The following is a 144,179-nucleotide window of genomic DNA, read 5'->3' on the forward strand; positions in this document are numbered from 1 at the left end:
CTTGACATGTTCTTAGAGGATTTCATCCATCCATCCATCCATCCATCCATCCATCCATCCATCTATTCTGGTAGACGTGATGGCCGTGCACAGGATAAGCAGGACTGGTATTGAAGTGAATTACTTGATAAATAAACTGAGTGTGAGAGTCCATTCATATGTATGTTTTGGGGGCGTTGAGCTGTCACTGCTGAGTGGTGGCTGTGCGCTGACCCAGCTGAGGACGTAGGTGGATTAACCGTGTGGAGAGAGACGGCAGCTGGTTAAACCAGTGGGTGACTGGAGGATAAGTAACCCTTGGAGAGGCATGAATCACTTAAAATGATATAGTGGCCACACATCAGAATACATTCACACAATGTAGTTGTTATCCCTGAGCTGCAGAGGGCCCATCCTCATGCTGCAGCATTTTTCATTAATCATTAGAGCAGGTGAATGAAATGCAACAGGTAACAGGTTGGTTTTAAAAAGACACCAGTGGATTGTTTCTGTTAAACCACCTGAAAGCTACACAAACCATGATCAAAGCATCTCTGGATCAGATTATTGATTTTCTGTGATTTTATTATGATCATCTAGACTATAAAACGCCCCATGAGGAAACACAACGGGCAGAACTAAGGGTTTATTAGGATCAAACACTTAGTTTGTCACAAGTAGTTCCTCCAACGTGCACATTGTGCACGACATGCACCAGATCAAAGCTGTAAATCCAATTATTGATTTATTGACTGGCCGACTGTGTTGATGCAGAATGAGACCAGAATCCAGACATATCAATAGGGAAACGTGACGTTTCTACAACAAGTGATGATGATTCAGAGACTGTAAAGGTAAAGGCAGGTCCTCTTCTGTCCTATTGTCTGAATATCAACAAGAAAATGATGCTCAAACATGAATCAAATTCTTTGATATTCTTTTTTTTTATGTTGTGCATTTTAAAATTTAAATTCTAAAGTTGTGAGTTACAAATGTACTTATATCTGGGTGGAACAACAAACCTTTGCGTGGCACATCCTGCCTTCGCCATGTCTGTCTACCCACTAAGTAGTGAGGGTGGAGCCCATCTCCCTGAGGGAGGGGCAGAGGGAGGAGTTATTCTTTTTATGACATCACAAACTCACCTGTCTCCAAAGTGTGGAGCAAACATAGGAGCCAAGAATCATACATTTTCACTTTTGGAGATTCATAATGAGGCGATGGGGATAAATATTACTGTTAGAAAACCACGATAGAGTGAATTGTGTTTAATATGGGACATTTAATAAATAAATAAATAAATAAAAAGTCCAAACAAAATGTAAAAATCTGTAAACAAGTGACTTAAATGTCCTGTTTATATAAAATGAACAATGCACTGCACAAATGAAGGGATTATTGAAACCAGTAATGAATCAACAAAATTGGATATTTCACCTTCTTTTTAAAATAGCGATCGCTAGTGATGCTTTCTTTTACTGACAAACTACACCACCACCTCCTAAACATGTATAACCTGCTACAGCTTTACTCGCCTTGACTTTCTTTATTAGCTTATTATTTTCATAGCTTATCATCAATAATATATCCTCAACCACTGCAAATTTATTACAATAACAAATGTTGTACTCAAAAATACACTATAAAAATATTGAGTATACTCGACATTTACTCGAATACACCTCATAACTTATGATACCATGATTCTATTCTCAACTTCCATCATGTTCATTAATATACAGTAGTAGAGATGTTTTATTTCATATTTTAATCTCTTTATCAATGTGCTTTTCATGTTCACGTTAACACCATGGCCCATTGGGTTTGACGCCATGTCCATCTGGGACACCTGGATGGACTGATCATTGGTTCACGGCTCAACTAGTCTGGAACACTCTGGTGGTTTATCCTTCTATTCTATCCTGTTTCCACTTTTGTTTACTAACCCCAACCAGTCGACGCAGATGGCTGCCACCTCTCAACTTGCTTCCGCTGGAGATTTCTTCCTATAAAAAAGAGGGAGTTGTTTCTTCCCACTATCGCTAAATGCTTGTTCATGTGGATCTTGTTGGGTTCTTTCTTTTTTACGATGGACATTATATTTTGTTAAGCTCCTTGAGATGACTTTGTTGTATTTTGCGCTATATAAATAAAGTTGAATTGAATTGAATGACACTTTAAATTTGGCTCACTAGAACAGTGCCCGTCGGAAGTAAGTAGAGTTGTCAATTATGGGCATAATAATAAGATTCTCTGTAGCATTGTAAAAGGGTATATTTGCAGGTGCAAAATAAAATAGTGTGTGCAATTTCTCTGGTTTAATTCTATGAGACATGCGCATAATGAATGTGTTGGTTTTTTGTACTCATTTTTATTTTTTATTTTTTTTTGGTGTATTTTTCTGTAATGTATGTTTTTTTGGAGTCATTATGTGTATTTTTGTATCTTTTTGTTGTCTTTTTGTGCATTTTTTGCATAATTATTGTTTTTTGTTGCTATTGTAATGTGAATCTGGAGTCATTTTGTGTATTTTTTTTTTTTTTGGTGTAGTTTTCTGTAAATCTGTTGTCGTTTTGTGTACTTCCTGTATATATGTTGTTTAGTTTTTTGTTTTATGCCATTTGTGCATTTTTTGTATAATTATTGTTTTTTGTTGCATTTGTAATGTAATTCTGGAGTCATTTTGTATCTTTTTTTGGTGTAGTTTTTTGCATTTCTGTTGTCTTTTGTGTGTGTGTGTGTGTGTGTGTGTGTGTGTGTGTGTGTTTTGGGGGGGGGGGGGGGGTGAATCCATTCTAAATTCATGCGCACCAGTCCATCCACGTGTACCTGCCTAACTTTCACTAAACTTAATTAATTTCAGTAGTTGTCACATAGACGGTGATCGATAGTTAAGCGCACCTGATCAATGTGTGTGTGTGTGTGAGTCTTTCTACCTGGGACCTCCATTGGTTCTCTCTCACAAGTTTTTTTTAAATGGTAAAATGCGGGAAAGCTTGATATGAAACATATTTTAATAATTGTTAACTAAGTATGTGTAGAACTGTACATAGAACTGTAACATGGTTCCCCAGTTTTGCGTTAAATTATAATTGACAATTTTTATACAGTTTTCATGGCAATTACAATTACAAAGTCAATTATCTAAACTCAATTACAATTTAAATACGATCACAACAGCAACATATTTTAAAAATTATAATTACGATTCTATATATGCCATAATTATAATCAATTTTCAGTCACGCAATTACAATTATAATTGACCCCAACCCTGGTGTGTGGCACCAGACAAACTTCAAAGACTTAAAGGTTTATTTTAAGCCCTTGTTTCCCTTTTATTTTGGTTTAAATCCTTTCTTTAGTTCCTTTTGTGATTCTTGTGTTTTCCTGTTCGTGTCTCCTCCCAGTGATGTCACTGATTTGGGTTGTGCTCATATTTCCACTCAGGTGTGACTCGTTCTTCATCAAGCCTCTACTATTTATTTATCTGAGTGTTCAGAGTTTGACTGATTGCTGCTTCATTGTCGTACTGTGTCTTGTTCCAGCTCTTATCCCCTGGCATTCCTCACTGAACCCCAGCTTTTCCCCTGCATCTGCATTTGTTTTGGTTCCTTGGATTTTTGGAACTTTAATGAAAGAGTTCTTTTTGGCAGTTCTGGCTCCTTCCTCTGCATCTGGATCGTCCAACACTCCAAACTTCTGACAGGCTCGCCAACAAGTGAGTGAATTTACTGCAAAAACATGAATTCACTATAAAGTCCAACATCTTTGCTTCCTGAGAATAATTCTGAACTTATCAGTGCTTTTTGATCCAAACAAGAGTTAATTTTTCCCTAAAATTTAGTGAAACCAATTAAGAGTTGTTTTTTACGGGTTCTGCTTTAATAGAGATGCTGACTCCTTTTTTTTTTTGTCAAATGTGTTTGACAGACAAACTAAAGCAGGGCCGGCTTTAGGTCTTTTGGTGCCCCCCCCCCCAATTAATAATTAGAGATTTTGTATTTTTTAAGGTCTACATTACACCTTATTCTTTATTCTAAATGTCAGACAAAACAATGCAATTCGAACTATTTTAAAAATGAGAATAATACATTATAATACAAAACAACAACTCAACTACAGGTTTAGTGCAAATGTCATGAGGGAACAACAACAACAACAATGCTGCAAAATCTAAAAACAATGCAAAACAGTGCAATCAAAAGTTAAAATATAAAAGTTTCAGTACAAGGGCATTTCTACTTTCCGATTTGGTTTTACTACTCAGTAAATGTGCAAACGACACAATAGAATTGAACAACAATTACTACATATCAATAAAATAGTATAAATATTGGCAGAAGATTGCTTGTAAGCGGAAAATAAAAAACAGAACGATCACTAACATCTCCAATGTTGTTTAAAACTTCACGTCTGGGCTTTATATTCATATTTAATTAAGAGGAAAACATGCACAGTGATGGTAAAGGGTGTGTTTCACAATTATTATACCTTTTTAAATGATTGCTTCTCCAGCAGATGCTGCCCTAGGTGGCCGCCTGGATTGCCTATTGGCAAGGCCGGCCCTGAACTAAAGGGAGAGAATGTTCTTCAACTGTGCAAATGTTAAATAAAAATATTTTTCCCCAAAAGTCTTTGAAGAAGGTGATGTCTCAGCTGTTGAGAGAACATCACATAGTTAATGAAGTGTAAAGATCAATGTCTCTCTTATGATACAGATACATAAAAACAAATGAATAGTTTTTTTTCTTTTCTCACTTGTCTGTTTTAATTTATGTATTTATTTTTATTTAACATTTGCATATGTAAATATAGAATGTATGCCGCAATGTGGAACTATTTATCTTTCCTTCATCTACCTTTGTGCTCCTTTACACCAGAGTGTCCACCTGAACCAACTAATCTATGTGTACATTAGGACCACAGGATTATCATATGGGCCTAATTATTGATGTTATAGTTGCAAGTGTAGTCCCTTTAGTGGAATTATAATGAATGACAGACTATAAATAGAATAAATGAATAGGGTTTTAATAAAAAATAGATTTATGTTTCTGCAATCAACTCAGATTAGGGAAAATTAGTCGTAGACCAGACGTCAGTTTAGCTGGGACAGTAAAAGAAACAAAATAAAAAACTAGCTCCATACATTAGTCCCTGCATAAAATCAAATGAAATCTGAGAGATACCTTTTTAATTTTTGAACCAGGAAACAGTCACGCACTTTATACTGTGATGACCCGCACTACTGTACCTCCGATTGGCTCTGACCGTTTTGCAAGTGACCAATCAGGGAGGAGGTGCCGTCTATGCAAGGCCCACCCCCAATGTGCCAAAACTTGACATCACCGCATGCAGAGAGATCCCAGCGAGCGTACAGACTGAGACGGCGACTGCGCAGAAAGTGATCTATCTGTGTGCGATTAGTTTTTATGCGCTTGGGTTTTTGACAATAAATTGACGCCATAGTCACTGTTGCTTCTTTGATGCTAAACATGTCAAAAAACTCTGATCTAGCTAGTGACACATTGCTTTGGTCATCTAAAATTTTCCGCTTTAGCTTGCGATGACCATTGGGAAATATGATCTTTGAGCAGGATTTGCCTGTGAAGGTTTCACCACATACCTCAGCACACCTTGTTTGCTGTCTTCTCTTTCCCCACCGTTCTCTGCTGAAGGGGAAAAGCTTGGCTTCCACTGTGGAACACGACCAGGATGAAGCGCAGCAAGGTGTTTATCACTGTTACACTGCATTTGATTGGAGTTTCTCACGATTTTGCCTGGCGTGTGGTTGAAGAACAGCAACAAAAACATATGTGTCATAGGTTTGATTTGACTAAACTTTTCTTTCTTGTAAGAAGTTGCACAGAGAGTGGGCAGGTTAAAGCTGGGGTCATTTCTTTCTTCAGCTTCTCTGCAGATGAACTCTTTAAAGAAGCAAAAGGAGGGAAAGACAACAAAATGTTCTCTCTTAAATTTGCATCCTTGAGACAACCACTTATCTTGCAGATATGAAAGAAGCTTTTTCAACAATGGGCTGCACTCCCCTCGCTGTGTCAAGGTAAGATAGGCCTGGCAAATACCCATCTTTCTTAGCGATATATAGTTTAGCCTGTAAATCTGCCAACTCATGTCATTTTTTATTGTCTCTGTTTTGGATTTTGGGGAAGTTCTCTATTTTGCTAAACAGCACTTTCTATTGTTTCTGGAAATTCCTACATTTTATTCAGTCTTTCCCAAATCATTTTAGGACCAAGGGAGGGTTGTCTGACATGTACAGATCTACAGTACTTCTGAATCCTTACTGAGCTTTTTGATTAGCAGGTCTACTTCTTCACTTGCTGACAGCTCAAGGTGTTGTGTGGTGTTAATGAAGGTCTCCCGCCAGGCTACATAATGTTCAGGCAAGTCATTGAACTTTTTAAGTCCTGAAGAAACCAGCTGATTCTTAGCGAGGAACCTGGCGATAGCCATTGATGTTGTATTGGCTGTAGTACTTGTGTTGACTTTATGTGCTGGGTTGATGGAAAGAGCAGTGTTGTGATGGCCATTTTCACTCTACTGTGACGCATCTGCATCCAGCTGCTGTAAGTCTCTGTGTTGGTACTTTGATGTTCAGTCAATATCCTGTGACTGAGCTCCACACTGAATTAGTCTTGTTGGGGTGTGAGTGTTGGAGGTAGGGAGTAGAAAACGTTCTTCTCTTCTTTAGGTGACTTTTGGAAGTGATGCAGGGTGTGGTGTGTGACGTAGTCATCAGTTCTTTTTTGTGCCCTTTCCTGCAGGAGAATAAACTCAATTTCTTTGTGATTCGGACTCATCTATATCTACTGCTGCTGCTGTTTCAAGGACCACAGCTTCTGCATGGGCAGCTTCAGCTTCCCGCTGTAGATCGATGCGGTCCATTTTTGCTTCCAGCTTTGCTTTCTTTATTTTGAGTTCTGACTCTATTTTTTGTGAAGGCCAGCCTGGCTTTGGCTGCCTCTGCTCTGGCACAAGCCTTTGCTGCTTCTAAGCTGACTCTGGAGCTTGTTGATGAGCATAGAGCGTGATTTTCTAGAGTAACTGTGAGAGGAGGCTGAACCTGTTCCAAGAACGTTTTCTGAGCCCAGTTTATCCTCGACTCAAACTCCATCTGGCTTGTTTGTAATGTAAAAATACATGCACTGTATATTTATACTTATATATTATATAAATACACCTTTATTTATACACTCTACAGAGTACAGATGTTTAATTATTTACAAATGACCTTAACTAACTTATAGCTTGTACTACTGAACAAATTTAATGTAAATCAACATACAGAAGCTAACATATAAATTAAAATGTAAAAGAAAATGAAAAAAGTTCTGCATCCAGGTAAAAGTTTTCTCCTTCAGTAAAGTTCAGCATTGACAAAAACCAAGTGCCTCGGCTTTGAGGGGTTGATCCTGCTGGGTAAACAAATTTTGCTACACGAGCAAGCAGGAAGTGATGTCGAGCATTACCAAGAGAGCGCAGAAAGTGATGGCGCATATAAACGCGCGAGATTTCACCTCATAGACGGACTGCGGGCGCATGCCCGCTCACTAACTACGGGTTTTATGTGCGTGGTTGTTGCTTTGGCGTGTGGAGTTTGAAACTAATGTAAAACCGTAGCCCCTCCCCTTTTGCTCAGCGTAGACAGAAACGACACACACACACACAGAGATTGACCAATCAAATGTGGCTTGAAGAGAAAAAAGAGAGCGAGACAAACAAAGCGGCTCCTGTCGTTCATGTCAAAGAGCCGACTCTTAGAGCCGGTTTGTTCGCGACCGACACATCACTAGTATGTAGTTTCCATGGCAATGTGGTATAGTGTAGTGTTATCTTTATCAAATTCTACAGCAAGTGTGAATCCTTTTTCTATGCTGTCTTCACTAGGCAAGCGACGTGTTTTAAGCTATTCAGCTAGCTTGACACAGTATTCTTATTCTCCAATGTTGCATCCTCCAAGGATCAGACAGGTGACGTAGTGGCAGGATTTCATGCATAAGAATATTCATACGTTCAATTTGTAAAACTGAAAAAATGACACAAACAATACAAATATAAATGTTCTTTTTGTACTCCAACAAAAGAGGGGATGATTAATATAAAACGTCTCAAATGCTTAAATGACCATATATACATGCAAAGAAATGTAAATGCATAAAACACACGTTATTAAAGCTGATATCAGGAGTTTCTGAGAAACATCTCGATGTCCCGCCCTTAACCGCTCCACTTCCTCCCCTGCCTCTGCCAATCTACCAGAAGCCACACTTCTACGTTTCTGCACACGCATCGCGGAACATAACAAGGTCGCATTGATATAGGTCTATGGGTCATCGCTATTCTTTTGGCAATGGGCATTTCTGAGGTAAGAGCCAAAATCATATTTACCTGTTTGCTGTTGACACGCACCCTTGTTTCCGTGCACAGTTATACAGTCACTTTGATTGACAGTCTCCGCTACAGGAAGTTGAAGCCTATTGGCTGGGCGATCACGGTGCTTTTTTAAATTTGTATAGGGGTCTATAGAACGAAGGCGGGACTTATATACATCAACGTATATGAAAACCACCAGCAGTAGACCATAGTTAAAGACTGGTTAGGTATGTTTTCACATTTCAAAAGGATGATACAAAAACATAGATTTCTCAGAAACTCCAGATATCAGCTTTAACTATAGGTCTGGCACATTTTTCTGATGCTAACAACTAGCCATCATCCAAAATACCACTCCAAAGAATATGCAAAGTACATAAATATTAACCAAACATGTTAACACAATGATTTATAATGCATACTTTATGGATGAAGCTCTTAATGTGGATTTAGATATAAGAACTAGCTGTACTGGATGGACACTAAGTTTCTGTTTGTGTTTTGAGAGGTCAAAAGGAAGTAACATTGGCCACGTTTACGTGGGAGCTTTAATTGCTCTTTAAAGCAGAATTAAAGTGAAATTGCGATGAAGCGCTGGTGACGACATAATCCAAGATGGTGGCGGCCTGGAATCTAGCCGAGACTGTTTAATAAGACCCTTAAAAGACATGGATATAATGAAAAGAGTGGATGGATGGAGGCATGAACGTGCAGACTTTCACACGGACCTCGGTCCTTGACGGAACAGGCTTCACTGGACGGCTGGCACTGGGACCAGGAGGCGGAGTAAATGTGTCGCTGTACGGCATTCACAGGCTGTGGTATCACCGTTTATCATTTTACCAGTTGTTAGAGCTACTATCTTTACCTATCTTTACCAGGGAGCAACACTTTATTCCTGGTAAGTGTTTTACAGGGCTTTATTTACCGGTGATTAGTTTCTATCTCTCTTGCGCTCCGTGGTCCAAACTGAAACCGTGTGTTATTGTCGAGCTGCTGCTTCAAAACTACAATCAAAATAAAAGTGAAAACAGTTCTCATGTGTGGTGTTCTGTGTTATAGCCGACAATTAAAGGTTTGTTGTGTTTTTCCTGATAGGCGTGATACGTTCACCCTCAGTCCAATCAGAGCCTTCCCAACCCCCAGACCCAAAGCGGAATTACCTAAAGCCGAATAAACCAGTTTTCCATGTAAACCTCAGTTCGGGAATTACTATGTCCGTGTAAACACGAAGCAGAACACTTTAATTCTGAATGAAAACATCATGTAACGTGGCCATTGCTTCCTGGTTATCTGAAGCCCTTTCTAATACAGTGCAGTTACACTTTTCTGCTGCTAGATGGCAGCAACAACACACAGATTCTTTATTGATTCAGTCAATGAAATAAAACAATGATTTGGCCCACCACAAACAGCTTATCATCCATTTGATCCTGAAATAACAGTATTTAGACTTGAGCAAGGTGGCCAATTTTATCAAGACCATTAAATATTCAAGATTGGAACAGTAACCGCCCAATCCACCGCCTTGTATCCAGACTGAGCGCGTACTGAGCGCAGGGTTTGGTTGTTTGCTGTTAAAGCCTAGTTTCTCAGTGTATGGATCACCCGCGTTGTCCGCCATGTTGTAAACAAAGCTCTGAGCTGCTACAGGAAGCAGGAAGATCAAATATCATCATCATCATCATCGCTCTGCTGAACTCTTTGAAAACTTTTTTACTTGGTTTTATTTCGTGAACCTTTGCATTTCATATCCCTGTTTTTTTATTTTTTTATTTCCTAGTTCACGCATTTTTTGGCACTTAAAAATATGTGTATATTTAAATTATACTAAGAATTGGGAAAACTGTAATGAAAACCCTTGCTCTCGTTGTTTGTTAGTAGCTAGTAAAATAGGAAGATTATCATTTTTTATTAAATGTAATGAAAATGAAACAATTGCATAAATTAGGAGAAATAAAGTGTTGCGTATTAAAACAAACTAATTATCTTAGCCTCTAATTAAATACTGGTAACTGGTAGCCCTTCAAACTATTCAGTACCTATGAAGTAGCTACAGTTTCAGAAAGGTTTGTTTTAGATGTTTTTATTAATTTGCTTAAATTCCTAAACGGACAGAAAAAGGAGAGAACAATAAAATATGAACAAACACTCTGCATGATTCATGTGACGGAACAAACACAAGACGTCTGCATTAAATCTTCCTTATCATGAGAAGTAATGGATTAAAGGCTGCTGTGGCTCTGCAGTTGACCAGTCAATGTTCTTCTCCTCCTGCACCCCCCCATCCCTACGACCCCCCCCCCCCCCCCCCCCCCCCTTCCTTCTGCTCTCTTCCTACTGGAAGAAGTTGATTTTCCATCAATTGCCATCTTGGCTGGTGCCATTAATGCACGTCCACAAAAGGATGACACATCACATTATCACCTCACTCCCTTTCAAATTAGATGTGAGCGACGCTCCGGCGCAGCTTGTGACTGGTTAACACTATCAGCTATTTGTGGGGATTGTTCCCTAATACGCACAGTCTAAAGATTTCATCAGGCATTTGATGACGGAAATAAACCACTGCCCACAGGGAAATTGGACTGATTAATGGAATTATGTGTTGGAGGGGAGTCGATAGAGCCAGCAGACGCTCACAGGGGGATGAGAAATACTGGAATGATGGGCCTAGAAAACCTGGGCAGCAACAGGCTGAGCTCATGCTTTGTTCTGGGTAAAAAAAACTAAGGATTAAAACCAGCAATCTGCTCTTCTTTAAAGTCCCCTGACCCCAAACGTCCTGCTGAAAAGGCATGAATGCCACTCATCTGACAAAAAAAAAACATTGCAAATGTTTCCGTGAGAGCTCGGAGCAGAAATGAAACGTCTTTCTTCTGCTTTTGTGCTTTTATTCCAAGACATTTTGTGCCTTGGTTTTGAACGTCGTACTTTAGCGGCGTTAAGAGCCTCTCTGTGCGCTAATGCTGCTCTCAGTGATACAGAAACATGGACGAGAATCTATTAGCTCACTGTCCAGCCTCTGTTTGCATGGGCTGCTCTCAGGGTCATTCACATGTTATGTTGTGTTGTGTTGTGTTATTCTATGTTACGTTACGTGATCATCTGACGAGCAGACGCACATTGAGTCGCACTGAGCAAAATTAATTTCTGGAACACAGAAAAACCAACTCCGACTTTAAATTGACTCTTGTCATTTCCTGGTGCTTCACAAATTACTATCTGGTTGTGAATATTATTTTAATGTTGGTTCACAGTCCCGTACCTCTTCAGACATTTAACCTGAAGCCATGTACCTTCTACACTTGCACACTTAAAAAACACAATAATATGTCATATATAATATAGCCCTACAGTAAAAGTTGTCTCTGAATTTTACATGTCCTGTTGATGAATGATATATAATTAAAAAAAAAACAAAAAAACAATAATAATCTGTAAGCAGTGAAGAAAACATCTTATTCAGAATGATCAGATTTATTTAATTAGCCTATTGGTATTTTCAGTGAGAAATATTTTTTTTTATTTTTGGAAAAATAAATCTACCAAACATTTGTTGAAAAAAAAAAAAAAATGTACCAGTAATACATATTAGAGCTGGGCAATATAGACTCATATCTCATATCCTCAAAGGGACAGCACATGTGAGTGAGTTCTGTAGTGTGTTAGCGCACACTCAGCAATTCATCTAACTGAGCTTTTCATGTTGTTCTTAAAGATAGAGAAAGCAGCAACTCCTAAAACGAGTATTTTAATACAAAATAAGCTATAAAAACAGTATATCTCAGAAATATGTTAAAATTGTAAAGAAGAAAACTGTTTGACTGTACTTTATGAATAATAATAAATTCTTGTATGATGTGATTTGTGCTGTATAGATATATCTCAATAGAGGCGATATTGTCTTTTTCTATAACGCCAAAATAGAAAACTCAACATATCTTGAATCCTGATATATTGCCCAGCCCTACTACATATATTCATCACCCTGAAACTGTGAAACACAACTCACTACATATTTAATGAGAAGGCTGAGGGCGAGAGGATGAACAGAACTTTGTAATGTTTGGGTGAATTTCAGAGTCTTAAATCTTTCTCTACGCAGTCTTTTTCTATATTGTTTTCATGTTTGTCAAACTAAAAATCCACTTTCACGTGAGAACGTGCAGGCAAAGGGCATCAAACATGTTTATCTACAGCAAAGCTAGCTCTCACCTGTACCCCACTTTGGGTACATAGGGTTTACATCAGGGGTCACCAACATGGTGCCCACAGAAGTTTTAGTCACCAATGAGCTTCATCTAAAATCGGATTTATTTTCTAGGTTTAAACTCAGAGACAAATACATATGACAGATGTAGTTATTACTTAATAGAGTTTAATACTGCTGCACGTGATAAAGTTTTAGCATTAAATTACCATCTTTAATGGAAATGTTTATTTTCACTGAAACTTTGTTGCAGATTTGGTGAATGTGTAAATATAATATACATATAATATGATATATATTGTATAAAACGCAAAGTGGATTTTCATTTTATTTCATTGTTGGATTATTTAACAGGGGCAGTGTACATTAATATCAATACCAGAACTATACCAGAATTAGCCAAAATATTATTTTTCATCTGATTTTAATAAAATATATTTTAATTTTTTTTTATAAATGTTACATGTTTTACGATTAGTTAAAAGTTGCTTGTTAGTAGCTTGTGAAATAGGAAGATGATAATTCTGTATGAAAATGAAATCATTGCATAAATTAGGAGAAATAAAAAGTTTCATGTTTAAACTACTAGCCTTCCTTATTATTTTACCCTCTCATTAAAGCAGAACTAAGTAACTTGTGCTTAGAGCTCCCCCTAAAGGTCCCTTTTGGTTATATCACTGTCGTAAACACACTGTACCCCCCGCCCCCTGCCCCACCCCACAGCTACATACGCACCTTTGCTCTCCCAGGACAGTAGCAACCGATCACTGAAAAATCCTACTACAACAGTGACACTGAGGGTGCTTTCACACATATAGTCCCATGTGACCATGTGACCAGTATGAGGAAGAGAGACAAGTAAAATAAATGGTTGATGTGGGGGTAATACGGAAGACAGTGTGGAAATGTGTGTGCGCGCGCACGCTGACAAAGCGGCTCTGAAAATGCATGAATGGATAGATGGATATTTGTGTGTGTGCTGCCTGACGGAGCGCTGGGTGTGTTCCTGTTGCCGTGACAACAGTGTGTTTGTATTGGGCTGCCGTAAAGCAGTACATCTGCCACCTGGTCGAAGGAAGAAAGATTTCAAGTGCATCCCATAAACACTTGTATTACCCTCACAGGGACTATGAGAAAGATTTATTAAGGTGAAAAAGTCACTTAGTTCTGCTTTAAAGTGTAACAGTGAACATTGAGTATTTAAACAGTTATTTTCTAACTGATAACCCTTCAGACTATTCAGTCCTACAGTTTCAGAAAGGTTGGTGACCCCTGGTTTAGATTTACTCTTTAATTACAAATGTATCTTTTCACCTTGTTGTACTTTCTACTCTGACCCACAGTAACTAAAGTATAAAGTATTTTTTTATCGTTATTGGATGGATCCTGATGTGGTCAGTTCTCATCAAACAGTGTTTTCTGTTCATAGGCCAAAGTAATAAAACTCCTCTTCCAACGCTGCAACAAAACATGTTGGAAAAATGTTCTTTTATTTATTCATTATTCATTCATCTTATATAGGATGGATTGTGTTAGTCTCTGTGCGTGTGTTGGTCTGTGATACTGGGATACTGGTTTCCTCACTGGGACAGGCACAAGCAGACATGTGCAACCCATAAAGCATAGAAACAGAAGATAAATACATGAGGGAGTGGAGAAGGTCTAGAGGGGAGTTTGTCCTGTACCCTTCTCGTCCTCCACATTTATTTATTGATTATTTAAAAGTGGACAATGCACATTAATAAACAGACATGCTGTAAGTTAGTTAGAGTTAGCCAAACGAAGCTAGTTTTCATCTGGTGTCCCTGGCCAGATTTTCTCCTGGGACTCCAGGGCTGTACAGTATATAGTATTTTATTTATTTATAATCATTTCATTTTAATAGACTGGTGTGTACACCTTTCATTTATTCCTTTTTATCTGTTTGATCATCTTTTTAATAATCAATTATCTTGTTTTTTTTAATTTAGGTATTTATTTATAAATTGTTTACACACACACACACACACACACACGCACACGCGCACACAGGATTTGTAAATATTGTTTCGGGGGTGTGTCTTTGGCATCTTACACAGTTGTCTTTGTCATTGTCTGGTATGTTGCAAAGTAAAAAAAAAAAAAAAAAAAAGACACATGAATAATGCATTAAATAAAATAGTTTGTACCAAAAACAAATGATGCATAAACACCATTAACCAACAATTCATTCATTCTTTAGCTTTATACTATATATATATATATATATATATATATATATATATATATATATGGTATATATTGTATATATTGTGTCTAAAGACACGAAGCTCCCGGAATTTAAACATGTTTTTTTTCCCATCAATGATAAACAGAGAAAACCTGAGACATCAATAATAACCACAGCTGCCTTCACATGAAACTAATAATTGGCTTTTCATCCATTTTTAACGTAATATGTTCTTTTTTACTGCTCATGTATTTATTATTGTTTTATTATTTTAAAATTGACCCCTCTGACATATTCTGACATATTCTGACATATTCTGACATAATCTGACATATTCTGACATAATCTGACATATTCTGACATATTCCCATGGGAGTCTGACTCTGAGCCTCATCTTGAATCCACTCGTAGAAACTGAGCCATGATTGTTTGAATGAAGTGAAAAATCGTTGCATGGTATTGATTATAATAGAAATTGAATTAAACAATCAATATGACTAGTCACAGTAACAGAGTTCTTCAATCAGAATAAATGTGAGGAAATGGCTGTAAAAAGACAAAGAAAGAACCAAAACCTCACATATGTAACACTAACAGACTGGTCTATACATATATATATAATTATTATCATTATAGTTATATATTAGAATGCCTGGGTGGAATAAAGAAGAACGTTGGTTCCATCTCTGTTAAAGGTTGAACTACAGCTCCCTCTGGTGGATATTAAACGACATTAACTGACACTGGAAAATCTGACTCACTAAGAACTTTTTAAGAACTTTAATGACACATTAACGTAAACCGATAAACCCTTTTTTCAAAATAAAATATAAATATAGGAAATTATATATATCTAATAAAATGACACATGTCAGAAATACCTTTATGTAGATCTTGTTGGGGTAATCAGGGTTTGGACCAGTACAAGGAGGACATTGGTTCATGGCCCTTTGAGGCTGCAGTACCAGAGAGCAGTTAGGGCCTTGTTCAAGGGCAATTGCAATTACCCACTCAAAGTCCCCTTCCTTAAAGAGCAAATAAAACCCCCCCAAAAATTAAATCATACGCTGCATTAAAGCTGCAGTATGTAGAATAGTGAGAAACAACCACGCTCCCCCTTCCCTCCCTAAACAAAACTTAACCATCATCCTGATGAACGCTCCAACTGGAGAGCTTTTTTAATCAATAAACCAGTGACAAATATAGAGACTTTATCTGGTGTTATTGGAGAGTTACAAAAATATGTATTTTTATAAAAAAAACATCATTATATACAACCTATACACAAAATCTGCAACACTTGAAAACATTTGTCACAATGTTTCAATGAAAATAAACATGTAAAGATGGTTCATTTAATATGAAAACTTTATCACGTGCAGCAGTATTTAACTTTACTAAATACTAACTACATCTGTTATCTGTGAGTTTGAATCCTGTAAAATAAATCAGATTTTAGACGGAGCTCATTGATGACTAGAGCTCCTGAGGAACCCTCACATGGTCCATGAAGGCTACCTGGGGCCCACGGACAACATGTTGGTGACCCCTGCTTTAGTTACTACTATCTAACGAAACCCACCGACCTTTGGTCAAGAGGTTCCTGAAGTTATTATGTCAACTAATCAGAGAAAGGTTTCTCTACACAGACGTAGGAACATAGAAGCTAATTGGACGATCCGTCTCAGAGCTGCTCCTTTAAATCCTCTTAGTCACGGCTTCTCTTCAGTGATCTGCTTTAATGCTGATCTGGTAGAGAATGGAATCTAAACTAGGAACCAATGAACACACTGTCATCACTAGTGTACGTGTGAAAGCTAAAGTTGTTTGCAGGTTAGCCAAAGATGTAAAGTGGGAGTTCATCACGCTACGTTTCCTCCAGCGTTCAGTTTATTTATTAGTGTTTTATGATAAAACTGATGTCAGTCAACTTTAGCTCTTTGTGACGCTCACATATGTAAAAAAAAAAAGAGACAGTGCTTTCAAATTTTACCAGGTTTGCTCCTCAAATAGTTGTGATAAATGTCTTTTCCACTGGTAAGTGACTAATGAGATTACAGTGAAAGAAGCAGAAACTGGGCCATGGAGAAGATGGAGAAATGCCGTCTTAAATCTGTCTAATGAGAGGAAAAGCTGAGATGATTTGTGTTTTCTTAGATATAATATATTTTCACCACACCACTAGTTCATAAACACTTCACATGATTAGTCTCATTTAGTTTTTCACAGACGTCACAGATTTAAGACGACAGAGAAACAAAAGCCTCGTGGATTAGGAGAGATTTGGGTTTGAAACCTGAGCCACAGTCAGAGCAATGAAGGTCTTTTAGAGCTCGATATGTAACAACAACCAAATAGTTATATAAAATGTAATAACTGGTCAATAACGTAACAAGATGCTGAGCCCAAAACATAAAAACTTTCATTATTACATTATGGGGCAGGCTAAGCATGTTTACATAAATAGTGTAATAACTTTATTACATCTTAGAATGAGTCAAACTTTTTTTTAGCCCTTTATCTTATTTCTGAACTATAGTCTTTTTTTTTTTTTTTTTTTTATAATTTCCCATTATCTCCGTCCTGATGTGGGACCAAGACTGACTTTGTATTTTCAGTTCATGTTCTAATCAAATCAATCAATCACCAATATTATCATTATCATTTTTAACTAAAATAAACATAATAAAACCCTATTTTAATGCTTGCTTTTTGTTAATTGTTCACACTCAAGTACCCCCTGTAGTGCCATGGTGTACCCCAGGGCTACATGTACCCCCATTTGAGAAACACTGGATAAAAGGACTTATTGCTTCAAGTAGTGTGTGTGTGTGTGTGTGTGTGTGTGTGTGTGTGTGTGTGTGTGTGTGTGTGTGTGTGTGTGTGTGTGTGTGTGTGTGTGTGTGTGTGTGTGTGTGTGTGTGTGTGTGTGTGTGTGCGTGCGTGCGTGCGTGCGTGCGTGCGTGCGTGTGTTTCATATATACTGTATATATAAGAAGGTTTTACGTTTTGGGCTCAGCATTGTTACACTATTGACCAGTATGTAATTAGTTTTTTTTACATAGTTGTTACATATCAGGCTCTAACGAGGCTTCCCTCTCAATTTTTTAAAATCTCTTCCTAAAAGTTTATTTTTTAATTTTTAAATGCACTGATAAAAAACATTTTTGTTTGTTGAATTGCAATAATCAAGCATGCATTGTGGTCGTGAAACAGAATGCACTACATGTAGTGTTGACCTTTTTATGGTACTTGTACTTTTTTTTCGAGTATATTTCTAAATTTGCCATTTTACTTGTACATAAGTATGTTTTTTAAAAAAATAAAGTAATTGGTTACATTTCTACACCCAACCGTTACTGAGTAATTTATTATTTTTGGTTTTGAAATGATGAACAGACATTGTGAAACTACAAAGAAAATGAAATGATAGACAACAATCAAATATGTTCTTTGTAATTTCTGATCAAGCACGTTCTATGGTTCACGTTGTGGTTTTATGTTGTTACCCATACAGTTCATAAATGTAGCTATACTTAGAGCTGACATTTTTGTTTAATTAATTTAATTATTTTGTTATTTTATTTAATAAAGAATAATTGTACATTTTGACAAACCTTTTTTTTTTTAAATATATGTACAGATGCCTTTGTGGAAAATAAATTAAGTTCTAATTGTGGTAGATTTGGTCTCTTATTTTTAAGTTTCTACATCAGATGTTTACTGTATGTAAGGGACGCGTACCAAGATTTATTACCAACAATATACGTGGGGGGGTTAAAGTATCTAGTAACTTTTACTTTGAGTAATATTTAATTGAGCTACTTTTTACTTATACTTCAGTATTTTATGACTTACTTGTACTTGAGTACAAATTCATTCAAGTAACAGTACTTCTACTTCATATATATATATATATATATATATATATATATATATATACACACATCTGTTTTTAGCATCACTACCTGCACAGTGAGGAGTCTACAGCTGTGTTGGTGTTCATTTACTGCTCGTCTCCTGTAGCTGTTGGAGGTCATTTGCAGGTTCTCTCTCAGCCTTAGCAGTGGCTAGTGGTGGTGAATAGGTAGACACAGCAGGGCATTCTGGGAAAAGCCTAAAGCGCCTTGTAAATCACTGCCTGTGGCTCAGTGTGAATGTAGTGAAGCCTTCACTGTGTGACTGCTGTGTAGTAGCAACAACAATGACCTTTAGAAGATATTTCTATACATAATCTTTACCAGGTACATTTCAAACAGGTGGAGTGTGTGTGTGTGTGTGTGTGTGTCATGCTATCATTAGCGTCCATTAAAGCTGGTTATCTTCAGTAAACAGGCTGTGTTTTCTCTATCCAGCTGTTTCTGGTTAAAATGAACACTATAGGTTAAAATGTTGAGTAGATGAAGTAGTTTGAATCCCTTTAGATGTTCCATCAGCTCCTTCAGCTTCAAGCTTTGTCACGGTTCAACAGATTAGAGATTGACTTTCTACCAGTAGATATTTAGGAGCTTTGAGCCCAACACAGTTTACATTTAACTACAACATTCTCATAAATAAACTTCAAACCCAATCTTGTGGTTCAGATCATGTTTCTAAAATCTACATTAAATGTAATTAATTAGCCATTATGAATAGTTTGAAATCTCAGAGTTTATCCAGCTCTCGCTCAGTTTTAAGTCACATTTTTGTTAAATTGATGAGAATCACTTCAATGTTATAAGATATTAAGGGAATGACATCTGTGGTAGTTTATAGTTTATTTATTAACTTCACTCACTGAACATAGTTTTTGGACTATGAGTAAATCCATGTATGCAGTTATGACCTTTTCACACTCAAAGAAAACGTGCACAGATAGACCAGAACTATCAGGGTTTAAACTTTCTTCTAAATCTTTAGGCTGGCAGAGACGTTACTGTAATATAATCCACCACATCTGAAGTCTTCTGTAAATGAACAGATTTAATGCACAGTTGTGTCATTGCAATGAATTGAGTTTGTTAATGAAGTTCATCACATTCTTCAGTGGAGCTCTGGATGAATGTGATGGTCTGACAGAATAATTCCTCTCAGACTGTTGTTCCACAGCTCTTTTCAATCAGCTTTGTGGTATTTCTTAGTGTAACGTGTATTCATAAGAGACGGGCGGCGCTCATGCATAAAACAGTTAACTCATGTCTTTTTATTTGTAATATTACGCCATGACGTCAAGTCGGCAACACAGCACTGAACATGTGCATCAATAGGCTCACGTCACATCTCCCCTTAAATCAGTGGAAACATTAAACAACATGCTTTAGATTCACTATCTTGATGATGTTAGTTAAATGTGCTTAGAGAACTAAGCATTCTGCCTTATCACTCTCTTTTCTATTATATAACTTCAAGAGTAACAGGTTATAACTACACTAAATCTAACAACAGGTAGTGGCTGGACTACCACGCCCTGATAGAACAGGTGAGGATTATTCTGCCCCGCGTTGTACCACGTTCTCTCCTAACTGAAAAGTTGACTGCAGGCTTCACAATGCACCCTGATCAGGTTGTCACAACAATGGGTGATGATGTCACACCGGCAGTCTTTGTCGACAGGTACAGGACTCCTGGGACCTGGGGTGATGTCGCTGCTGTCGTGCAGAGGCGAACACTTCTCCAACCGAGCTGATGTCTGTTCTTTGTTGACAATCTGCAAGTGTCTGCGGTTTCTCGTCACCTTTCCATGTGGCGTTCTCACTACAAACGATCGTGGAGTATGGCTTGAAGCCTGGATGACTCCAGTCTGTGTCCATGTTTTTTCTATGTTTGTTTTGAGTCAAACTTTGTCACCAACATGAAGAGTAGGAAGCGGCATTGCAGAGTGCCTACTGTTGACAACACTTTCGTCGGCTTGCTTGGCTCTGACGTCGTTCCTCCTGACAGTCAACAAATCAGGCATCAGCTGGTGGTTGAGCTTAGGGATGGTCGTTCTCAGCCTCCTTCCCATAAGTAATCTGGCTGGACTCTCCTTTGTCGGTTCAGTGACAGTGTTTCTGTAGCACTTCTGTTTTACTGCTTCTCACATCTCGCTCTGCCATGCCATTAGCCTGAGGATAGTACAAACTTGATGTTGTATGGCTGTCATATTTGGACATGAAGTCTAGAAACAGTTGAGAACTAAACTGAGGGCCCTTATCGGTTATCAGTTCTTCAGGCATCCTTGCTTGTGGTTTTGTTGAGATTCAGTATTTTTAGTCATCTTGTAAAATAGTCTGTGTCCACAAGGAAGTTCTGATCTTTAAACTTGCTCAGATCAGCTGCTAGCTTACCAAGGGAGCTCAGGCAGTGATGTGGTTCATGATGCTGGATGGGCTTGTTGTGTTCGTTGCAGTGAGAACAAGATGATACCTTCTCCTTTACGGCCTTAGCTATTTTTGGCCACCAGTTGGCATCCTTGTATCTCTGTCCGCACTTATTTAGTCCCAAATGACCACGATGGATCCTTTCCAGCCTCTCTGCTCTCAGGGTTTGTGGGATCACTATCCTCTTTTTGTCCATTTTGCCCACTTATACAGCCTGTTTCTCTGTAGTAATGTTCAGTGGGTCTAGCAACGCTCGCTCATGCCGTGGCCAACCCGACCTGACGTACTGCCTGACGAGCTGCAGGGAATGATCTCTTTCTGTTTCAGTTTTAATGCGCTGCAGTCATTGCTGCAGAACAGCTTTAAATTATTAACCACTTCATGTTCCCTGAAAAAGGCCAATTTGTATAATTCTGAAATGTACATTATTTTTCAGTTTTGGTAAACCAAACCTTTTTTTTAACCTCTGGCTGTTCAGTTCTTACCTTTGTATCATTTCAAACTATTCATTGGCCTTGCACGATTTTGCAATAAACAACTAGAAAAATTAGGGTGTTCTAAAACTTTTGACCGGTAGTGCATATGTCCTGTATATATTTAAAATCATCAGAGTGCTCTGACTGTGCTGATAATGGTACGCGTTATCGCCCCAACGTTGCTTTTGACAGTAACTAGTACTGTAATGCAATATTTTTTAAAGAAATAACACAGTTACTGTTACAATATGGTTCGTTTGTCCATTACTTTGCTCTCTGCAGTATACTTCATGTTTACAGTGGCGCTACATTTTTTTGCAGGATGCCGTGCCAAACACGGTAAAACAGAAGAAGAAGAAGCATTGTCGGCGTGTCTGTTTACATCACATGTGTCAATCATGGCGAGTCAATGCGAGAGCAAGACAAGCTTCTCAGAGTGGAAATACGTCCATTATGTAACCAATCTGCCTCCAAAAGTTACATGCATCAGTGAAGCTTTAAGCTAACGCTGTGTTGGTGGACGTGAGGGAAGCCTCTGCACCAAAACAACAGACTGTTATCCAGGGACAGGTCAACAAAGCTATTGCATGGTATGTTGTTGTAAATAAGCAGCCTGTCGCTGCTTTGGGGTAACCGCTAACCCATTGAGCAGACCGACGATGAAACAACGTTTTGTGTATTTTTTGTATAAATACTTAGTTTTGTGTATTAAGTCATTTTTATGTTGTTTGGTGATTTCTTCTGTAATGTATGTTTTTTGGAGTCATTTTGTGTGTTTTTTTTATCTTTCAGTTGTCTTTTTGTACATTTTTTGTGTAAGTGTTTTTGGTTGCCATTATAGAGTGATTCTGGAGTCAATTTGTGTACTTTTTGTATAAATATTGTTTAGTTTTTTGTTTTATTTTACTCATTTAGTATATTTTTATTTTAAATAAATAAATACCTTGTGTGTGTGTTCCCAGGAAATGATTGAGACGCTGATAACAAAACTCCATAGACATTGTAGCGCCAATAAGAAAAGTAACAAAACTGCGCAAAACAAAACGTAAAGCTCCAAACTACATGAGTGAGTAAGTAAATTAAAGTATTATGTACAATTTGGCTGTCTTTTTTTAAAAACAAAAATCATTTTTTATCTTTGAACCGAGTGGTCAGAGCTTAGCTTCCATGCACGGCATGACACAGAATCCACAGGTTTCCAGACGGAGAATTGAACGGGTTGGGAAACGTGTCTGCAAAAGACTCACCAGTGGCTGATGGTTTCAAATGATCTATTCATAGAGCTCCCGTGTTTCGGTCTAAACTATCTTTTTCTCTATCGCTCGTGTGTTTACAGTCCGTGTCTGCTTGGCTGTGTGCGCAGTGATTGGCTCTGGCCACACACGTGACTCTTGCTCGTGTGAGGAGCTGTGCAGTGAAATAGATATAGATGGTGCGCTAGCGCCCCCTCACACCCTGAGGTCAAAAGCAGAATAGGTTTCATTTCGGGGCCGTCCAGAAGTGAAATATAATTAAAATAAATATTTTGAAATGACCAAATTACTCCAAAATAACAGATTCACACACTTGGGGTATTTGGAACCTGTTGACTAAGTTTCAGGTCGAACTCGCACCGCGTCGGGGAGATATTTGCTCCGCACACACACTCACACCCCATCCTTGCTTTTATAGGTAGATAAGTATTTTCAACAGAAGAATGTGCACCTGGAATACGCACAGCTTACTTTACATTACTGTGCTAAGGCTGAAAAATTACTGTTTTAATTTTGGAGCTGCTGTTTTCTGCTTTATATGCACATCATTTATGGTTGTTTTATAGTTTTATTTTTTTACACACGAGGAAGTCCAGAGTCCACACCATTTTATTGTGGTGTTTGCTTCTGTAGGGAGCCAGGTGTGCTGCTGTAAAGAAGACGCTTACAAAAGTACATTTTCTGTCCGTCACAGGTATGTTTTATTTTATTTTATACATGTCACATTCATTTGTGAATTTTACTCCATCCATTGACACCAGATGTGATGTAATTTTTATTGCTATGTGTTTAAAGAAAAGTTAATATACATTTTTGGGAGTCAAAGTTATATCCTCTGTATATATGTCCTGTATATATTTAAAATCAGAGAGTGGTGACTGTGCTGATGTGTGGAGGTTGTACTTCCGTGAAGGAAAGTTTATTTTATTATTTTTGCTGACCGTGTCTGTCCTATACCTCAGTGCCAGCCGCAGCCTAGGTAACATTTTCTTTTGGCGCCCACTTATATGGTGTTTTTTTTTTTTTTATTATACAAACTACTTGATACTATACATTTACTATACGATACAGTTACATTATTACTATAATATTATTATCAGAATAATTTCTAACACTTGCATAGTGGTCTTTACCATACTCACAAATATGACTTACATGAGAAAATATGAGCAGAATGACTTTTTTGATATTTTATTTAGTTTTAATAAAAGGGTTTCACATACACATATAAAAGAACACAAACAAGTATATACAAGTCCATTTAAATATACATTTTAGTAACAGGTTCAGAATACAAATTATTAATATTATTAGAGTAAGGCATTGCACAAAAAAACCCAAGTTAAGTATAAAAGGCTTCGTCTAAATAAAAAAATAAAAAAAACCTAACAAACCAAACAATAATTTAATTTAAATACCTGCAGCTTGAAGAATTAGGTGCACACTAACTTTGCTACAAAAAAAGTGATAAATTTAAACTGCCTTCTAGTGGAGGCAGGGGCGTAGCACCACATTTTGAGCCCTGGGTCAAATCATCTTGTTGGGCCCCTCCTGTAAGTTTTGATATGTACACTTTTTTTTCGCCCGGAAGCTATATTAGTATTCTTATATAAGCTTTGTTTTTTTTCTTCACATTAACGAAGAGGTTTCCAACCTTTTTTGAGTATTGACCCTATTTTGATATCACAAATGTTCGGCTACCCTAGAGACATTTTTCTTTCTTTAGAATTAGTTTTTGATCATGTTTCTGAAAGTGTTACAAAAAAGAGAGTAGCCAGGACTAGTGATAAAGTGACAAATGCGCCATCTCAGATATTTTTATACTGCATTTTATTTAAACTATATTTATATTTAAGAAAGTTAAAGTATATGATTCAGTTATTTGATTTATTGTGTGTGTGATGTGTATTTGAAAATAATAATTAAAAGAATTTTACAAATAGAATTTTAATCCGTTTTTACCTACATATTTTTTAATTTCATTTTTTTTTTACCATTTACTAGACATTTAAACCCCATTTTAATTCCAGGCTGACCCCACATGGGGTTCTGACCCCATGGCTGAAAAAACTGCAATAACCTAATGATTCCATATCTATTGCTTGTATTTTATAAATCTGTTCTACTATATTTTAGTGGTTTATTGAATATTGTGTTTGTGACATAATTTTGCTACAATATAGGGGCGGCTGGTAATTTTTATATTTTTTTTTTATTTTTTTTTTGAGGGGGGGGAGGGGGTATAACCAACACAGACAAAGCAAACGTGTACAAAGGTTAATAAAAGGTAAATATAGAATGATTAGAATCATGGGGACACTCTGGCTATCTATTTAAGAGTTGGTGGCAGCAAAATTTATTTATTTATTTTTAAATAACTTTATTTCTAATTTAGCTTTGATGTGCAAAAGGAATGTTCCAGCATTTAAATGGTAAATAACGTAGTTAATTCAAACAAAACAATATATTGCCTAAAAATGATGTTTTAAATCTCACCTCTGAAGAACTGAGTAAACGGTTGATTTCCCTCATTTCACCTTTTCTCCTTTCTTTGACTTTTTGGTTGGTTTTCCTTTCTTGAGGAAATACATGCTGCTGTCAATCTGGTCCACGTCACAACCACTGTTCAGACTATCTGCAGCAGCAGCAGCACATGTGGGTCATATCATTAGCACTGTTTTAAAGGGGGTGGTAGGGCCCTGATGCAGCATGAATAACTATTTAGTGCAAAACTGTGCTTAATAACCATCTCATTTTCACACAGGGCCCTTTTCATTTCAATATAAATAATCTAAAAATGTTTAAAATGCATTTTCGTATATATATATATATATATATATATATAGACTTCTGAGCCCCCTTTAACCCCCAGTCCGACGCCCCTAAGTGGAGGTTTGCCTCATCAAGTATTGTTTCTAATTCAAATATTTTATGGCTAAAATGTTTCACTATTGACATTCACATTTTGTAAACAGATCCAAAACTTCCAGATTTAACATTACAATACTAAAATTGCAGTAATGAACATGCATCAACTTAAACCATTGTAGTTCGCAGAGGTATAGCACAAATAACGTGTTTTGCAAAAATAGTGTCATTTTCTGGTGGTACTTAATAAAGCAGCTTTAACCAACACAAGCTAAAAAGCCCCATCCATTCTTCAGTCCAGCCTAATAAGTTTATTCTCCTGGTTTTCCTGCCAGTGAAGTCATCGCTGACATAATCACATTTCCTCAGTGAATCTGAAGGAGAAAAAATAATAATTTGAACTCACTGGCTAGTCTATCAATCAAACCAAGTCATAGGATAGAAATGGATAAATATTTATAAATAGAATAAAAGCTGTACAAATTTAAAATGTAACACACATAGCAAATACAAGTAGTTGAAAGTTATTTATTAGATAGATTGACACAGAATACTAATAAAACACAAGTTTACATATAGAATGCAGTTTTATTAAAAGTAAAATGAGAGATATGAAATATCCAACATGAATAAATGACCTGCTGTACATGAGGTTTCCTCTGGACTCGTGTATATTTTAACATACTAAAATATATCTAACAGCAGGATTAAATCAATTAGGTCATCTTTATTTTATTATCAGTGTTTTTTATTAATACACTGTGCAATAAGTTCTATTAAAATAATCCTAATTCTATGAAACACAAAATGTGACGTTGCTCTTTAAATTTGCATAAAAATAGTTATCTTAAAATTAGGTTAAACAACAATGAAATAAATTAAGACCGCTGTTACCATGCAATCAATGTTTTTTGTTAATCTGATCTGGTTAGATCTCGGAAGCTACAGTAAGTAGGTCTGGGCCTGGTGGGATGGCAGTCACAACAGTGGTATCTGTCATTGTGTCCTTGGACAAGGCACTTCAGCCACATTGCCTACTATGAATGTTGTGTGTGAGTGAGTGCTGGTGGTGGTGGGAGGGGCCGATGGTGCACTATGGCAGCCTCGCTTCCGTCTGTGGCTACAATGGTAGCTTACCACTACTAAGTACTAAGATGGCGCCGCGGATGGTCGCCTCGGTACTGCGCTCTCTCGTAGTTGTTGTGTTTTTCTTTAGTTTTGTAGTTTATTGCTCCCCTTCTCTGGTCTCTTTCACCAGAGAAGAACTATTACAAGTTGGACAGTCCTCTGCTGATCTTTTTTCACCGGTTCTCATTGAACCAGAAAGTTATGCGGAGATTCTCACCGGAGGAGCAGCAGCTCTCTATGGAATTTGCAGGAGACGCCGCAGACGCAGACGGGGTAAACGAGCAGGCGCGCTTGTTAAACTGAGGCAGCGGGGATTACGCACTGCGCTTCCATCCATTCACCTGGCGAATGTCCGCTCTCTGGCAAATAAAATGGATGAACTGCTGCTCCTAAACACCAGAAACTCGGACTTTTGCAGATCCGCCGCCCTGTGTTTTACTGAAACCTGGCTCAGTGAACTCATCCCGGACAGCTCTCTACATCTACCGGACTTTCAGCTACTCAGAGCGGACCGCGTAAAAGAGCTCTGTGGGAAGACGAGGGGCGGTGGAATATGCTTTTACATTAACCAAGGTTGGTGTACAGATGTCACAGTGTTGAAACAGACGTGTAGCCCTAATCTGGAGAGTTTTTTCATAAACTGTAAACCGTTTTATTCTCCACGGGAGTTCTCCTCGTTTGTCATGGTCGGTGTTTACATCCCACCTCAGGCTTGCGTAACAGAGGCGTTACAGCACCTGGCTGACCAGATAGCAGACGTGGAGAAAAAACATCCCGACTCTTTGCTAATCATTCTCGGGGATTTTAACAGAGCAAATCTAACCCACGAACTCCCTAAATACAGACAACATATAAAGTGTCCCACCAGGGGTGCTAACACACTGGACCACTGCTACACTGTAATAAAGGATTCATATCACTCTGTTCCCCGTGCAGCTTTGGGGCTCTCTGATCACTGTCTGATTCATCTCATCCCCACCTACAGGCATAAGTTTAAATCTGCTAAACCTGTAGTAAGGACTGTAAAGAAATGGACAGAGGAGTCAAAGCAGGAGTTACAGGACTGCTTTGACTGCACTGATTGGAGTGTTTTTGAAGCTGCATCAGACAACCTAGATGAACTGACTGATACTGTGACATCTTACATCAGATTCTGTGAGGACATGTGTGTGCAGACCAAGACTTTCTGCACATACAACAACAACAAACCCTGGTTCACACCTCAACTTAGGATGCTACGTCAGGCTAAGGAGGAAGCCTACAGGAGTGGGGACAGGGACCTGTTCAGGCAAGCCAAGTACACACTATCCAGGGAGATCAAAGTAGCCAAGAGGTGCTACACTGAGAAGCTAAAACAAAGCTTCTCAAACAAAGATCCTTCTGCTGTGTGGAAAAGCCTACATGAAGTTACCAACTATAGGAAACCCTCCCCCCACCCCACTGGTAACAAAAGACTAGCTAGAGACCTGAACAGCTTCTACTGCAGGTTTTCACACCCACCCCCCAGCTCATTAGCATCAGCCCATCACCTGGACTCTGCCCTTCCTGCTCCCCCTACTCCCCCCCCCTACCTCACCCTCTGTCCCCCCACCTACCCTGAAGATCAATGAAAGAGATGTGTGCCAGCTTTTCAAAAAACAAAAGATCAAAAAGGCTCCAGGACCAGACGGAGTATCTCCCTCCTGATCTTCAACACATCACTGGAGCTGTGTGAAGTACCTTCCTGCTTCAAAAGTTCCAGCATCATCCCAGTCCCCAAGAAACCTGCCATCACAGGACTTAATGACTATCGACCCATTGCTCTGACGTCTGTAGTCATGAAGTCCTTTGAGAGGCTGGTTCTGAGCCACCTGAAAAAGATCACAGGACCCCTGCTGGACCCCCTGCAGTTTGCCTATCGGGCAAACAGGTCTGTCGAGGATGCAGTCAACATTGGACTGAACTACATCCTGCACCACCTCGACTCCCCAGGGACCTACGCTAGGATCCTGTTTGTGGATTTCAGCTCTGCATTCAACACCATCATCCCGGATATCCTTCACCAGAAACTCACCCAGCTCACAGTGCCGGCCTCCACCTGTCAGTGGATCACCAACTTCCTGACTGACAGGAAGCAGCAAGTAAGGCTGGGAAGCATCACATCTGGCACCCGGTCACTCAGCACTGGCGCCCCCCAGGGGTGTGTTCTCTCCCCACTGCTATTCTCCCTCTACACCAATGACTGCACCTCAGGGGACCCCTCTGTGAAACTCCTGAAGTTTGCAGATGACACCACCGTCATCGGTCTCATCCGGGATGGGGACGAGTCTGCCTTCAGACGGGAGGTGGAACAGCTGGATCTCTGGTGCAGGCAGAACCACCTGGAACTGAACCCGTTCAAGACCGTGGAGATGACAGTGGACTTCAGAAGAAATCCCCCCCCACTCCCCCCCCTTACCATTTTAAATAGGGATTTGGCTACCGTGGACTCCTTCAGGTTCTTGGGATCCACAATCTCACAGGACCTGAAGTGGACCTCCCACATAGACTCAACCAGGAAAAAGGCACAGCAGAGGATGTACTTCCTGCATCAGCTGAGGAAGTTCAACCTGCCCCAGGAGCTGCTGATCATGTTCTACACCTCCATCATTCAGTCTGTTCTGTGCACCTCCATCACTGTCTGGTTTGGATCTTCAACCAAACTAGACAGACACAGACTACAAAGGATAGTCAGGACTGCAGAAAAGATCATTGGTGTTGATCTGCCCTCCATCCAAGACTTATACCTGTCCAGGGTCAGGAAACGGGCAGGTAGCATCACTGCAGACCCCTCCCACCCTGCACACAATCTGTTTAAACTCCTCCCCTCTGGCAGACGCTACAGATCACTGTACGCCAAAACAACCCGCCATAAAAACAGTTTCTTCCCCCAGGCTGTCACTCTGATCAACACTGAACAGTCAAAGAGTGTCAGTCCTGTTTCTGTGAAAAAACCCTGGAACCAAACATAACAACCTTGGATCAATCTGACATTGAGAATGTTCATGTACATACCTTTAATTTAAATGTTCTACTGCACTACTTATCAATGCTCTACTGCACTATTTTCCTTTTATTATTATTATATTTTATTATTATCTTTCTTTTCTATTATTTTCCTTCTTTTATCTTATTTTTTTATTTTTATTTTGTATCTATTTAATTATTTTTTTATACTATTATTATTATTATTATTATTATTATTATTATTATTATTATCATCTTGTTATTTGCACATTCTAGTCTAACTACTGTTTATATTTATACTTATGTTTATACTTATTTTCATCTTTTCTAGCTGATTGTTTATTGTTGAAAAATTTTTGTTTTCACTATTGGAGAGAGCACAGTTGACCGAGTCAAATTCCTCGTGTGTACAACATACACTTGGCGAATAAAGATGATTCTGATTCTGATTCTGATTCTGATTCTAAGTGCGGAGTGAAAGAATAATGGCTTAATTCTGTAAAGCGACTTTGAGTGTCTATGATAAAGTGCTATAAAAAATCCAATACATTATCATTATTAGCATGGTCACTCTGATAGCTTGTTTGATAATGCACGGCTTGGGTATAATTGACCATGATCATCTTAAAACACTGGCTGATTTCTGGCTTTTCCATAATCTTTTTTTTTCTGTTTTTTTCTTCCCTGGGCTCCAGATAATTAGTTTGGTCGCGTAGACATGATGACGCCACTTACTGCACACACGCACCACACTGGGCCACGCCTCGACCAACCTTCCACAGGTGTTAATTAATTTGGGGGGCAGGAGAACATTTTTTTAGTTTTCATTTAAACTAGTTATTAATAATACTATCAAGTTTTGTATTCTAATAATATCAGTGCGTTGGTTGTTTAATTAATTTTTTATATAAAAAAAAAATTCACTTAACCAATTGGTGCCCCCTGGCTGTATGATGCAGGTATTTGCCTATATAATGGACTGGCCCTGTTATACCTCATGTTGTTAAGATGATGTTTTCTAATGTTACAGACCTGTTTTCAATCTAATTTGTGAGCCAATTTTGTGTTTTAATGGTTTTGTGAAGTCTGCTAATAACTGCAATTATTTTTTTTCTTTTGTTTTTACACATGAGGAAGTCCAGAGTCCACACCATTTTATTGTGTTGTTTGCTTCTGTAGGGAACAAGGTGTGCTGCTGTAAAAGTGCATTTTTGTATTTGTCACAGGTATGTTTTATTTGATACATGTATTATTTATTTGTGCATTTTACTCCATCCACTGACACCAAATGTGATATAATTTTATTGTAATGTGTTCAAAGAAGAGTTGTAATGTAATTTTGGGGAGCCACAAAGTTAGATCCTCTGGACATACACTACCGGTCAAACATTTTAGAACACCAAACATTTTCTATTTTTTTTTACTGAAAAATGTTCAGTTTATTGTGTCATTGCACTCTGAAATGAAAGCATAGAACAAATAAGCAATTATAATGTAAAATGAAAAGATGGAATCCATGAACAATACTGTTCAGCTGATGCTCATGAGGGTCTGGTACCACAATGCTTTTATGCAGACAGAGGGGCTTGGAAGGAACCAACCTGTAGGAATTAGTAGCACCAGCTTTCAAGGCTGATTCAACCTCCATTGCTGCAGAACAGCTTCACATTGTTAAAGGCACACTGTGTAACTTTAGGCCACTATGTGCGTTAGATCGGTAACTTTTACGTAAGTGCCCCTAGTAGCCACAAGCGCAGCAGCACTGTCGCAAAAATCAAGAGTCAGTCAGTGGGGCCAGCCTCCCTTGTCTATTGATTGTGTATGCAGACAGTAGTTGACCTGTAACTTCGGGATCAGGATTTGCTCTCAGGGCTGGGCTCGTGCCGCGGCTACGGCCTATGGGCTGGAGGTGCAGCTGCCACCGCCGCCCTCCTCTCCCCGCCGTTGGAGTCCCGGCCTTCCTCATCGCGTCGGTGGTGCTCCCCCCTACTCCTTGGCTTCGGCCCCCTTCACCAAGGGTCAGCGCGATGGCTGGGGTTGGTTGGACGGGCGACCCTGCGCACACCCCCAACCCTGAGAGCCAATCCTTATACTGAAGTTACAGATCTGACTAGTTCACTTCCCTTACTGAAGAATCCACGTTTAACTGAACTATTGCGATGATTAGTGCACCATTAACCCAACACAAAACTACCATGTTGTCAGTGATGTACCGTCAAGGTAGGCAGTGCCTACTCAAGGGTGAACTGCTATTTTGATTATTTGTTTTAATTATAATTATAAATTATTTATTTTTCCATTTCCAATAGCCTACAGTACTTATAAGTTTGAAAGTGTCCGCATTTTGTGCGTTTCAGAGCCCAAATTACTAAACAGCAATATTTCCTGGAACAGCTGCACAGTCTCACTCCAATCTAAGGCAGAGGGAGGCCACACCCCCTCCCAAAGGCACATTGCTCCTCTGCCTCCGTTCCCATTGCGTGTTTTTCCATGTTTGCGCATGCGCAGTCAGTTCCCCAAGATGACAACCATTTACGTCCAAAGGCAGCGTAGAGAGCTGCCTTTGGACGTAACCGCACTATGCTAAATGCTATACTTAAGTTCACAGTACATTAGTGTATTGATGCCATGTGACCGCTGCTGCTATGTTCTCTAGCTAGTGGGCGGGATAACGCTACAGTCAGGATGACAGCGCTAGAGACAATAGAGAAACTTTTTTTGGGGGGAAAAATGACAGCTTTTAAAAGATGGGAGACCAACACCTGAGTTACCAGACCTTCAGCAAAGGTAAGGTCAGAACATGTTTCTTACTTTTCACAGTGAATGGAACAAAGGGAAGGATTGACTTTGTGGATGCTCCTCACTGAGGCTGTTCTGAGTTGTTGTTGTTGTCTTTTTCTCTGTGTTTCTGTGTTTCCAACACAAACAACAGATGTGCTGCCGTGTCATGAGATATATCTTGTTGGGAGAGTATGGAGGCTATATTAAATAATTGTTTGTTTCTTTAATGGTGTTTACGATGTTGATTTTGTTAGATGGCTAAATGCTTGTTCATGTGGATCTTGTTGGGTTTTTTCTTATTATGAAGTTTATAGTTTGATAAGCGCATTGAGATGACTGTTGTAATATGCGCTATACAAATAAAAGAATTGAATTTAAAATCAGAGAGTGACTGTGCTGATAAGGGGAGGTTGTACCTCCATGAAGGGGAATTTATTTTATTATTTATACTGACTGTGTTTGTCCTCAGTGACTTTGGCACCCTGGCCGAGATTTTCCTTTGGGGCCCACTTATATGGGTTTTTTTTTTAATACAAACTACTTGATATTTACATTATTGTTATAATATTATTATCAGAATGATTTCTAACACTTTGTTATTAGAATTATGTTCTGCATCTTATAATCATACATGTTCACATTGATTAGAACTGTGTTTTATGATCTTCCAGGATCTACTCCAGTATCCAAGGCTAAGGTAGAAAAACACCTTATGTAAGATCTTTTATTACCCGGATTCATTAACTGGTTGCCTAGACACTTATCAAGATAACATTTGCCTCTACTGTCTTTTGTGGTACTCAAAGTTCCTCTGGAAAGTTCCACGTCTAAGGATCTAGTGAGTATATAATCCTGTATTACTAATCATTTGTCAGGGCACAAAGATTGAGACTACCATCTGTAACCAGTAGGGATGTAACGATTAATCGTAAGGCAGTTAAAAATCGATTCATAGGTATAACGATTCACATCGATGCTGTGAAAATTGAATCGCAGTACTTTTTTTAACCAGCGGAGGGCTGTCCAGAAGTGTTGGCGGCGAGCGAAATCTGCTAATACTTTCTTTCTGGCTGCCTTCTACTCTTAAACATATTCATAAATGATTCATTACCCCTTTAGCACCGAAAGAATATCTGTAATATTACGTGAATATCTGTGAAAGTCACGTTTTTCTATTAGCTCTGTCTGCTAGCATAGCATCTCTTCTTCACTGCAAAATATCTGCATGCCAACCGACCACTGGGTTACCAGCGCCCTCTGCTGGTCTAAACAAATATCTGACCTAAATACAGTAAAATGACTGTTTTTTTTGTTTTTTTTTAGTCCAATTGTTAAGGCACAAAATATATTTTCAGTTGCACTTTTAAAAAGAAAAGTGCAGTTTTGTATTGTTTACTATATAACCAGAATTTAAATAATAAGCTTCTTCTTCATTTGTATTATTCCTTTATTTATTTCATTCAAGATTTATTTTTAGTTAAATTGCATTGTTTTGAATAGTTTATCAAGGGATTCTTTTGACAATGAAAAATAGTATAGTATTTTCCACAAAAAAAATAAAGGAATATTTTTCAGTCATTTGTCTACAGTCCCATTTTGTAAAATAAATCGTGAGAGAATCGCATCGTGAACCCAGTATCGTGAATCGAATCATATCGGGAGTTGAATGAATCGTTACATCCCTAGTAACCAGTGTCTAAGGATGAAAATATACATTTATCATGTGCATGTCCCATAGAATTAAACCAGGGAAATCACACACACTATTTTACTCTGCACCCACAAATAAACCCCTTTATAACACTACAGAGTATGTACACCTCTTTGTACAACCAACCTTCAAACACATACTCATTTGGCCATAATTGACAACTCTACTTAAGCTCCCACTATATGAATACATACTTCAGACGGGCACTGTATTAGTCTATCTATAAAAGCAAAGAAGGTCTGTGTGTGGAGCGAATACCTCCCCGACACGGTATGAGTTCGACCTGAAACTTAGTCAACGACTTCCAAATACCCCAAGTGTGTGCATCCGTTAATTTGATGCACACACTCGGGCTTTCTTTTCCAGATGTTTACGTTCCTCCAGCTCTGCAAACGAAAAATTCTTCTTCTTTCGAAGTACCTTGATATCCTCGGAAAGCCGCCTCAGCATACGATACATCAGAAAGGCACATACCCCCATCATTAGCAGGCCAAAGATCATGACCCCCAGCATATAGATGTCCTCCACATCTTCCACTGACAGCAGAGAGAGACAGAGCATCTGGCTTCTTCCCTGTGCATCCATGACATATCCACTTGGGTATGTGTCTTTCGGACATGCTGGTTCGTGCTGTTGTGTTCATCTCTTCGTGAAGATTGAGTCGATGGCGCTCAATGACCAGTTGATGAGTTCCATGTCGTCGCTGTGTTGATCTTGTATGCGTGTAGGAATATCCTTAGTGTCTTCTCTTTAAATCTTGTCAGATTTTCGGATTGTTTTATCTCTGCATCAAGGTTATTCCAGTGGTTGATAGCTCTATACACAGTACTGTGTTTCCCAATGTTGGATTTAACCCTGTCTAGTCTAAACACATTATTATGTCTGAAGTCATAGGCATTTTGTTTGTATGTGAAACGTTTTTGTATCTGATGTGGTAGTTTTTTAGATGAAGCCCTAAATGCGTATATTTGTGTGTTGTAGTGGATTATTTCTTGCAGTTTTAGGTATTTTGCCTTTTCAAATAATTTGTGTGTGTGTGTGTTGTGTGTTGCTTTATGTAAAATTCTTAGCTTTTTTTTGTAGTTTAAATAATGGTTCAAGATACGTTTTGTAGTTATTTCCCCATATTTCGGAGCAGTAATTTAAATGCGTTGCTATGAGTGAAGAATAGATTGTTTTAAGTGATTTGGTATGTAGGATTTGTTGAAGCTTCCATAGGATGTAACTGCTTTTGGCAACTTTGTTTTTAACTATTTGTATATGTTTTTTCCAAGTCAGCTTCTCGTCCATCCACACTCCTAGTACCCTATATTCTTTTACTTGTTTCCATGTTTAGTTTCAGTCTTATTTCTCCTATTATTTTTTTCTTTCCGAAATTGATGAATTTTGTTTTGCTGACGTTTAGGGCTAATTTATTTACATCTAGCCATGTCTGGATTTTTGATAGTTCTTCATTTGTTGACTCTATTAGAGTTTTAATGTCTCCTCCTTCGTCTCCATGACTGTGGGCGGTGGCTGTGCTGACGGACATTAGCCGACCTTATCACAAACTATCTAGTTGTTTTGTGAGCGGATGGGTCCACATCACGGCTCCACTATGAGTGTTCCTTATTATATTGTTCTATGTGCTAAGATGCTAGCAGCTACAATGTAAACACACACGGCTGATGTGCGTGCGCGTGACAGTGCTGGTGTAGTGTAGAATAAATCTACATGTTGAACGCACACAGAGACATTTAGAGAGAGAGTTACAACTTTGGTGTTGCAAAACTTTTGTTTTCCGTGCTACTTCCGGATCTCTTTTTTTTTTTTTTTTTTTTTTTTTTATAAAATCTCTCAACAACCTGTGACGGATTATGTGCAGTCGCGCGCGTGTGTGTGAGAGATAACCCATGTAGGGAGGAGATGGAGGTAGACACACACACACACACACACACACACAATATTTATAATAAAAATATACTAAATGAGTAAAATAAAACAAAAAACTAAACAATATTTATACTAAAAGTACACAAAACATCAACAGAAATGCACAAAAATATACAAAAAGGCTCCAAAAACTCTCATTTTGTTTGTTTTTGACGTTTAGAGAGAGAGTTACTACTTTGGTGTTGCAAAACTTTTGTTTTTCGTGCTACTTCCGGGTCTCTTTTTTTTTTTTTTTATCTCTCAACAACCTGTGACAGATAATGTGCATGCGCACGGTTGACGCGCGTGTGAGAGATTACCCACGGAGATGGAGGTAGCCACACGCACGCATGCACGCACGCATGCGCGCACACACACAGTATTTATAATAAAAATACACTAAATGAAACAAACAATAAAACAAAACACTAAACACTATTTATACAAAAAGTACACAAAATGACAACAGAAATGCACAAAAATATACAAAAAGCCTCCAAAAACACACAAAATGACTCCAAAAACACACATTACACCAAACAACAACCAAAATATGAAATTGACTCAAAATACACATAAATTAATATTTATACAAAAAATGACAACAGAAATGCAAAAAAACTACACTAGAAAAGATACAAAAATACAAAAATGACTCCAGAATCACACTACAATGGCAACAAAAAACTATAATTTTACAAAAAATGCACAAAAACACAACAGAAAGATACAAAAATACACATGATGACTCCAAAAAACATACATTACAGAAAAATACTCCAGACGAATAAAATCTAAAAATGAGTAAAAAAAAACAAACATTTATCATGTTCATGTCCCACAGAATTAAACCAGATAAATCACACACACTATTTTACTTTGCACCCACAAATTAACCCCTTTGTAACACTACAGAGTACAGAGTATGTACACCTTTTTGTACATTCAACTCTACTTAAGCTCCCACTATATGAATACATACTTCCGACGGGTACTGTATTAGTGTATATATATATATATATATATTACCAAAACCAACTACAAGCAAACCACACAAAAATGATGTGAATCATGCAGATATGTTCCAGTACCAGACAGTATTCTACAGACTACTACTAAGAGACCATACTACTGCTATACTACAAGTTGGTACATTTTACACTGGAAAGAGGTAAACTGATAATGATGCTCAATTCTTTGCCATCATTACCATGGATACCAGATTTCAACTTGTAAATGTATCATGCAAACAAAGACTAGGTGAGAAAATACATCATGCTAAGAAAATAGAGCATCATTTTTGCAAAATGCCCCCCGACCCCCCAGTTGTCGCGCGCAGTGCCGGCATTACCACAGTGATTTCTCGCTGCGAGTTTTAGCTGTCTACTTTTTCTTTTAGCCAAGTACTTTTTTTTTGGGACATCACTGGACTTGTTATTTCTTAAAGAGGGTATTGATGAATAATGACAACCTCAAATAAAATGATAACGCAATTTATTAACCTAAAAATAAATCACATTGTGCAATAACTCTGCCACCTCCTACAGACTATCAACTAAAGGTTGTAGGACCCTGGGTAACCTCGTCAGTCCGCCTTGAACACGGAGTATTTTATTTTGAAAATAATCCCCCCTTTTCCATTGTGTTGTGACTTTTGCTGTTGTGTTGTGTTGTTGGCCCTTCTGTGCCACCGTCATAACTTAATGCTGGTGAGTGACGTCCCACCTTCAAACACAACCTCATTTGACCATCCATGAAAAAGTTACTTAACCTCCCACTTTTCTTTTTTTCTTTTATTTTTTCTTAATTTTGCTTTGCAACATACAAGACAATACACAGGAACAAACAACCCGACAGCATAGACCCAAGGAACAGTATTTACAATTTCTTACAGTACAGGTGTGTGTGTGTGTGTGTGTGCGAGAGAGAGAGAGAGAAACAGGAGGGGCGGGATGAAGAGAGGATTTTTTTAAATTATATATATATTAATAACAAAATATATAAATAAATAAATATAGAGTAAAAAAGGGGGAGAAATAAATACATAAATAAGAAGTACAATTTACATAATCCAATATATAATAGATAAAATCCATGATACTGTCACGATTGGGTGTTGGTGTGGACCCAAATGCAGGGAAAGAAGGAGGCAGGATGCAGGAATAGCGTTCTCGGAACCAGTCCATGTTTAATTAAAAAAATCCAAAATCCAAAATCAAAACTCAAATCCAAATCAGGGGAGTCGGAACAGGGAGCAAGACCAGACACGAGGAAGCAGATAACGACCCTGACATCACACAAACAATGATCCAGCAGCCATACTGTGTCCAAACACTCAGCTAAATAGCGGAGGAGGCCTGATTAGGAATGGGCCACACCTGGGTGAAAACACGAGGGAGCTAATCATTCACCAGCCAAGCACACGGACATCACTGAGGGGTGGAGCCACAAACAGGAATCCCTGAAACACAGACGAGAGTTAACACAAACCAAATAAACAAAGACACAACAAAAAGAGGACCCAAGGGTTAAAATAAACAGAACCTAACAGATACAATAGCGAAATACATATAATAGTTGATTTAATGACACAAAGATGAGTTTTATATACACACTGAAAAATGGTTTGACAGCTGTTTATATATATATATATATATATATATGTATAACAAGCTGTATAAATAAATATTACATATAATACAGGACAATGGTAGAATGAATATACATCATATATAATAAAGACAGTGCAGTAAAACATGATGTGGCAGCCATGGAGATGAGAATTAAATAGACAAAAAATAATAATTGAGTTAATGTATTATGTAAATTGGTTTCTGGTTTGGATGAGTCAGGAATAAGGGAATTGGTTCTCAAGAAACTACAGGGCTGTTATTTCATGTTTGTAAAAAGTTAAAGGGGGGGGACCAAACAGAGAGGGGCTCTACTCCTGAGTTTTGAGCGGTGGTAGGTGAGTGTTCTAGTGAGATGTGTTCTATGAGTAAGTTTTTCCAGTGTGTGATGTTTGTATTTTTCTTTGATTTCCAGTAAACGAGTATGGCTTTCTTGGTGATAGTCAGGGCTGTGAGGAGTAGTTTATTGTTGTGTTTATTCAAGTTTGTTGTTGATGTGTCGCCAAGTAGACAGAGTGATGGGCACATGGGGATGTGGCAGCCCATTAGAGAGGACAGTGATTTGGTGACCTCATTCCAGAACTGTTGAACCGGTGGGCGGGGCCAGAAGGTGTGAGTATAGGTGTCTGGTATGTTTAGGGTGCAATTATTACACATTTCTGAAGTGAATCCTATTTTAAACATTTTCTGCCCAGTGAGGTGTGTTCGGTGAAGAATCTTCTACTGTATTAGTTGTAGGTTTGCATTTTTTGACATGGAGTAGATGTTTTGGTGGATGTGGTTCCAGAAGTCAGCATCAGGATCAATCAATAAATCTGTTTCCCATTTTGTTGTTGGTAATGTACTGTCTAGTTTAGATCTTATTTTGTACATTTTTGATAGGAGTCTTTTTTTGTAGAGGTTATATTAACAAATTCTGAAGTTGGACGTGAGAGATGTAGGTCAAAGTCTGCAGTGTTATATTTAGCATTAATGGATGATTTGATTTGGAGGTATTCCAGGTATTGATAGCTCCTGATGCCACACTCCTGGACCGGGTGGGAGAAGGAAACTAGTTCATTGTTTAAAAAGATGTGTTTCAGGTGTGTGATGCCTTTGTCTGACCATGTGCGGAAGTGAAGTGGTTTTTTATTGCTTAGAAAGTCAGGGTTGTTCCAGATGGGTGTGAGTTTGCATGGTGCTGCAGTGGAGTCAGTGATTTTGTGAAATTCCCTCCAGGCTGCCAGAGCCGTTGATATTGTTATTGTTTTAAAACATGGGTGGTGTTTAATTGATTGGCTGATAAATGGTAAATCTGAAATTCTAATATTTCCACATGCTATTTGTTCAATGTCTAACCATATTATATCTGACTGTTGAGGGTGGATCCATTTAAATATGTACTGTAATTGATTTTCAATGAAGTATTGATAGAAGTTTGGTGTTGAAAGACCTCCCTGTGTCTTGGGTTTTTGCAGGGTTGTTAGCTTGATTCTGTGTTTTATTTTTCCAATAATATTTATTGATAATGGAACTTAGAGATTTGAACCAGGAAAGAGTGGGTTTGGCTGGAATCATATTAAAGAATTTATTTTTGGTAAGATTGTCATTTTTATTGTTGCAATCCTGCCAATTAAAGAGAGTGTTGAATTCATCCAACGGAGAAGAGTGTCTGTTATTGTTTTGAGTAATGGGGTGTAGTTGAGGGTGAACAACTCTAACAACCTGGGGGAAACATGAATACCTAAATATATGATATAACCAGTGCATAAAGGAACAGGTGGAGCGTGGGTTGCCACATCCCAGATTTTTGCCAGTTTATGGAGTAGTTAGAATTTTTTTTTATGTTCCTATTGTTTTAATTGTTTCTTGTAGTGATAAATGTGGTTTCTGTAAAAAAAAAAGAAGTATGTCGTCGGCATATGAACTGATTTTATGATGGCGGTTTGGTGTTTTTATTCCATGGATATTTGTGTTTTGTCAGATGGCAGCAGCTAAAGGTTCTATGAAGATGGTGAATAATGAGGGAAAGAGTGGGCATCCTTGCCTAGTCCCCCTGTGCAGTGTGAATGATTGTGATGTTAGTCAATTTGTGGTAACAGTGGCTGAAGGTGCAGTGTGAAGAATATTAACCCAATTAATAAATGATTCCTCAAAGCCAAACTTCTGCATTGTGGAAATGAGAAAAGACCAGTTAACTTTATCCAATGCTTTTTCGGCATCCAGGGTGACGATGATAGATGGATTTTGTTGCTGTGATGAATGTTCCATTAGGTTAAAGAGTCTGCGAGTGTTGGTGGATAAGTGTCTGCCTTTTATGAAGCCGGTCTGATCAGGATGGATTATGTGTTGAATTATTTTTTTTATTCTATGTGCTAATGTTTTTGTTATTATTTTTAGGTCTACATTGAGTAGGGAGATTGGGCGGTAGCTGGATGGGAGTGATGGGTCTTTGTTGGGTTTGTGGAGGAGTGAGATTGTGGCTGTGTTCATATGTGGAGGTAGATTTGAGTGTTGTTTTATTTCAATTATTACTCTGTGAAAAAGTGGGGATAAGACTGATCAAAAATGTTTAGAAAACTCAGCAGGGAAGCCATCGGCTTTTGGTGATTTATGGTTGGGCATGAGATGCAGAGCAGTGGAGAGTTCTTCATGCATAATTGGGTTTTCTAGTGTGGATATATGGTCTTCATTGAGTTTGGGTAGATTAATGTTATTCAAAAATGAAACGGTGTCTTCTTGGTTTGGGTTATTTTCTGATGAGAATAAATTTGCATATAATTCTTTAAAAATGTTATTTATTTCTTCAGGTGAGTTTGTTGGTTTCCCTGCTGAGTTTTGGATACGGGAAATAGTAATTTTTTTCTTTGTTTTGTTTTATTTGGTTTGCCAAGTATTTTCCAGATTTGTTGTTATGATGGAAGTTTTCTTGTTTGAGTCTGTGTATCTGGAATTGTGTTTGTTTTTTTTTTTTTTCTTTATTTAGGATTTAATTTAGTTTAAATCTGTATTTTCTAAGTTCACTATGGGATTCTTCTGTTGGGTTGTTTCTAATAATGTCCTCTAAATCTTTGATTTTTTTGTTCCAATTTTATTTCTTCTTTTTTGTGTACAGAAAATGAAATGATTATGCCCCGAAGTACTGCTTTACCGGATTCCCATAGAATGGATGGAGATGACTCTGGGGAATCATTTATTTCTAGGAAGGATGCCCACTATTTTGTAATGAGATCATTAAATTCTGTTTCAGTTAAGAGGGATGTATTGAAGCTCCATCTGGTGTTAGATCTGTGCGGTGTGGTTCTATTTAAAGTGAATTTTACAGGGGCGTGATCACTGATGATGATGGGGTGGATTTTTGTTTCTGAAATATTTGAAATAATTGAATTGCTGGTGAGAAATAAATCAATACGTGAGAATGACTGGTGAATGGGTGAAAAAAATGAATATTGTTTTGTAGATGGATGTTGAAGCCGCAACTATTGCCAAGTCCCAGATCACTCATGAATTGTTTAATTGATTCAGATGACTGCCAGTGCCGTTTATTTGTGTTTTTACTTCTGTCCATGGATGGGTCGATGACTGTATTAAAATCTCCTCCTATGATGATTGGACAGTTAGAATTATTAGAGATTGATGAGAAGAAGTTATGGAAAAAAGATGGGTCGTCAGTGTTTGGGCCATATATGTTACCGATAGTGATGGGTTTATTGTTGATTGATATATTAATTATTATTAAACATCCTTCTGGGTCTGTAACTGTAAGATTATGGGTAAATGAAAGATTACTATTGATCAGAATAGAGACACCTCTCTGTCTTCTATTGTAGTGAGATGAGAAAACGTGTGAATTGTGATGTTTTTAGTTTATTTTGCTCTGAGCTAGTGAGATGAGTTTCTTGTAATAAGCATATATCTGCTTGTAATTTGGATAGGTGATTAATCATTTTTATTCGTTTTGCCTGAGAGCCAATTCCCCTTAAGTTCCATGTTAGGAATTTTAACATTGTTTTAAAGAATATGAAATGTGTTATTCTGTGTTGTGTGTGAGTGTCTGTATGCATGTATGAATATTGACTGTGTGTGTGTGTGTGTGTGTGTGTGTGTGTGTGTGTGTGTGTGTGTGTGTGTGTGTGTGTGTGTGTGTGTGTGTGTGTGTGTGTGTGTGTGTGTGTGTGTGTGTGTGTGTGCGCGCGCGCGGCATTTTGTACATATATGAAACATTTTCTGCTGCAGGTATAATGTTTAAAAAAAACACAAATGCAAAAACCTAACATATTGTAGCAAAGAACACAAGTAACAGATACAAAAGAGGTGTGGGTACAAAAAAAAAAAAACATTTGACAAATTTTGTGGGGAGTCCGGGTGATTAGGGAGGCAATAGTGCAATACTGTATATTAGAGATTATGGATGATAAAGTAACAGTCAGTGTTAATTTGATAGTGTGAGGAAGCATGGGGTTTAGAAGAGCCAGGGGGTTTTGTTCCTATTTTGGTAAAATTGTCCATTTATGTAGAGTTTATCATCGGAGATGACAGCCTTTTTTCCTTGTTGAATCATGAGTTTGTGGATGGGGTGAAGTTGTTTCTGTCAGCATGATTTCTTTGGGAAATTGATCATTTAGTCCATAGTCCGTTCCTTTAAACTGTCTTCCTTGTTGTTGCGCCTGTTGTTTCTGTTTAAAATGTTCGAATTTTGCAACGATCGGGCGTGGGTGGTGGTTGGTGGAGTTTTTCTGACCCATACGGTGAACGCGGTGGAATGTGATGTTTTTGACGGTGTCTGGAGGGAGTTTGAGTTGGAGAGTCATGAAGTCCTTCACAGTTTTTTCCGGGTCGTCTGCGGGATGTTCTGGAATGCCGGTAAAAAAAAGATTGTCCCGCATGTTGCGTGTGCCTGTAGGTCGAGGATGGTTTCCTTTATGTGTTTATTTTCAGAGGTGGTGGAGTCGAGCTGGTTAGTGAGGATGTTTACTGACTGTTTGAGTGTCTTGTTTTCAGTGGTGAGAGTGTCTATTTGTTCCTGGCTGTATTCAAGGCTCTGGCAGAGTGATTGGAATTTGCTGTGTAATATTTCAATAAGTGCTATTCTGTTGTCGAGTTCGGTGAGTTTCTGTTCTATAGAAAGTAGTATGTCGCTTACCTCAGGGTAGCAGGGGGTGTTTGCAGATGAATCTGAGCTGGATTGTGGAGAAAGTTGGCATCTTTTTTTCATTACCTGAGGTTGTTTTGGAAGTGGATGTAGGGGTGAGGTCGGGAGAGTTTTTGTCCATTTTGCAAATCCTGTAAAAGCACTTGTCGATGTATTCCTCTAGTTGATTCAGGTCGTTTGATGTGAAAAAACAATAGCAGTAGTATCCTTGGAAAAAGTTTGTCTGTCTTGTCCAGCGGCCGGTTGCTGACATCTTGGATCTCGCACTGTCTCTTGGGAGTCACAGCATCACAGCGAGCTCAAAGGCCACTGAGTGGACTTTGACTTTTGTTATGATGCTCCGTTCCACTCAGTTTAATTTCAGTGTGTATCTGAGGTTCCTTTTCCGTTGCTTTAGTTTTGATTCTGTTGCTCAGTATTTTATTTTTTATTCTTCAAGGTCATATTAGTTTATAAAATGCACATTGCTTAGAAACCACGACATATTCGTGGCCTCAACCCTCCCACCTGCTCTCCCAAAACAACTACATAGGTGTGTATGAAATCACAACCACATATTTAGATTTGGATTGTTCATATATTTCAAACATGTAAACAGAATATTATAAGTGTAGCAGCACCACTGTGTGTGTGCAGTTACTTAGAGCTGATTGGTTGCGTTGTTGGGCGGGCAATATAAAAGGGGAACTTTGGATGACATTTCCTCATTGAGCTGTCAGCTGAGGGACCCGCCTACTTCCCGGTTTCCCGTCGCCTATCGTTTGCCGATCACCGCAGCAGGTATGATCTGAGCTGCATAAGCAACACCTCACGATCAGGAGCACTTATATGCTGTTGTGTTCTGTAGCTCCTAGGGTTTTTGCTGTGTTTGAGACTGTCCTTGTTCTCCGCGCTGCAATGCGCATTCGCCTGCAGGGTTTGAAGCGAGGTGAAATTGGTTTTATATTCGACCAATTTCACCTCGCTAGGGTTTGACAGCTCGGAGCTGTCACTGAGTTTTTCCGCTCCTCATTCTGCTGCGCTAGTGCACACTCCCCGTTAGTGCTTGTGAAATCACCTGAAAGGTATGTTTTCCACGTAATGTGTTCATTTTGACCCCAATGTTGACGTTGCTCCCTTACGTGTTGTTTTATAGTGTAGCTCTGAGCTACCACTGTCTATGCTTCCTCTGTTGCGCTGCTGCGCATGTGTCTTCTGCATATGACAGGTACACACACTCCATGTCTGCTCTGGCTGTCTTCGTTCTTTTAAATTTAATAATGAAATGTGTAACAAGGCTCGTTTATTGGAGCGAGTTGGAGACCACTGCTGCTTTGCTTCACGTCGTTGTTTTGATTGTCTGTTCTGGTTCTGTGGAACCCTGTATCCATCTACCCTCTTGTATGTCTGTGATGTGGGACGGACCTGCCCTGTGAATCGTTCTGACGGGCACAGAACGCCTTCCGGCTTCACACCACACCTGTGGTTACCGGACATCCTGCTGGTTTAGTTTAAGTTATTTAATATTATTCTTTACATTGTATGTGAATAACTTTATTGTCTGCTTACTGTATATTTGGTTTATTTTATTATACATTCATTTGTTTAATCCTTGTTGGTTCACATAACCACAACTTCTGTTTGAAATTCCCATTGATTCTTTTATTTGCAGTTACTGAGCGCCAACGGTGGTGGTCCTGGTATCTGGTGGAGGGTTTTTCGTTGTGTGCTGTGCAGTCCCTGAGTTGACGTCCCCACGTGTGTGTGTGCGTGAGTGTTTGTTGCCACATTTTAGGTGTTTTATTTTCCTGAGATCCGCCAACCAGCCTCAGCACTGGTCACTTTTGTTAATTGATTTCATTTCAAGTAAACATTGTTTCAAGAAAAGTATATTTTTGTAATAAACAGATTTTTTTAAACTGGAAAACACGTCTAGAGCTCAATTAATTGACAGGCCTGGTGCCTTACACCATATTTTCTTTACTAATTAATGGTTTATTATAAAGTAATTAAAAGAGAAAAACCCATAAGGAACAAAGAAAACAAAAAGATTCTCAACACAACTTTACAATTCAGGAGTGAGAAGAAGTACATACTTCTGTTAGCTTTTTGCCGATATTGGCAAACACTAAATTTACAAAATGAACCGATACCAATATATACATAGACCCCCTCCCCGTTGACCTAAGTTTAGGTGACGTTACATACAGTATCTCTCCATGGGAAATAAAACTGCTTAATTCTACTTGTGATGCCCACTGAATGTATTCTACAAATAAACAATCTGTGCAAAAATGACAACATAAGATATTTACCCTTAGTAAAGATATTGGTATTTAACATGTCATCTCAAACAGAAGCTGACTCGGCTAATTATCTCATTAATCCAAGCAGTTAAACAGTTGGAAGAACTCCACAACAAACAAGGTTTGCTGTGAAATTGGAACAATACTGGAGAAAATAACATTTGAACATTGTGGTGTTTTTCTACAGGCTTCATCAGCTGACTGTAGATCAGTCCATCAGATATAAATCTATATCTTTCCTAAAAGATGTCATCACTAAATGAAAGGATTAATTTATTCATTAATAATATTTCTTTCCTAAACTCAGGGGTCTGATCTGAACCAACCAGGATCTTCTAACAATGGGCAGCTCATTTTATAAGAGAACTGATTGGTCAGGAGGCGGGGCTTTATGACTCTCTCAGATCTGATCCACTTCATAACCTGGTCCAGACTAGATTAGGTGTTCAGCCTAAGTTACCATGGTGATTTAGCCTAAGTTACCATGGTGATTTAGCCCACTAAGACGTCAGCCAGCATCATAGTACAGCACATACTGAATACATTCTGGAAGTTAGCGCGATAAGACCATAGTGTTATGGGATTGTTATTATTTCTTGCTTGCTCTACTTTGGTGTAATGTGATGATAAATATCGTGACCCAAATGTGGAGAAAACAAATCAGTATTTTATTGACATTAGGATGAACAGACCAGGGGTGTATTTGATCAAAGTGTTCTCAGTAAAGCCAGGCTTATGGTTTAAACCTGGTTCAGCTAAGCCGTCCGTGACCATGCTGGCTTTTACCATTTCATCAAAGTCTTCTCAGCTTGACGCTCTCCAGCTGAACCAATCAGCTGACAGTGTTTAGCTTAAGTGCACATCCTCATCAGACCCATGAGATTGATCACATATTTAATGATTAGAGAGTGACGGCGCATGCGCTGCAGCTTTTACGATGAATAAGAAGCCAATAGGAACTAATGCTGAGACCAACAGGACATGACGTCATCTGTTACTGAGCAGTGAAAATAAATGACGGACATGTTAAAAAAAAAAAAAAGGACTGACTGTGGTTTGAACATTTTTCCGAAAAGTGACCTTTGTCATTGGGGAGCCTTACTGCTTTGCCCTGGGACTGTCCCTGAAGCCCCTCCCTCTCTGTATATCCACAGCTTTCTCATTATTAATCTCTGATCAATAAATGGACACATTTACACCTTGTGGTAAATGGAGGTGATGGATACAAACGTATCCTTATATATTATTACTGATGGTTTAAACACATGGAGACTGATATCTCATTAAAAAATACTCTACACATTAAACATGTCCTAAGACAATGATTCTATAGTCATGTGTATGGATTACAAATCATATTAAAACATTTACCATGATATTCTGTTTAATTTTCTTTTGTTCTTCTGTTATTTTTTATAGTTAGTCAGTAAAGGATATAGACTCTGAGTGGGTTTATAAAACCTGTTCAACTATCGCAGGTGTGAGCGCTCACTTTGGTAAAAGCAGTGCTTAGTAAAGATTAACAGGGAATGAAGTCAGGAATGAAGTTTGATGCATTGTTGGCAGAGTCACCTCACTCTGACAACAAATACACCACTGCTATTATTCCTTCATCAGGCTTTAAATGATGTCTGAAATAAGTCAGACCAGGGGCTTTGAACATGAGGATTCTTACTCCAGTTCAACAAATATTCAACTCCCCTTAAATGAACATATCTATATTGTGGATATCTGTAATAATCTGAGACCCGGGAGAGCTCATGTTCATGTGTTTGTTTCTCTCTGCAAAATACTAAGCATTGATGCTGACTCAACAGCGTGTTGTCTTTGTGTTCAAGGACCAAGAGTTGGCTCAGAATGGCTGAATCTTCACCCAGCTGTCTGTCCCTTAGAAGTAAGGATTCAATGGTTGAACCCCCTAACTTCAAAGGAGATTCATCAACTGACCAACTGTGAGTCCATAAGAAGTATGGAAGGTTGTAGGTAATCCTCCTGATGGTCCAGGTTCTTAAAAATCATATTTCTGTTTGTGTCTCATCCAGAAACAATCCCAGACTGGCTGGGCCTGGACCCAGCTGTGTGTCTCTTAGAAGTGAGGATTCGATGCTTCTACCTGTTAACTTCAAAGGAGGTGGAGTTGTACCAGTCAGGTCAGTCATTGTGTTATTACGGTTAAAGCTTATCACAGTCTATAATTTAAAGCACACTATGGAGTGTAATACAGTGGGACTAGTTTCTGTTTCACCAGAGCTGCTGTCATAGCATCACTTAAAGATTAAAAGTATGTGTCAATATTTCACACCGAGAAGCTGAGAGTGAAGGAATCACGTTTGTTTTAAAAGCAGCTTTTTTGTCTTGTCTTTGTCTTTCCTGATGTTTGATCATTTTAAAGAAGCTCTGCATGCAGCATTGAGGAGAAGTGGTTAACTTTCTGCACCACGGCAAGAAGGTCCTGAGTTCAAACCCTTTGGATGGTACACTGGGTTCCTTTGTATGGAGATTGCATGTTCTCCCTCTGTATACTCTGCACCTCATCTGCCTCCTTTCATTGTGGAGGTGGAGCTCCTCCCCCTCTCACTAAGGCTGAGCTCAGCCCTGCAGAGGAAACTCATTTCAGGAGCCTCTACTTGCCATCTAGTTCTTAAGGACTGAAAAAAGACTGGGAATGGAATGTAGATTGACCAGTAAACAGAGAGCTTTGCCTTTTGGGTCAGCTCGATCTTTGCCACAATGGACCAGTTAGGCATCCACATTCTTCCCCGATCCACCGGTCAATCTCCCGCCCCATCATACCCTCATTCCTGAACAAGATCCAGAGATACTTGATCTCCTGCATTTGAGGCAGCACCTCTACCGTGACTTGGAGTTGATGATCCACCTTTTTTCTACTGAAAACTACGGCTTGCCGGTCCGTGGCTGGCGGGGTGGCCCTGCTTGGCGGTGGATGGTGTCCTCTTTCGTCGGGGGGGCCGGGGCCGCCTTCCGGTGGAGGGTGTTGTGTCGTGGCGCCGGGTGGGCCTGTGCTGGCCCTGGTGCGGGCACGGGCCTCCCCCCTGCTCGGCCGCTCTCCTTGGCGGCGGGGGGGCGTCGCTCTGGGCCGGTGTGCGGCGGGGGTCGCTCCCTGGGGCACCGGGGGACGGGGTTGGTGCCTGGCTGCGCCCGGGGGTGGGGGGTGCCGCCGTGCTCCGCGGGGCCGTCGCAGTCTGGGGGGTGCCGTGGGGGGGGTCTCCGGCTTTGCTGCTCCGGGGCCCACATTGCCGCTTGCCCGTCTGCACCATCTACCATCTCGCGTGGCCCGGCTCGCACCGGACAGTCCTCCTACATGTACACTTCACCTCACTCCCAGCTGGTCTGGCCCATTCACAATATGCACCACACACCCATACCCAACCCTTGGGGGGCTGGATGGTGGGACTGGGGGTGGAGGGGGCCGCCACCTGTGTCACTATGTAGTGGCGTGGGGGCGGCACTCCCACCTCTAGTTACCCTACTAATCCCTCCAATTTTAATCACACCTCAACATGCCACCCCCCGGAGGGTGTACCCTCACTTACACCCTCCGGCCTATTACACCACATACACATATATCCACAGAGGTAGGATGGGGAGCACCGCTCCCCTCCATCCCCCTTCTTTTAATTACACCCCATACATTCACTGAACACACACACTCACACAGGGGATAGGGAAGTGCCTCTCCATTGGGGAATGGAGAGGCACCATAACAGGGTGGTGGGTTGGCTCACATATTTGGGCCTCTCCGGTGGGGGCCTGGCCACTCTGTTGGTGACTGGGCCACTACATAGAGTGAAAATACATCAGGATGGTGTGGTCGGGCGTGGCGGTGGGTCTCGGGGGGGCTTTGCTGGGGTCTCTCCTTGCGGGGTCTTTCCGGGCGGTGTCGGCCTGGTGGAGCGCGGGGACGCTTCCTCCCCTTGGGTGAGGCTTGGTGCTTGTTTCGTCGGCTGGTGGCCTTGGGGGCGGGCCCCGCGGTGTGCGGGCCTGGGGCGGCCTGCCTCGCCGGTTTGGGGGGTGGGTGTGCTGGGGGTGTGCTTGTGTCCTCACCGGGGTTGGGGCGGGGTTTCTAGGTGCCTCGGAGCGATGCTGTTTACTGGGGGGCGGCGCTAGCTGTTCCGGTGGTGGAGGTTGCTGTCGGCCGCCTGGTGGGTCTGTCCTGCCATCTGCGGACTGGTGGGTGGGTCCGGGGCATCTTTGGCTCGGGGCTGCGGTTCCGCACTTGATGTGTGCCTTTGGGGTGCCTCCGTCCCCGCGGTGGGGATCGCCGGTTGCTCGCGGGCCGGTGGGGGGCGCTGCTCCGTGGCTGGCGCTGCCCGGGGGGCGGCGGGCCCTGGGCTGCTGGCCTTGGGCTGTCCGGGGCTGTGCGGTCCTGCTGGGCTGTGGCCGGGTCCTGGGCGGGGGTGGGGGGTGCGTCCCGGGGGGCTTGGCCCGGGGGCTTGCCCTTGGGGGGTCCTGGTCCCGGGGGGTGCTCCTGGGGCCCGGGATGATTGGCTGGCTGGCCGGGCCGGTCCTGGCGGGGGTCTTTCGGGGCGGGTGCCGCGTGCCGCGCCCTTGCATACCTAATGGTACGGCCCCTGCTTGGGCAGTGCCCCGTGAGGCAGGGTGCTGGGGATGCACAGGGAGCCACATCCCGGCAAGGCGGTCTGGCTTGGCCCTTGGAGGGGGCCCTGGCTTTTAAAAAAAAAAAAAAAATAAATAAATAAAAAGAACTAAAGCCCGTGGCGCGGGCGACATCAACAATAGGTGATTTGGGGCGCCATGGGGGGCTAGGTTGGGGTGCCTGGGGGCCGACGGGGAGACTCCCGGCGGCCCCCTGGTGCCTTATGCGGCTTGGGGTGTGGTCGTCCTCCCTGGGCGGGCTGCTCCTGGTGCTGCGTCCATTCCGGGTCCCTCTGGCCTGGGGTCGGGTCCCTGCTGGCTCTGGGCCCGGTGGCGGGTGCCCGCCGGCTGCCCGTTCGGCGTGGCTCTGGTCGTCTGCTGGGCGTGGGCTTCGGCTCCTCCGCTGGGGTCTCTGGCGGGGATCTCTCTGGGCCCTCCCCTCGGGGGGTTGGGCGCGGGGGTGTGGGGGGGGTGGGGGGGGATGGGGTGGGGGATCTGGGGGTTGGGGGTTGGATTGGTGGCGTGGTGCGCTGGGTCCTTGGCTCCTTGGGGCTTTCTCGGGTGGGTATGGGGGGGGCGATGGTTGCCTCTCGGTTTGGGATCTTGGGGGCGTTCGGGGGGCTGCTTGGCTGTGTGGTGGTCGCCGGGGGCCCCCGGATTGCCCGCTCTTGCTGCTGGCCTGGCTGCTTCCGGGGCCCGGGGGCGGCTCGTGGGTTTTGCAGTGGCGGTTCTTGGAAATACATTTGTCATGGATGCACTGGCCTTGGGCTGTGGGATAACACTCATACTGGGCTCAACCACAGACACGTTGTTCCCAAATACCTGTTTTATGGAATTTCCACTCACTTCTTCCTCTGCTCACAGCCACCACCATTATTCCTAAGCCGCACACTGGTCACCAAACTGGCTTGATAACTCAACAATAAGCACAATATACACAACCACAATTTCACATCGCATCACTTGAAATCTATCGACTACTCCCCACCCATTCCATTTCCTATCTTGTATTCCTCTTCCCTGTTAACTTCCCCACCCCTCTCCAACCCCTCACCTTGGTGTAACACTGCCCTCTCTTTTTTTACATCCTCCCTTTAATAAAGTATTTCTTACCCTTCCCTAGGGAGGGCTGGTGATGGTCACAATTATGCAATGAAATAAATAAATTTATTTAATTGCAATAACAAAATATGCATTGCTGTTAAAAGATTGCACTTCTTGTAGTGTTAACCTTCGACAGAATGTGCAGACAAGAGAAAAAAAAAAAAAAAAAAAAAACTACAGCTTCAGAGTGGGGGGAGTTGATCCTCATCCCAGCCATGAACTGTCCCTCAAAGGGTTGCTCCTATTGAGCAGGACAACCTGGTCTGCAATCAACAGAGAGCAACTGCACCCCTCCACCACCAGACTGCTGTCATATATTATATATAAAAGTTATAAACAAACCTGTGATTAAGGGAAGCCCCTGGGAATGTACAACCATCACTGGAAACAGGTCTGACAACAGGTCTAGACCAGAATCCTGCTCCTTGCTACAAGGATTGAACGGCCCTTAATAAGGTGCCATCCAGCCCATAATCCTGTAGTGCCACCCACCTGATATGGATTTGATGAGACTTAAATAAGGTTGGTGATCTCTCCTCTAGCACCCCATGAGGATAAAGAGCTGATCCACAGCTCCACAACCAGGTTGGACTATGGACCACACTCATCCCCAGCACCCTGGAGTACCTCACCAGGGAGGCTGAGTGGTGTAAAAGAAAAACATCCTTTGGTTGCCCTCTTTGAAAATAGGAACCACCATGTCGGTTTGCCATTCCACAGACACTGCCCACAAGGTGAACGTGTCAGCCATGACAGCTCTACAACATTCAGAGCTTTAGAATACCCAGGGTGTAGTTAATGCACCCCCAGAACTTCACCACCACCGAGTTGTTTAACTACCGTAGGATTTTCTGCCCTAGCGGTTGGACGACCCTACCACAGGCGTCCTTACTCTGGTTGCTCTACAGAATACGTGTTGGTAGAATGGAGGCACGATCCAGGTCACATGATGTTAGCAGATCTCCTGAGCATTCCTACAGCTGCTCCTCGGCATGTTTTAATGTTTAAGTGTGTCTTCTCTACAGAAGCTTGGAGGGTGTAGATGGTTCCTCTGGAGATGAGCCTGACTCCATCTTTACGGTGTGTATGTCTACAAAGACACACTAAATCTGTGCACTGAGCACTTCTTCACACACAACTTCAGACCTTCATTCATTACCTTTAATGTGTTTCTGTTCCAGCTGCTGGAGGACAACATCATCAGCTTTGTTAAGGCTGAACTCAAACACATGCAGAAGATTGTGGATGGAGATGATCCAGAGTGGTCAGAGAGTCAAATGGAGGGTGAAGATGAGGAGCAGAGGAGGAGCAGGGAGGCCTTTCTGAAGATCACACTGTATTTCCTGAAGAGGATGAAGCGGGAGGAGCTGGCTGAGCGTCTGCAGAGCAGTAAGAGTTTTTGAACATCTTCACTGTGAGGAACATCACATGAAGGACACAAAGCTGTGTTTTCTTTTTAAAAGCACGATTCAATCAATCAGATTTAATCTGAGGAACCATCCAGACTGATAACATCACACACTTTGATTTCCAGTGTTCAAACCTGCTCTGATTTCTCCACTCTAATGTTTGGTTTGTCTTCATTCAGGAAGAAAGGCTCCTAGATACCAAAGTGAACTGAAGTCCAAGCTGAAGAAGAAGTTCCAGTGTGTGTCTGAGGGCGTGCCTAAAGCAGGAAGTCCAACCCTCCTAAAGGAGATCTTCACAGAGCTCTACATTACAGAGGGAGGGAGTGGAGAAGTCAACCAGGAACACGAGATCATACAGATAGAACCAGCATTCAGGAGATCAGACACAGCAGAAAGAGCCATCAGACTAGAAGAACTCTTTAAAGCCCATCCTGAAAGACCTCGACCAATCAGGACAGTGATGACAAAGGGCTTGGCTGGCATTGGGAAAACACTCTTAACACACAAGTTCACTATGGACTGGGCTGAAGACAAAGCCCAGCAGGAGGTCCACTTCATATTCCCACTGACCTTCAGAGAGCTGAACGTGTTGAGGGGGAGGAGCTTCAGCTTGGTGGGACTTGTTGATCACTTCTTCTCTGGAAGCAAAGAAGCAGAAATCTGCAGCTTCCAGAACTTCCTGGTTCTGTTCATCTTGGATGGTCTGGATGAGTGTCGGCTCCCTCTGGACTTCCTCAGCACTCAGTCCCTGACTGATGTCTCAGAGTCTACCTCAGTGGAGGTTCTGCTGATAAACCTCATCAGAGGAGAACTTCTTCCATCAGCCCGCCTCTGGATAACCACACGGCCTGCAGCAGCCAATCAGATCCCTCCTGAGTGTGTGGACATAGTGACAGAGGTCAGAGGGTTCCTTGATCCTCAGAAGGAGGAGTACTTAAGGAGGAGGGCCACAGATGAGGAGCAGGTCAGCAGGATCATGTCCCACATCAGGACGTGTGGTAGCCTCCACATCATGTGCCACATCCCGCTCTTCTGCTGGATCACTGCTACAGTTCTGGAGGACGCGTTGAAGAGCAGAGAGGAGAGAGAGCTGCCCACGACTCTGACTGAGATCTACAGCCACTATGTGGTCCTTCAGAACAAAGTCAAGATGGTGAAGTTTGATGGAGGAGCTGCCACAGATCCACACTGGAGTCCACAGAGCAGGGAGATGATGCTGTCTCTGGGAAAACTGGCTTTTGAGCAGATGCAGAAAGGAAACCTGATCTTCTATGAGAGTGACCTGACAGAGTGTGGCATGGACCTCAGAGCAGCCTCAGTGTGCTCAGGAGTGTTCACACAGGTCTTCAGAGAGGAGAGCAGCCTGTACCAGGACAAGGTGTTCACCTTTATCCACCTGAGCCTTCAGGAGTTTCTGGCTGCTCTTCACGTCCATCAGACCTTCATTAACTCTAAAGTCAACCTGCTGGAACATCAACCACAGAAGAAGAACTCATGGATGTTTGCAGTTCAAAAACCAACTCTGAACTATCTCCATCAGAGAGCTGTGGACAAGGCCTTACGGAGTCCAAACGGACACTTGGACTTGTTCCTCCGTTTTCTGCTGGGTCTTTCCCTGCCAACCAATCAGAAGCTCCTACAAGGCCTGCTGACACAGATAGGAAGTGACTCACAGACCAATCAGAGAACAGTTAAATACATCACAGAGAAGCTCAATGAGAGTTTGTCTGCAGAGAGAAGCATCAACCTGTTCCACTGTCTGAATGAACTGAATGATTGCGCTCTGCCCGAGAAGATCCAACAGTTCATGAGATCAGCACGTCTCCCCACAAAGGAACGGTCTCCTGCTCAGTGGTCAGCTCTGGTCTTCATCTTACTGACATCACAAGAACATCTGGATGTCTTTGACCTGAAGGGATTCTCTACTTCAGAGAAAGGTTTTCTGAAGCTCCTCCCAGTGGTCAAAGCCTCCAAGAAAGCTGAGTATGTGACTTTAGAAGAACATGTCTTTAATTCTCTCATAGACAAACATCTGTAACGTTTCTCTGTTTCTTCATCAGTTTAAGTTCCTGTGGTCTCTCAGAAAGAAGCTGTGCAGCTCTGTCCTCAGTCCTCAGCTCTCAGTCCTCCAGTCTGAAACATCTGGACCTGAGTGAAAACAAGCTGCAGGATTCAGGAGTGGAGCTGCTGTGTGAAGGACTGAAGAGTCCTCACTGTAAACTGGACTTTCTCAGGTCAGTACAAACACAGTGACTGAAAGGACTTCAGGTGTTCATAACCTTCAGAATAAAGCTGAAGGTCTGTGAAAGTGGATAAATCAGAAATATGGATAATTGTGTTAATGCCAAAATAAATCTCTCATGAAATTACATTCATGTTTCTTAGACACAAGTTACCAACTTTACAAAATAAATAAATCATGTCATTTACGGTAAAGTTATTAAAATTATATGAAGTGTATGGGAACTTTTAATCACGTCAATAATAGAGTAGCTTTATTGGTCCCACAGTGGGAAAATTTACTGTCATTACAGCTCAGATAAAGTGCAAGAAAAAAAGACAACAGAAGGCAACTCACAGAATACTACTTGCACTGACCAGGTCGATGCATGTTAATGCTCTTGACTTTAAGAACAGTTGATTGGTGTGGTCTCTGTAACCCACTTTTTTTTGCTGTATACATCACTGTCTGTAGGGTGGTTTTGTAGGTGTTCCCCACACTAAATGCCGGCCCAGCCTATACGCAGATTAAGCGGCTGCTTAGGGCTCCCTGGCCACAAGAGGACCCCCAACCTGGCAACCCCACTTGCATGTTACTGGTACTGTTGTGCATTGCGCGCATGAAAACTGGAATCGCCTTCTACTCTTAAACATGTTCATAAATGATTCCTTAGCACTGAAAAAATATCTGTAATATTGCTTGAATATCTGTAAAAGGCACATTTTTCTATTACTCTGTCTGCTAACATAGCATCTCTTCCTCACTGCGAGAATAGCTGCATGTCAAACAACCACTGGGTTACCAGTGCTCTCTGCTGGTCCAAACAAATATCTGATATAAAGACTGACTAAAATGGAATATCTATTATGAAAATAACTAATAGTTTTCACGTTTTTTGTTGTTGTAGGCTGTCAGTCACTAAAACTTCTGAGGTTCCTGGTTTTACCCCTTGGCCATGTTTGCACTTTATTTATGTTAATTTATTTTACTTTTAAATGTGACCAGCAATATCTTGTTTTACGATTCACTAGGTTTCAACTTAAGTGAAAACAATTGATATTTATTTCAATTGTAATTTTTTTGTGTTTGTTAAAACCGTATTTCAAGATTGTGCCTTTTTGTAAGACTCTACCTTTAAATATAGTTAATAATGGCTTATAATATCACATAATAGTCATGATTTCAAAATTCCTGTCAACTTTTAAAAAAATGTTTTTTCACCAAAACACGGTGGGCCGCCGGTGGGCTTCTCTACCACCACTGGTGTTTGACTTTGTATGCACCAAACAGACATTGTGTTTGTTTGTTAATTGACTCGGGTGTGTTTGTTCTGCAATGAGACTGAAATATTTCAGTTAACTTTTTGTTCAATACTTACATTTGGAGTGTGTACCTGTGTTCTCTGTTTGCTTTACTTGAATTTTAAAACCACAGGACATTGTGCAACAAAATGGTATGATCTACAGTGTCAAATGCAGCACTTAGATCCAATAGAATGAAAACAGATACTTTTCCTGAATCAGTGTTCAACCTTATGTCATTGATCACTTTGATCAGATCAGTTTCTGTGCTGTGATGAGAACGAAAACCTGACTGAAATTTATCAAATATTTTGTTGAATGTTAAGAATTGACTCAGTTGGTTGAAGACCACCTTCTCAATGATCTTGGCCATGAATGGAAGGTTCTGATTGGTCTATAGTTAGCCAGTATAGAGACATCCAGTGTGTAAACAGTTTGTTGTTTGTCTTGCTGGGAGCACCTGATGAGCATGAGTCTAAAGGATGAGACGTGATGATGGTCTCACCGGAATACTTTTATTATGCACCTCCTTGCACACACACCGTAGCATCACATGCAGTCTGTCAACACACAGTGAACCGAATGCCCCCTCTATAGGCACAACATGTAACATGCACTTCCTCAGTATGGTGGCTCTGTTTGGACAAACATAATCATTTAGCAAATGATCTACATCCTTTCTCTTTAGCTTGTAGCCTTATACAAACAAAACATCGCTCCATTATCAAAGTGTAACATAAAATCACAACTTAGCCACTGGCTTTAAAATTAGTAATACCTTGAATAAATCTAAACTGTCAACACACTTCCAAAAACATAACATAACTTGTGTATTAAATGCATCAGAACAATCACACACTTCCACTTCACATGTTTTTTTTTTTTTTTTCATTCTTTTTTTTTTTTTTTTCAAACATGTCACAGCAGGTATTTTGGATTTGGTCTCGAAATACGACCTGAACGTGTTACATATGGCGAACTCACGCTGCCTTGAAAAACGGCCTGTGCGCGTGTAGGTCTTGCAGGAGATGTTTCATGTGGCCTCGACACATGAGACATGATCGGGGGAACACTGTCAGGTGAAGGGGGAGCATTGCTCAACTGAAAACGGGCAGTGTTCTGCGTCTCAAAGGTGTCATCCTGGGGTCGTGGAGGTGGAGGCTCTGCAACAGGAAGGATGTGGCGACGATTTCTCCTGTATTTTGCTCCGTTGGACTCAACGATGTAAGAACGGGAGTCAAATTCCTCGTGTGTACAACATACACTTGGCCAATAAAGATGATTCTGATTCTGATTCTGATTCTTTGCAGGTCTCCTTTACGATCCCTAGATTATCATAACCTTTTGGGGTCTGCATTCTGACAACCTGACCTGGAGACAAAGGCGTAAGGGGTCGGCTTGAAACGTCACAATAGCGCTTTAAAACGAGTCTCCTATTGTGTAGCTGGGCGGCGATCTGCATAGCTGGCTTTGAGCTGGGCTCCAACAGCTTGGTGCTCACCGGAATGGCTGCACGAATCTGTCGTGACATCAGGCGTTCAGCTGGCGAACCAAGTGTTTGGTCACGGGAGATGTTTCTGAGGTTAAGAAGATTCAGAAACACGTCTGATCCATCTCTGTGAGATCGCTCCATCAGTTGTTTAGCACTCCGCACCGCTCTCTCGGCGAGTCCATTTGATTGTGGAAACTCTGGGCTGCTTGTGGTGTGTTTGAAGTCCCACTGTTTTGCAAAGTCTTTGAATTGTTGACTGGTGTATTGTCTAGCATTATCAGAGAGCAGAATGTGGGGTGTACCGTGTACTGAGAAATGTCTCTTTAATTTTGTGATCACGGCCGCTGATGTTATGTCACGAAGAAGATCGATTTCAAACCAACCTGAGTAAGAATCAACCAGTACTTGGTAGTGTTTCCCATGCCAATCAAAAATGTCCGCTGCAACTGTCGACCAGGGGAGATCAGGAACGGGGTGGAGCTTGAGAGGTTCCTTTTGTTGATGGGGTTTGGTGCTGTTGCAAAGAGCAGGAAGACAGCTTTTCAGTGATTTGTTTTGACATACCTGGCCAAAATATGATGCTCCTGGCTCGGCGTTTGGTTGCATCCGCACCAGGGTGGCCTTTGTGTACAATGTCTATGTACGCGTTTTGCAGGGACTGAGGAATAACAGTTTTGGGTCCCTTCATGATGATGCCGTCATCCACAGTCAGTTCATCCCTGTAGGGGAAAAAAGTGCGAATGGCAGGCTGGAGCTGGTTTTCTCTGGAGGGCCATCCTCTCTGAATGACTGTAGTGAGCTTCTTTAGCATAGCATTCTCTCCTGTGTGTTTTCTGAGTTCCTCGAGGCGCGCTGTTGAGATGACACTAACAGACATAACTTCAAAGGAATCATTTTCAGCTGTACTCACTGGAATGTTGGTAGTTGGAGCTCTTGAAAGTGTGTCTGCCACATACATGAGTTTACCTTTCTTGTAGACTAAGGTAATGTCGTAGCTTTGTAGTCTCAACATCATTCTCTGGAGACGTGCTGGTGCAGTATGGATTGACTTCTTTAAAATCGTCACCAGGGGCTGGTGGTCGGTCTCTACCACGATGGGTTTGCCATACACATAGTCCTTAAATTTTGAACAGGCAAAAACAACAGCCAACAGCTCCTTTTCGATCTGTGCGTATTGAGTTTCTGTGTCTGTGAGGGTGCGTGAAGCAAAAGCCACAGGTTTACCGTTTTGCAGGCAGGCAGCTCCAAGTCCAAAACACGAGGCATCGCACGTGAGTGTGACGGGTTGTTTAACATCGTAATATGACAGTACTGGTGGGCTTGATAGGCAAGCTTTGAGATGGTCAAAAGCTTCCTGATGCTGCTGAAACCAGCACCAAGCGGTGTCTTTGTGAGTAAGCTTCCTCAACGGGGCTGCGATGTCACTAAAGTTTGGGATGAACTTTCCAAGGTAGTTAGCCATACCTAAAAAACGTTGTAATGAAGTAACATCACTCGGGACTGGCATGTCTCTGATCGCAGCGGTCTTTGCTGGGTCGGCTTTAAGGCCATCACTTGTGAAAATATGACCCACATAACCTACATGATCCAGGCGAAACTTGCACTTTTCTGGATTCAGTTTGAGGTTGATCTCCTTTGCACGATTAAGCACTTTCCTTAGGTTAGCATCATGCTCAGCAACATCCCGACCTCCGATGATGATGTCATCGACAATCACCGAGCATGCATAGCCAGAAAATAGCTGCTCCATAGAACGCTGAAACACTTCGCTGGCAGAGTTTATGCCAAAAGGCATGCGTAGAAATCTATAGCATCCAAAGGGTGTGCTGAATGTTGTTAGCATTGAAGATTTCTTATCGAGCTGTATTTGCCAGAAGGAATTTTTAGCGTCTAAGACTGAAAACACAGTCGCACCAGCCATCTGTGCTGCGACTTCCTCAACACTACGCATGGGATAGTGGGTTCTTTTTAGAGCTGTATTAAGGTCTTTTGGGTTGATGCACAATCTGATCTGTTCTTTGTCTTTCTTATGTGCTACCACCATCGATGAAACCCAATCAGTGGGCTCTGTGACAGGTGTTATTACACCTATGATTTGCATACGATCTAGTTCAGCTTTAACTCTCTCTTGCATCGCGACTGGAATGCGGTGAGCAGGGCGGACTACAGGCTGAATGCTGGGATCCTGGGTCATAGAGTACGTGATAGGCAGCTCTCCATGTTCATCATTGAATAAATCACTGTGCTGTGTTTTGATCTGCCTTGTAAAATCTGTGTTAGTGTCCATAGTGAGCTGGTGAACATCATGGCTCATTGTCACAATTCCCATGTCAACACAGGCACGAAATCCAAGTAGAGGCTGTACTTCTCTGTCTACAATGAAGAATAGTAAAGCATGGCACTGTCCCTTTAAACTGCAGGATAATGTAACAAGGCCCTTAGTTTCAATCTTACTGCCACCATAAGCAACAAGATTTGTGGCGTTTTCTTTAACTACAGGTTGCTTCAGCTTTAAAACTTTGCTATATGTCTTTTGAGACATCACATTGCATTTAGCACCTGTGTCAACTTTCATTTCAATGGGCTTGTTGTTGATGTGTACTGTTACAAATCCTTCATCTTTTTTTATCATTTTGAGGATTTATGACATCGATGTTCTTATCGATGTCAACACCATCCACATGAAAGGAATCTTCACTGAGTGTGGCAGGCTCCTCTATTGCTACATCATGCACTGAGTGTCTGAGAGTCCTTTTACTGAAACTGGGCCGGCTGCGTGGTGTGGACTTACAGCATTTTTTGAAATGGTTAAACTTTTTACAGTTGTGACACTGTTGTTCAAAAGCTGGACACTTTTCCCGCTTAGCTGCATGGCTGCCCCCACAGTTATTACAGTTCGATATAGTCCTGTGCAGTGACAGCTGTTGTAGCTTAGGCTGCTGCTTTCTGTGTGAAAATGGCTTTATGCTGTCAACACTGGTAGCTTTTATACAGAGTGTCTTGCTGCTTTCCTCTGTCATTTCGTGAATACGACAGATGGAAATAGCTTTATTTAAGCTCAAGTCACCGTCTCTCAAAAGTGTCTTCCTCAGAGAATCATTGGTGATGCCACAGACTATTCAGTCACAGATTAGCTCATCAGCTAAATCTCCAAAATGGCAGCTCTTGGCTTTAATTCTCAGATCACTGAAAAACGACTCGATGCTCTCACCTTGTCTTTGATTTCTAGAATGAAACTTGTGCCTCTCCATTGTTTTGTTGCTTTGAGGGTTGCAGATTTCACGAAATGTCCGTTTCAGGCACTCTGGGTCCTCTCTGGACTCAGCAGGGGTGATAATAGCTCCATCTCCGCCCACAGCACGCACCTCAGCCGCGTAGACGAACGAGCGCTCCCGCTCTATGGCCTCCGGTCCCGCAAGATTGAGGAGGATATAGGCCTTAGTACTTGCAGGCTTGTCGAAGTGTGCTGCAGCGACAAAAATGTCATACTCCCTCTCGAATATCCGCCAGTTCTCAGCGACATTCCCGTCAAAAACTACTGGGTCTGGTCTGCGAAATCCTTCCGCCATTTCAGAGACGCAACGTGGCTCTGGTTAGCTTCACAGTTAGCAAAGTCCAGTGGAATGCTAAGGAGGTACTCACAAGAGGAGAGTCCGTTCAGATTCTGACACCATGTAAACAGTTTGTTGTTTGTCTTGCTGGGAGCACCTGATGAGCATGAGTCTAAAGGATGAGACGTGATGATGGTCTCACCGGAATACTTTTATTATGCACCTCCGTGCACACACACCGTAGCATCACATGCAGTCTGTCAACACACAGTGAACCGAATGCCCCCTCTATAGGCACAACATGTAACATGCACTTCCTCAGTATGGTGGCTCTGTTTGGACAAACATAATCATTTAGCAAATGATCTACACAGTGTTCTCTTTTTTAACAGAGGTTTCACAGCAGCTACTTTCAGGGATTTTGGTACGGTGCCTGATTGGAATGAGCAGTTAATTATCTGACACTAATCAGTGACAATTGACTTTACAACAGTTTTAAAGAAGTTTGAGGGTTTTGTGTCAAGGCAACACGTTGATGGATTCAGCTGCTGAACAGTCTCCTCTATTGTTTTTGGGTTCACTGTAATAAACTCTAACATTGTAGTTGACTCATCCCTCAGTGGTTGAAGCTGTTCAAGCTTTTTGTTATTTTGCTGGTTTGTTCTGATGTTTGACCTTATTGATTGTATTTTTTCATTGAAATATACAGCAAATTCATTGCATTTTCCAGCTGACAGTAATTCAGGGGCTATCTGATCTGGGGGGGTTGTGAGCTTTTCAATTATAGAAAACAACATGCGAGAGTTGTTGACATTTTTGGCAATAATTTCAGAAAAGTATTGCTGCCTTGCTTTGAACAAGCCATCATTGAATTTTCGCAGACTTATTTTGTATAGTTCTAGATGAATTTGGAGTTTTGTTCATCTCCATTTACGCTCAGCTCTTCTACAGTCAGATTTCAAATGTTGGTGTCATTGCTATGGCTTCCATAAACTGTGCACTTGTGTTGTCATTTATGTAGCTTTTCTTTAAACACACATAACTAGGGGGAACAGATGTTACAGTCTCTAGGTCAAAAAAGACACAGAAATGATCAGATAGAGCTAAGTCTCTTACATCAACAGCAGAGATATCAACACCTTTAGAGATAACCAGATCCAAAGTGTGACCTTGAGTGTGTGTCGGACCAGTCACATGTTGTGTAAGACCAAAAGTATCCATTAAAGCATACAGTTCTTTGGCAGTATTGTCCATGTTATTGTTTACATGAATATTTAAGTCACCTGTTATTATTAAAAAGTTGTATTCAGTGCATACAACTGACTGCAGTTCAGCAAACTCATCCATGAATTCTCCAGAATATTTTGGGGGTCTATAAACGACTAAAAACAGAACTCTTGAATCACCCTTCAGTAAGAATGACATATATTCAAAGGGGATAAAATCCCCAAATATTATTTCTTTGCACTGAAATATTGATTTAAAAATGGCAGCAACTCCACCACCTTTCCTGCAAGTACGACACTTATTTAAATAAATAAAGTCTTGTGGTGCACTTTCATTGAGAATAGTATTACTGATACCATCATTCAACCACGTTTCATTAAGAAATAAAAAGTCCAAGTGATGTGTCAAAATAATATCATTATTTATTAGTGACTTGTTAACAAGAGATCTAACATTAAGAAGAGCTAATTTTAAAGACTTTACTTGAGCCACTGGTGGACTTTTTGGATGACATGTTATAGGAGTCAAATTTTTATCTCTATAAAGCTTTTTGCTTTTCTTTAATTTCACAATTTTACCTGTGTTACCTGTCACCACAGGAATTAAAGAAGCTGCATTAACTCCATAGGGCCCTGACTTTTTCTGGTTGTTCCTAAAAATAGAGCTATTGCAGTCTAGACCCAGCACACATCAGTCCTGTGTCGCTCTAAGATGAACACAGCTGGCCTCAGGAGAAGAGTGATCCTGGGCCTGGTATCGTCGAGGAGGGATGGGTGGTGCAGATTGGTTCTTTAGAGGAGAGAAGATGGGACCATGGTGGGGTAAAGGGTGGAGTGTCAGTCTTGTGCCAGCCAGAACCAGCTCGTTCATCTGGGCAGTTAAATCCAAGAACGCAGGGGTAGGAGAGAAGATGAGGTGGAAGTAGGTGAATTTTGGGGTGAAGCAGGTGGGTCCTGAGATGTGGGGGTTGGGTTGACCTCTTCATTTTGGTGATTTTTATTTCTTGCTGGAAGCTCATCGATTCCATGTTCTTTTCTTGTTGTTTTGTTCTCCGATGGTACATGTTGTCCTCTGTCTTTATCAGAACTGATAGCAGTGTGACTGGTGAAGTAAAACAAGTTGGATGTGAAGAGTTTTACTCCAGCCTTGTTTAGACACAGTCCATCTGCTCTAAAAAGATGACGACGTTCCCAAAAAATAGGAAAATTTTCTATAAAATTTAGTGAAAGGGCAGCACAAGCCGAAGACAGAAATTTATTCAAAGAGTAAATCCTTGAGAATTTCAGATCTCCTTTGCGGACTGGAGGTATCGGGCCACTGATGAACACTTTAGGCTGCAAACAGCTCACAGTTTTTAGCAGATGGGTGAAATCCTGCTTTAACACCTCAGACTCCTCCTTGGCTAAATCATTTAACCCAAAATGAATCACAACATTTTTCAAATGTGGGTAATCTGCAACGATATGCAAGATTTTGTCAGCCAGGTCTGATACTGTGTCATTAGGTAAACAGATCACTTTCAAGTTGCTGCTAAACATCTTCTGAGCATCTTTAACAGAAACGTCTCCCACTGTCAGTGTGTGAGGTTGTTGCTTTGGCCTGCCATGTCGCTTTTGTTTTCTTGAAGCACTTTCAGTCTTCGCAGTTCCAGAAGGTTGTGTGTTGACCTCATTAGAGCAGATCCTAGGTCATTCAGCAGTGGGACGAATCAATTACCCAGTTCTACATGAAACTGGGTTTGTGACTTGGTGATACTCCTGCCTTTAGCAGATGTCCACTTTTGTGCCTGGGCAGACAAGGGAGTTGATGTTGAGGCTGCAGTCTGCGAAGCCAGTGCAGGCCAGTCCGTCTCATTATTGATATCAGGGCGCTTTGCTCGGCCCGTTAGCCTTTGAAGTGGATATGACTTTTTCTTAGGCTTAGCTCCCAGAGTATTCCAGGGAGGACTCGCACCTGTTGGCTTATCAACGGGAACAGGATCCTCCCTAGGCCTGATAGCTTTGTTAGCACGGGCTGGTAGCGAGTTAGCTTTATCCACTCCGCTGTTTTGAAACAGCGGCACAGTCGTATCATTATCATATCCACAGTGTCCATTAACCTCAATGTTTACTTGTATTCCTCGCACTGTAGTCTCCAGTTCAGTAATCTTTTGGAGAAGACTGCTGTATTCTGTTGTGGAAAGAGCCATTCTTCTGCTAGTTAGCTTGCTACTTGTAGCTAGCTAGCTTGCTACTTAGCTTTCCAGTTGAGCCAGCAAATAAAAAAGCAGTAGATGATTACCTCAGAGCCAGAGTCGGATGGTAAATGATAGAGTTTGATGTTGAGGTATCGTATCATTTCTCAGAAGAAAAAGTTCATGTTTAGTAAATAAATTCCTCTGTGAGCTCCGCTCTGCTATTTTGCTGCTGTCAGCTCGGCTGCCAGAACTCCTCTGATAGCTGAATGCCTCCTGTTCTACTTCTAGATACTTTAGGAACTTCCAGGATACCAGCAAACTGAGAGCGGAGTGATCTGCCTGGATGATAGGGCACTAACAGGTCTCTAAGATATACATAAGCTTGATCATGTAGAGCTTTGTATGCTAACAGGAGGATTTTAAACTCTATTCTAGATTTTACAGGAAGCCAATACTGTAGAAATATGTTTTCTCCTGTTAGTACCTGTTAGTATTCTAGCTGCAGCATTATGAATTAACTGGAGACTTTTTAGTGAGTTACTAGGACATCCTGAAAGTAGGGAGTTACAATAATTTAATCTAGATGTAACAAATGCATGGATTAGATTTTGAGCATCACTTTGGGCCAAGATATTCCTGATTTCAGAAATATTATGAAGATAGAAGAAGGCTGTCTTTGTGGTTTGTTTAATATGAGAGTTAAAAGATAAGACAGTATCAAAGATAATGCCTAAGTTTTTTACTGTGTTGCTGTCTGACAGAGTAATGCCATCCAGAGACAATATTTGATCTGATATTTTCTCTCTAAGGTGTTTTGGACCAAATAAAATCACTTTGGTTTTATCCTGGTTAAGAATGAGAAAGTTACGCTCATCCAGGATGTGATGTCTTTAAGACAAGCCTGGAGTTTTAATAACTGATGAGTTTCATCTGATTTCATTGAGAGATAAAGCTGTGTATCATCTGCATAGCAATGGAAATGTATATCATGTTCTCTGATAATATTACTTAGTGGAAGCATATATAATGTAAAGAGTATTGGTCCCAAAACTGAACCTTGTGGAACTCCATGATTAACTCTGGCGTGCACTGAGGACAGATTATTAACATGAACAAAGTGGTTTCTGTCTGATCGGTAGGATTTGAACCAACCTAGTGCTGTTTCTTTAATCCCAAAAACACTTTCCAGTCTCTGCAGCAGGAGATGATGATCCACTGTATCGAAGGCTGCACTGAGATCTAAGAGAACCAGAACTGAGACCAACCCTCTGTCTGAGGCTAAGAGGAGATCATTGGTTACTTTTACTAAGGCAGTCTCTGTGCTGTGATTGGCTTTAAAGCCAGACTGAAAGCTCTCATATAAATTGTTCCTATATAGGTGATCACATAGTTGACCTGCAATGACTTTTTCAAGAATTTTGGAAACAAAAGGAAGATTGGATATTGGCCTATAATTGGACAAGTCACTTGGATCAAGGGTTGTTTTTTTAAGGAGAGGTTTGATTACAGCGGTTTTAAAGGCCTGTGGTACATAACCTGTTACTAGAGATGTGTTAATCCAGTTCATCATATTAGTGCTGATTAGTGGAGGAACATCTTTAAATGGAGTTGGGATTGGATCTAAAAGACAGGTTGTTGGTTTAGAAGCACTAACTATTGAGGTCAGTTCAGATAGACCAATTGGAGTAAAACTATGTAAATAAAAGCTACATGTTGGGGATATTTCAGGAGCTGTTTGTTGAAGAAATTATTGAGCACTCATTGCAGGGGGACATTAGCTTTGTTTCTAATTGTTAGAATTTTATCAGTTAAGAAGTTGATGAAGTCGTCACTGCTCAGGTTGACAGGATTAGAGGGTTTGACAGAGCTGTGGCTTTTGGTGAGCCTGGCTACAGTGTTGAATAGAAACCAAAAAATGTTTTTGTTTTCCTGTATTAAAGTTGAATAATAATAAAACAATTTAATTCAGCTGTTGTCTTCATCATCAATGTGAATGTTAAAGGGGACATATCATGCTAAATCCACTTTTTTAGCCCTTAAATGCATTTTGTTGTATATTTAGAGTGCTTAGAAGTACAGAAAAAATCATATTAGTCTCTTCAGGTGCTCCGCAGATATCTTTATATTCTGTTTTGCTCATATTTTTCAATCTGTTTCGATTTTTCTATTCTCTATTACGTTTTTTGAACTATTACATCACAGTATTTTCAGCGGAACTGCCAAATTAGGACATCAACTCCAGGTCTAACACTTCGAGCAATCCGCCATTTTTATTTCTCGCTTTTATTTTGTAGTCCAAGCTCAAGGATGCCGAAGTTACGAGAGGATAAGTCAAAATGTTTGGTTGTTGGATGTAGTAACCCACACGCTTCATTACAACGTCTCCCAGCATCAGAAACTTTTCGAAGTGCCTGGTTGAGTTTTATTTTTCACGGAAATGTACCCACATCTGTGGGTAAGGTCATTTTTGTGTGCGTGAAGCACTTCAAGGATGACTGCTTCTGCAACCTCCGCCGGTATAAAGAAGGATTTGCCGAAAGACTTTGTCTGATTGAGGGTTCAATTCCTTCTATCTTTGGAGACGACGAACAGAGCACTTCGGTAAAATGTAAAAAACGCTAAAAAGTGTGATAAGACGTCCCTGTCATTGTTTTGTTAGCATTAGCAGTTGCACCGTCTTCAGACTTCATATGTTAGCGCTGTGTGCTCGTTTTAGATCCTTGATGATATGGCCTACGTGATTTAATTTAAGTCTAAAGTTTTCATTAGTCATTTCATTTTGCCGTTTTTGTCTTTGAAAAGACTGTATTAAAATGCATTTTGTGACGTTAGCTTGGCGCTAGCGTTAGCGAGTCCGACTCTGGCTCGAACATGTAAGGCTGGATGGACAAGTCTAACGTTGTTGACATTTTGTAAATAACCTCTGAATAAAAAGTTTATGTGCCGCTACACAGCCGTATCTCTTCTATCAAACTACAAAAATGGCCGAGCAGGGTGGAGTTGAACCGAGTGTCACCTGAAGAGAGGGCGGGGTATGGAGTGTCTCATTTGCATTTAAAGAGACCGCACCAAAACAAGTTGCTCTCAGAAGCACATCAGAAAAGGGGTAGAAAAGGGGCCTGTGGAGCTATAATAATGAGGAATTCAGACCCAAGCATTGCAGTTCTGCTTTATATAGACCACAACTGTATGATTTATATGTAAAAAGGAAGGATTTAAAACCATGATATGTCCCCTTTAGAGTTACCTAATATGACAGCTTTATCAGTGATTCGCACCAGATCAGTGAGATAGTCAGAGAATTCAGAGAGAAATTCTGAATATGGACCAGGAGGACGGTAAACTATAACCATTAAAGTGGGTTTTTCTATCTTGTTTTGGGGATTACAAATGTCAAGGGAGAGACTTTCAAATGAATTTTGGTTAAGTTTGGTTTTTGGGGTAACTGATAAGCTTGAGTAAAAAACTGCTGCCACTGCTCCTCCCCGACCACTCTCACGGGGAATATGGTGATTAGCATAATTGGGAGGGCTGGCTTCATTAAGAACAACAAAATCTTTATTTTTTAGCCAAGTCTCTGTGAGGCATAATAAACCCAGTTGATGGTCAGTTATAAGATCACTCACTAAAAGAGATGAAGACGAAAGTGATTTGATATTTAATAGTTTTTTCATTTTTTTGTGTTCTGTTTGTAGTTTTAATTTTAATGAGATTTTTGTGGTTCACTCCTCTATTGTGGGCTTTAGTTTATATTGCATGTTGCTCTGTACAGCTCAGCACAGTGTTTATGGGGTACTAGTACAGTGCCCGTCGGAAGTATGTATTCATATAGTTGGAGGAGCTTAAGTAGAGTTGTCAGTTATGGCCAAATGAGTATGTGTTTGAAGTTTGGATGTACAAAGAGGTGTACACACTCTGTACTCAGTGTTATAAAGGGGTTTTAGTGCGCATGCGCCATCGTGCATGCTGCCTGTGACAGCCGCTCCGGCTTTTTTTTTTAATAGTTTGTTAACCTTTAACTTGTTTTTCTTCAGTTACTTCCTTATTTTGACTTGCTTACATACACTTTCTAATAGTTTTTGTTTAACGATGGACACGCTACTTTCCTCCAGCGGACTTTGCCAAGCGCAACAACATTATGGACAAAAAACGTTTTAAACCGAGTATCCCCTCGGTTACCATGAGCAACGTGAGGTCGCTGGCTGACGGCCCTAGTCCGGAGTCAGAGGGAATATCGAGAGTGCAGTTTAATGTGCTTTACAGAGTCATGGCTGTACCAGGATTTTCCTGACGACAACGTTTCCATCGAAGGCTTTCAGACTGTTTGGACAGACAGGGAGTGCACCGGGAGAGCGGCAAATAGAAAGGCAGGGGTCTTGCTGTTTTTGTTAACAACCGGTGGTGTAACCCAGCGCACATTACCATCAAAAAGCGCATCTGTTGCCTGGACATTGAACTGCTTGCTGTTGGGCTCCGACCATATTTTCTCCCACGTGAGATTTCTCATGTTTTAATGGTGACTGTTTACTAACCCAACATCAGCCTGTGAAATCATTCACTCAGCCATAGCCCAGTTACAAACTCAGCACCCGAGTGCATTCATCGCTATCTCAGATGACTTTAATCTCGTTAATTTCAATAAGACTTTGCCTGGCTTCACTCAATATGTGACCTGTCCGACCAGAGAGGGGAAGACGTTAGACCTGCTGTATGCTAATGTTGCTGATGCATACGGCTCCTCTCCTCTCCACCCGCTGGGTTGGTCAGATCACAACCTCATTCACCTCAGCCCCTGTTATCTACCCCTCGTGAAATGCTAGCCTACGGCCACAAGGACAGTGAGGAGATAGTCGGAGGAGGTGTTTGAGACACTGAAAGGATGTTTTGAGGCTACAAATTGGGACACACTCTGTGTATCACATGGACAAGATATTGATAACCTCACAGAATGAAATTCACCAATTATATTATGTGTGGACACCACTGTCCCAGCTAAGACTGTGAAATGTTACCCTAACAATAAGCCCTGGGTTACAAAGGACATCAAAGCCACCATGAACAATAAGAAGAGGGCTTTCAGAGATGGTAATAGGGAGGAGGTGAGAAAAATTCCAGGGGGGCCTTAAAAAGACAATCAGAGAGGCCAAAGTGGAATATGGCAGAAAGCTGGAGAAGAAGCTTCAGCAAAACAACACCAGACAGGTCTGGAAAGGGATGAGGACCATCCCTGGCTTTAAGTCAGCCAGCAACAGAGGGTTGGACGGTAGTGTGGACCAGGCCAACGAACTAAATCTGTTTTTCAACAGATTTGATACTGCGGCTACTGGACCCCCTACTGTCACCCCTAGTCACACCACTGCTGGCTGCAATGAAAGACAATCATCCGCCCCTCCTCTTAGTGCTCCCCATCCAACCTATGTGTATATATGTGTATGTGGTGCAATAGCTTCGGAGGATGGAAGTGGTGGTCCCACCCTCTGGGGGGTGATGTGTTGAGGTGTAATTAAAATTGGAGGGATTAGTAGTGCAGCCAGAGGTGGGAGTGCCGCCCCCGCGCCACTACTTAGTAGCACAGGCGGCGGCCCCCTCCACTCCCAGCCCCACCATCCAGCCCCCCAAGGGTTGGGTATGTGAGTGTGGTGCAACAAGTGGTTGAGCCAGACCAGTTGGGAGTGAGTGACGTGAAGTGTCCATGTAGGAGGCCTGTCTGGCATGGTGGGCCACCGGAGAGGGTAGATGGCGCAGACGGGCATGCGGCACTGCGAGCCCCAGGGACGCACCGAGCAGCACAACCGGAGACCCCCCCCCCAGGCGGAGCCAGGCACCAGCCACATCCCCCAGCAGTCCAGAGTTAGGGTTAGGGTTAAGGTTAGGCCCAGAGCGGCGCGCCCTGCCAAGGCAAGCGGCGGCCAAGCAGGAGAGAGGCCATCGCCCACACCAGGGCCAGCACAGGCCCGCACGACACCACGACATAGCACCCTCCACAGGTGGGCGGCCCCGGCCCCCCCGACGAGAGAGGACGCCACCAACCACCCAAGCAGGGCCACCCCGCCAGCCACGGACCGATAGGCAGGCAAACCCAAGCACCCCCAGCCAGGCACCGCAACCCCACACCAACGTCGCCAGCAGAGCCCCCGCCCCACGGAGGCCACCCCCAATCACCCCAATCACGAGGCACCCCGCCCTAGGCGGTGCGGTGCCTCGCTGAACCACGGCCAGTCCCCGGGCAGACGGCGGGGGGGCGCGCCCCGAGACGCCAAACCCAATTTCTCATTTTTAGATTTTTGTCGTTTGGTGTATTTTTCTGTAATGTATGTTTTTTGGAGTCGTTATGTGTATTTTTGTATCTTTCTCTTGTCTTTTTGTGCATTTCTGTTGTAATTTTGTGTATTTTTTGTATAAATATTTATTTATGTGTATTTTGAGTCATTTTCATATTTTTGTTGTTTGGGGTATTTTTCTGTAATGTATGTTTTTTTGTATTTTTTTTATCTTTCAGTTGTCTTTTTGTGCATTTTTTGTGTAATTGTTTTTGGTTGCCATTGTAGTGTGATGCTGGAGTGCTGGAGTCATTTTGTGTACTTTTTGTTTAAATATTGTTTAGTTTTTTGTTTTATTTTACTAATTTATTTTCTTTATTTTATGTTTTTACTATAAATAAATAAATACCATGTGTGTGTGTTCCCGTAAAATGTTTCCGACGCTGATAACCAAACTCCATAGACATTGTAGCGCCAATCAAAAAAACAACAAAACTGTGCAAAACAAAACGTAAAGCTCCAAACTACATGAGTGAGTAAGTAAATTAAAGTATTATCTACAATTTGGCTGTCTTTTTTTTTTAAAAACAAAAATCAATGTTTACCTTCGAACCGAGTGGTCAGAGCTTAGCTTCCATGCGCGGCACCACAGAGAATCTGCAGTTTTCCAGATGGAGAATTGAACAGGTTGAGTTTAATACCGACTCTAGTGAAACAGCGCGTTAGTGAGCAATTACACGGACAGTTATATAGTTTAAACAATGGGAAACTTGGCTGCAAAAGACTCACCAGTGGCTGACGGTTTCAAATGATCTATTCAGAGAGCCCTGTGTTTGAGACACTAACGATAGCATGGCACAGGAGGAAGTGGAGTCTGCCCTGGCTCACACACAAGCACGCGCTTTAGCCACGCAAATCAGTGACTCACATCAGGCCCAATCAGTGAGACTTGAGAGCTTTGCTAGTATATCATTGTGAGCGGCTGCTCAGACGCCCCTCCCCCATCGCCGGTCTAAACTATCTTCCTCTCTCTCACTCATGTGTTTCCAGTCCATGTCTGCTTGGCTGTGTAACAGCGATTAGCTCTGGCCGCACACGTGACTCTTGCTTGGGTGAGGAGCTGTGCAGTGCCCCCTAGCGCCCCCTCACACACTGAGGTCAGAAGCTGAATAGGTTTCACTTCTGGGCAGCCCTGAAGTGAAATACAATTAAAATAAACATTTTGAAATGACCAAATTACTCCAAAATAACAGATGCACACACTCTGGGTATTTGGAAGCCATTGACTATTTATTCTCAGCTAGTCATGCGCATGTGGAGTTGTGAATCACAGGCTGTAGATTTAATTTTAGCATTTGTTCTCCATGTAAATTTGGGTGGACACAGCCTTTTTTGAATAGATCAGCACCTTTTTTAGAAGAGGTCGAAGTTTTCAATAAACGTGAAATTATGAAGAGGTATGACAGTACAAGTGAGCAATATAAAATAAATAATGCTTTTTCATTCAGAAGATACTTTATTTGGCTCAACCCAACACTCCAACAGTTCTTGCTAATTTAGAGCCAATGTGTCTTACGTGGGCTTTCCAGCAAAGTTTGTGGTTCAGTGTAACTCCAAGAAATTTGTATTCATATACCCTCTCAAGATCCACATTATTAATTATAATTTTCACATCTATGCTTGTATTACAGTTACCAAATTCCATGAATTTATTTGACATTTATTGATATCCCTACAGATGAATATGACTTTCTGACTAGACCCCACAAACATTTCTTCCATGATACTCTTAAATATGTCAACACTAGAGCCAGGTGCTCTGTATACACAACTGACCAAAATATTTTTACCGTTTTCCATGATAATTTCAATAGTAATACACTCCATCAGATCATCAACAGTTCTTGTCATATTTTCTAATACTTAAATATATTTAATTTTCTTGTCGATGTACAAAACAAATCCCCATCCTCATTTATTCCTCCTGTTGTTTTGGTTCATTTCAAACCCTTTTAACTCAAAATCCATTATTTTCTCATAGTCCAGCCAACTTTCTGACATGGCAATCACAATAAATGGTTTTTCAAAATGACTAGTATATTCTTTGATATTTTGGAGGTTTGTGTATAAACTCCTAGTATTTATGTGTATAGTTGATAATCACACACTTGTGGTAAATGTAGAGTTAAATTGTTCATCTGTAAAATATCTGCAATTAATATTTGTTTTGTTAAAAAGTTACTGTCAGCATCTATGTCTTGTTCAATGTTAAACATGTAATTTGTTGTTAATCACATGTTAGAGCAGTACAATGTGCCCACTGTGTCTGTTCATTAACTGTATTTTTCCAACTATTCCTCACTTCTAATGTTCAGCCTTCTGGCTTCTTCAGGTGTCCCATTCAACTTTATAAATACCTTACAGTTTGCAGTCCATGTGGATTGGATCTTCTTCTGTTTCCTCAGGAATCTCGCTTTTTTGGCAATATCTGCATTTTTTTGTTGTTGTCAAGTGTTCATTTAAATACACGTCTATTCCCTTCAGTTTCCTCCCCTGTCTCAATTGATCCATGTTATGCTTCTTATTAACAAATCATATTGTTAGGGCTGGTTTGTCCTCTTTTCTTCTCCTTAGAAGGGGATGACAGGCCTCAATGTTACCTGCACCCATCTTACTCCCTTTGGAGTGCTAGAACTCGGTGACCTGTTTCAACACTGATAATTCATCCAACTCCTTTGGTTCACTGTCTCGGGCACATGATCTTGGTTTAGTGTCAATCCAGAGACAATTACGTCATTCATTCTGGTGAATTTTTGTAGTTATGCCACCGTGTAATCCAGAAGAGCCTTTTTCCTCATTTTTTTTTTGGTTTTTTTAATCAAAACTACTTCACACATTTTGACTAAATTTTAACCAAAATTAGACCTTAAGCCATGGAATACTTCTGAATCAATTAATCATTAGTGAAATTCCAAAAATTCATATCTGGGTTCATAAAGACTGATCTTTTTGAAATGTGATTCCGTTATGTCAGGTTGGTTCCTCAAGTATCCCACTGAGTTTCTTATGGATCAGATCCAGATTGTGCATTTCATCAAAGTGTTTCTATAAAATGTGTTTCCACACATTGTGACCTGCTGTATAGTTATTAATGGAGATATAAATGTCTTCCAAACCTTTAAAGTGTGAATGATCCTGGTACCATGATCAGGTTCATTGATCCAGATAACTAACAATGCTCTTGTTTCAAATGTCTTTCTCCCACAGACTGAGTTCCTGTGATCTCTCAAAAAGAAGCTGTGAAGTTCTGTCCTCAGTCCTCAGCTCTCAGTCCTCCAGTCTGGAAGATCTGGACCTGAGTCTCAACAAGCTGCAGGATTTAGGAGTGGAGCTGCTGTGTGAAGGACTGAAGAGTCCTCACTGTAAACTGTACTTTCTCAGGTCAGTACAAACACAGTGACTGAAAGGACTTCAGGTGTTCATAACCTTCAGAATAAAGCTGAAGGTCTGTGAAAGTGATAAATCAGAAATATGGAGAATTGTGTTAATGCCAAAATAATTTTCTCATGAAATTACATTCATGTTGTTTCTTAGACACAAGTTACCAACTTTACAAAAATAAATAAGTCATGTCATCTACAGTAAAGTTATTAAAATGATATGAAGTGTATGGGAGCTTTTAATTATGTCAATAGTAGAGTATAGTAGCTTTATTGGTCCCACAGTGGGAAAATTTACTGTCATTACAGTTCAGATAAAATGCAAGAAAAAAAGACAACAGAAGGCAACACACAGAATACCCCAAAAAACACCCAAAAATAATGCAATGAAGGAGATAAAATACATTATTAGAGGCTATATAAGAATATAATGTAAAAGTACAAAGAATATAGATATATACATATAAACAATGTGATAAATATTAAAATGATTTCCTCCACCAAGGAGGGAATATTTCCACTGTTTATTTAGGTTTTTTTTTTTAATCAAGATTACATCAAAACTACTTCACACATTTTGACAAAATTTTAACCAAACTTAGAAATTAAGCCATGGAATATTTCTGAATCAATAAACTGATTCTGGATCAGTTTAAAACATCTAAAAATCTCTCTTTCTCTCTCTCATCATTGGTGAAAATCCAAAAATTCATATCTGGGTTCATAAAGACTGATCTTTTTGAAATGTGATTCCGTTATGTCAGGTTGGTTCCTCAAGTATCCCACTGAGTTTCTTATGGATCAGATCCAGATTGTGCATTTCATCAAAGTTTTTATATAAAATGTGTATCCACACATTGTGACCTACTGTATAGTTATTAATGGAGATATAAATGTCTTCCAAACCTTTAAAGTGTGAATGATCCTGGTACCATGATCAGGTTCATTGATCCAGATAACTAACAATGCTCTTGTTTCAAATGTCTTTCTCCCACAGCCTGATTAGCTGTGATCTCTCAAAAAGAAGCTGTGAAGTTCTGTCCTCAGTCCTCAGCTCTCAGTCCTCCAGTCTGGAAAATCTGTGCCTGAGTTTCAACAAGCTGCAGGATTCAGGAGTGGAGCTGCTGTGTGAAGGACTGAAGAGTCCTCACTGTAAACTGGACAATCTCAGGTCAGTACAAACACAGTGACTGAAAGGACTTCAGGTGTTCATAACCTTCAGAATAAAGCTGAAGGTCTGTGATAGTGGATAAATCAGAAATATGGAGAATTGTGTTAATGCCAAAATAAATCTCTCATGAAATTACATTCATGTTGTTTCTTAGACACAAGTTACCAACTTTACAAAAATAAATAAATCATGTCATCTACAGTAAAGTTATTAAAATGATATGAAGTGTATGGGAGCTTTTAAATATGTCAATAGTAGAGTATAGTAGCTTTATTGGTCCCACAGTGGGAAAATTTACTGTCATTACAGTTCAGATAAAATGCAAGAAAAAAGACAACAGAAGGCAACACACAGAATACCCCAAAAAACACCCAAAAATAATTCAATGAAGGAGATAAAATACATTATTAGAGGCTATATAAGAATATAATGTAAAAGTATAAAGAATATAGATATATACGTATAAACAATGTGATAAATATTAAAATGATTTCCTCCACCAAGGAGGGAATATTTCCACCGTTTTTTTAGGTTTGTTTTTTATCAAGATTACATCAAAACTACTTCACACATTTTGACAAAATTTTAACCAAAATTAGAAATTAAGCCATGGAATATTTCTGAATCAATAAACTGATTCTGGATCAGTTTAAAACATCTAAAACTCTCTCTCTCTCTCTCTCTCTCTCTCTCTCTCTCTCTCTCTCTCTCTCTCATCATTGGTGAAATTCCAAAAATTCATATCTGGGTTCATAAAGACTGATCTTTTTGAAATGTGATTCCGTTATGTCAGGTTGGTTCCTCAAGTATCCCACTGAGTTTCTTATGGATCAGATCCAGATTGTGCATTTCATCAAAGTTTTTCTATAAAATGTGTATCCACACATTGTGACCTACTGTATAGTTATTAATGGAGATATAAATGTCTTCCAAACCTTTAAAGTGTGAATGATCCTGGTACCATGATCAGGTTCATTGATCCAGATAACTGACAATGCTCTTGTTTCAAATGTCTTTCTCCCACAGCCTGATTAGCTGTGATCTCTCAAAAAGAAGCTGTGAAGTTCTGTCCTCAGCCCTCAGCTCTCAGTCCTCCAGTCTGGAAGATCTGGACCTGAGTGACAACAAGCTGCAGGATTCAGGAGTGGAGCTGCTGTGTGAAGGACTGAAGAGTCCTCACTGTAAACTGTACTTTCTCAGGTCAGTACAAACACAGTGACTGAAAGAACTTCAGGTGTTCATAACCTTCAGAATAAAGCTGAAGGTCTGTGATAGTGGATAAATCAGAAATATGGAGAATTGTGTTAATGCCAAAATAATTTTCTCATGAAATTACATTCATGTTGTTTCTTAGACACAAGTTACCAACTTTACAAAAATAAATAAGTCATGTCATCTACAGTAAAGTTATTAAAATGATATGAAGTGTATGGGAGCTTTTAATTATGTCAATAGTAGAGTATAGTAGCTTTATTGGTCCCACAGTGGGAAAATTTACTGTCATTACAGTTCAGATAAAATGCAAGAAAAAAAGACAACAGAAGGCAACACACAGAATACCCCAAAAAACACCCAAAAATAATGCAATGAAGGAGATAAAATAAACAATACAATAATAGAGGCTTTATATAAATATAATGTAAAAGTATAAATAATATAGATATACAGTATACATATAAACAATGTGATGAATTTGAAAATGATTTCCTCCACCAAGGAGGGAATATTTCCACTGTTTATTTAGGTTTTTTTTTTTAATCAAGATTACATCAAAACTACTTCACACATTTTGACAAAATTTTAACCAAACTTAGAAATTAAGCCATGGAATATTTCTGAATCAATAAACTGATTCTGGATCAGTTTAAAACATCTAAAAATCTCTCTTTCTCTCTCTCATCATTGGTGAAATTCCAAAAATTCATATCTGGGTTCATAAAGACTGATCTTTTTGAAATGTGATTCCGTTATGTCAGGTTGGTTCCTCAAGTATCCCACTGAGTTTCTTATGGATCAGATCCAGATTGTGCATTTCATCAAAGTGTTTCTATAAAATGTGTATCCACACATTGTGACCTACTGTATAGTTATTAATGGAGATATAAATGTCTTCCAAACCTTTAAAGTGTGAATGATCCTGGTACCATGATCAGGTTCATTGATCCAGATAACTGACAATGCTCTTGTTTCAAATGTCTTTCTCCCACAGCCTGAGTTCCTGTAATCTCTCAAAAAGAAGCTGTGAAGTTCTGTCCTCAGTCCTCAGCTCTCAGTCCTCCAGTCTGAAAGATCTGGACCTGAGTAAAAACAAGCTGCAGGATTCAGGAGTGGAGCTGCTGTGTGAAGGACTGAAGAGTCCTCACTGTAAACTGGACTCTCTCAGGTCAGTACAAACACAGTGACTGAAAGGACTTCAGGTGTTCATAACCTTCAGAATAAAGCTGAAGGTCTGTGAAAGTGGTTGTTAGGATTACGACTGAAGGAAGTGACGTCTACACGCATGCATTAACCTTTGTGTTACAAAGAAAGATGGCGCCAGCGTGTACCGGCTGCCGTCTGCCAGCTCTGCTGGAACTTCTGTTTGTCTGTGTCCTGATCGTTCTTTTGTGCCAAAACATCGATGCAACAGTATTGACATACGATCGTCAGGCACTAATGGACCTAAATCATGCACATGAGGTACGTCTGAGCTGCCCTGAGGATCAAACCTCCAGACTTCCTCCACACTTGGCCTCGGTGCCTGCCTACCTGCTGCGTGCACCTGTCCCGCGTAGGAAGGGTGCCAAGAGGCGGGGCAGACGCGCTGGACTCCTGGTGAAGGTGAAGGCGTACAGGAGGTCTTGTCCTGGGACTGCTCCGGGACACCCGCTGTCAACTGGATTACGGTGGATTCAGCCTGTGGCTCCCGTGCGTCCGATCACCGGCCTGCGTCATCTGCCGCTCGTAGCACTGCTTCACCGGCGCCTTCCCAGACACCGTGCCGTGGATTATGGTTGCCTTCGCCCGCTGCAGCGCGACTCTCCACGGGCCAACACGGAAGTGTCGCTGCGCCTTGGATTACAAAACGCCAGATCGCTGGCAAATAAAGCGCACATCCTGAAAGATGTTTTCATGTCCCGCGGGTTGGACCTGATATTAATCACAGAGACATGGCAATGGGAGAACGAGTACGTTCACTTAAATGAGCTGCGCCCTGCAGACTGTTCTGTGTTTGGAACCCCACGGATCACGCGTCGCGGAGGAGGATTGGCACTCGTTTACCGGGACACATTCAGCTGCAGACTGTTGGACACGAACGCGTTCAACTCCTTCGAGCTCCAGATGTGCAAGGTTGGAAACGAACACGCTTTTCAATGTGTTTTACTGTACCGACCGCCTGGTCCTACTCGTATATTTTTAGATGAGTTCTCTGCGTTCATGGCATCTATTATAACACTTGAGAGTGTTTTAATCCTTGGAGATTTTAACCTCCATGTTGATAACTCCACATGTCCTATGGCCACTGAGTTGATGACTCTTATGGACTCTTTTAACTTTGTACAACATGTGTCAGGTCCAACACACACCAAAGGTCATACTTTAGATTTAGTTTTTTCTTTTGGTTTAAAAATAGACAAATTAAGCATAAATGATTTACAGTTAAGTGACCACTGCTGTATTTTATTTAACCTGTCACTCACTCTGACTAAAATCCCTTCCAATGTGAAAAAACAGCGACGCATCCTAAATGAAGCAGCTTTCAGTGGGTTTTCTGCCTCCTTTGACCCAGCTTCCTTCGCTAGCTGTGATGATGTTGACTCTTTTATGGCTAACTTTAATAATCACTGTCTGACTCTGTTAGACACAGTAGCACCAGCTAAAAACGTTGTTAGCACTCATAAAAAACCTTGTCCATGGATGAATGAAACCATTTTTAACTTCAAAAGAAGCTGTCGGAAAGTGGAACGGTTGTGGAAAACAACTAAACTGGAAGTGCATCGACTCCATCTTAAGGAAAAGATAATGGAGCTAAATGAAATAATAAAGCGCGCCCGCTCTACTTATTTCACTAACCTTGTTCTACAAAATAAGAGAAACCCCAGAGTCTTGTTCAACACTATTGAACATCTTGTTACACCCCCACCGTCCCATGTCCCTGTACACACAAGGGATGATTGTAACATGTTTTTAAACTTCTTTGTAAATAAAGTAGAAGATATTAGGGCCAGTATCACGACTCCCTTGGTCAGCTCGTGCACTTCTGTAGCTCCCGTCAGCACATGGTCCTCCTTCTCTCCTGTCAGCCTACAGGATATTCAGGATCTAGTGAGAAAAATGAAACCCACATCGAGCCCTGTGGATATTATTCCAACCTCACTGCTTTTAAATGTTTTTGATGAAGTCGGTCCATGGTTGGTGAAACTGATCAACCTCTCACTTAAATCCGGCACAGTCCCCAGCTACTTTAAACACGCCCTAGTAAATCCCATTCTCAAAAAGCCTAATCTTGATCCAGGTCAGCCTATAAACTACCGGCCCATATCTAAGCTTCCCTTCATGTCAAAAATGATGGAAAAAGTGGTAGCCAAGCAGCTAACATCAATCATGGAAGATAATGATCTTTATGATAAATATCAATCTGGTTTTAGGTCGATCCACTCCACTGAAACTGCCCTTGTGAAGGTTTCCAGTGGCGTGATGATGGCTGCTGATTCTGGTCGCTACACAGTTTTAACTTTATTGGATTTAACATCTGCTTTCGACACCGTAGATCACAACACACTGATCCATCGTCTCAAATCAGAAATGGGGTTTTCCGGTGCTGTACTACAGTGGTTTGCCTCGTATATAAATGGTAGAACTTTTAATGTGGCTTTTAATGATGTATTGTCCAATGTGTCCACCCTGTCATGTGGAGTACCCCAGGGCTCTGTTCTGGGGCCTGTTTTGTTTTTATTGTACCTGATGCCTCTTGGTCGGTTGATCCGTGGTTTTAAAAATGTTTCTTATCATTTTTATGCTGATGATATCCAGTTATACTGCTCTTTTAATGACTCAGAGTTTCACTTTTTACCTGAGTTCTTGGACTGTATCTCATGCATCAAAAACTGGTTTTCATCAAACTACCTCCAGATAAACCCCAACAAAACAGAAACTCTGATCATCGCCCCTGATAAAAAGATCCCACTTATTAAGAACTCTCTCGGTGATTTGGGTTCATCAGTGAAATCCAGCATCAGAAATCTTGGGGTTGTGTTTAACCAATCGATGTCTTTGGAGGGCCACTGTCGTCAACTGACTAAAAACTGTTTTTACCATCTGAGAAATATCTCAAAAGTGAGGCATCTACTGTCCAAACCTGATCTGGAACTGGTCATCCATGCTTTTATTTCGTCCCGCATTGACTACTGTAACTCAGTTTTTACCTGTTTTAATAAGTCGACCCTGTGTAAACTCCAAATGGTTCAAAATGCTGCTGCCAGACTTTTGACCGGTACGTCCAGAACATCACACATTACCCCGATACTTTCCTCCCTGCACTGGCTCCCTGTCAATTTCCGGATTGAATATAAAATACTGGTTCTAACATTCCGGGCTTTGCATGGCCAGGCTCCTCTATACATTTCAGACATGTTGTGTCCCTACACTTCAGGACGCAGCCTTCGATCCTCAGGTCAGGGTCTACTAAGGTTCCCAAAAACCAAATTTAAAACCAGAGGAGACCTGGCGTTCCAGGCTGCAGCCCCCAGACTCTGCAATGGTCTGCCCCAGTCTCTCCGGGAGATGAACTGCGTGGACACTTTTAAAAAACATTTGAAGACTTCGCTTTTCAAAAAAACTTTTAGTTAACAAGATTTTATTTTTAATTTTTACTGCCCTTTTATGATGCTACACATGTGATGTAAATGTATGTTTATTGTTTCTGTGTACAGCACTTTGTGATTTTATCTGCGAAAAGCGCTTTATAAATAAATACTTACTTACTTACTTACTTACTTACTAAATCAGAAATATGGAGAATTGTGTTAATGCCAAAATAATTTTCTCATGAAATTACATTCATGTTGTTTCTTAGACACAAGTTACCAACTTTACAAAATAAATAAGTCATGTCATCTACAGTAAAGTTATTAAAATGATATGAAGTGTATGGGAGCTTTAATTATGTCAATAGTAGAGTATAGTAGCTTTATTGGTCCCACAGTGGGAAAATTTTACTGTCATTACAGTTCAGATAAAATGCAAGAAAAAAAGACAACAGAAGGCAACACACAGAATACCCCAAAAAACACCCAAAAATAATGCAATGAAGGAGATAAAATACATTATTAGAGGCTATATAAGAATATAATGTAAAAGTATAAAGAATATAGATATATACATATGAACAATGTGATAAATATTAAAATGATTTCCTCCACCAAGGAGGGAATATTTCCACCGTTTTTTTTAGGTTTGTTTTTTATCAAGATTACATCAAACCTACTTCACACATTTTGACTAAATTTTAACCAAAATTAGACCTTAAGCCATGGAATACTTCTGAATCAATTAATCATTAGTGAAATTCCAAAAATTCATATCTGGGTTCATAAAGACTGATCTTTTTGAAATGTGATTCCGTTATGTCAGGTTGGTTCCTCAAGTATCCCACTGAGTTTCTTATGGATCAGATCCAGATTGTGCATTTCATCAAAGTTTTTATATAAAATGTGTATCCACACATTGTGACCTACTGTATAGTTATTAATGGAGATATAAATGTCTTCCAAACCTTTAAAGTGTGAATGATCCTGGTACCATGATCAGGTTCATTGATCCAGATAACTGACAATGCTCTTGTTTCAAATGTCTTTCTCCCACAGCCTGAGATCCTGTAATCTCTCAAAAAGAAGCTGTGAAGTTCTGTCCTCAGTCCTCAGCTCTCAGTCCTCCAGTCTGAAAGTTCTGGGCCTGAGTCTCAACAAGCTGCAGGATTCAGGAGTGGAGCTGCTGTGTGAAGGACTGAAGAGTCCTCACTGTAAACTGGACAATCTCAGGTCAGTACAAACACAGTGACTGAAAGGACTTCAGGTGTTCATAACCTTCAGAATAAAGCTGAAGGTCTGTGATAGTGGATAAATCAGAAATATGGAGAATTGTGTTAATGCCAAAATAAATCTCTCATGAAATTACATTCATGTTGTTTCTTAGACACAAGTTACCAACTTTACAAAAATAAAAAAGTCATGTCATCTACAGTAAAGTTATTAAAATGATATGAAGTGTATGGGAGCTTTTAATTGTCAATAGTAGAGTATAGTAGCTTTATTGGTCCCACAGTGGGAAAATTTACTGTCATTACAGTTCAGATAAAATGCAAGAAAAAAAGACACAGAAGGCAACACACAGAATACCCCAAAAAACACCCAAAAATAATGCAATGAAGGAGATAAAATACATTATTAGAGGCTATATAAGAATATAATGTAAAAGTATAAAGAATATAGATATATACGTATAAACAATGTGATAAATATTAAAATGATTTCCTCCACCAAGGAGGGAATATTTCCACCGTTTTTTTAGGTTTGTTTTTTATCAAGATTACATCAAAACTACTTCACACATTTTGACAAAATTTTAACCAAAATTAGAAATTAAGCCATGGAATATTTCTGAATCAATAAACTGATTCTGGATCAGTTTAAAAACATCTAAAACTCTCTCTCTCTCTCTCTCTCTCTCTCTCTCTCTCTCTCTCTCATCATTGGTGAAATTCCAAAAATTCATATCTGGGTTCATAAAGACTGATCTTTTTGAAATGTGATTCCGTTATGTCAGGTTGGTTCCTCAAGTATCCCACTGAGTTTTTTATGGATCAGATCCAGATTGTGCATTTCATCAAAGTGTTTCTATAAAATGTGTATCCACACATTGTGACCTACTGTATAGTTATTAATGGAGATATAAATGTCTTCCAAACCTTTAAAGTGTGAATGATCCTGGTACCATGATCAGGTTCATTGATCCAGATAACTGACAATGCTCTTGTTCAAATGTCTTTCTCCCACAGACTGATTAGCTGTGATCTCTCAAAAAGAAGCTGTGAAGTTCTGTCCTCAGTCCTCAGCTCTCAGTCCTCCAGTCTGAAATATCTGTACCTGAGTTTCAACAAGCTGCAGGATTCAGGAGTGGAGCTGCTGTGTGAAGGACTGAAGAGTCCTCACTGTAAACTGTACAATCTCAGGTCAGTACAAACACAGTGACTGAAAGAACTTCAGGTGTTCATAACCTTCAGAATAAAGCTGAAGGTCTGTGATAGTGGATAAATCAGAAATATGGAGAATTGTGTTAATGCCAAAATAATTTTCTCATGAAATTACATTCATGTTGTTTCTTAGACACAAGTTACCAACTTTACAAAAATAAATAAGTCATGTCATCTACAGTAAAGTTATTAAAATGATATGAAGTGTATGGGAGCTTTTAATTATGTCAATAGTAGAGTATAGTAGCTTTATTGGTCCCACAGTGGGAAAATTTACTGTCATTACAGTTCAGATAAAATGCAAGAAAAAAAGACAACAGAAGGCAACACACAGAATACCCCAAAAAACACCCAAAATAATGCAATGAAGGAGATAAAATACATTATTAGAGGCTATATATAATATAATGTAAAAGTATAAATAATATAGATAGTATACATATAAACAATGTGATAAATATTAAAATGATTTCCTCCACCAAGGAGGGAATATTTCCACTGTTTTTTTAGGTTTTTTTTTTAATCAAGATTACATCAAAACTACTTCACACATTTTGACAAAATTTTAACCAACTTAGAAATTAAGCCATGGAATATTTCTGAATCAATAAACTGATTCTGGATCAGTTTAAAACATCTAAAAATCTCTCTTTCTCTCTCTCATCATTGGTGAAAATTCCAAAATTCATATCTGGGTTCATAAAGACTGATCTTTTTGAAATGTGATTCCGTTATGTCAGGTTGGTTCCTCAAGTATCCACTGAGTTTCTTATGGATCAGATCCCAGATTGTGCATTTCATCAAAGTGTTTCTATAAAATGTGTATCCACACATTGTGGACCTACTGTATAGTTATTAATGGAGATATAAATGTCTTCCAAACCTTTAAAGTGTGAATGATCCTGGTACCATGATCAGGTTCATTGATCCAGATAACTGACAATGCTCTTGTTTCAAATGTCTTTCTCCCACAGCCTGAGTTCCTGTGATCTCTCAAAAAGAAGCTGTGAAGTTCTGTCCTCAGTCCTCAGCTCTCAGTCCTCCAGTCTGAAAGATCTGGACCTGAGTAAAAACAAGCTGCAGGATTCAGGAGTGGAGCTGCTGTGTGAAGGACTGAAGAGTCCTCACTGTAAACTGGACTACTCTCAGGTCAGTACAAACACAGTGACTGAAAGGACTTCAGGTGTTCATAACCTTCAGAATAAAGCTGAAGGTCTGTGATAGTGGTTGTTAGGATTACGACTGAAGGAAGTGACGTCTACACGCATGCATTAACCTTTGTGTTACAAAGAAAGATGGCGCCAGCGTGTACCGGCTGCCGTCTGCCAGCTCTGCTGGAACTTCTGTTTGTCTGTGTCCTGATCGTTCTTTTGTGCCAAAACATCGATGCAACAGTATTGACATACGATCGTCAGGCACTAATGGACCTAAATCATGCACATGAGGTACGTCTGAGCTGCCCTGAGGATCAAACCTCCAGACTTCCTCCACACTTGGCCTCGGTGCCTGCCTACCTGCTGCGTGCACCTGTCCCGCGTAGGAAGGGTGCCAAGAGGCGGGGCAGACGCGCTGGACTCCTGGTGAAGGTGAAGGCGTACAGGAGGTCTTGTCCTGGGACTGCTCCGGGACACCCGCTGTCAAATGGATTACGGTGGATTCAGCCTGTGGCTCCCGTGCGTCCGATCACCGGCCTGCGTCATCTGCCGCTCGTAGCACTGCTTCACCGGCGCCTTCCCAGACACCGTGCCGTGGATTATGGTTGCCTTCGCCCGCTGCAGCGCGACTCTCCACGGGCCAACACGGAAGTGTCGCTGCGCCTTGGATTACAAAACGCCAGATCGCTGGCAAATAAAGCGCACATCCTGAAAGATGTTTTCATGTCCCGCGGGTTGGACCTGATATTAATCACAGAGACATGGCAATGGGAGAACGAGTACGTTCACTTAAATGAGCTGCGCCCTGCAGACTGTTCTGTGTTTGGAACCCCACGGATCACGCGTCGCGGAGGAGGATTGGCACTCGTTTACCGGGACACATTCAGCTGCAGACTGTTGGACACGAACGCGTTCAAACTCCTTCGAGCTCAGATGTGCAAGGTTGGAAACGAACACGCTTTTCAATGTGTTTTACTGTACCGACCGCCTGGTCCTACTCGTATATTTTTAGATGAGTTCTCTGCGTTCATGGCATCTATTATAACACTTGAGAGTGTTTTAATCCTTGGAGATTTAACCTCCATGTTGATAACTCCACATGTCCTATGGCCACTGAGTTGATGACTCTTATGGACTCTTTTAACTTTGTACAACATGTGTCAGGTCCAACACACACCAAAGGTCATACTTTAGATTTAGTTTTTTCTTTGGTTTAAAAATAGACAAATTAAGCATAAATGATTTACAGTTAAGTGACCACTGCTGTATTTTATTTAACCTGCACTCACTCTGACTAAAATCCCTTCCAATGTGAAAAAACAGCGACGCATCCTAAATGAAGCAGCTTTCAGTGGGTTTTCTGCCTCCTTTGACCCAGCTTCCTTCGCTAGCTGTGATGATGTTGACTCTTTTATGGCTAACTTTAATAATCACTGTCTGACTCTGTTAGACCACAGTAGCACCAGCTAAAAACGTTGTTAGCACTCATAAAAAAACTTGTCCATGGATGAATGAAACCATTTTTAACTTCAAAAGAAGCTGTCGGAAAGTGGAACGGTTGTGGAAAACAACTAAACTGGAAGTGCATCGACTCCATCTTAAGGAAAAGATAATGGAGCTAAATGAAATAATAAAGCGCGCCCGCTCTACTTATTTCACTAACCTGGTCTACAAATAGAGAAACCCCAGAGTCTTGTTCAACACTATTGAACATCTTGTTACACCCCCACCGTCCCATGTCCCTGTACACACAAGGGATGATGGTAACATGTTTTAAACTTCTTTGTAAATAAAGTAGAAGATATTAGGGGCCAGTATCACGACTCCCTTGGTCAGCTCGTGCACTTCTGTAGCTCCCGTCAGCACATGGTCCTCCTTCTCTCCTGTCAGCCTACAGGATATTCAGGATCTAGTGAGAAAAATGAAACCACATCGAGCCCTGTGGATATTATTCCAACCTCACTGCTTTTAAATGTTTTGATGAAGTCGGTCCATGGTTGGTGAAACTGATCAACCTCTCACTTAAATCCGGCACAGTCCCCAGCTACTTTAAACACGCCCTAGTAAATCCCATTCTCAAAAGCCTAATCTTGATCCAGGTCAGCCTATAAACTACCGGCCCATATCTACGCTTCCCTTCATGTCAAAAATGATGGAAAAAGTGGTAGCCAAGCAGCTACATCAATCATGGAAGATAATGATCTTTATGATAAATATCAATCTGGTTTAGGTCGATCCACTCCACTGAAACTGCCCTTGTGAAGGTTTCCAGTGGCGTGATGATGGCTGCTGATTCTGGTCGCTACACAGTTTTAACTTTATTGGATTTAACATCTGCTTTCGACACCGTAGATCACAACACACTGATCCATCGTCTCAATCAGAAATGGGGTTTTCCGGTGCTGTACTACAGTGGTTTGCCTCGTATATAAATGGTAGAACTTTTAATGTGGCTTTTAATGATGTATTGTCCAATGTGTCCACCCTGTCATGTGGAGTACCCCAGGGCTCTGTTCTGGGCCTGTTTTGTTTTTATTGTACCTGATGCCTCTTGGTCGGTTGATCCGTGGTTTTAAAAATGTTTCTTATCATTTTTATGCTGATGATATCCAGTTATACTGCTCTTTTAATGACTCAGAGTTTCACTTTTTACCTGAGTTCTTGGACTGTATCTCATGCATCAAAACTGGTTTTCATCAAACTACCTCCAGATAAACCCCAACAAAACAGAAACTCTGATCATCGCCCCTGATAAAAAGATCCCACTTATTAAGAACTCTCTCGGTGATTTGGGTTCATCAGTGAAATCCAGCATCAGAAATCTTGGGGTTGTGTTTAACCAATCGATGTCTTTGGAGGGCCACTGTCGTCAACTGACTAAAAACTGTTTTTACCATCTGAGAAATATCTCAAAAGTGAGGCATCTACTGTCCAAACCTGATCTGGAACTGGTCATCCATGCTTTTATTTCGTCCCGCATTGACTACTGTAACTCAGTTTTTACCTGTTTTAATAAGTCGACCCTGTGTAAACTCCAAATGGTTCAAAATGCTGCTGCCAGACTTTTGACCGGTACGTCCAGAACATCACACATTACCCCGATACTTTCCTCCCTGCACTGGCTCCCTGTCAATTTCCGGATTGAATATAAAATACTGGTTCTAACATTCCGGGCTTTGCATGGCCAGGCTCCTCTATACATTTCAGACATGTTGTGTCCCTACACTTCAGGACGCAGCCTTCGATCCTCAGGTCAGGGTCTACTAAGGTTCCCAAAAACCAAATTTAAAACCAGAGGAGACCTGGCGTTCCAGGCTGCAGCCCCCAGACTCTGCAATGGTCTGCCCCAGTCTCTCCGGGAGATGAACTGCGTGGACACTTTTAAAAAACATTTGAAGACTTCGCTTTTCAAAAAAACTTTTAGTTAACAAGATTTTATTTTAATTTTTACTGCCCTTTTATGATGCTACACATGTGATGTAAATGTATGTTTATTGTTTCTGTGTACAGCACTTTGTGATTTTATCTGCGAAAAGCGCTTTATAAATAAATACTTACTTACTTACTTACTTACTTACTAAATCAGAAATATGGAGAATTGTGTTAATGCCAAAATAATTTTCTCATGAAATTACATTCATGTTGTTTCTTAGACACAAGTTACCAACTTTACAAAATAAATAAGTCATGTCATCTACAGTAAAGTTATTAAAATGATATGAAGTGTATGGGAGCTTTTAATTATGTCAATAGTAGAGTATAGTAGCTTTATTGGTCCCACAGTGGGAAAATTTACTGTCATTACAGTTCAGATAAAATGCAAGAAAAAAAGACAACAGAAGGCAACACACAGAATACCCCAAAAAACACCCAAAAATAATGCAATGAAGGAGATAAAATACATTATTAGAGGCTATATAAGAATATAATGTAAAAGTATAAAGAATATAGATATATACATATGAACAATGTGATAAATATTAAAATGATTTCCTCCACCAAGGAGGGAATATTTCCACCGTTTTTTTTAGGTTTGTTTTTTATCAAGATTACATCAAACCTACTTCACACATTTTGACTAAATTTTAACCAAAATTAGACCTTAAGCCATGGAATACTTCTGAATCAATTAATCATTAGTGAAATTCCAAAAATTCATATCTGGGTTCATAAAGACTGATCTTTTTGAAATGTGATTCCGTTATGTCAGGTTGGTTCCTCAAGTATCCCACTGAGTTTCTTATGGATCAGATCCAGATTGTGCATTTCATCAAAGTTTTTATATAAAATGTGTATCCACACATTGTGACCTACTGTATAGTTATTAATGGAGATATAAATGTCTTCCAAACCTTTAAAGTGTGAATGATCCTGGTACCATGATCAGGTTCATTGATCCAGATAACTGACAATGCTCTTGTTTCAAATGTCTTTCTCCCACAGCCTGAGATCCTGTAATCTCTCAAAAAGAAGCTGTGAAGTTCTGTCCTCAGTCCTCAGCTCTCAGTCCTCCAGTCTGAAAGTTCTGGGCCTGAGTCTCAACAAGCTGCAGGATTCAGGAGTGGAGCTGCTGTGTGAAGGACTGAAGAGTCCTCACTGTAAACTGGACAATCTCAGGTCAGTACAAACACAGTGACTGAAAGGACTTCAGGTGTTCATAACCTTCAGAATAAAGCTGAAGGTCTGTGATAGTGGATAAATCAGAAATATGGAGAATTGTGTTAATGCCAAAATAAATCTCTCATGAAATTACATTCATGTTGTTTCTTAGACACAAGTTACCAACTTTACAAAAATAAAAAAGTCATGTCATCTACAGTAAAGTTATTAAAATGATATGAAGTGTATGGGAGCTTTTAATTGTCAATAGTAGAGTATAGTAGCTTTATTGGTCCCACAGTGGGAAAATTTACTGTCATTACAGTTCAGATAAAATGCAAGAAAAAAAGACAACAGAAGGCAACACACAGAATACCCCAAAAAACACCCAAAAATAATGCAATGAAGGAGATAAAATACATTATTAGAGGCTATATAAGAATATAATGTAAAAGTATAAAGAATATAGATATATACGTATAAACAATGTGATAAATATTAAAATGATTTCCTCCACCAAGGAGGGAATATTTCCACCGTTTTTTTAGGTTTGTTTTTTATCAAGATTACATCAAAACTACTTCACACATTTTGACAAAATTTTAACCAAAATTAGAAATTAAGCCATGGAATATTTCTGAATCAATAAACTGATTCTGGATCAGTTTAAAACATCTAAAACTCTCTCTCTCTCTCTCTCTCTCTCTCTCTCTTTTTCTCATCATTGGTGAAATTCCAAAAATTCATATCTGGGTTCATAAAGACTGATCTTTTTGAAATGTGATTCCGTTATGTCAGGTTGGTTCCTCAAGTATCCCACTGAGTTTTTTATGGATCAGATCCAGATTGTGCATTTCATCAAAGTGTTTCTATAAAATGTGTATCCACACATTGTGACCTACTGTATAGTTATTAATGGAGATATAAATGTCTTCCAAACCTTTAAAGTGTGAATGATCCTGGTACCATGATCAGGTTCATTGATCCAGATAACTGACAATGCTCTTGTTTCAAATGTCTTTCTCCCACAGACTGATTAGCTGTGATCTCTCAAAAAGAAGCTGTGAAGTTCTGTCCTCAGTCCTCAGCTCTCAGTCCTCCAGTCTGAAATATCTGTACCTGAGTTTCAACAAGCTGCAGGATTCAGGAGTGGAGCTGCTGTGTGAAGGACTGAAGAGTCCTCACTGTAAACTGTACAATCTCAGGTCAGTACAAACACAGTGACTGAAAGGACTTCAGGTGTTCATAACCTTCAGAATAAAGCTGAAGGTCTGTGATAGTGGATAAATCAGAAATATGGAGAATTGTGTTAATGCCAAAATAATTTTCTCATGAAATTACATTCATGTTGTTTCTTAGACACAAGTTACCAACTTTACAAAAATAAATAAGTCATGTCATCTACAGTAAAGTTATTAAAATGATATGAAGTGTATGGGAGCTTTTAATTATGTCAATAGTAGAGTATAGTAGCTTTATTGGTCCCACAGTGGGAAAATTTACTGTCATTACAGTTCAGATAAAATGCAAGAAAAAAAGACAACAGAAGGCAACACACAGAATACCCCAAAAAACACCCAAAAATAATGCAATGAAGGAGATAAAATACATTATTAGAGGCTATATATGAATATAATGTAAAAGTATAAATAATATAGATATATACATATAAACAATGTGATAAATATTAAAATGATTTCCTCCACCAAGGAGGGAATATTTCCACCGTTTTTTTAGGTTTTTTTTTTTAATCAAGATTACATCAAAACTACTTCACACATTTTGACAAAATTTTTACCAAACTTAGAAATTAAGCCATGGAATATTTCTGAATCAATAAACTGATTCTGGATCAGTTTAAAACATCTAAAAATCTCTCTGTCTCTCTCTCATCATTGGTGAAAATCCAAAAATTCATATCTGGGTTCATAAAGACTGATCTTTTTGAAATGTGATTCCGTTATGTCAGGTTGGTTCCTCAAGTATCCCACTGAGTTTCTTATGGATCAGATCCAGATTGTGCATTTCATCAAAGTGTTTCTATAAAATGTGTATCCACACATTGTGACCTACTGTATAGTTATTAATGGAGATATAAATGTCTTCCAAACCTTTAAAGTGTGAATGATCCTGGTACCATGATCAGGTTCATTGATCCAGATAACTGACAATGCTCTTGTTTCAAATGTCTTTCTCCCACAGCCTGAGTTCCTGTGATCTCTCAAAAAGAAGCTGTGAAGTTCTGTCCTCAGTCCTCAGCTCTCAGTCCTCCAGTCTGAAAGATCTGGACCTGAGTAAAAACAAGCTGCAGGATTCAGGAGTGGAGCTGCTGTGTGAAGGACTGAAGAGTCCTCACTGTAAACTGGACACTCTCAGGTCAGTGTGATCACATGTTCCTGATTCCTGACACGTGTTCTCACCAGGTGTTTTTCTGTATTCAGTCTGTCAGGTTGTCACATCACAGAGGTGTGCTGTGATTCTCTAAGAGCAGCTTTGAGCTCCAAATCCTTCAGTCTGAGAGAGCTGGAACTGAGCAACAACTATGCAGGACAATAATAGTGGAGCTGCTCTCTCGGATGCTGCACATTCTTAGGTGAGCTCATAATAACGTCCTTCATCTGGGGAACCGGGTGATCATAAAAGCCAAGGTAGACAAACTCACAGCTGGAGAAACAAATGACATATGGTGGACTTTCACTGAATCTATGTCCACACTGAGGGTGAACTCACACTGGCAACTGGGGCCGTTCCAAGCTCACAGCAGGAATCCCCCCCCGCCCCCCACGTCCCTTTTCTGACACGGTAGAACGGACGTGATCACCAGCTCAACTCGGTTCCCACAGAGAAACACATCATCACGTTAATTTATGACACACGTATGGCATTACGTCACCATTAAGCGACTCTGGGTTTGTTGTTGTCAGTACATTCTGTTAATTTCATATTTTCTGTTGCGTTGGGTAACTATAAACCAAGATTTACCCAGACACGTGCACTTTTCACGGACTGGGTTTCCCAGGGCCACTGAACGCATCACGTTAATTTAAATGACCGTAACTCTGCTCATATTTGCTCTATCGGAGAAATTCCAGCAGTTTATGAAAGATAATAAGTTGCTCTTTACATCCATCGGTACAGTATTGGTACATTGCGGTAATTTTACTCACACGTAACGGAAACATTAAAGAGATTTTCGCAATGCCTGTTTTAAAAGACGCAATTCAGAATTATACCAGGGGGCGACCTTTTGATGAAAAATCGTCCTCTTTTTAAGCGGAGCAACAGCATCCAGAGCTGTGTGCAGTGACAACATTGCACTGTTGACAAGATCATCTATTTTCTCTGGTGTTAGATATTAATAGCTACTCTCTGTTGAGATATCATATGGATCAGAGGTAAGCAATGATGGAACTAAATCTTTAAATCTAGCTACATCTTTCTTAGACAGTGATCTACTATAGTGTACTCTTCTCTCAGAGTTTTAAGCAGGCTCATATTTTAAATTCAAAGGATAACAAAAAGTGATCTGAAAGAATAGGATTTTGAGGATGTATTGTCAGATGATCAATATCTAAACCATATGTTAGAACAAGGTCCAGGGCATGATTAAGATAATGATTTGGATTGTTTACATTTTGTGTAAAGCTGATTGAATCTAATAATGAGGTAACCAATTTATTTAAGCTGTTGTTTTCATCATCAACATAAATGTTCAAGTCACCTACTATGATAGCTTTATCAGTGCTCAGCACCAGATCAGTGAGAAAGTCAGAGAATTCAGAGAGAAACTCCGAATATGACCAGGAGGACGGTAAACTATAACCAGTAAGATGGGTTTTTCTATTTTATTTGACAAATTTAAAGAGAGAGGCTTTCGTCTAATAGGCGTGGGTCTTTGCTCCTCCGCTAGGGTCTTGGGTGGGGGGCTCTCTGGGATTTCTCAACACAATAAGCACAAAATGCACAACTACAACATCACATCTCACGCTCACTTTAAAGCAGTCAGCTCTTCCCCGCCCTTTCCCTTCCCAACCCTGACTCTCTCTTCCCTTTTCCCTCCCCCCCCACCTATATGTAACATTGCCCATTTTCCTATCCTGACTCCCTGTTCCCTTCCCCCTCACTTAGGTGTAACACTGCCCTCTCTTTTTTATATTTTCTCTATAATAAAGTGTTTCTTACCCTTCCTTAAGGAGGGCTGGTGATGGTCACATTCATGCTATAAAATAAACAAAATGATTTAATTGCAATAACACAATTTCACTGAAACGGCACTTTATTTTGTTGAACGACTCAAAGCCATGTTGGATGAAGGGGGGGCGGTGGGTGCCAAATTTTTAGACCTGAAAAGACACCGTAAACCATAACATCGTGTTATCCAAATTGTCTGCTCACAATATTTCTGACGAAACATTACAATGGTTTAAATCATTTTCAGAGAATAGGAAGCAATGCACAAGATCTCCTCTAACTCAAAACTGTCCAAATGCTTTATCAAGCACCTTCCAAAAGGCTTGCAGAATAGATTTTTAGAGAGAGAAGGGGAATACAATTTAAGGGAAACATTTGAAGATACAAAATGCTAAAACAATAGCAGGGGTTCAATTATGGAACTGCCTAAATGATTAAATAAAACAAAGCACCAACATAAACCAGTTTAAAAAAGCTTTTTAAATCATATATCATTAGTAAGTATAAGAAAGAAGGACAACAATTTTACCTAGGTCAGCAATAATATATAATATGTATATAATGGTATAAATATATCAAAAACATAATAAAAAGGTTTTTGTTAATTTGCCACTCTAAATTTAATTGATGGAATTTGTGTCATAAATATGAAATAGTATAATGTAAATATGGCACAAAAAATGTATTATGCTGAAGAAGAGACAGAAGTGTAACTGTGTTGTTGACAATGACTGTGTTGCAACTTGACTTTGTTTAATGTAAATATTTTTTTTCTTTTTAAAGAGGGGGCAGATGTTATAAGTTTTACTTATTTCTGCTCTTTTTCATTCATATTTTTCTATTTTTCAATACCTGTATATTTTTTTAATGTCTTGAATGAAATAAAAATAAAGAACAACAACAATTAAGAGCACTGTGTCTTCTTTTTCAGACAGCTCAGTTGGGGTGCCACAAGGCTCCATTTTGGGCCCTCTTTAAATGATCTTCCAGCTTTTTGAGCTGAAGTTCACGTTTAAAATGTACGCCAATGACGCCATGATACATGTCTGAAATCAAGTCAGAAAGCAGCAACTGTGTTCCATGGAGCCATAGAAAAAATCTCAGATTGGATGGCGCAAACATACTTGACACAATTTTTTAGCAAAACTGTCAGCATGTTTTTCTCAATAAGGAATACTTGTCACTCTGAGCCGGAAATTATTGTAAAAGAAACTAGAATTCTAGAAGCAGAGTCTGTCAAGTATTTGGGCGTAGTATAGGACAGGACACTCTTTTAAAAAACATGTTTCAAAAAGGGAGCTGAGCCAAAAAGCAAAGCTCTCGATTTACAGGTCGGTCTACGTTCCAACCCTCACCTATGGTCATGAGCTTTGGGTCATGACCGAAAGAACAAGATCGCGGGTACAAGAATTTCCTCCGTAGGGTGGCTGGGCTCTCCCTTAGAGATAGGGTGAGAAGTTCAGTCATTCGGGAGGGGCTCAAAGTAGAGTCGCTGCTCCTCCGCATCGAGAAGAGCCAGATGAGGTGGCTCGGGCACCTAATTAGGATGCCCCCTGGGCGCCTCCCTAGTGAGGCGTTCAGGGCACGTCCATCCGGAAGGAGGCCCCGGGGAAGACCCAGGACACACTGGACAGACTATGTCTCTCGGCTGGCCTGGGAACGTCTCGGGGTCCCCCCGGAAGAGCTGGAGGAAGTGGCCGGGGAGAGGGAAGTCTGGGCCTCCCTACTGAGGATGCTGCCTACGCGACCCGGAAACGGCTAAGCGGAAGAAGATGGATGGATGGATGTTTCAAAACTGATAAAAACTGTCAAATTTAATTTATCAGTTCAGACATATTTTCCCTCAAATGAGCACGGATGCAGCCAAACTTTATACAGTATGCATGCAATGATATTTTCACATCTTACGTATTGCATCACAACTTGGTCTCTATCAACCAACACTGCGTTACAGCCATTTCAAGGCTTGTACAAACAGACACTCAAAACATTAGATAAAACACCTGTTTCATACTACTACTGTAACATCGTAAAGAAATATGAATCATTAACGTTTGATAATTTAATTCTGTTTTTGAATGTCAGTTTAGTGAATAAAATTTGTCATGATTTGGCCTCACAGCCCCTGAGAATGTTTGTGAAATCTTGTGTAGAGGCAGGACTTAGAACAATGCGAGTCTCCTCCAGAGGAGACTGTTTTGTGAACTTTAGGTCCTCTTCTTTTGGACAGAATTGCTTCTTTGTGAAAGCTGCAGGATGTGAAACTCATTACCATTAACTGTTTGAGAGTAGCACCTTCAAACATTTTAAACTTAACCTAAAGAAGTGGTTGAAAGATGGCCAGACTTGTGATCATAGGGTTTTTGCCCACGGGGCCCAGCCGGGCTTAACCCGAAAGGACGACGTGGGCCCGCCTTCCTGTGGACCCACCACCCGCAGAGGGATACGTAGGGGTCGGGTGCAGAGAAGACTGGGTGGCGGTCCGGTCCGTGTCCACAGCTTCTGGCTGTTGGGACATGGAACGTCACCTGATATATCTGCTGTTCTATATTATTTGGGGATTTTTAATTCGTTTTTTTTTGTGCTTTATTTGTTTTTTTAAATGTGAGATATAATATTTTAATGAATTGTGTACAAATCTGTAGATTTAAGGCCTGAAGGAGTTTGAGCAGTTCTAAAAGCCCTCAGCCATCGTCACCATTATAATCACTAAACTGAACAGAGATCAAGAGAAAATATTTTATCTCGTCTGCCTGCTTGAAAAAACAAAAAACAAAACACTTCCAAGCCTGAGGGATAAATGTGAGCTGGAGTTGCATGTCACATTTAGATGACTGTTAGTCATCTGTACCAACACTCTGAGTCCTCTAAACGCCAGAGGAAAAGAAAGAAAACAGCCTATTTTGAAACTGTCTATTGCTAGATTTTTTTTTAATTCCTGAGCTCAAGTTTTTAAGATTTCAGCTTCTATGCAGATGTTGATGTTGTAATGTTCATGCTTAATGTTATAATTTCTACCATAGGAGGGTCTATAATGATTACAGGGAAAATCATTGACTGAGAGGGAAATAAAATGTCATTTAAATAAATGGCCCACGCAATTAACAAATTGTTCTGTGATTATTTAAGTCACACTGTATTTTTTTAGTTTGATTGGATGAATATTAGCAGCAACAGACCAACTGATGGATTCCATGAAAATTAAACAAAAAATAAAACATTAGATTAAAAAAATTCAAATAAAAATGCTCTCATATCAACCAACGGCCGGATGTGCTGTACAATCGGGCCGTAACCATGGCAGCCCTGCTTTAAAACATCCTACAAGCATCGCTTTTTTGTCTGAAAGTAGTTCTTTATTTCTGATATCTAATCGTTCAGCTCCGTAGGGGACTAATTAAGTTCCTGCTTGGCCATCTGTATATTTCATGAATACAGACACACAGCTGAAGGAGAGCTGTGTGGCTAATGATGCTGAGCTGTTATTGGTCCCTGTTTGAGGTCCACAAACCCAATCCAGAAAAAACAACACAAACTGCTCAGTGTTTGAGAAGAATCCACTGGAAATGTTTGCGTGACCGCACAACCATAAACTGTGTGCAGTGTTTCTGATGCTATCCTGTAGCTGCTGCTAACCTGGACTGGGTTGTACAAGTTGTTCCTTATTGTATGTTTGATATCGTGCATCAGGTGAACACGACAGTGGGAGCACAACATGCAGCATCACACACTCATCACCCCCCCCTAGTGGTTAATAAAAGAGTTTTCTGCTGCTTTAATTCTAACATATTAAAGTTAGTTTCATGTCACAGATGTTAGTTCTACCTAATGATTCACTCAACTCCCGATACGATTCGATTCACGATACTGGGTTCACAATACGATTCTCTCACGATTTATTTTACAAAATGGGAATGTAGACAAATATTCCTCAATTGTTTTGGGGAAAAAAGAACTAGAAAACACTGTACTATTTTCCTTTTATAATTAATTGTCAAAAGAATCCCTTGATAAACTATTCAAAACAATGCAACTTAGCTAAAAATTTTTTGAATGAAATAAATAAAGGAATAATACAAATGAAGAAGCCTATTAATTTAAATTCTGGTTCTATAGTAAACAATGCAAAACTACATAATAGTTCCTTTTTTTTAAAAAAAAGTGCAACTGAAAATGTATTTTGTGCCTTAACAATTGGACTTAAAAAAAAAAAAAAAAAAAAAACAGTCTGCACTGTATTTACATCAGATATTTGTTTGGACCAGCAGATGGCGATGGTAACCCAGTGGTTGGTTGGTATGCAGATATCCTTGCAGTGAAGAAGATAAGCTATGCTAGCAGACAGAGCTAATCGAAAAAGTGACTTTTACAGATATTCACGTAATATTACAGATATTCTTTAGGTGCTAAAGGGGTAAGGAATCATTTATGAACATGTTTAAGGTAGTAGCAGATTCCGCCCGCCAGCTACACTTTTAGACAAGAAGGATATATAGCGCCCTCTGCTATTTAAAAAAAGTACTGCGATTCAATTTTCAGAGCATCGATGTGAATTGTGCTACCTATGAATCGATTTTTAACTGCCTTATGATTAATCGTTACATCCCTAGTGTGTAGTATAACTTTTCAGTCAAACAGTCCCAAACTTTTGAGACTTTAGGTTGGTTCTTCTTCTATTGTGCAATTTTTCATCACAATGTAAATGGTGACGCAACATTGCACCCAGCAGTTCATGTATGGTACTGCAGTAAAATAGAAGCAGAAATATTTTTTCCTGAATTTACAACTTTAAATGATGCATCGAGTCAACATTATCAATCATGTTACTAATCATGTACACACATTGTGGTTGGCACAAATCTAGAGACGGTCTGTATATTTAATTATATTTTTTCTTTTGTCCCCCCCGGCAAGAATCTCAAACTCCGCCTATGGGGCAGTGTAAAGAGCAGTACAGTAAGCTATTAAGTGATTAATTTTAACATTTTCTGTGACCATCGAACATTTTCTTGCCAACATCTTAACACCGGTATGTAACATTTGAAATTGCCTCTATATGCCATCATCTCTCATTTCATCAGCAACAAAGTCACGCAAATACTTTGGTATTTGGTATTTTGGTACTCACACTAAACACCTGTCCTGCCAGGTCAAAATGAGAAAAGTTTAGTTCCTTTTCCTTTTTTGTTCTGTAAATCAAAACTGTACTCTTTACAGCATTGTTTCTCATCGAGTGGTTCCCAAGATTTTTTGGATCCGGACCCCATTTTGATATCACAAACTTCTGGCGACCTTAAAGATTTTTTTTCCTAGAATGCATTTTTGATCATGTTTGTTTTACTATCTAACAAATACAGAGTAGCTAGGATTAGTGCACAAAGTGACAAGATATGCCAGCTCAGATATTTTATTTTATTTATATATTTATTTTATTTGTAATCCTTTTCTTTATGCTGTATTTGATTGGATATAGATTTATATTTGACAAAGTGAAAGTATACAATACAGTTGTGTGTTGTTTTAATTTGAAAAATATTAATAATAGAAAAATGTAAATATATAATTTTAATCAGCAATTACTTTTATCAATTAGTAGAAATTTCAGGCGATCCCCTCATAAATTCCAGCCGACCCCCCATGGGGTCACGACTCCAAGGTTGAAAAACACACAAAAAAAAAGCCAAATCATCAGCACACATGAGGTGATTATTATCCTGCTACTAAGCACACAACCAGTTTTGTATAGACAGTAGATATACTAAATAATGCAAACATCAAAGGCCTTCTCATATAGAAACTGTATAATATAGTAGCTAAATATTCTGATATTTAGCTAACCACTGCTACTTTAAAACTGTCATTATTCATTTACAATGGGAACATTTGACCTTATTTAAAGTCACTCCAAGATGCAGTGAAACCCAAACTGTAAGCCACGCGTTCCAGGTAAAAGCTCCATCATGACCCTCTGAGTGCCCTCAGCACTCTGAATGTTTAGCAGTGATGGTTCTGGTTCTGTAATGTATTCAAATAAAACACCATGACGGCTCTGCAATAAAGAGCGAGGCTAATGTAAAGCCATCCAACTGTGAGCACTTACACACAGCAGAGGTAATAGAAGGAGAGTGAGATCCTGCACCTAGCGTAGCCTTTATGATAACTCATGATCCTTTGGATGAGCCACAGCAAACTGCCTGAGAAAGAGATTTCTGTCCTTGAATGCTTTCCTAATGTTAGTGTATGTCATGTATCAGACTCATTGAATAGAAAAATTAAATAAAGAAGGAAAAAAAAGGTGTGTCACACTGAGACGGACATTCATTGATTACTGTGGATAATTTATATACAAACCAAAAACTAGGCCTGGGACTTTATTGTGTTAATTGCGATTGATTAATTACAAAAAAAAAAAAACACACAAACAAACAAACGCAATGAATTGTTTTTTTTGTTTCGTTTTTTGCACTCCAGTTCTCGATATACCCATAATAGTGATGCACAGAACACAACACAAAAAACAGGAGAACCAGAGGAGAAGTCGTTGCTGTGATTCGTGGGCGTTAATTTTAGTTTCAATAAAAACACTGGATGAAAAACTAAAGCCCAGTTGTGTGAAAATTGTGCAAGAAGCAGTTTGTGGATCAGGGGAGCCTCAGCTAGCACCTCAATGCTAAACATGTAGCAGCTAGCACCTCAATGCTAAACATGTAGCAGTAAGCACCTCAATGCTAAACATGTAGCAGTTAGCACCTCAATGCTAAACATGTAGCAATATGAGTAGTACGTTAATGAGTAGTACGTTAATGAGTAGTGCGGTAGTATGAGTAGTACGTTAGTATGAGTAGTATGTTAGTATGAGTAGTACGTTAGTATGAGTAGTACGTTAAAATGAGTAGTACGGTAGTATGACTAGTACCTTAGTATGAGTAGTACGTTAGTATGAGTAGTATGTCAATATGAGTAGTACGTTAATATAAGTAGTACATTAGTATGAGTAGTACGTTAAAATGACTAGTACGTTAGTATGAATAGTACCTTAGTATGAGTAGTATGTTAAAATGACTAGTACGTTAGTATGAGTTGTATGTCAATATGAGTAGTACGTTAGTATGAGTAGTACGTTAGTATGAGTAGTACGTTAGTATCAGTAGTATGTTAGTATGAGTAGTACGTTAGTATGAGTAGTACGTTAGTATGAGTAGTACGTTAGTATGAGTAGTACCTTAGTATGAGTAGTATGTTAAAATGACTAGTACGTTAGTATGAGTAGTATGTCAGTATGAGTAGTACGTTAGTATGAGTAGTACGTTAGTATGAGTAGTACGTTTGTATGACTAGTGCGTTAGTATGACTAGTACGTTAGTATGAGTAGTACGTTTGTATGACTAGTGCGTTAGTATGACTAGTACGTTAGTATGAGTAGTACGCAGTGGTGGGCCATCAGGGCCAGCAAGGCGTAAACATAATCAGAAAATAAATTTCATTTTAATATATTTTTTTCATAAATATGTATTAAATTATTCCTCGTAGTCTTTTTTCTTCATTTCATAGCTTTCCTCTTGGTTGCGCTGCTTCCAGGATTGTATATTTATCTTTCATCCAATCATATTTGAGCTGTCACGTGTTGCCAGGCTCCACGAAATCTTCCCGAGGCCTTCAGAATTAACAGTGGGGGGGCCTGTACACTTAAATGAACTGAAACAGACAGATTGTGATAACCAATCAGATTTCGAGTTGGCGACATCAGGGCCAGCTAGCAGGTATCACGTTGAACGTGATTGGATACGCACTAGTGAGAGGCAGCGCTATGCAAAGTAGAGTGACGTTAACCAAATGGAAGCTGGTGTCCCGTTAGCGACTCGAACGAGCTAAAACGTTCATTTGCGTTAATTTTGCTGTTTTTTTCAACCCACAATGGCTGAAGGAGGAGAAGAGAATATACATGCAACGCCATTTTCAAGACGGAATTTCAAGAAAAACTTGATATTGTGAGGATAGGTTGTCCAATCCCCGCGCTAGCTAACCTGTCCCAGCCGGGAAAAGGGTTTGTGCGCCACTTTCAAAGCAGCAGCTACGAGCGGTATCCCTGGCTCACAGGTTCAGAGACTCTGCTTTCAGCACTAGCCTCCATGTCGATAGAAAAGGACTTATTGGTGGAACTGAGACGAACAGATAAACTGAACAACAGTCATTGAAGTCGTCTTGAGGAAAGAAAGGAGGATGGATTTTGTGTTCAAATAAGCGGGGATAGTCGTTTTGGTGAATAAAAGCTTTTTTTTCTTCTTTTTTTTCTTTATTTTTGTGATTTTATTTTGTAAGCCCTGTCTTGACGGTCTGGCGGAGCGGTCTGCGCCGTACCGGTATAATGTGCCGGTACCTGGCACACCTGTGACTTCAGTGAAGGGACTGAATTGTTTCGCTTTAATCTATATCAAACGTTCAAGGAGTAGCTACACCATTTCACCACTGTCAGAAATGAATGAATGAAACTGCTTCACAGGTGCGACAATGTGCTGTTTAGTGGACTTTTGTAGACTAATTGCCTTTTATTTTTAAGTTGTGACAGTATCCAAGCGATCGTATAACTTTTACTTTACTACTCTTAATTGTTAATACGGATGTATTGATTTTAAATGCTCCGAAAATAAAATAGTTGTACTCGACTGTTTGTTTCTGTATAAATGTATGGTTTAGAGAGACATGACGTCATAATGATGGTATTAAGAGGTGGATTCATTCAGTGTAGGACATCACTGAAGGCCTAGGTGTGAAATGCATGGCTCGCCACTGGTAGTACGGTAGTATGAGTAGTACGGTAGTATGAGTGGTACGGTAGTATGACATTTACAGCCTATGTGACTCGGGTTACAAGGCCTGGCATCTTTCACATTGATCCATGACCTGTGGGCAGATTTCAGATAGACAAGTTTTTGAGTAGAGAACCTTATATTATATCTTAAATTGAATGAACTGTAGCTTTGCAGAAGGAGTACCAGCATTAATCACAGATATCGCTTTGTTTCAACTGTTGATCAGAAAAGTGTATACGGTACTTAACTCCTTTTCCCAAGATCTTCTAATTTTATTCATGTATATCCAAGTCCATGAGTTGCCTGTATATCACAGATATAATTGACTTTTGTTTGGGTTTAAGCGACAGCAACTCTTCTTATGGATGGGCAGTCAGGAGAGAGGAAAGGGACGAAAAAAAAGAGGCCACACAATGACAAATCTGAAAGTAGTGGAACAAATGAGTGGCTGGAAGTCACTTTGCTGAGCAAAGGTTAAGAAAACTTAAAAAAGTAAAAATTTTATAGAGGTCCTTAAAAGTTTTGATGCCACTGCATGTATGTAGCGTCGGTGAGACCAGGAGGAAATAGTTGATTTTTCATGACTGACATTTTTATTGATGCTTAAAGAAACGTAAATTGGTTCCTGTATTGTGACCGTATTTTCCAAAAACACTGTACCATTGTATTTTTTGAGTGATTAATTGGAAAAGAAGAGGATGAATCGACCAATAGATCAATTTATAAATGTGAGCCAACCAATAATAATAAAGGAAATGAGGTAAAGCAAACCCACCACTAAATGTCATCTTTTTAAATAGATATATCCTCACTCTAAGGTTAGTGGGTGAATGAGCTGTTATGTAAAGCGCTTTGAGACTGCTTCAGTGTGGGGATAAAGCGCTATATAAATCAAGTCCATTTACCATTTTACCATTTCTTACCGTCCCACAGAAAAGATATTGGGTCATTTCATGTCATTTCAACGCATTTTCAGGACACCCCACTCACTTCAGTCTCAAAAAATTCAGAATTTCTTTCCAATTGTTTTGTGAATATTCAATAAGCACACTGTAATGTTTTTGTTTGATTGGATGAATACTTTTTGAGATTTGGACAATTTAGTGAGCGGGGTATGTGTCCTTATTTTTCTTCCATTTTCAGCTTCTAATATCTCAGGAACTACACCACATAGGAAACTGAAATTTAGTAATACAGCTCCACCTACTCTATTAGAATATGCAAAAACGTCTGTTATGTTATCTCAAAAATAAAAGTTTTTGAATCCCCAGAGAGAGTAGGTCAGACCATAGATGGATTAATACTACACAGTAAACCTACTGAATTATAATATTTTCTGTCATTCTGTTTCTACTGATCGTATGGTGACTTGTTTTCAGTTGAACTCACAGCCACAGATTTGGAGTCGAGCACCTGTCTTACTTTGAAAACCATCTTTGAAGAGTACATTGTTGGTGTGTCAGACATGATGTGACACAGATGACAGTGAGTCACACTGTCAGTGAGGAATGAAGGCGACCTTATGTACTGTATTAGGTTTGGGATTGTGAACACTACTAAAGGGATAATGTTTCTATGTTGACCAGTAGTCCAGGGGTTCTCTATCTTGGGGTCACAAGGCACTGCAGGGGGTCACCAGATGCCTTCAAGAAACTAAGAATATATTTTTAAACCTTTTTTTCTGCAACTAAACCAAACTTGCCAAATTTTAACCTATTTTCATCACTTTTTCTTGCCATATTTTTGCTCGTTTTAGAGTCAGAATCAGAAAGGATTTTATTTGCCAATTACAGTTGAGTGGAGAAAAGGATTGCAACCAGACGCTGGGGGGCGTGCGCGTGCAGCCCATGTAGGCGCCTCACTTGCCCCTGGTGCAGCCGCTATGGGGGAGGGAGGGGGTACAGAGGGCCAAAGAAGGCATTGAAACATGATCCGATCGCTTCATTCTGTTCAGTCCTCATCACAGATGACATAAAATGACCTTGGGTAAATCTGGTTCAGAAACAACAGTTACAGGAGGTTGTTGGGGAAGAAGAGGAGGGGGACGGCGCGTCATTTCTCCACAAACATCCTGGTGAATAGATGAGACAGCCATAAATGTCTGGCTTGTGAGGGGAGCCAATGATGATAAGCAATTTGTTTTCTGTCAGGCTAAACGCAATTCTGTTAGCTTTGAGTCTTGGTCTCCAGCAGTAAATCCAATAAGGTGGCCTTAAATCAAAAGCCGAGCATTTAACTTCTCCAAGTTGGATTCAATTCTGCGTAGATGTTCCAAAGTAGCATCCAGCTTGCTTTTTAGTTCATTCAACGCTTTGGTCTTAGTATTAAGAGCTCTGCTACATCCATCAGAAAAGACTGGCAGCCTTCCCAAAACAGCTGCCAACGTAATCCGGACTTTACGATAGGTCAGAATTCTGCCAGCTCCAATCAGCAGCATGCCTGCTACCATAATTCCAATCATGTAAACGTCCTCCATGTCTTCAACAGAAAGAATGGACAGACACACCACTCACCACTTGTCCCAAGAGTCCATCGTGTATCCCTCCGCAAATGTTCCGTCCGGACAAGCGGGCTCACCACTGCCCGTTTTTTTTTTTGTCAAAAACATGTGGTCGATTGCGTTGAGAGACCAGCTAATCAATTCCATAATTCTGTTTTTTGGATATAGATGTAGAGTCTTACTAGATTCTGACAAAAAGCACAAGACAAAACAAGCAGCATCAGGGCAAATAAAGCAGGGAGGGAGTAGAGAGAAAAGGCGTCCGCCTTCTTTGAGTGCAAGAAGAAGTAATGCATTTTTGCTAAATTACTCCCATTTCTGACACCTCTCCATCATATTTACATGCCTTTTCTGCACATTTTTTCCACTTTCAAGACAGCTTCAGCACTTATAAACCATTTCCATCACTTTTCCACCTAATCTCAAATACAGTATGCTGACTTTTTATTGTCAATTTTGACCTTCTTTCACCATATTTCATGCTTATTTTTGCTAATGTAACCACATTCACAATTTATCATGCCCATTATTTACCAGTTTGAACTAATTGTTCAAATATTGACACTTTGAACCTTTTTTACAATTTTTCTCCCTGTTTTTATCCACTCAAATTTGTAACTTAACTAATTTCTGTGGTTTTTAAAATCCACATTTCACCACATTTTCCACCATTTTAGGACACTTTGAACCCATTTTATTTGTGATTAAAACCATCTTTAAGATGACTATAATAATAATAAACGTTCCTGGATAACAGTGGATATTATTCAGATGAATAAATAAATGTGGTTATCACAGATTCATAGAACAATGGACCATCATTTTACTGACTTCATGGATGGACCCCAAAAATCTCTGCCTTCGACTGTTCCTGAATGTTCGTGTCTGTGTTCAACCACCTTGAGCTACAGTGGGGGTCCCCACTCTCTGGAACCTTTATTTTGGAGGTCACGGGCTGAAAAGGTGCAGAACCACTACAGTAGTTGATGTTGTTACAGTTCTTCTCACTGGTCTAAGTAACACTTGTGCCGTAACTGCAGAATAATACAAAACTGCTTCCAGCTTCAAGGCTCACATTAACACCCACTTTTATTGAAATGAAAACATCAGTGCAGTGGAAGGAAAGCAACGAGTGCTCAGCTATTCAGAAAAAGAGAAGCAGTGTAACAGAACACAGGAGGAAGCCTTTTTACACTCTGTGCATGTGTGTCAACAAGCTCATTCACTCTGTTGATATTTCAGTGTTTGTAATTTTAGTCCAGAGATCGTTAGTGTTTTAATAGTGTTTATATTATTAATATTACACATATTCAGACTTTAGGAGGTGACCAGGGTTTTCTGCTGATGTCACTATTGGCTGATTGGAGCACTTTTAAAAACCAATGGGAGCAGCTCAGCAGCAGTATGGAAGCAAGGGCAGTCCTCTCGCTTCCACACAGGTGACCCCTGGTTGATGAAAACACAGTACCTGGGTCTCCAGCGGGCGGAGTTCAGACTGTACACAGGAATGATGCTCATATCTGAGAACTTTAGTAAAACTGTTGTTAGAAGCAGTATTAAAGTGACAAACCTCCTCTGTTTCCACTTCTTCTACAAGCTTTTAACTAATGATTATGTATTTTTTTCTGTATTTACCTTTTTTTTTTTTTTTTAAATATTTTTAGTATCGCTTTTTGACTTGTGTAGTTGTTTTAACAACTGTAAAGTGTATTTGAGTTTTTGAAAAGTGAGATATATGAGTGTGAAAAGGACAGTATGAGTTCTCACTTTGAAAAGGTAAATTAACGAGGTACATCATTCACTGACCAGGTCCGTGATTATTTTTTATTAAACTATTATTTTTATTCAATTGACAAATTTGAAGGAAGTGCACGAGATGGACACTTAACAGGACGATAAGTGAAACAGTTTGAAAAGTCAGGAAAAACCTGACTTTTTGAGCTTGTGTGCAGCATTAGCTTTAGCAGCATTAGCTTTAGCAGCATTAGCTTTAGCAGCTAACTCGGCCATTCTACCTTGGAGACGTATACCACATTTAAGCAAAAAAGAAATCAACGCTACAACGGGTAAAATAATCTAAATATCTGTCAGACTCATTGTAAATCATGGTGAGTTTATACCTCTTGACCTTTGACCTCATGTGCAAGAACTGAACGAGAGCGAGATTTCCAAGTGAGTGAAAAGGTTTATTGTTTTAATGAGAAATATCTTCCACCTACTGACCCACATTTAGCACACACACACACACACACACACACACACACGCACACACGCACACACACACACACACACACACACACACCTCTGTTTTTCATTAATAACATTTAAAAACCTCGTCTTTAACCTTCTCTATCAGGATAACACTTGGACTAAATAAATGAAGTCCACCAGTTATCAGACTCACTTTAAAGACTATGACCAACATAAAGCAGGGTCTGCTCAATGGTGACACCACGTGGTCTCTGACGCCACCTTCTGGATAATTAAAAAACTGCTCTCAATGTCTTCTGACTAGAGCAGTGTTTCTCAAACTTTTAATTTCAGACATTTAACCTGAACCATGTACCCCCTACTACTGCACACTTAAATAACATGATCATGTAATGAGGGGTTTTTCAACCTTGGGATCGTGACCCCATGTGGGGTTGCCTGGAATTCAAATGAGTGCCCCTGAAACGTCTAGTAATTTATAATAATAAAAAAAATACTGATTAAAAATGTATCGTCCTCTTCACATTTGTGTTATTTAAAACACAGTTTATAATAAAATAGAAATATGACGATTACACTATGATTGCTTTGATAATAAATCTGTGTGAAAGTAAAGAGCTTTGATACAGTTACAACACTGCCACCTACTGTACAAGAAGCCATTGTCTTCTTTCTTTATTTTTCTTTCCTTTTTCTTCTTTTCTGAACACAAATCACCAAGACAAACCTTTATTATTGTAACAGAAAAAACATCAAAAGAAGGAAAATCACTAATAATCATCTGAAATATCCCAGGTCTCATCATCCTGTAATATTTATATTTGGTAATTGAAAATTGACAAACACATTGTTATCGTAGGAGTGAATAATATTTTTCTGCAAAAACTTCGTTGTTGTGGAACTCCTCCTCGACTATTAATGCAGCACTAATAACACATGTCATTTCATAAAGACAATGTCAAGGATGTGCAGTTGACCTTTTTAGGAGCCAAAAGGTCAAAGTCAAGTGTCATAAAACTAAATGTTTCATATTTCTATGAATATTTATTGTACAAGTTTGATGCTTACTTTTATGAAACGCTCATCTCAAGTGGAGTTTTTTATTTCAAACCGAAACTGTACGACCTACCAGTAAAAAGATCGGTAGGGGTCAAAGTTCATGATGTCACACAAAAAGAAAAACCTTTTTTTATATAACTTGGCCACAAATTGAGATCCAGTGCTCAGACTGGTACCATTGAACAACATTTCATTTCAATGTGTGACCTTGACCTTCGCTCCAGGTCATATTTAGGGTCAAGGTTAGTCTTCTGTTTTTTCTGCATTATTACTTTCAATTTAATTAGTAAAAATAACAACATTAAGGGACATTACTCAACAACAAAATGCACACAATAAGATTTCTTTCACATGAGCAATTTTCATTTGCCAAATACATATTCACCTTGTGAATAAAGGTCTTGCCTAGTTTACACTGCTATGGGTTGGTTGGAACAATTAGAATGATATTAACGCTGTCAGTCATTTTTATTTCCTTCATCTTCAGACTGAGGAAAGTAATTAGTGTGGCTGTCACTCATTATCTGCAGTTTCAATGAATCCAGATGATTTTCAAGCTCTTGTAAATAAATATATCCAAACACAATCCTTTTCTTTAGATACAGTACGTTTTAGTACCTGGTTAGACACAGCTTTACCTTCAGCACTGCATTAATATTGCTCTTGTTTTATTTATAGATCAATATTAGATTCTGCATCAGTTTTTCTTCTTCTTTGGTACAATTCATTTCACTGTGAACAACACATTGAGCTCAGTACACTAACTAAAAACTTGATTACTTGACTGAAAATGAACTCAAGTACAAGTGGAAGTAAGTCATACATAAATTACTCAATTACAAGTAAAAATATTAAATATTACTCAAAGTATAGGTTACTAGTTAGTTTCACCCCCATGTTTATTGTTGGTAATAAATCTTGGTACGGGTCCCTTACATACAGTAAACATCTTATGTAGAAAATTAAAAAGGAAGAGACCAAATCTACCGCAATTAGAACTTAATTTATTTTCACAAAAGGCATCTGTATAAAATAAAAGGTTTGTCAAAATGTAGAATTATTTTTAAAATAAAATAACACCAATAAATTCAATTCAAAATAGACATTATCAGGCTCTAAGTATTGATACATTTATAAAAAAAATAATAATACTAATATCCACTATTATCCAGGAAGTTTACTATTATTTGGGTCATAGTATATAGTCATCTTAAAGATGTAAATAAATCCTTGTTTTAGTCAGAAATGAAATGGGTTAAAAGTGACCAACAATGATGGAAAAGGTGGTGAAATGGGATTTTAAAAACCACAGAAATTGGTTAAAAATTGCAAGTTAAAGTGGACAAAAACAGACAGAAAAAGTAGTAAAAATGGGTCAAAATATCAATATTGGCTTAAAAGTGGCAGAAAAAACTAGTAACAATGAGTTTAAACTGGCAAATAATGGGCATGACAAATGGTGAAAAGAGATTACACGTGACAATAATGGATCAACAAATGTGACATTAGGTGGAAAAGTGGTGAAAAGGGTTTATAAGTGCTGAAAATGTCCTAAAAGTGGAAATAATGTGCAGAAAATGCATTGAAATTGAAAGTGCCAGAGATGGGAGTAATGTAGCAAAAATTGAGCAAGGCACTGAACCCCAACACTGCTCTGGTACGCTCCCTTCATACTAAGAGCAGCCCCACTCTGACTCCATTAATGCATGTTTGTGTATGTGTGTGAGAAGCATGTCCCTAAAATAATGTCATTTCCCTTCAGTATCCACCCCCCCCCCCCCCCCCCCCCCACAGTGTCTCGTGACCCCAAATGTTGACCTTTAGCTACAGGTCACAGCTCAGACATGGCTGTGATAAGACTCTTTACCTGTTGAACATTTAATAGATTATGATAAAAACACACACACATACACACACACACACACACACACACACACACACACACACACACACACACACACACACACACACACACACACACACACACACACACACACACAAATGCCAGGGTTGGGGTCAATTCCATTTTTCAGTTTCAATTGCATCTTCAGTTATCCATATTCAATTGTGATTACAGTAATCAGCACTTTTTTTCCCAATTACAATTAAATTACAATTGTTTTTATCCTCAGAGAGACAATTATGTTCTCAATTACTTAAGTTAAATTACAAATAATCACAATTACTGAGCCTGAAATAAATAACCAAATAAAAGTTCAACTTCCTCTTGTGTTAGCATTCTGTTAGCATCCCTAATGCTAATGGGTCCTCAATCAGCTGTAAACACACTATAAACAAATATCTATCATCTACTTTATTTCTTATCTATTGGTTTCCTTGTTAGGCTTCCTAATCAATAAAATTATAGATTTTATTATTTATGGTGTGTCACTATACTCTTAGATTTATATATTTTTAAACGGTAAAATGTGTGAAGTTTGATTAACTACATATATGTAGAACTGTACATCGAACTGTAACATGTTTTCTCAGTTTGACGTTAAATTATGTGACAATTTCTATAGAATTTTCATTGCAATTACAATTACAAAGTCAATTATCTAAACTCAATTTCAATTTAACTATGATTACAACGCATTAAAAAAATTACAACTGTACACACACACACACACACACACACACACACACACACACACACACACACACACACACACACACACACACACACACACAGCACAGCTTTGTGCTCGGGATAAAGATTCAGTGTGTGATTATCAGAGCCGCATCTACCTCTGCCTATCTCCTCTATTTACTACAAATACAACTTCCTGTGTTAACCAAAATAAAAGCCTAGGGCAGCATTTTATAGGAGCGTTTATTTAATTTTGGAAATCCGAACCGGAAAAGGTCTGTGTGCGTCGCGCGTGCTTCCCGCTGCTCGTGCACCAGCCTCCTCCACAGCTTGTTCAGATGACGGAGACACTTCTGCTGGATGAACGCAGACACGCCGCTGCTGTGGAACTTGAAGAAAACACTTTACAGGATTTCTAGACACTGTCAGTCCGTTTGTCTGTGACGTCACTCAGAAGAAGAAGAAGAAGATGATGAAGATGAAGAATAACCCTGTGTACTGGGCTGTACTGGTCGGGATGTGCGTCCTGCTGATGGAACAAGGTAAGAAACATGAGGTTCTGTGGTTGTGTCCCTCCGTGTAAACCTGATCCTGATCCTGATCCTGAATGAACGGATTAGTGCACTGGGCTGTTTGCTGCCCGGACTCTCTTTAATCTCACAGTGTCTCTGTGAGGAGCAGATTATTTATTATTAGATGATGTCTTTCTTTTTCTTACACGTCAAAGTTTAATCTGGTCACGGTCTCATCCTCGGCTGCGCTTTTACGCGTTTGGATCAGCGTGGATGTGCACGTGCGTCCTGTGCTGGGTGTCCAACGTTAAAACTCTGTCACTTTTTATTGTAAACATTTAGCGCACTTTCCTCACATTTTATTTTTATTTCTTTTGAGACAGGAATTCATGTAAAACAGCATGTTTCATATCATTGTTCAAAATGTGTACACGTGAAAAATAATTATACATGTCTAAATGTTAAATATAAACCTAAATGTTAAATCTAAATGTAAAAGATAATTCAAAATGTTAAATCTAAATGTAAAAGATAAAATGAAATGTTAAATTGGAATCTAAATGTTACATGTAAACCAAAATGTTGAATCAAAATGTAAATGTTAAATGTAAACCTAAATGATAAATCTAAATATACATTTCAAATGTAAACCAAAATGTTAAATCTAAATGTAAAAGATAAATCAAAATGTTAAATCTAAATTGAAATGTTACATGTAAATCTAGATTTTAAATGTAAATCTAAATGTTAAATCCCGATGTAAAAGTTAAATCTAAATGTTAAATGTAAACCAAAATGTTAAATCTAAAGTTAAATGTTAAATTAAAATCACATTATGTAAATCTAAATGTTTAAATGTAAAAGTTAAATCTAAATGTAAATGTTAAATATAAATCTAAATTTATATGTTAAATGTAAACCTAAATGTTAAATCGGTCACTAAGTGGAAAGCTAAATGTTTAGAAATTATGCAAAGTGAGCAAGTCAGTGCCTGTTAGTCACGAGGCCCCGCCCACATCACAGACTGCAGTTCAGTGAGTGAGAGGGGAAGAGCGAGAAATTGAGGGATTGCTTTGTGATCGACGGGTGCTGACCTGCTCTCTTCGTATAATTTTCATATTATACATTGTTACATGTAACATTTAGCTTTATGCTTGGCAACTGATTTAACATTTATATTTAACTTTTACATTTATAATTAACATTTATAATTAACATTTATATTTAACTTTTACATTTAAATGTAACATTTACATTGATATTTAACAAGTAGATTTAACATTTAAATGTAACATTTACATTGATATTTAACAAGTAGATTTAACATTTAAATGTAACATTTACATTGATATTTAACAAGTAGATTTAACATTTATTTTTAACATTTACATTTAGATTTCTTTTCCATGATTACACATTTTTCACAGTGATATAGAACATGCTGTTTTACACGTTGTTCTGTGAAACAGTGAGTTTTATATTTAACACCCTTCTCCTGCTGGGTGTCTCGTCTCTGTCCTGTTTGAGCACAAAGCTGCTAATGCTGCTCTTTGCTGCAAAGTTGATTAAGTATTAGTTGTTAATCCACGCTGACAGGGAGGTGAGGACCTTAAAGGGTGGACTCAGACTCCCTCACCTTGGTTGCACCTGACATCAAAGATTCAGGATGAAGAATGAGTGCCTTCACAATCAATACTCAAACCAATCATCTTCTCCTCCAGCCCCCCATGGATGTGATGTGGTGTGAGCTCTGTGTGTGTTTCATTTTCTTAATGATCAGCAGCTTCCATGGATCAGATTATCCTTGTAAATCCTGCTGGACTCAGAACAACGGAGGGAAGTTAAGGGTCATCTGTTACGTCATATATAGACAGGAAGAAGAAGACGAATAATGGAGTTGGTCAATCAATGAATGAACAAAGACACAACTTTTATTCAGCTCTAAGGAGTGTTATGTTGAAAACATCTTATTCACAATTATCACTATGATTAATTAGCCAACTGGCATTTTCAGTGATAAACAATTTTGGAAAGAGAAATGTACCAAACATTTGTTGATTGAACATATTGATCACCCTGAAACTGTGAAATACAACTCACTACAACTATAATGAGAAGGGTGAGGTGTAGAAGATTAGAGCTGCAACTAATGATTATTTTCATAATTGATGAATCGGTCAACAAATTAATCAATTCATAGAAGAATCTGATAAAAAACTACCACATTTTTACTTTCAGCCTCTTTATTCGTCCCATTATGAATGTAGCGGCACACCACCCTGAGGTAGACCTTATTGTCTACACGTGTCCATATATCAGCACTCAGTGTTCATTTTGAAAGTCTCTTTATATTTTCTCTCCATGAGATTTATGAAATATAAAATGTGTCATCTTCATCCATGGACACAGTAATGTCAGCAATAATCATGTAGAGGATGTTCTCAGTCACAGCTTCTCTCTGTGTTTACATTATGTGTTTATTATCATAAAATCTGCCATTGTTTGATGTTTTCTGATTAAATTAGAAATATAGAATAACATTAGTCTGGATTAACTTGTTTTGTTTCCAGTATTAGGTTAAGGCCAGTTAGTAGCACAAAGAGCAAAACACACACACACACTGACACATTATATATAAAGTACCTTAAAAAATACTGCATAAAACAATTTTGAGTAGATGTGATGAATTACTTTAACTTCAGTCTAAATGTAATTAATCCAGCCTCACTGCACTGTACACGCAAGTCATACAAACACTAGCGCGCATATACACAAACACAGGCACATGCAAACACTTATGCGCACGCACACAAACACTCATGCACGCACACACACACGAACATTCAAACATATGCACGCACACAAACATACGTACGCACATGCAAACACTCATGTACACACAAACATACGCAAACATGTGTGCGCGCACACACAAGCACTCATGCACGCACACAAATGCATGCACATTCAAACATATGCACGCACATGCAAACGGTTATGCACACACACACACACACAAACATACGCATGCATATGCTTGTGCGCAAACACTTGTGCGCGCACACACAAGCATACGCACGCACATGCAAACACTCATGCACACACAAACATACGCAAACACCTATGCGCACACACACAAGCACTCATGCACGCACAGAAACGCACGCACATTCAAACATATGCACACACATGCAAACACTTATGCACACACACAAACATATGCACGCACATGCAAACGGTTATGCACGCACACACAAGCATATGCACGCACATGCAAACACTCATGCACACACAAACATACACACGCACATGCAAACTTTTGTGTGCGCACACACAAGCACTCATGCACGCACACAAATGCACGCACACAAACGCACGCACACAAACATACGCACCTGCAAACATGCACGCACATGCAAACGCTTATGCAGGCACGCACATGCAAACACTCATGCACGCACACAAACTCACACACACACAAACATACGCACGCACATGCAAACACTTGTGTGCGCACACACACACTAGCATCAGGCTAGCTAGCAGAGAGGCTAACGATACGTTTCGTTTCTTCCAAACAGAACAAATGTGGATGTTGTAGTGATTTACCTGCTGTTGAGCTCCTTTTTTGTTCGTGTGTTAACATGTTTGAGAACTTCGGCCAAACTTTGTTTTCTGCCTCCGCTCTGCGTTCAACTCGCTCTGTTGACTCGCTCGCAGGGGGAGGGTTTTTATTAAAAAGAAAAACTTTATTGAGAAAGCTCTGCAGGTGGAGCAAACGGTTCCGCGTCACGGTCAGTTACACACAAATCGCACGACGCAACAAATCAATGATGAAATCCGTTGTCCACGCTTTTAATAATCGATTTTTATTGATTTTATCGATTGGTTGTTGCAGCCTTAGCCATAATGAGTGTTAATGAAAACATCTCAGTACAATTGTACCTGTAATGTTGAAAACTTCATTTAATTAATTAGCCAACTGGCATTTTCAATGATTAACAATTTTGGAAAAATAAATGTACCAAGCATTTGTTGATTGAATATATTAATCACCCTGAAACTGTGAAATACAACTCAGTACAACCATAATGAGAAGCGTGAGGTTGAGAGGATGGAGATAACTCACTGTTTGTCACCACTAGAGGGCAGCCTATCAGAGGTCAATGTGTAATTTGTGGCAATGCATGGAGGCTCCTTACTGCTGGACTTTTTACATGTCACGCTGTTTTTCATTTCTATTCACCGTTTATTTTAGAGTTATTATTATTATTATTATTGGTTAATAGCAGAGGCAGACACCCTAAAAATAATCTGTAAACAGAAAAGATCTGGTTATTAGAATAAAAGACAAAAGAAATGTTTGAGTGGAGTAATGTCAGTAAATCACAAAACATATTTATTTAGTATTAATGAATATTTGTTTCTTCAATCCAACTCCAGGACATTTTTGAACCAAACGTGTTGCAAAACGTTGATCTTCTGTCATGTTTTTATATCTTAAGGTACATGTTTGTCTTTTCTTATTTTGGTAAAAACTGTGTGAAAGACCAAAGTAATGTCACTGAAAGCTGAAGATGTGCTGTTTCTACCTGTGATCAGTGTGTTTGAACGTTCGTTCTGTTTATCACGTTGTCCTTTCATCTCCAGCTGCATTTATTCTTACCTGCAGTCCTCACTTAAAAAAACATATTCTACTTGATGTCTTCGAAGATTAAATATTAACAAAACAACATCAAGATTTCTGCATTAATAATAAATCCAGCCACAGAATAAAAGTTTTTCCCACACACGATAGTGGATGGAAAATTGCTGCTTATCAAAATATGTTTATAAAATGAATATATCATGAACTGGATGATCAAATACATGGTTTTAAATATGAATTATGGGAGATAGATATTTATGTTGTACAAAAGATTTTTTATTTGAAAGTTGATGCTATAATAGCTTTAGCTCATAACTTTCATGCCCTCCCCCAAGTAAATGTACAAAATTACAGAAAATACACAAGATAAAAGCAAAAATACATTAAAAAATACAAAGAATTACAGGAAAATACAGTGAAAGACTAGAAAAACCCAGAAAATTCTCCAAAAACCCTCAGAACTACTACAAAAATTAACAAAATGACAACAGTAATACACAATATTACAGAAAATGACCACAAAAGTACACAAAAAGACAATAAAAACACAAAGAATGACTCAGCAAACCCACAGTAATAACAAACAAGCAAAACAACAATAGAAATACATAAAAATATAACAAAAAACGCAAATGACAACATGAATACCTGATATGACTCCAAAAATGTTTTTGTTTTAAAATAATGAAACTATAATAACTGAAATGATCAGACAACAATCAAATGCATCACATCATACTCAACCAATCAGATTAAACGTAATGCATCACATCATACTCAACCAATCAGATTAAACGTAATGAATCACATCATACTCAACCAATCAGATTAAACGTAATGCATCACATCATACTCAACCAATCAGATTAAACGTAATGCATCACATCATACTCAACCAATCAGATTAAACATAATGCATCACATCATACTCAACCAATCAGATTAAACGTAATGCATCACATCATACTCAACCAATCAGATTAAACGTAATGCATCACATCATACTCAACCAATCAGATTAAACATAATGCATCACATCATACTCAACCAATCAGATTAAACGTAATGCATCACAACATACTCAACCAATCAGATTAAACGTAATGCATCACATCATACTCAACCAATCAGATTAAACGTAATGCATCACATCATACTCAACCAATCAGATTAAACGTAATGCATCACATCATACTCAACAATCAGATTTAACGTAATGCATCACATCATACTCAACCAATCAGATTTAACGTAATGCATCACATCATACTCAGCCAATCAGATTAAACATAATGCATCACATCATACTCAACCAATCAGATTAAACGTAATGCATCACATCATACTCAACCAATCAGATTAAACGTAATGCATCACATCATACTCAACCAATCAGATTAAACATAATGCATCACATCATACTCAACAATCAGATTTAACGTAATGCATCACATCATACTCAACCAATCAGATTAAACGTAATGCATCACATCATACTCAACCAATCAGATTAAACGTAATGCATCACATCATACTCAACAATCAGATTTAACGTAATGCATCACATCATACTCAACCAATCAGATTTAACGTAATGCATCACATCATACTCAGCCAATCAGATTAAACATAATGCATCACATCATACTCAACCAATCAGATTAAACGTAATGCATCACATCATACTCAACAATCAGATTTAACGTAATGCATCACATCATACTCAACCAATCAGATTAAAGGTAATGTACGGTGCCAAAGCAGCGTTAAATGGAGGTTTTAGAGTTCATAAATGTATCTATACTTAGAGCCTTAGAATTATTTTTACTTTGAATTGAATTCATTGGTGTTATTTAAAAAATAAAAGAAAAAAATATTGTATATTTTGACCTTATATTTTATACAGATTCTTTTGTGGAAAATAAATTAAGTTCTAATTGTGGTAGATTTGGTCTCTTTGTTTTTAAGTTTCTACATGAGATGTTTACTGTATGTAAGGAAACCGTACCAAGATTTATTACCAACAATAACCGTGGGGGTGAAAGTAACTCGTAACTTTTACTTTGAGTACTATTTAATTAAGCTACTTTTTACTTGTACTTGTGTATTTTATGTATGACTTACTTGTACTTGTACTTGAGTACAATTTCAATCAAGTAGCAGTACTTCTACTTGAATAGAGGACTGCTCAATTAATTTAAATTTGATTACGATTTTGATTATTACACCCAACGATTACAAAAATAACATAATCAAGAAAAAACGATTACTAAAAAAAAAAAAAAAAATTCTTTTTTTAACGTTTTATTCGTTAAATAAAACAAACCCACTATATCGAACATCTACAGATAATAAAGCTTGGCACACACACGTCATAATCCACACACATGAAAGCTCCTCCCCTCCGCCCCGCCCCTCTCAAAGCTAAAGCTAGCCTGCAGGCTAACACGAGGAAAGATGTTGCTAGTGGTCTGAAACATGGCAGAAACGCAGCAAAAACAAACAAGTCAAGTCAAATTGACCTACTGTACATTAAAGACGCATCACGTGCAACAAGTGTTTTGTTTTGTGCAAAAGGGAACATACTTGATTTTAGTGTTTGAAGGATTTTATTTATCTTTGAAGAATACATTTTATAGTTTTTTTTTGTACAAAAAATAAAAAAAAAACTTTTTGGTTGACAAATAGTCATTTGAATAATTGTGATTCAATTCTGACTAAAATCGTGATTATAATTTTTTCAATAATTGAGCAGCGCTACATATCAGTACTCTTCACACCTCTGGTCAGGACCAGGTGAGTAGGTGCAGATGTGTAGATCAGCAGTTGATCAGAGCATAGAGAAGCAATTTGATGTAGACGTAAAGTGGTGAGTGAAGTGCTTTGCTGGCTGAATAAAGCTGCGGTAGGAGCTACTACTCTACTACTGTACGTATACATGTGGATGAAGTCGACACAATAAGAGCTTGAAGAGCTCCTCAGCGTTCCTCTGGGGAAGCTGGAGGCTAATATCACATCATTTCACTCCTGCTTTACTTTCTATAGCTGAGCTTTTCTATTACTACCTCTAAATCTGTCAGGCAGTGAGAGCCAGAAAGATTTCATATCTTCATCATCGGCATCATCACTTTCCTTTTCTTGTGTGGATTGGGAATATGTGTCAAAGTGAATATTATCTCACCCTCTGCTTAAAGCAAACCCGTATGGTAAGTGTCCTGTGGCAGAGTGAGTGACATCATCTCTCACACTATGGAAATCATTGCTTAAAGCCGTGTTTTATGTTGGCCGTAAAAGCTCACAATACAACACAGAATGACGAACGCCACAACGACCGTGGCTTATAGGGCGACCGTGGCTCAGGTGGTAGTGGGTCGCCTTCTGATCGAGAGGTTGGGGGTTCGATCCCAGTTCCTGACTATGTGTTGAAGTGTCCTTGGGCAAGACACTGAACCCTAAGTTGCTCCCAGTGGTCGACTAGCGCCTTGCATGTCAGTCCTGTCCCACTGGTGTGTGAATGTGAGAGTGATTGGGTGAATGAGCTGATATGTAAAAGCTCTTTGAGACTGTTTCAGTGGTGATAAAGCGCTATATAAATCAAGTCCATTTACCATTTACCAACGCATCACAAAACAAAAGCGTACACAAATACAAACCCCTCCCACAACACAACACGAAAGCAGTCTGGTAAAAATCCACGAAGAAGAAGAGTGTTGGAAAGGATCAGGCCCGTGAAAGTATTGGGCACTGACACCAACGTTAACGTCACTCTCCTTCTTCGTGTAGTGTTTGACGTACGTACGAGCTACGCTAACTCTAGCTGCGTTTTCATTACGGTCATTCCATATCATTTCAACAAATGGCCCACGCACTTCAATCTCAAGAAATTTTCTCTCATCTTTATTCTTTTTCATTCTCAGTGAACAGAACTGTGTGATCTGTATTAATTTATAGTATAAATATTACTCTTTCTTGGGATATAAAATTATTTTTCTTTATGCAACTTTTTTATTTTGGACACCAACTTTGGGTTATTTCACCTGTGTCTCATATTCATGTATTGTTTATTATTTTTTTTTTTATTAATAACATAAAAAATATAAAAACCACTGCGTCAGAAAAACAGTTATTTTTAAAAACACAATGTTATTAAATTAATTCCTCATGTTATACATTTTCTCCTTTTTTTTTTTTTGACCGAAGTGCGTGGGATGTCATTACTCTTGTAAATACGCAAAATATAAATAGTTAAATACAAACTGGAGGTTTTTCAGACGTTTCCATATTGAAATGTATGGTTAAAGCTAAACTCCACCTGGTCACATGACCACTTCTCTCTGAGAAGACATGACGCGGTACGTGTGGACAGAAGAGGAGACGCAGACATTTCTTATTATTAGACTTAATAATTATTAGTGCCACATTAGACGTGAAACAACCTTTGAATGCAGAATGTTCTAAGGAGGTTTGGAGCGTCCATCTTCCTGCAGAGAAGTCTCACGGGATGAGATTTCACCAGAGTTACCAGGCTCCTCCCCCAAAACAACCTTCAATGAAAACACCTTCAAACACACATTAGACTTTGTGGAAAGTTTTGAAATGTCGCTTTTATTTTGCAAAGACCTGCAAAGGAAACGCCATTTCTGACTATTTCACAAATGAACAGTAAAATCTAAATCAGATTTACAGTAAACTGTGAATACTCTTCCTCTGTGTCGGAGGAATTCTTATTACTGTAACAACATAGTTGAGGAAGCGACTTGTTGCATCGTACAGAGTTTTCTGAGCTTCCTTTGTAGAGCGAGGCATTCATATCAAGGATCCTTGGCAACTGTAACAAACTCCTCTTTTAGGGAAAAGCTTTCCAGACGAAGTCAAAGAAACTCTCTGGGAATTTCTGGCTTTTCACTCAGAAGATCATTGTTGAGATGAATGAAAGGTTTTGATGTCCAGTCTTCTCTTGGCTACATCCCATTGTACCTCCTCTAGGCTCCATGCTGCTCACTCATGGTAAGACCCACGACTTTTCCCTCAGCTTCCAATGAGATGGAAGCAATGAAATGTAGATTATTGCTATACTGTATATATCAGTCCCTCTAGGATTTCAGGGCCAAGTTGCAAAAGTTGCATCATTTTGATGCTTTATTATTTTCCATAACTTTGCCTAAACTGGTCAATTTACTAAAAAAAACCTCAGATTCACAATAATAATTTATTTTCGTCACATTTTAAAGGTTTCCAGTGCAGAGAATCAGTTAAAATAATCTTAAAATAAATAAATTGTTCTAATCAATGCACTCAAGACTTTTGCTACAAACACTTTTGCTGCAGAAAAGTCTGATGTGTTCAGCAATTTGTAAATTTGTGTGTGGAGATAATACCAGGGGGCGCAAGCACTGTTTTAGACGGTTCCTGCAATGAAGCTCTATTATAGATCATATATAATAGTAAAGGTTTAATCAGATTATTTGCTTTAAAAGTCCTTCTAGAGCAGCAGAAGATCATTAAAAAGTTGAGTTTGTGAGACACGTTTGACGCTATTTTGTTTGAAAAAGTCAGTTTGGCTGTTGTGACACAGTCTGTAACCAGACTAAATGGTGATTCCGCTCACACCGGGGGATTCCTGGCGGCTGATGGCGGCTGCCGGCTTCAGAAGTTGATGTGGCGTACACAAGGTGGATGGACTTCAGTCACATTGTGCCGTTGAATTGACCAGAATCTTTAATCAGATTGGTTAAAATTTCAGAAATTTGCGGTGATTGGACAGAATATGTATATATATATATATATATATATATATATATTTTTTTTTTTTTTCTTTTTTTCCCAATATATGTCTCATTGTAAAAACTGGGACCTCCAAACTTTCCTGTGTGAATCAGGTTTAGAAACTGAAAGAATGGATGTCTGTAAATTATCAAATATAAAGTTTAGTCATATTTGAATCACATCTGTTTGTTACTTGATGGAGTTGAGATGAAAATCCATCTGCTGAAAGGCTTTATGGTTGTTTGATGTCCTGAAGTGCTACGTGACATGCAGAGAAGCAGCAACAGGAGAACAGGAAGGTATCGTAGAGTGGAGGTTGTCTTTTGCTTTTATGGGGCTGAGAGTCGGATAGAACGATGCATAGCAAGGACAGCAGGCTTGTAATTGGAGGGTCACCGGTTCGAATCTCACCCGGGTCATCACTGTTGGATGTTGAGCAAGTCTCTTAACCCCAATCCAACTGTACATCAAAAAGTTGTCCTTGGGTTTCCATGGATACGGTTGATGGTAATTGAGTGGAAAGAAAAAGGAAAAAACTAATGGAACGAGAAAGCTAGGATTTTTCTGTTTTGTTAAGGAACACACACTCGATATTTCAGTGGGAAAACTTTTTCATGAAAACAAAATGTTAAAAAGTATCGGGACCGAACATGTTTTTTCTGCATTTTTGCCCCTGATGAAACTGTCACACAGACTTTTCTTCGACCTTGCTCCTCCTTGTTGCTGAACCACGTTTATCAGAGTTTACAGATTTCCCAGAGGAACGCATGCATGGTTATTTTTCTGTGTGTTGTCCTGGACAGACTGGTGTTCTTTACTGGGAAATCACTGCCTTACGTTCAACGTGAGCTAGAGAGGCACCAGTATATGGTCATTGTTAGCCTGAGTGCAGGAAGTAGACGGTAGAGGAAATAGATGGATTCATATTTCAAGTTTGCTTCACAGATGCGTTATCCAATTGCATTTTCCCTTATTGTGCAGGTTCATTACCACCTGAGCTCAATGTCCAAGAAAAACTTCACACTTTGTCCTCGTTGACTTCATATAAATATCCAACTATCTGTACCGTTTTCAACAAGCCAAAACCAATCTAAGTAGAAATTGTTTGGGCTTTTAATCGAGAGCGTACCATAAACTGACCACAATATATAGTTTAGGCACAAGTAAGTACCCTTTCTCTTATTTCTGAATCCAAGTACCCTTTTGTCCGACTACAACATTGTGCTGAGAAAACTATTTAAAAACAAGAATCTCATGTTGTAAATAAATGGAAATAAACAGTATTTACTGCAGTGGTTCACAAGCTTCCTTAGATCGTGACCTCATTTCTGGAGACCGAGCCAGTAAAATGTTCCTGTTTTTTTTATCATGATTTATTTTGTTTTATTTTTTGTCTTAACTTTGTAAAAAGGAGATTGTAATAATAAATTATTAGAAAATTTAAAAAATCTATTTAAATTTTTCCATATTTTCAGGAGACCCTATTTAAACTCCCGACCCCAAGGTTGAAAAACACTGATTTTTGTGGCACCTGAACTCTCTCTCTCTCTCTCTCTCTCTCTCTCTCTCTTTCTAAGTACCCCCTGTAGTGCCATCGCGTACCACTATTTAAGAAACACTGGTTTAGAGAATAAGCCAGTGCTGGGACTTTATTGCGTGAATTGCGATTGATTAATTGTGGAAAAATAACGCACTAAAATAAAATAAAGCAATTAATCACTTTTTTTTTCACTCCTAACAACGTGGAACCTTTCTCATTTCATGAGTTCCTGTTATACCCATAATACTGATGCACAGACCACAACACAAGAAACAGGAGAACCAGAGAAGAAGCCGTTAATTTGAATTTAAATAAAAACACTGGATGAAAACTAAAGCCTAGTTGTGTGCAAACATTTTAAATGATGTATTTTTTTTAATCAACTGTCTCTGGTGACTGTGTATTAACTATTAAGACATGGAAAAAAAACACTAAAGCTGTGTAATTATTTTGTGAAAGATTTTAATCATAAATAAACATCTAGTGTTTGCCTCACACCTGCAACACAGTCGATAGTCAGTCACCAGTTGATTTGGATACTACTTGGACCGTAACATCGTAAAATGAAAGTGAAGTGAGCAGGAGTTTTACGAGCTGAAACAAGCACAGACTGCATGAGAAACAGAAGCAATACCAGAAAACTGCAGGTAGAAATCACACGGGAAGCAGCTGAAATAAACACTAAACAGTGTGTTTGGAAAACTGGTCCAGGACCTGAGCAGGAAAAAGAATCCAGCCTTAAACAGATAACATCTTTAAAGTTTCTACATTTTGATCAAGAGAAAAGAGAAGATTTAGCTTTTAGCTGAGTCATTTCATGTCAATTTTACACATTTTCAGGACATCAGACGCGCTTTGGTCTCCAACAATTCTGCTTATGGATTTATATTAATGTATTTTAAAGGAAAAACGTCTTAAAAAACAGTAGGCAAGCTACAATGACCTCATGTAAATATTCAAGAGTGGTGAATAAACCCAAAGTTGGGGTCCAAAATAAAAATGAAAAAGTCGTATAAAATGTTTTATATCCCAAGAAAGAATAACCTTTATACTATCTTACGTTCCCACATGCAGCTATGGGCCAGTAAAAATAGGAAAATAAAAGTATTTTTTGGGATTTCCAGCACGTGTCGCACAAGAATTAATGCACATCTGTGACTAATCATTAGTGATGTGAACAGTCTATGTTCATAGCTCTAAACTGATCACATTACAGGGAGCTGAGACATATGCTAAGTAGTTTACTGAAGGACCAAACATGTTCCAGACCCAAACACACTTTGTGACTATTTAGAGGAGATGATATGATGTATAGCAGATCTTTTTCTATGTTCTGAGAGAGTAGGTGGAGCTGTATTAATATACCATATTTACCTTTCTATGTGATGGAGTTCCTGAGATATTGGAAACTGAAAATGGAAGAAATATAAGGACGCTTGAAAATCGACACATACTCCCCCTCACTAAATTGTTCATATCTCAATAAAAGTATTTATCCGATCAAACTAAAAATGTGCAGTGTGTCTATAAAATAATTAGGGAACAATTTTTAGAGACCAAAGTGCGTGGGCCATTTGTTGAAATTACATGGAATGACTCTGTTTTCTCTGACCTTTGACCTGAGAAAAAATACAATCAATAAGGTCAAACATCAGAACAAACCAGCAAAATCACAAAAAGCTTGAACAGCTTCAACCACTGAGGGAGGAGTCAACTACAATGTTAGAGTTTATTACAGTGAACCCAAAAACAATAGAGGAGACTGTTCAGCAGCTGAATCCATCAATGTGTTGCCTTGACACAATACCCTCAAACTTCTTTAAAACTGTTGTAAAGTCAAATGTCACTGATTAGTGTCAGATAATTAACTGATCATTCCAATCAGGCACCGTACCAAAATCCCTGAAAGTAGCTGCTGTGAAACCGCTGTTAAAAAAGAGAACACTGGATGCCTCTATACTGGCTAACTATAGACCAATCAGAACCTTCCATTCATGGCCAAGATCATTGAGAAGGTGGTCTTCAACCAACTGAGTCAATTCTTAACATTCAACAAAATATTTGATAAATTTCAGTCAGGTTTTGGTTCTCATCACAGCACTGAAACTGCTCTTATCAAAGTGATCAATGACATAAGGTTGAACACTGATTCAGGAAAAGTATCTGTTCTCATTTTATTAGATCTAAGTGCTGCATTTGACACTGTAGATCATACAATTTTGTTACACAGATTGTAAACATGGGTTGGACTAAATGTTAAAGTAATGGTTTAAGTTCTACTTGGAGGATCAAAGTTATTTTGTAAGCATTGGAAACTTTGAATCTGACAGATTACCAATGTCCTGTGGGGTTCCTCAGGGATCTGTTCTTGGACCTCTTCTGTTTAGTCTTTATATGCTTCCTTTAGGACACATTTTACACAACTGTAAGGTTGATTATCAGAGCTACGCAGATGACACACAACTATATCTATCACTAAACCCAGATGACTATGGTCCCATTGAGGTGTTGTGTGACTGTTTAGAAAAAGTAAACTGCTGGATGAGTGAAAACTTCCTTCAACTAAACCATGACAAGATGGAGGTGATTGTCTTTGGTAACAAGGAAAAGAGGACTGCTGTCAGCAAGTATCTGAGTCTGGATCTTTAAAAGATAAAGACCAAGTCAGCATCACATGTGAACATTTTTTTCTACTGCGTATGATTGAGATAGAGATTTATGGTCATGTTGTTGATGTAATGTTTGTTGATGATTTGAATTGATTTTATTGGTGATTTAAATGTTCTTATTGATTTTAAGCTGTTGATTGTTTTATCATGTAAAGCACATTGAGTTGCCTTGTGTATGAAATGCAATATACAAATAAATGTGCCTTGCCTTGAGTTCTTTTGAATAACAGGTGAAAACAAACGTTTCAGATGTTGGTGATAAACTAAATGACAAGTTCACTTTTGATCGACAAACTAAATAGGTTATTTTATTTCACTTACAGAGACTGACCAAAGTGAAAACTCTTCTCTTTGAAACAGTGATCTATGCTGTTATCACCTCATGGGTGGATTACTGTAACGCACTGCCTGTGGGGATTAGTGAGTCCTCCAAACGGTCCAGAACGCTGCTGCACTTCCTTTAACTGGGACAAGGAAACGTTAGCACACTTCTCTAGTCCTGAGCTTTCTGCACTAGCTGCAGATTCATTTTAAGCTACTTTTATTCCTTTGAAAATCTCACAGAGCTTCTTCATTCCTGTCCTCACCCCAAAGCTCAGATCTGCTTCTCCTGAGGGTCGAAGTTACAGGAAAACGCTCAGAGCGGACCAATTATAATTAAAATTACACTGGCCACGGTTACATGATGTTTTTAATTTAGAATAAATTATTCTGATTTAAATAATTAAGAATTAAAGTGTTGTGCTTCGTGTTTACATGGAAATAGTCCTTCTGAAACATGACGTATTCATGTCTACTGAAAAAAAATGCTTATACATCCGTCCATCCAATATTTTCATTATATCCATGTCTTCTAAGGCTCTTATTAAATAAATATTGCTTATATATATATTTATATATATATATATATATATATATATATATATATATATATATATATATATATATATATATATATATATTTCAGGCGGCCATCTTGGATTATGTCGTTATGGATGAACATGGTCAGAACGACAGTAATTCATTTAAAGCGAAATTAAACATTTTCAAGATTCAGGAATTATTCCATTTGGAATTAAAATCAGAATAAACCAGACACTAACTTCAGATTTAAGTTTAGTTTGAAATGGCCATTTTCATCCAGAATTAGGTATTTACTTTCCCTGAAAGTGGATTACAATTACATTCTCAATTACTAAAGTTCGATTACAATTCATCACAATTACTGAGCCTTTAATAAATAAGCCCATAAAACATAACCTTCTTCTTGCGTTAGCTTTCTGTTAGCATCTGTGATAAAACCGATAACGGGTCAGTTTGATCCATGTCTTAAATCAGCTGTAAAATATACTAAAAATATTATCCACCATCTAGTTTTTCATCTTTTGGTTACCTTGTTAGGCTTCCTTATCCATGAAAATATTGGTATTAATATTTTTGGTGTGGACATCTGAGCTTTTTCTCTGTCACGATACCCCTAGATTTATTTATTTATTTTAAAATGATCCTCGAGAGAAGTGACAGGTAAACTTAATATTAAACATATTTAATAATTGTTAAACACATATGTGTAAGCCATGGAACTGTAACATGGTTTCCCAGTTTTGACAGCCAATCACAATTACAACAGCAAGATATTTTTTACAATTTTACAATTACAATTATTATGTCATAACTGTAATTAAAAACCAATTATGCAGTTACAATGATAATTGACCCTAACACTGATGCATGCACATTCAGAATGAGGAAGAACGACTGTTATTATCAGACCTTGTTGTTCCTTAAACAAAAAAAGATTGTTTACGACTCCAATTCTGATGGTCATGAAAGTTTAAATGTTAAAATCCAGTCTGAAGTCAGTGAGAAGCTGCAACCCCCTCAGTGACCACTTTATTTAATCCACCGCAGTAAAAAAAGAAAAAGCCAACGCTGTGATTCTATAATCTAAAGCTCCAGAGGAAGAAGTTGATCTTTACTTTAGGGCGACTGCCTGAAATTAACCTGCACTGACGTAAACACTGTCATCATCATTTGCACTGCACTCAACCCAATGAGAAGTGCTATAAACACAAGGTTTGATGTGATTGTGTCTCAAAGATTAGAAATCAATGAATGTACTTTAAAGGATGCCAGGAAATGACCGTTATTGGCAGAGATTTAAAAGTAGCTTTTATGAAAACTGGGTTGGCTGGGGGGTGGCCTGTCGGGGGGCCTGGGGTGGTGGGGGTTGTGGGTCGTGGTCGGGGGGGTCCGGGGGGTTGCGCTTGGCTTTGGGTCGCACCTACGCTGGGGATGTCACTGGTGGTGGGCTCCAACCAGGTACTGCCACCCCACACCAATGCTGGCGGCATTGGTGTGGGGTGGCAGTACCTGGTTGGAGGTGCATGGGTTCGCCTGCTTCTCGGTCCGTGGCTGGCAATGTGGCTCTGCTTGGGCGGTTGATGGTGCCCTCTCTCGTCGGGGGGCGTGGGGCCACCTCCCTGTGGACGGTGTTGTGTTGTGGAACCATGCGGGCCTGTGCTGATCCTGGCGTGGGCGCGGGCTTCTCTGCTGCACGGATGCTCCCTGTTGCGGCGGGGGGGCAGGCCGCTCTGCACCGCTGTGGGGGAGTGGCTGGTGCCCTGCTATGCCTGGGGGGTGGGGATGCCGCCGTGCTCCGTAGGGCCGGCATGGTTTGGGGGGTGCCATGGGGCAGGATTCTAGCTGTGCTGCTCCCTGGGGCCCGCAGTGCCGCGTGCCCTTCTGTGCCATCTACCCTCTCCCGTGGCCTGCTGAATTGATGGGCCGGGCTCACACCAGACAGGCCTCCTACCTGGACACATTGAAAATGGGAGCAGAAAAGTTAACATCTTATCAATTTAAACTGAAGTGTTGATTGGACTTTATTCAAAAAAAATGTAAATACATTTGACATTAAATGTTATTTACTTAATTGTTTATGTCCATCATTAATTTATAGATGAATCTAGGAAATCTAGGAATCTAGTAAAGCTCACCTGTACTGTCCATTATCACTCACATTGTACACATTATTATTTTAAATAAAACGTTACTGAATTCATTTCAAATCAATGAATCTTTTTGGATTGAATCGTCCTAAATTAACTATGTTAATTAACCATAACCATATCATCCATTAATCGAATTGGCAACAATGAATCATGATTCAAATCGAATCTTTGTTAAAATGAATCGTTACACCACTGCTATCTTCTATATTAATTCTGTTGAAGAAAAAGTGTTAATTTGATTCTGCACAGATTAGACTGTGTTGATTCCGATCCGTATTTTACACTTTAACAGATAAGGAAACAGATGTTCAATCTGCAAATGTGAAAAGAAGACGCTATGTGTTGAATGAAAATGAGAAATATCAAATGAATGCCTCATTAAAATGCTGATGAACAAACTCATGAATGTCAACGCAGTGAAACAACTTCACCTGAAAACAAGAAGTGTAAATAATACTAATATATTCTACTCAAGTAAAAGTACTGTTAATTGATTGAAATTGTATTCAAATACTAGTAAGTCATACATAAAATACTCAAGTACAAGTAAAAAGTAGCTCAATTAAATAGTAGAAGTAAAAGTTACTAGTTACTTTCACCTCCCATGTTTATACAAATTTTTCACAATTGGAACTTAATTTATTTTTTTTACAAAGGCATCTGTATAAATTAAAAGGTTTGTCAAAATGTACAATTCTTTTTTTTTTTTTAGAATAATTTTTAAGAAAAATAATACAACAACACACACAAGACTTTATAAAAAACATACATTGCAATTTAAAAAACAGAACACAAAATGACTTAAAAAAATCCACAATGCTTTTCAAAAACGTCTCAAAAAACATACAAAATTTTGTCGTCTTTTTGAATAGTATGTTAAGTTGAGGTTTCATTTATTCAGAAAAGGTTTTTCAGGAAATGGTGTACTATTAAACAAAAGTAATCTTGCTGGAATTATTACAAGTCAATTGAAACTTCAAAGGAACCATCAAAGTCAATCAGCAGAACTCCTCTGAGGAAAACTGGCAGTTGACAGACAAAACATTTCAGGAGAAAAAAATTTCTTGAAAAACTTTGTCTGAATAAACGAAACCACAACCTAACAAAACTAAATATACTTTATGTCCATGTGCTTGACCGCTTTTACTATAACCTTGATCAAAAACACGAATATGCACAACGAATGTGATCTTTTGCAGCTGCGTGTGCATGAAGTTGCTTTTATACGGCCAACAAACAAACAGAGACAAATGTGCACTGTGACTTTCTGAAGGAGTCAGCATTCCCCACACACGGCGACCTCCTCAATGGACTCAGTGCTGAGTTGCACTCCCTGCTGCTTATTAAACAGCTCTCTCCTGGCACACTTTCTCCTCCTCCTCGCCACCACGGGGTCACGTGATCATCTGGCTCGGAGTGGGAACGATTCAGAGACGAGCAGACACAGAGTTGGCTTCGTGTGTTTTTTTGTGCGTGAAATTGCATCGCTGCTGCGTGACGGCGATCATTGTGTGATACGCACCACAAAGTGAAAAAGGGAACAATAGGCACAGTAAGAACTTCATTCAACACATTTACATGAATGACTGTGAAAACAGGCACATTGTTGATTTGCACTGAAAAAATCATTTCCACACTGAGAGAAAAACATTTATCCGTCTCTCTCTGTCTGTCAGAGTGTTGTGGTTTTACCCAAAAGCTTTTTGTCAACGTATATTAGAGATAGAAAATGTAGAATTGGCAGTAATATTCTAATTATATTCAATAAATGGGGTTTCTCTTGAGCCAGTTAGTAAAGTTTCAGTGCATACAATTTAATGTTCAGCCTAGATAATTAAAAGAGACACTTTGACTTTGTTTAAACATTAACTTTTTTCAAAATAACTCCTTTTCTCCAGCATAATAATATGTAATTACTCAGACACGAGGGTCATTGACTCATCTTGAGCTGCTGCGTTGTCTGAGATAAGCTGAAGGCGTAACAGAAAAACATTAACTTAGAAAAAGAATATAATATATGTACATCTGGTAAAAATAAGAAAAGTCTGAAATAGTGATGTGCGATATGGAGAAAATTTTATACCATGATATCTGTTAGTATATAGCCAAATATAGTATTTCTTCCTTAAAATTACATGAAATGAATGGAAAATTGCTATTCAATATATATGTTATTATATATAAAAACATTTTTCTTTAAATAAATTGGTAACATGACCTTTTTCTATGATTTTACAGCAGCTTTATCCAAATATTGTTGCAAATGTTGTGATTAAGGCTGCTTATTTTCTATAACTTGGCATAGACTAGTCAATTTCTAAAGAAAAAAAACAAAACAAAAAATGATTGTTTTTCAATTATTTCATATCAATAAAGAAAAAATCAGATTCACAAGAATTTACCAAGATATGGAAAATTAACATCACAGTTTAAAGGTCTGATGCAGAGAATATTACACAGAGTATCAGTTTGTGTGTATGTTTATGTATTTATGTTTGTGTAGGGTTATATCATACGCTAGACATACTAGGATATATATCACACTATGATATATATCTTTATATCGCACTATGATATATATCTTTATAACGCACTATGATATATATCTTTATATCGCACTATGATATATATCTTTATAACGCACTATGATATATATCTTTATATCGCACTATGATATATATCTTTATATCGTACTATGATATATATCTTTATATCACACTATGATATATATCTTTATATCACACTATGATATATATCTTTATATCACACTATGATATATATCTTTATATCGCACTATGATATATATCTTTATATCACACTATGACATATATCTTTATATCACACTATGATATATATCTTTATATCACACTATGATATATATCTTTATATCGCACTATGATATATATCTTTATAACGCACTATGATATATATCTTTATAACGCACTATGATATATATCTTTATAACGCACTATGATATATATCTTTATATCGCACTATGATATATATCTTTATATCGCACTATGATATATATCTTTATAACGCACTATGATATATATCTTTATAACGCACTATGATATATATCTTTATATCACACTATGATATATATCTTTATATCGCACTATGATATATATCTTTATATCGCACTATGATATATATCTTTATATCGCACTATGATATGTATCTTTATATCACACTATGATATATATCTTTATAACGCACTATGATATATATCTTTATAACGCACTATGATATATATCTTTATATCGCACTATGATATATATCTTTATATCACACTATGATATATATCTTTATATCACACTATGATATATATCTTTATATCGCACTATGATATATATCTTTATATCGCACTATGATATATATCTTTATATCACACTATGATATATATCTTTATATCACACTATGATATATATCTTTATATCACACTATGATATATATCTTTATATCGCACTATGATATATATCTTTATATCACACTATGATATATATCTTTATATCACACTATGATATATATCTTTATATCACACTATGATATATATCTTTATAACGCACTATGATATGTATCTTTATAACGCACTATGATATGTATCTTTATATCACACTATGATATATGTCTTTATAACGCACTATGATATATATCTTTATATCGCACTATGATATATATCTTTATAACGCACTATGATATATATCTTTATATCGCACTATGATATATATCTTTATATCGCACTATGATATATATCTTTATAACGCACTATGATATGTATCTTTATATCACACTATGATATATATCTTTATATCGCACTATGATATATATCTTTATATCACACTATGATATATATCTTTATAACGCACTATGATATGTATCTTTATATCACACTATGATATATGTCTTTATAACGCACTATGATATATATCTTTATATCGCACTATGATATATATCTTTATAACGCACAGCATTAGTCTGAAAATTGTCAAAGAAATGCGAGGTGAACAAAATGTAATCATGTGATAAATCATTAAAACTGAAAGTAGCAGTGGAAATGACCATCATATGCGACAAAGATGTTTTCATTACAATACACACACACACACACACACACACACACACACACACACACACACACACACACACACACACACACACAGAAACAAAGTGTGAAAATAAATAGCTAATCACACCGTACATATTCTTCATCCTCTGCAGAGCTGCAGCTAGCGTCTCCATTAACATTGTTCTTCACTAACAACCAATTTAAAAACAACTTCTGGCGTACACAAAAAGTTACCAATTATAAATCAAAGAAATAAATCATTTGTGCAATGTGACTTTGTAACTACCTCAATTCATGTAGCTATGGCGACAGGAGTGAAACACGTGCAGAACGTACCTGTATCGTTATATTTCTTTTGTGAACAATTTGTCTGCAACACAATAGAGGATGAAAATAAAGTATATTCAATAATTAAGGACATTTTTCTTTTTTTGTTTCATCAATACTTATCAGTAATACATTTTATACCATTAGAAAGCATGTTTATTTCTCAGTGAAAATTGACCACATTTGTAAGAAACAGATTTAGTAGAAGCAGAGTTAGTTTGTGGATTACTAGTTACTAGTGATAGGCAATATAGACTTAAAAAATAATCCAGAAAATTTCTAGAATTTATAAAACTAGGCAAGACCTGTACTCACAAGGCGAATACGTATTTGGCAAATGAAAATGAAGTTTGCAAAATTTGTGGGAAAAAAATGTAATATCATGAAACTGGTTGAATGCACACATTTCTGAATTGTAAGAATTGCTCATGTGAAAGACATCTTATTGTGTGTATTTTGTTGAGTAATGTCCCTTGATGTTGTTTTTTACTAATAAAACTGAAAGTAATAATACAGGAAAATCAGAAGACTGACCTTGACCTTAAATATGACCTTGAGCAAAAGTCAAGGTCACACATTGAAAGGAAATGTTGTTCAATGGTACCAGTCTGAGCTCTGTATCTCAATTTGTGGCCAAGTTATAGGAAAAAAGTTTATATATACAGTATATTCACATTTATTCTTGTTTATGGATGGACAGTCATCATGTGTATCAAATATGAGTAAATATGTATTTGGCAATTGAAAATTGGCAAATAGAATTGTTCATGAGACATCTTATTGTGTGTATTTTGTTGTTGAGTAATGCCCCTTTATGTTGTTATTTTTACTAATTCAATTTAAAGTAATAATGCAGGAAAATCAGAAGATTGACCATGACCTTAAATATGACCTTGAGCGAAAGCTAAGGTCACACACTGAAATGAAATGTTGTTCAATGGTACCAGTCTGAGCACTGGATCTCAATTTGTGGCCAAGTTATAGGAAAAAATTTTTTTTTTTTTTGTGATTTCATGAACTTTGACCCCTACCGATCTTTTTACTGGTCTTTATTAAGTCGTACAGCTTAGGTTCAAATAAATAAAATACTCCACTTAAGATGAGCTTTTCATAAATATAAGCATCGGACTTGTACGATAAATATTCGAAGAGATATGGAAAATTTAGGTTTTTGACACAACACGACCTTGACCTTGACATTTTGGCTCCAAAAAAGGTCGACTGTACATCCTTGACATTGTCCCTATGAGATGACATACGTGTCATTAGTGCTGCATTAATAGGAGTTCCACAACAAAGGAGTTGCAGAAGAAAAATAGAAACTCCTACGATAGCAATTGAAAATTGCCAAATACGATTACGATGAATAAAAACAATAAATAAATAAAACAAGCTGCTGTGAGTGCATGTTTCCTCTGATCAGTAGTATTTCCTCGTTGATAAAGTATCCACTGTGTTAGTGTTGTAAGTTGCCCTGTTGTCATCATTTGCTGCTTGGGCGCCATGTTTACCGATGGCTGTGCTGGTCAATGACGTCGCCAAGCTAAGCTACGCACCGTGCGATGTGATGTCATTCATGCAAACTGGAATCAATGGCAGGAATCATTTGCAAAGTTTGCAAAGTTGGAAGCCTTGTTTGGAAATGACAGACTGATGCTGACACCAGATTTATTTATTTATCTTAAGCATTAAAAAACAATATACAGTAATAATTTGCTCACCTAAAAAAAAAGCCACAGTAATGTTTGAGAAGCGGCAGAAGGACCTTAAAGCTTATCTAGTTCTGCCCCTACTTCCAAGATATTTCACAAAGAACAAAATAATGCAAATGAGCAAATGCATGTATATACATATATAAATACACTACAAAATACACTCAAATAACAGTAACAACAGGCATTACAAGTCTACATGCAGTGTTCTGTATTTAGCTTTATACACATTATAAACATAATCAAATCTTTAGACTTTAGAAAAAGCTGCTTAGGATGGTCCAGATATCCTGCATGATTTATGATCCTCATTATTGTTTTTTTTCAAAACCAACTTTTGTAGGTTGCTTTTGTATGTGTTTCCTCAGACTCCAACACAATAAGACAGATATGGTAGAATTAAAGCACAGTTTCTTGCTTCAGTGTGTATCTGCTTTTGTTTACTATTTCAATGCTTCTTGAGATCTTGGTGCAGAAGATCCACACAGGCATACGCCCTGTTACCAGTAAAAACACAGCTGGTGAACACTAGCATTGTGTCTGTGATCTCCACCGGACTCTGCCCGAGACGTAAAACACCTTCCTCTGTGGAGAAAAGTGTTTCCTAATCTCTTATGGTAGTGAATGCTGCGCCGTGCTGTTCTCTAACTGGACTGGACTTCAAAAGCTCTACGCAACGCCTGAGTCACGCCTTCAACAGCGTGGCAAACTACTCTGAGAAATCAGAGCAAAGCTGAGCTCTAGGTGATGGAAAAAGGGCCAGAAAGTTTGAGCAGTGAGAAGACAAGTTTGCAGACTTACTGAACCTTCCATTGGTGGCTCCGCACAGGCCCAGAGGCACTTAAATAGATACACTTAAATGATCCCTTTAAAAATAAACCAAGTGTTAATGATCCAATAGCACAGGCTCTAAGAACAGAAAAAGCTTCTTTGATTAGAGGTGAAACATCTTCAAAGTTGAACCACCAACAAGTCCACTCGTCTTTAACAGATTAACTGAGAAGACAAAGAGTTTGTTTATTGAACAGGAAAAGCTCTAGAACTTTTGTTTTTTATCGATTCAGTTGCTACAGGTTACATTTTGTTGCTTACAGCTGAATGTGTACATATTTAAAGCCTTCTACTGCCACAATGCGTAATGGAATTGCTTGGTAAGATGAGACAGGACCAGACAAAGCAGAAAAAAACACAATATGCAGCATTTCAATATGCCACATTGTTGTGGGCCGTCTGCTGGTTGGCTTTTCTTCCCCCGGCTCTAATAGTGCCATTTGTCAGCCATTTATTACCTTGTGCATTGGTAGCGTGGTACACAGCGGTACACAGGGGCTCATATCTACCTGCAATTGTCAGCCATCTGTCAACGGTGCCCATACATTGGCCGAGAAGGATGCGTATGTGTAGAGCAGACGGAGACATGTTTACGGTTACGGCTCTGCCTCCAGATTCAGACCCAGTTGCTGTAACGCTGCGATAAGAAAACAATGCTCTCTCCACATCAACAATGATCTCAATGTCTAGAACAAAAACGCTGCATAAAACAAACCTCCACAGCTCCCTTTGCACCAAGTCCATCTATCTGTGTTCTCCCAGCTGTGCTCCAATAGCAGCTAAGCTAGCTATAATTCTAACAGTGAGACTGGAACGAGTTCTACTGAAGCAACTGATACATTACATTACACAAACAGGAGGTTAGAACCAGAGGTGAAAGTAATGAAAAGTACTCATGTTACTGTAATTGAGTTGCTTTTATGGACACGACTTTTTTTAGTCTATTTTTGATTCAGTAATTTTACTTTTAAAAGAAGTAATTTGTTACATTTCTACACCTAACCGTTACTGAGTAAATTCATTTACTCACTAACGGTTAGGGTTAGGGTTACTATTTACGAGTACTATTTACACCTCTGGTTAGATCTAGGGTGACCATACGTCTGGTTTTACCCAGACATATCCTCTTTTCACGTCTTGTTTGGGGGTTTCCCAGGCACCCTGAACGCATCTAGGGGAACACATTGATTTAAAAGAACGTAACTCTGCTAATATTGGCTCCATCTGAGAAATGTAACCAGTTTCTGAAAGCTAAGAAGTTGCTTTTTAATTTTACTCACATGCGACGCAATCATTAAAATTGTCGCTTTGTTTTGATGAAATCGTCACAAACGAGGAAAAGGGAAAGAGAGAGAGACCAAATAACAGTGGATTTAATAGACACGGTTATTTATTCAAGTGTGTATTTAATGATCATTTACTGTTCTGTTAGCAATAAGTTATTGTTTTTATAGATGTAATGTCTTGGAGATGTTTCTCACTGTTTCAATGATTGAGAGATTTTAAGAAGGTTTATATGACTATTTCAAAGACAGATTGTTCTAATGTATAATAAAGGTGATTGACACTCATTTCAGATGTTTTAAAGACAGACATTCTTTTAAACCGTAGTGACAATAAGAAGTTATTTATTTGCAATGTAGAATCAAGAAAACATTGAGCAATTTGAGTATGTCGAGGTCGACCTAGTGTCAAAATATTATCACCTTATTAGAAGGAGTAATGGAAACACAACTGGTTGTGTATTTTTCTACCACGTCCAGACAAGCAGGGTTAATGATGTCAGTCGGATTACACAATGAGGCTTATTACCAGTGTTTATCTTAAGCTGGATTAGTATTAGAGGACAAAACACGGCTCTTTCCTTTTAGAGTGAGTAAGCACATGTTTGATATGATGTTTCACTGTGTGCTGAACACAGTGATGAAATTGTGGTTGTATGTTGACCCACTCACGTCCAATCAAACCTTCATGTTTGCTTATTGACTTCCTGGTATCAGAGATGAGCTTTAAAGTTAAATAGCTGAACTCTATTAAGACTGACAGCAGAAAGAGAAGCAAATGTGTAATTTGTTTGCTTGACAAAATGTTTATTCTAGAGGTGGGACTGGATTAAAAAAAACAACTAATTAATCAGACTTTGTCATTAATTAATCTAAATGAATGGCCTGACAATATTTGACACAAAAGGCAACGTTATTTCAATTTAAATTATCTGACTAAATCAATGAAAACAATAAACAACAATATTGAGTTTCCATCACTGAGTGCGAACATAATGTGTGATATGAATAAAGAATATAATGAAGCATTAACTTACATTTAACTAAGATATATTCATGCATTTCTGGATTTTTTCTAAACTTTCTGAAACAAATGTGTTTTTGTGTTAAAATAAAAAACATCAGTTAGTCCAGAACATTCCAGAGAAATATATACTGAACAGTGTAAAATATTTAGAATATCTGTGGATATCATGAAATAAACTGATGAAGATGATTCATTTAGTTTGAAATAGTTTTTCTACATAGCAGTTCTAGCTTCTAGCCCCGCCCACATCCTCTACCACAGAGTGGTCGACTGTCACTACAATCATTTATCACTGACTTTGTTCATTTGTCACTCATTTGTTTTGGTTCTAAACCCTGTCTGAGTGTCAGTGTGGATTGGAGACACTGTCTGCTCCTCTAGGACCATTGTCTCTGTTAGCTGCTACATGTTAGCATTGAGGTGCTAGCTGCCACATGTTAGCATTGAGGTGCTAGCTAACACATGTTAGCATTGAGGTGCTACCTGCTACATGTTAGTGTTGAGGTGCTAGCTGCTATATGTTTAGCATTGAGGTGCTAGCTGCTGCATGTTAGCATTGAGGTGCTAGCTGCTACATTTTAGCATTGAGGTCCTAGCTGCTACATGTTAGCATTGAAGTGCTAGCTGCTACATGTTAGCATTGAGGTGCTAGCTGCTACATGTTTAACATTGATGTGCTAGCGGCTCCATGTTAGCATTGAGGTGCTGACTGCTACATGTTTAACATTGAGGTGCTAGCTGCTACATGTTTAGCACTGAGGTGCTAGCTGAGGCTAGCAGAGCTCTGCTGATCCACAAACTTTTCTTGCACAATTTTCATACAATTGAGCTTTAGTTTTCTATCCAGTGTTTTTATTTAAACTAAAATTAACACCCACTAAGCACAGCAACAACTTCTTCTCTGGTTCTCCTGTTTATTGTGTTGTGGTCTGTGCATCAGTATTATGGATATAACAGGAACTTGTGCAATAAGAACGATTCAACACAAAAAGTCAATAACTGCGTTTTTTTTTTTTTGTGTGTTTGTGTTATTTTATTGTAATTGATTTATCACAATTAATAAGTCCCAGCACCAAATAAAATATAAAAAAAGAGTGGTAAGAAAACGAAAATGGCAAAACAACCACATTTTTAGAGGGAGGCTTTACATATATACCTATTCCCCAACCTTTTTTGGGACATCTTATATGTTTTTGGACTCTTTTTGTAAATCTTTGTTGTCATTTTGTAATTTTTTTGTTATTTGCTTGTGTTTTTGTTGTTGTATTGTGTGTTTTGGAAGTCAATTTGTGTATTTCTGTTGTCATTTTATGTTTTTTATTATGTTTTTATATATTTTTCTGTCATTCTGTGTACTTTTGTTATCATTTTGTATGCTTTTATCTCATTTTGTGTGGTTTTGGAGTCATCCTCTTAATTTTTGGTGTAAATATTGCCTATTTTTCTGTCATTTTGTGCTTTTTTTTAAGTCATTTTGTACATTTACTTTTGGAGGCCGCACAAAATTAGACCGAGGGCTGCATGTGGCCCCTGGGCCGGCAGTTGCGCACACATCTGCATTAGCCCACTCCAATAAAAGCCTCTGGTTTATTCATTTATTTATTTATTTTTTAATTTTCATCTTATTTTTAATATACAAGTGGGTTTAATTGGACAATAACACAACAGTGAGTGTCAGATGACGATTAATATTTCCTGGAGGTTTAGATACTCTATCACTGATTTATCTCCTACATTAAAGCCTTTATCAAAGAGCTTTCAGAGCATCATCAATAACACTAATTGAAATATTATCATTCAAGCTTCATTCCAAAGCTCAGCCATGCCCCCAATTACTGAACACTGATTATTTCTCAAGCCATGTGCTTTGCTAACCACCATTCAGTCACCACAGTCAGTGGTTCTCAAACCTTTATGGCTCTAATTTCCCCTTTCTTTTATTTCTGAATCCAAGTACTTTGTCTGACTACAACATTTTACTCAGAGTTCTGAGAAATCACAACTATAGATCATAATAATGGAATAAATAAGTGATAACGCACATTTTAAAGACTCTCATTTTGTAAATAAGTGAATAAAACAGTATTTAGTGCCTCCAGAATATATTTATTTTCATAGTTTTTATCATTTAAGTTCATCTCCCTCCAGATGTGGAAACAAGACTGATCTTTGTATTTTCAGTTCATGTTCTAATCAAGATCATTTCTATCTCATTTTTGTGTATTTCGTTGTTTTTTTGTCTGTTCTTTTTATTATTCAGTATGTTTTTGTCCTAGTTTGTGTGTTTTTTTGTCATTGCTGTGTGTTGTTGGTGTTATTTAAGTTATTCTCTCTCAGTGTGTGTGTGTGTTTGGTTGTTTCTTATTTTAGTGTATTATGTCATGATCTTGTGTGTTTTTCTCTCATTTAGTGTGTCTTTGTTGTTGTTTTGTGTGTCGCTGGTAATGGTAATGATTTTTATTTCACAGTGCGTGTGTTTTTGTTGTTATTTGTTGTTGTTAGTCTGTTGTTTTTATTATTCAGTATATTTTTCTCTTATTTTGTGTGTTTTTGTTGTCGTTTTGTGAGTTGCTGGTAATATTTAGTATGATTACCATTTTTAACTAAAAAAAAAACCAACATATTTTAAATGTTTTAATTGAGAAACACTGCCCCACATGTTGAGACCCCCCTGCTGTAATATCATGAGAACAACCTGCCTTTCTGAGTGGTTTCCTTATCACTCCTTTGATATCAACGATCTAAACAAGCGATGGCGTTAGATTGATGTCATGAATCTACTCTGTCGTCTTTAATCATATCTTTTTCACTCTCTTGAGATTTGAAATCTGATAAGAAAAGAACAAATGGGGGGATTGAGGAACGTACCTTGTATTATTAATGTCCTCACAAAGCAGGGAAGTCTCCACACGAGGAGAATCTATTGATCATATCAGTGGTGCTGAAAAGGATCGTGAGCAGAAGCTTTTTCATGTTTTAAACACAGAGGCTACAATACTCTGATATTATATTATAACGTCTCACGGTCACATTGAGATGGAAAAACACAAACTAAACACTAATTAGAAGCAGACGGTGAAACACAATGATACCTTTTCTTTTTAGAAAGATGGAAATGTTTGATAAAAGTGTTGGAACTGAACTAATTTAACTTTCTAGTGACGTACAGATGACATAAGGCAGTGTGACATTAGGGCAGGTGGTGATAAATGGTCAGTGACACACCGTACATCTGCAGTGCTGATGTCACATTTTTAACAGATGTGTGTATTTCTTTTTAAATGTGTTGGTCATTGTGTTTACTCAGCATTATTTCGATGCTTTTTGGTCATTTTATTATTATTGTTTTTTTTTGTGAGTTATTCCTGCTATTTCTACGCTGCAGCTACATATGAGTGATTGTTACTTGAATTTGTTCTCTCTAGTATTAATTAGTCTTTAATTGTTATTAATTCTCTCCATTATTTTCATGCTGTTTTTTTGGTCTTTTTTTAAATGTATTTTTTGGTGTTATTCCTGCTTTTTTCCCACGCTGCAGCTACAAATGATTGATTGATGAATGAATGATTGTTACTTGATACTATTTTTTGATGTTCTGTAACTAATATGCATCAGGGTCATTCCATGTCATTTCACAAATGGCCCCTGCACTTAGGTCTAGAAAAAAATCTGATTTTTTTACCAATTGTTCCGTGATTAATCAATAGACTCACTTAAGGCTGCACAATTAATGAAATTTTAAATGTAATTACGGTTTGAATTAAATTAACCTGATAGTCGGTGATTTTTAAGTTTAAAATGCAGACTCTGATGATAGAAAACTGATAAAACTGGAGTTTTAGGTGTTTTTTTAGGTGGGGCGCTTGTGTTGAACGTGTCGACACGCCCCCTTGAGTTGATTGACAACTTCCTAATTAATTAGTATTATTTAATTAAACCAGTGGACACTCCAGACAGGAGTTTGCATGTTCTCCCCGTGCTGCGTGGGCTTCCTCACACAATCCAAAAACATGACTGTAAGGTTGATTGGAGTCTCTAAATTGCCCATAGGAGTGAATGAGAGTGAATGGTTGTCTGTGTCTGTGTTGCCCTGTGATGGACTGGCGCCCTGTCCAGGGTGTACCCCCGCCCAGCGCCCTATGAGAGCCGGAGATTGGCACCGGCAGACCCCCGCGACCCTGTTAAACGGGAATAAGCGGGTATGAAAATGGATGGATGGACACTCCAGACAGAAAATATTGACAGGCTGGTGTTTCTGGTTCAAAATCTGTAGCTTAATGTTCATAACTTTTCTTTATACGCTGTCATTGTTCTGTCTGTAATAGTGTGTTTATATATTTAGCCCAGAGCACATTTTGGCAAATTCTTGGGTACATTTTAGTATTTATCAATATTCTTGTTTAAAACTTTTCTTTTGCACTCTAAACTCACACATTGTTTGTTAAAAAGTAGTTAAATGAAAATACAGACGTTTTCCATAAAATGATAAATAATAGTGAATAATAATGGTGATTACAATACAAATATTTGTGATAATCATTTTGGTCCTAGGCACACTGTAAATGTATAGTTTGATCAGATTTAGTGAGGGCGGTTTGTGCTGATTTTGAGAGTGACCCCTTTTTTTTAAAAAAAAAAACAAAAAAAAAAAAACAAAGAGAAAATGTAGAACATGAGAAATGTGTTCATGATAAATGTTATGTTTTCAAAAATAAATGTGTTTCTGATGCAATGGTTTTACATTACTAGTAAAAAAAATAATAAACAACAAATGTGCAATATTCCTCAGTACTCATTGTAAAACCCCACTTACCACTTATTTATCTATATTTTTTCTTTTTTGTACTGTTATCTTGACCAATATTTATTATTTGTTTATTTTATTTTATTTTTTTTACCTTAATTTTTCCTTTCTGTATTTGTATGTAGCTTTCTTGTTTACTTGCTCTTTGTGTCTTTGGCTGCTGAAAAGTGTGAATTTCCCCCACTGTGGAATAAAATAAAGTATAATCTAATCCAATCTAATGATTATAAGACAACGAGCCAAGCTACAATGGTCTCATGTAAAGAAGTCACATAAAGAAAAATTGTTTTGTTTTTTTTTATCCCAAGAAAGAGTAACATTTATACTATACATTCAAACAGAGATCAGAGTTTTTCTTACATTCCC

General features: G+C 38.9%; 3 protein-coding genes across 3 annotated transcripts in view; all 3 read left to right on the forward strand.

Annotated features, from left to right (window-relative positions):
• Positions 1-23,490: 23,490 nt before the first annotated feature.
• Positions 23,491-87,561, forward strand: LOC114475309 (NACHT, LRR and PYD domains-containing protein 12-like). Its single transcript, XM_028466000.1, has 16 exons — positions 23,491-23,559; positions 48,134-48,247; positions 48,338-48,445; positions 53,042-53,096; positions 53,198-53,405; positions 53,605-55,408; positions 55,486-55,659; positions 74,921-75,094; positions 76,091-76,264; positions 77,291-77,464; positions 78,474-78,647; positions 83,110-83,283; positions 84,300-84,473; positions 85,469-85,643; positions 85,910-86,590; positions 87,502-87,561. Exons 2-16 carry the CDS (start codon positions 48,153-48,155, stop codon positions 87,559-87,561), a joined length of 4,404 nt encoding a protein of 1,467 aa, XP_028321801.1. The 5' UTR covers positions 23,491-23,559; positions 48,134-48,152.
• A 1,561-nt stretch (positions 87,562-89,122) lies between these two features.
• On the forward strand, positions 89,123-93,088 carry LOC114476203 (ribonuclease inhibitor-like). The gene is made up of 4 exons (XM_028467550.1): positions 89,123-90,265; positions 91,279-91,452; positions 92,450-92,623; positions 92,689-93,088. The coding sequence occupies exons 1-4, from the start codon at positions 90,060-90,062 to the stop codon at positions 92,801-92,803; spliced, it is 669 nt and encodes a 222-aa protein (XP_028323351.1). The 5' UTR covers positions 89,123-90,059; the 3' UTR covers positions 92,804-93,088.
• An 18,877-nt stretch (positions 93,089-111,965) lies between these two features.
• Positions 111,966-144,179, forward strand: part of ntm (neurotrimin) — a 636,326-nt gene continuing 604,112 nt past the window's right edge. Inside the window, exon 1 of the mRNA XM_028467262.1 lies at positions 111,966-112,153. Coding sequence (XP_028323063.1) covers positions 112,081-112,153 — 73 coding nt within the window. The 5' untranslated portion in view covers positions 111,966-112,080. The remainder of the gene's footprint in view (positions 112,154-144,179) is intronic.

The sequence above is a fragment of the Gouania willdenowi genome, chromosome 14 (genome assembly GCF_900634775.1).
Source record: "Gouania willdenowi chromosome 14, fGouWil2.1, whole genome shotgun sequence".
NCBI classification, from domain to species: domain Eukaryota; kingdom Metazoa; phylum Chordata; class Actinopteri; order Blenniiformes; family Gobiesocidae; genus Gouania; species Gouania willdenowi.

Excerpts from the sequence above, each read along its gene's own strand:
- LOC114475309 (XM_028466000.1), top strand. The coding sequence starts at position 48,153 with ATGGCTGAATCTTCACCCAGCTGTCTGTCCCTTAGAAGTAAGGATTCA. Across the intron at positions 53,406-53,604 it reads GGCTGAGCGTCTGCAGAGCA|GAAGAAAGGCTCCTAGATAC; the intron begins GTAAGAGTTTTT and ends GTCTTCATTCAG. Across the intron at positions 75,095-76,090 it reads TGTAAACTGTACTTTCTCAG|CCTGATTAGCTGTGATCTCT; the intron begins GTCAGTACAAAC and ends TTTCTCCCACAG.
- LOC114476203 (XM_028467550.1), top strand. The coding sequence starts at position 90,060 with ATGCTCTTGTTTCAAATGTCTTTCTCCCACAGCCTGAGATCCTGTAAT. Across the intron at positions 90,266-91,278 it reads TGTAAACTGGACAATCTCAG|ACTGATTAGCTGTGATCTCT; the intron begins GTCAGTACAAAC and ends TTTCTCCCACAG. Across the intron at positions 92,624-92,688 it reads TGTAAACTGGACACTCTCAG|TCTGTCAGGTTGTCACATCA; the intron begins GTCAGTGTGATC and ends TTCTGTATTCAG.